Source organism: Molossus molossus, unplaced genomic scaffold (genome assembly GCF_014108415.1).
Source record: "Molossus molossus isolate mMolMol1 unplaced genomic scaffold, mMolMol1.p scaffold_m16_p_5, whole genome shotgun sequence".
Classification (NCBI taxonomy): domain Eukaryota; kingdom Metazoa; phylum Chordata; class Mammalia; order Chiroptera; family Molossidae; genus Molossus; species Molossus molossus.
Genome location: NW_023425388.1, coordinates 60,850,237 through 60,971,285, shown reverse-complemented (window position 1 = coordinate 60,971,285; position 121,049 = coordinate 60,850,237). Strand labels below are relative to the sequence as shown.

The 121,049-nt window shown below is 40.4% G+C and overlaps 1 protein-coding gene, 1 non-coding gene and 2 pseudogenes across 4 annotated transcripts; all 4 read right to left on the bottom strand.

The window, feature by feature from the left end:
* Window positions 1-1,075: 1,075 nt before the first annotated feature.
* On the bottom strand, window positions 1,076-3,663 carry LOC118616954 (annotated as a pseudogene).
* A 16,172-nt stretch (window positions 3,664-19,835) lies between these two features.
* Window positions 19,836-120,739, bottom strand: OSBPL11 (oxysterol binding protein like 11). 3 transcript variants are annotated; one of them, XM_036243895.1, is made up of 14 exons: window positions 119,759-119,813; window positions 95,277-95,358; window positions 87,358-87,426; window positions 71,866-72,041; window positions 70,942-71,021; window positions 69,189-69,365; window positions 61,026-61,227; window positions 56,575-56,720; window positions 49,679-49,819; window positions 40,081-40,579; window positions 37,159-37,345; window positions 29,151-29,333; window positions 23,210-23,363; window positions 19,836-21,512 (listed from the first exon to the last, which is right to left on the bottom strand). In XM_036243895.1, the coding sequence occupies exons 2-14, from the start codon at window positions 95,324-95,326 to the stop codon at window positions 21,447-21,449; spliced, it is 2,130 nt and encodes a 709-aa protein (XP_036099788.1). In that variant the 5' UTR covers window positions 95,327-95,358; window positions 119,759-119,813; the 3' UTR covers window positions 19,836-21,446. The 3 variants fall into 3 exon arrangements, with proteins under 3 accessions (XP_036099788.1, XP_036099789.1, XP_036099787.1); XM_036243896.1 differs by lacking the exon at window positions 119,759-119,813 and adding an exon at window positions 93,312-93,398 and having other exon boundaries at window positions 95,277-95,361; XM_036243894.1 differs by lacking the exons at window positions 95,277-95,358; window positions 119,759-119,813 and adding an exon at window positions 119,852-120,739.
* Window positions 105,035-106,109, bottom strand: LOC118617559 (annotated as a pseudogene).
* Window positions 107,712-107,873, bottom strand: LOC118617957. The gene has a single exon (XR_004956913.1). It is a non-coding gene; the product is annotated as a U1 spliceosomal RNA (small nuclear RNA).
* Window positions 120,740-121,049: the final 310 nt, after the last annotated feature.

Below are 121,049 nucleotides of genomic sequence, written 5' to 3'. Positions count from 1 at the left end.
AGGGGAAGATCAAAGTAGGTATTGGACCAAATGAGGTTGGTGATCACCTAAAGAAAAATTTGAAACTAAAGAAACTGGAGGCCCCTGCCTAACACTCTCCCTTTTGTCCTCTGCCTTGCGTACCATTATTGGTCCCATTTTATTCCCTGGAAAGATCAGAGTGGCATAAATTATTGACTTTCAGAAGACTGAGTAACACAATCAGCAAAAGGTAACACTTTCAAAAGTTTGGGAGAAGTGAAGTGCTTCCATAAAGCAGTGTTTGACTTCTATTTTAAGTATTTCATGAAGCCCTGGAGATCTCTGATAATTTTCTTTTCTTTTTTTTTTAATCCTCACCCGAGGACATTTCTGCATTTATCTTCAGATAGAGCGGAAGGGAGAGAGGGAGAAATAGAGAGAGAAACGTCGATGTGAGAGAGACACATTGAGTGGTTGCCACCCACACAACCACAGCTGGGGCCAGGGACAAACTGCAACCAAGGTACATGCCCTTAGCGGGAACCGAACCTGGGACTTTCTGGTCCACTGGCCAACGCTCTAACTGCTGAGCCAAATGGGCCAGGGCTCTCTGATAATTTTCTACAAACACATCATTGAATTTCGGAACCTGATTCCTTGACAATCATTCACTATGGTAACCTGATGGAAAACACTCACTGGGTGTACTAGACTGTGGTATCTTGAGGGACCTTCTATACAAAGTCTGGGTCATCTGACCAGAAACTGATCTTTCTGCCCAAATACTTAGCTATTTCAAGCTATAACACACAATTTCCTCCTCTTGGGATGCTTTCTGCCATTCACCATAAAACCTTAAGTTATCACATCTATGTGCTAAGGTCACTTTGTTTATAAATCAGTTATGACCTTTCTCAGATTATTTTACAGTTATTTATTTATATGTCTGTCTGCCCCGACTAGACTTTGGACTCTTGCAAGACAAGGACTCTATTTTACTATTTTTTCTATTACCAAACCTAGGACATTTACTCAATAAATGTTTTTTCTGTTGTTGTTTTTTCAGGGGGAAGAGAGGCAGCTGCCTTTATCGGAGGCCATGGGTTACCTGGCTTCACTCAAAGGCCATACACTTGATCTTGAAGTCACCTTCTGCTGACAGGTAGTTGATGGCCTCCAGGTTGAGGCGGTTGGGGAACTTGAATGTGTACCCATCTGGCAGCTTGATGGTCAGGTCTGCCTGGTCGAAGGAGATGCACACCTCTGTGACACTTCCAGGCTGGAAGGGGAAGGCAGACTCCCGCTGCTCGGCCCCCAGCCTCCGCCATCCTTGCTGTTACACACAATGGTGTTGATGTCTCCATGTATATTGAAGCCAGGGTTGAAGTGCAGGCACACATTGTTGTCATCTTGGCCCAGGTTCAGAGCGTTGGGTGCCAACTCGCCCCACACTCGAGGCACTCCCCAAGTCTGAGATTCAGGTTGCTGGTGACCAGACCACAAGCTATGACTGAGGACAGGAGAATGGTCCTGAGGACTGCAGCACCAGCTGTCGAAGGCTCCACCCGAGAGATCACTCAATAAATGTTTAAAAGCATTGTATCAGTTTATCGGGGACTATTTGTGCTAGGCAAATTCTCAGGAAATATTTTTATTTTACTTATTTTTATTATTTTTATTTATTGATTTGAGAGAGAGAGAGAAATCAATTTGTTGTTCCACCCATCCATGCACTCATTGGTTGATTCTTTATTTTAAAAATATTTTTATTGATTTTTTTTAAAGGGAGAGGAAGAGAGAGAGAGAGACATTGATCCTCTGCCTCCCCTATGCTCTGCCTCCCCTGTGCACCCTTCCTGGGAATCCAACCCAAAACTTTCTGGTGTGTGAGATAACACTCCAACCAACTGAGCCACCCAGCCAGGGCAAAATCACTCTTTTTTTTGGTATGTGCCTCTAGCGGGAACCGAACCCGGGACCCTCTGGTCCACAGGCCGATGCTCCAACTGCTGAGCCAAACCGACCAGGGCAAAAATCACTTGTTTTTAAAAATATTTCAGTCTAGTATCTGGGCTGCACAGTGTCATCTCAATTTGAAAGAAGCTATATACAATACAGACTATCTAATATATTGAGCTAAGCAGAACAGGCTATAGGGAATAAATACAGCTTCCCCCAAAGTGCACCTAAGCAGAAAATTTAGTTTCAAATGTTTACAAGAAATATATCTATTTTTAACAATGAATTTGATTAAAATTATAAAAAGCTAAAAATATCCTTACTAGCCAGAACTTACAGCTAAGAGCTTGTTCCAGGTCATGGAGTAAACACGGTGACACAAGATTTCTGACTCCCGGCTTAAGTGCTCGCTCTTTTACTGCACTTTAGGGTAGTTCTGAAAACCAGTAGGACAATTGGAAATTAGCTGTTATAATAAGTAATCATGCAAATATACATCTTTTTTCTTTTTAAAAAATAATTTTTCTTTATTTATTTTAGAGAGAGAGGAAGGGAGAGGGAAAGAGATAGAAACATCGATGAGAGAGAACATTGATTGGCTGCCTCCTGGATGCCCCCCACTGGGGATCAGGCCCACAACCTGGGCATGTGCCCTGACTGGGAATTGAATGGGAACTGAACCGGCGACTTCTTGGTGCATGGGTCGATGCTCAACAACTGAGCCACACCAGCTGGACTAAATATACATCTTAAGTTGCCTCTCCTTTTATTTATTTATTTATTTATTTATTATCCTCACCCGAGGACATTTTTCAATATTTTGTTCAAATAGAGTGGGAGGGAGAGAGAGAAAGAGAAACATCGATGTGAAAGGGACATATTGAGTGGTCGCCACCCACATGACCCAACCAGGGCCGGGGACGAACTACAACCAAGGTACGTGGCCCCAGAGGGAACCAAAGCCCGTCTCTCCAGACCTTAGGCCGAGGCTCCAACCGCTGAGCCAAACCAGCGAGGGTAAGTTGCCTCTCCTTTAAATAGCCAAGGAAACAGATACAGTTGTCCCTCGCCACTTTGCGCTTCAAATTTTGCGGCTTCACTCTATCGCGGTTTTTTCAAATATATTCATTAATAAGTTAATTGATGCCCTGGCCGGTTTGGCTCAGCAGTTAGAACGTCAGCCTGCGGTCCAGAGAGGACCAGGTTTGGTTCCCGCTAAGGGCACGTACCTCGGTTGTAGTTTGTCCCCGGCCCTGGTTGGGCCCTGTGGGTGGCAGCCACTCGATGTGTCCCTTTCACATTGATGTTTCTCTCTCTCTCTCTTCTTCTCTCTCCCACTCTACCTGAACAAAAAATGGAAACATGTCCTCGGGTGAGGATTGAAAAAAAAAAAGTTAATCGAGACAGTGAAAATAATACGGCATGTGCTCTGTTGTCTGAGTCAATTATACACCCCTGTATTACAATTACAATTAAAATTACTGTACATATGGACAGTAGGCCTATGTATTCGAGCACCCCCCCACAAATTCTTCATTGCCAGGTGCAACTACTCGACCACTCCTTGTGTGTGGGGAATAACTTTATTCCAAAAAATCGGGTGTGATGAAACCAGGCCAATCAGAGCATGCTGTTCACTGATTGGCTATCCTATCCTATCCTATCCTGGCCACTGAATAGCTCAGCCTCATGCAAGTTTGTTTCTCTCATACAAGCTTTTACATCACTAGGCATCGGAAGCATCTTTGCTTTTGCAAGTGTTTGCGATTTCTGAGAACTTTTATCTAAGCCCCACGATGGCTCCTAAAGGCGCTGCTTCTTCTAAGCCTTCTGACGATGAAACTAAGCACTGGAAGAAGATGCTTACCAGCCAGGAGAAGGTGAAACTCTTGGATATGATCAAATATGGCAAGAAAATCATGGAGATTGCCCACTATTACGACTTGAATGAGTCTACCATTCGCTCCATCCATAAAGATGAAAAGAACATCCGTGTAATGGTTACTGTCTCTTTCAACAAGGAAGCAAAGTGCATCGTAATAAGTTCATAGTGAAAACGGAGTCTGCCCTGGCCGTTTGGATCAGCGACCGCCGCAAGAAAGACATTCCGTTGGATTCGCTGGTCATCCGAGAGAAGGCGAGACAGCTCTGTCAGCGCTTTATGGCAGATGGACCTCAACCAGGACCCTCTTCTGCAACGTTCATGAATTTCATATCAAGAAAGGGTTGGTTCGAGAAGTTCCAGAAGAGGTATTATCTGAAGAGTTTCATTCTCCATGGAGAAGCTGCCCCTGCTGACCAGCATGCAGCAGAGGACTACGTGAACAACACATTCCAGAAGATCCTTGAGGAGGGTGAGTATCATCCAGAACAGGTGTTCAATACGGACAAAACAGGACGGTTCTGGAAAAGAGTGCCTTCCTAGACACTAATTTTCAAGGATGAGGCCAAGGTCCTTGGCTTCAAGGCAAATAAGGATCGTGTGACTATCGTGATGTGTGGAAATGCTGAGGGATTTTTGCTCAAGCCTGCCCTTATCTACTAGGCCAAGAACACTCGGGCCCTGAAGAATAAAAACAAGAACCTGCTGCCAGTGCATTGGATGCACAACAGCAGGGGCTGGATCACGAAGCAGCTGTCATTGAACTGGTTCCACGAGTGCTTCATTCCCCAAGTCAAGGTGTAGCTCATGGAGAAGGGACTTGAGTTTAATGTCCTTCTCCTCATGGACAATGCTGGAGGTCATGCGCAAGACCTATCCTACAACGGTGTGTGGATCGAGTTCCTTCCTCCCAACACCACTTCGCTGATCCAACCCGTGGATCAAGGCATTATTCATGTGTTCAAGGCCCTCTACACACAAAACACCCTGCAGCACCTCATCGAAGGCATGGACCTTGAGGAGAACTTCTTGCTGAAGGAATACTGGTGGCAATATACCATCACAACCTGTCTGAAGAACATCCAGGACGCGTTGAAGGACATAAAGACGGAGACCGTGAAGGCCAGCTGGAAGTTGTTGTGGCCTGAAATTGTCCACGACTACAGAGGATTCACCCCAGAGGATATAAGCAACTCTGCAGTGGACAAGGCAGTTAGGCTAGCCCGGATGCTGGGAGGAGAAGATTTCGCGGATATGATCCGCGATGATGTGGATGAGCTGCTGGAGAAAAATTCGGATCCCTTAACTGACGAGGATCTGGTGGAGATGACTAAGTCTGCGAGTGAGGAGGAGGAAGAGCAACCAGAGGTTCCTGGGGGACAAGAAGAGGAAATTGGCCCTATGATTGAGCATCTCTCGCAAGTTGTGAGAACTGTTAAGGTAGTACAGGACATGATTGGCGAATGGGACCCACAAATGATGCATGCATTGCGGTTCCGGAATGCACTTGATAGAACGATAGAACCCTACAAAAGCCTTCTCACGCATATGAAAAGACAGCGCCAGCAACTGCCTATCATGATGTTCTTCAGCCATGCACCCAGACACCCACTGCCTGCTCCTAGTACTCCTTCAGCGGAAGATGACGATGACTGCTGAAAATACTGCATCACCTGAAGACTCTCCTACTGAGGTGGTGCCTTCAGAGGAGCAGTAGCCTTGCTCTTCTTTGCTGTGCAGTACATCTCTTCATCTTCATCAATTTATCATCAAGTTGCACTATTTTCATAGGTTAGTGGTTGTGTGTAAGAACTGTGTGTGTGTGCCTGGCTGGTGCGGCTCAGTGGTTGAGCATCAACCCATGCACCAAAAGCTCAGGGGTTCAATTCCTGGTCAAGACACATGCCCAGGTTGTGGGCCCAATCCTTAGTAGGGGTCATGCAGGAGGCAGCCAATCAATGTTCTCTCTCATAGATGTTTCCATCTCTCTCTCCTTCCTTCCTGTCTCTCTAAAAAAAATAAAAATTAAAAATAAAAAAAGAACTGTGTGTGTGTGTAATTAAATGTACAATAATAATATATTTGTAACATCTAATATGTCTTATTTTCTCTTATTTTGTCTAATATATTGGGTAATACAAGTGTAATGGTGATTAAAGGGTGTTATTTCATGTCTAGAGGGCTCTAATGATGTTTAAAAACCTATTTAGAAGTCATAAACAGGTTTTCTATGCTCTAACTGCGAAAATATTCGATTTATAAATAAAGAATTCTACTTCTGGAAATTCATTTATCGCGGTAGAGTCTGGAACTGATTAACCACGATAAATAAGGGCCAACTGTACCTTGGCTCTCAGATCTGCTTAACTAAGAACTTACTTAATATAACAAATATATTAAACTAGTTCTTCAAAGAGTACATTCTGTATGATTGCATTGTATGAAGTCCAAAACAAGGAAAACTAGTATTCTATGACAGAACTAAGAATGGTTGCCTCTGGGGGGGTGGGAGATTTGATTACAAAAGGGGCTTGAGGGAACTTTCTGGGTTAAGGGAAAGATTTTATATCTTGATTTGATATGGGTGTTACCTAAGTATATACAATTGTCAAAACTCACTGAACTGCATACTTAAGATATGTACATTTCCCCGGCTGGTGTGGCTCAGTGGTTGAGCTTCGACCCATGCACAAAGAGGTCGCTGGTTCGATTTCCAGTCAGGGCACATGCCTAGGGATGTGGAGCCAATCTCCAATGAGGGGCATGCAGAAGGCAACCAAGCCATGTTCTCTCTCATTGATGTTTCTATCTCTCTCTCCCTCTCCCTTCCTGTCTATCTAAAATCAATAAAGAAAAAAAAATTTTTAAGATATGTACATTTTATTGCTAATAAATTATACCTCAATTAAAGGGAATTTGAACTAAATGAAATTCATTTCAAAATCAAGTGAAAGATGCATACTCTGAGTTGCAGTCTTTGTCCTTGTAAAGAGCCATCTAATTGTCTACTTTAGTCCTTTGAATATGTTTGTGCTTGATTGAGTGATTCACCAATGATGCACTAAGGGAAAGAAAGGAATCAATAAATCTGTAGAATCCAGCCAGTGTGGCACAGTGGTTAAGCATCAACCCATGCACCAAGAGGTTGCCGGTTTGATTCTCAATCCCGGCACATGCCCAGGTTGTGAGCCAAATCCCCAGTGGGGAACATGCAAGAGTTGGCCAATCAATGTTCTCTTTCAGCAATATTTTTATCTCTCTCTCCTTCCTCTATCTCTAAAATCAACAAAGAAAAAAAATTTTAATCAATAAAAACATTAAAATAATAATAATAATTTAACAATTCTGTAGACCTGGAACGTTTTTGTGTTGTTTCTGTAGCATGTCTGGGCTTTGCAGGAATTTATCAAGCTTTCAGCAGCAATCTGCACTCACAATTGGTCCTACAAATAACTTACATATTTGAGTGATGATTTGCAGTTAAAGTGTTTTTCCATCCTTCACATTACTGAGCCTCAAAACACTTTATAAGGCAGGTAAGACAAGTATTAATATTCATATTACAGTTTGGGTAAGTAAGGTTCAGAATAGTTGAATAATTTGGCTAAGATCCCACAGCTATTACAAGACAGAGCTAACATCTCAAGTCTGTCTCAAGGAATTTGAAATTACACATCTAGAATTTTTTTCACTGTCATATTTTGGAAAAACCCAGCTCTCTCAAAGTGAGAGCTAGGTTCAGAGAATGCTGGTGTTGCATAACTCTGTGACAGTTTTAGGAACACTGTGGAATTGAATATTATAATGTAGGGTTAAAACCAGGATTAGGCAAACAAGGCACCAAGGGTGTACTTAAGAAGGTACTCTCTCAGGTTCAGTCAAGTGCCATTCATGGTTGTTAACATTACCTTGTTATTACCAATTTAAATATACGGAAACTGAGTCTCAGAGCTAGGTTATATAACTTAAGTTTCACAAATAGTAAATAGTGAAACCAGTAATTTTTTATTAATTTATTTTTGTTACAGATGTTTCTCCTTTTTCCCCCATTGACACCATCCGCCCCTCCCCCCATCCCCAACTTTGTTGTCTATGTCCATCGGTTATGCATACATGCATATAAGTTCTGTGGTTTATTGCCCCCCCCTTCTGAGGATTGTCAGTCTGTACCCTACTTCTATGACTCTGGGTCTATTTTGTTCATCAGTTTGTTTAGTTCATTATATTTCAGAAATAAGTGAGATTATGTGATATTTGTCTTTCTCTGCTTGGCTTGTTTCGCTTAGGATAATACTTTCCAGGTCCCTCCGTGTTGTCTCAAAGAATAAGAGATCTTTCTTTCTTACAGCTGCATAGTACTCCATTGTGTATATGTACCACAACTTTTTTATCCACTCGTCTACTTATGGATACTTGGGCTGTTTACAGATCTTAGCTATTGTAAACAGTGCTGCTATGAACAAAGGGATACATATATTCTTTCTGATTGGTGTGTGAAACCAGTAATTAAGAAGGGGTCTTCAGGCTTCAAATCCTGCTAACCCTATTCTTCAAAAATGCTTTGTGATTTAGCCATATGAGTATTAAGACCACGAGGTTTCTAATTGATTGTATACTAAGTAAACAAATGACCAAATGGCTTCCAAATTTGAAGGCAGACTTAGGCAACAATAACAATCTAACAATTCCTGATTAAAAACTCTAAACAGCCCTGGCCGGTTTGGTTCAGCAGTTAGAGCGTTGGCCCGTGGTCCAGAGAGACCTGGGTTCGGTTCCCGCTAAGGGCACGTACCTTGATAACAGTTTGTCCCTGGCCCCGGTTGGGGTTGTGCAGTGGCAGCCAATTGATGTGTCTCTCTCACATCAATGTTTCTCTCTCTGTGTCTTCCTCCCACTCTCCCTCCCATTCTATCTGAAGATAAATGCAAAAAAATGTCCTCAGGTAAGGTTGAAAAAAAAAAAAAAAACTCTAAACAAAATAGGAATTGAAGAGAACTTCCTCAAATGGATAAAGCACTTCTATGAAATATCTACATCTAACATCATACTTATTGGTGAAAGATTGTTTTGCCCTAAGATCAGGAACAAGACAAGGATGTCTTCTCTCTCCACTTCTATTTCATTTTGTATTGAAAATTCTAACCAGTGCAATAAAGCAAGAAAAAGAAATAAGGTATTCAGATTGGAAAGGAAGAGTAATACTCTATTTATTCACAGATAACAAGAACTTCTAGGTGGAAAATTATAAGAAATCTACAGAAGAACTTCCAGAGGTAATAGCTGACTGAGCAAGGCTGCAGGATATAAAGGATACAAGATCAATATACAAAAATAAATTGTACTTCTTATATATATCAGCAACAAACAATTAGAAACTGAAAATGTTTAAGAATGGCATTTATAACATCAAAAATATGAAAAACCGGCCAGTTTCCGAGAAGGTACAAAAAAAAAAGAAACACTTAGGGATAAATCGGATATAAGATATGTAAACCTATATATTAATAACTATAAAATATTGCTAAGAGAAATTAAACAAGACTGAAATAAATTAAGAGATACACTGTTCACGGTTGAGAAGACTCAATACTGGTAAGATGTCATTCTCTCCAAATTGACCCATGGCTTCAGTGAAATCACTTTAAAATCCCAGCAGGCTTTTTGTTGAAATTGAAAAGCCTGTCCTAAAATTTATATGGAGATGCAAAGGCCTTAAAATAGCCAAAACAACCTTGAAGAAGAACAAAGTTGGAAGACTTACACTATTTCACTTTTTTTGTTGTTGTTGTTAATCCTCGCCCAAGGATATTTTTCCACTGATCTTTAGAGAGTGGAAGGAAGGGAGGGAGAGAGAGGCAGAGAGAGAGAGACATCAATTGGTTACCTCCCCCAAAACCCCGACTGGGGCTGGAGATCAAACCTGTAACTCAGGTATGTGCCCTTGACTAGGAGTCAAACCCGAGACCCTTTAGTCCTAGTGCTGACACTCTAACCGCTGAGCAAAACCAGCTAGAGCTACACTATTTCACTTTAAGATTTATTATGAAGTACATAATTAATACAGTACAGTGTTGGCATGGAGATAGACAAATAGATCAGTGTAATAATAGAGTCCATAGTACACCCATACATTTATGATCATTTAATTTTAGATAAAGGTGTAAAGACAATTCAATAAAGGATAGTTTCTTTTAAACAAATGGTACTGAAAGAATTGAGTATCCATATTTTAAAACAACCCAAAACAAAAAACTTTCATTCATACTTTACACCATATTCAATAAGAAAAAAAAGAACTCAAAATAGATTATACACCTAAAGGTAGACACTAAAGCTATAAAAATTCTGAGATAAAATATAGGATCCTGGCTGGTGTGGCTCAGTGATTGAGCATCGACCCATGTACCAAGAGTTTGCTGGTTCGATTCCCAGTGAGAGCACATTCCCAGGTTGTGGACCAAATCCCCAGTGGGAGGCATGCAGGAGGCAGCCAATCAATGTTCTCCCTCATCAATGTTTCTATTTCTCTCTCTCTCTCTAAAAAGCAATAAAGAAAAAAATTAGCCCTGGCCAGTTTGGCTCAGTGGTTACAGCGTCGGCTGGTGGACCAGAGAGTCCTGGGTTTGGTTCCCGTTAAGGGCACATACCTCGGTGGCAGTTTGTCCCCAGCCCCAGTTGGGGTTGTGTGGGTGGCAACCTGTCAATGTGTCTCTCTCACATAGATGTTTCTCCCTCTCTCTTCCTTCTTCTCTCCCTCCTGCTCTGAAGAAAAATGCAAGTGTCCTTGGGTGAGGATAAAAAAAATTTTTTTTAAATACAATTTATTAAAATATATATATATATATATATTTGTGACCTTGCGTTGGAAAGATCTTAGATGACATCAAAGGCATGATCCATAAAAGAAAAAATTTGATAAATTAGACTTCATCAAAATTAAGACCATCGACTTCCGGTCAAGATGAAGGCAAAGGTAAACGGGGTATCGTGTCCTCCCACAACCACATCAAAGTTACAACTAAACTACAGAACAACCATCATTCAGAACTGCCTGAAATCAAGTTGAATGGAAGTCCTACAACTACGGAATTAAAGCAGCAGCCACATCCAGACTGGTAGGAGGGGCGGAGGCAGACGGGCTGGTCCCACACCCACGTGTGGCGGATAAAAATCAGGGGGACACCTCAGCTGGGAAGGTCCTCCCTGAGGACTGAGAGGTCCCCGTCCCACACCAGGCACCCCGCTCAGGGTTCCAGTGCCAGGAAGAGAATCCCCATAACTTCTGGCTGTAAAACCAGCGGGAACTGAGGCTCAGGGAGGCCGAGGCTGCTGAAGCCCCCGGCAGCTCCTTTTAAAGGGCCTGCACATGGACCTACTCGAACTTGTACCCTCCAGGCTCCAGCATGGGGGAGGCAGCTCGAAAGGTACCAGAGATATATGGGGAAGAACTGAGGTGTTTGGCATTGGGGTGAGGGATGGAGAGGTGGCTTTCTCCTGGACAGATGTGCTATCAGAGGCCTTTGTTCCTTTGGTGAGCCCTTCCCCCAAAGGGCAGGCAGAGGGCCACCATATCTGGGATTCCAGCAACTTGGCTCATACTGATGATTCCCTGGGGCCCTGCCCCACCCAATTTTCAGGCCCACCCACGCTATTGCCAGTTGCTTTACCAAAGGAATGGCCTTGCCCTGGCCGGTTTGGCTCAGCGGTTAGAGCGTCGGCCTGCGGTCCAGAGAGACTGGGGTTCAGTTCCTGCTAAGGGCATGTATCTCGGTTGCAGTTTGTCCCCGGCCCTGGTAGGGTCCTGTGGGTGGCAACCATTCAATGTGTCCCTTTCACATTGATGTTTCTTTCTCTCTTTCTCTCTCTCCCTCCCATTCTATCTGAACAAAAAACGAAAAAATGTTCTCAGGTGAGGATTAAAAAAAAAAAGGTATGGCCTGTCTCAGATCCTGCTTCAGATTTTCCTAAACTCTTTCAAACAAGCAGCATCTGGTCTCAGCAAACCCCATACCTCTCGTTAAGTGGCCCAGGCCTGGCACTAAAAGCAGCCAGCTTTGGTTCACAACTTGGCATTTCCTGGGCACCTTTAAGCCCAGCACAAACAGCAGCCATCTGCAGACTGCTTTGTAACTTGTACCTGGTGGCCCAGGGTAGAACACCAGGCAGTGGCTGACCTGTCCCCAGAGCCAGCACACCCAGTGGACAGCTTCAGAACACTCCGAAGCACCACCACCCAATCACCTCCACAAGTGACACACTCAAGGAATGGACTCAGTGGGCACCAGAGCCCTGCTGAAGTAAGTCTTGCTCTGTGTGGTGGGCCCCTGCACAGCTGATCCTCCAAGGTAGTCAGAGTTTGGTGGATAGTGGGCACAGCCAGTCCGTGCAGCTGATCAGCCTGAGTAAATCCCTCTCACTGATGTGCCAACAGCAATCAAGACTCAATTGCAACAGAAGGGTGTAAAGTCCATATAAGGGGTGCACCTCGAGGGCCCAGCTAGGAGATCAGGGAGGCTGTGCCACTAGACCTACAGGACACCTACTCTAATAGGCCACGCTAGGAAGCCCAGGAGCCATAGCAGTTCTACCTAATACATAGAAACAAACACAGGGAGGCAGCCAAAATGATGAGACAAAGAAACAGGTCTCAAATGAAAGAACAGAACAAAACTCCAGGAAAAGAACTAAGCAAAATGGACATAAGTAACCTAACAGACACAGAGTTCAAAATACTGCTTATAAGGATGCTCAATAAATTTAGTGAGAACTTCAATGAACTTAGTGAGGGCCTCAGAGCATAAAAAAGGACCAGTTAGAAATGAAGGAGGCACTAACTGAAATAAAGAATAATGTACAGAGATTCAATAGTAGAGTAGGTAAAGCCAAGAAGCAAAACCATCAATTTGGAATGTGAGGAAGCAAAAAACACCCAATCAGAACAGCAAAAAAAAAAAAAAAAAAGAAGAATAAAAAAAAATGAGGATAGTGTAAGGAGCCTCTGGGACAACTTCAAGCGTGCCAACATTTGCATCTTGGTGGTGCCAGAAGGAAAAGAGACAGAACAAGAAATTGAAAACTTATTTGAAACAATAATGACAGAAAACTTCCCTAACTTGGTGAAGGAAACAGACATACAAGTCCAGGAAGCACAGAGAGTCCCAAACAAGATGAACCCCAAGAGGCCCACACCAAGACACATGATCATTAAAATGCAAAAGGTTTAAGACATAGAGAGAATCTTAAAAGCAACAAGAGAAAAGCAGTTAGTTACCTACAAGGGAGTTCCCATAAGACTGTCAGCTGATTTCTCAAAAGAAACTTTGCAGGCCAGAAGGGAGTGATGAAAATATTCAGAGTGATGAAAAGCAAGAATCTACAACCAAGATTACTCCGTCCTGCAAAGCTATCATTTAGAATCGATGGCCATATAAAGAGTTTCCCAGACAAGGAAAAGCTAAAGGAGTTCATCACCACCAAACCATTATTATATGAAATGTTGAAGGGTCTTCTTGAAGAAAAAGATAAAAAATATGAACAAACAAAATGGCAATGAATACATATCTATGGACAATGGAATCTACAAACAAAGTGAACAGGCAGAACAGAAACATTCTCAGATACAGAGAAATTTTGTTGGTTGCCAGATGGGAGGAGGGTTGGGAGAATGAGTGAAAAAGGTGAAGGGATTAAGAAGTACAAATTGGTTGTTAGACTGACAAATCTCAAAGGGAAGTGGGGGGGGGGGGAGAAGAAATAAACCAAAGAACTTATATGCATATATGCATAACCACTGGACATGGAGGAACATCCGTAATATATTCAACAATAAAGATAAGTTTTAAATAAATACATTTAAGATAAACATAAAAAAAATTAAGAACATTTGCTGTTAAAAGAATGAAAAGAGAAACCATAGAGCAGAGAAATTATTTACAAACCAAATGTAAGTCCTGTATTCAGGATATATAAAGAAATCTCAAACCTCAGCAAGAAAACAACCTAATTAAAATATGGGCCAAAAGCTGACTGGTTTGGCTCAGCTGTTAGAGCATCAGTCGGCAGACCAGAGTCATGGGTTTGATTCCTAGCCCAGGGCACATACTTCTGTTCCAGGTTTGATTCCCAGCCCCCGTCAGGGTTGTGCAGGAGGCAACCAGTCAATATGTCTCTCTCACATTGATGTTTCTCTCTCTTTCTCCCTCCCCTACCCCTCCCACTTTATCTAAAAAATCAGTGGAAAATATCCTTGGGTGAAGATTAAAATAAATAAATAAATAAATAAATAAATAAATAAATAAATAAATAAATAAATTAAAAAAAAAAAAAAATATGGGCAAAAGATTTGAACAGACATTTCACCAAAGATATACAGATGTCATATAAGCACATGAAAAGATGTATATTGTACATCACTGACCACAAGCGTTACACAAATTAACATCATCCATTAAAATAGCAAAAATTAAGAAGACCGTCCACACCAAGTGTGGCCAGTGATGTGAGCACCTGGAACTCTCGTGTGCTGCTGTGGGAATGTACAGTGGCACAACCGTTTTGGAAAACCCACTTTCAGTTTCTTTCTTTTTTTTTAAATCCTCACTTGAGAATATTTTTCTATTTATCTTCAGATAGAGTGGGAGGGAAAGGTATTTCCCCAAGATAAATGAAAGCATATGCCCATACAAAGTCTTGCAAAAATGTGTTGGTATCAGTTTTATTTGTAATAGCCAAAAGCTGGAAACAACTCAAATGTATATCAACCAGTGAAAGAATAAACAAATTGTGGTATAATCCAAACAATGGATTACTACTCAGCAATAAAAAGGAATGAATTGCTAATACACAAAACAATATAAATAAATAGCAAAGTTAAGCTGAGTGAAATAAGCCAGATCCCTTCCCAAAACAGACCATACTGTTTGATTCTATTTATATAAAATTCTACATGTCATCTAATCTATGACAAAGCAGATTGGTTGTATAGTGGGTTGAATGATGGTCTCCAAAAATATAATGTCCACATCCCAATTCCTAGAACCTGTGAATATTACTTTACTTGGAAAATTGGTCTTTGCAGCCCAGCTATTGTGGCTCAGTGGATTAAGCGTCATCCCATGGACTGAGAGGTCCTGGTTCGATTCCCGGTCACGGCACATGCTCAGGTTGTGGGCTTGATCCCCAGTAGGGGGCGTGCAGGAGGCAGCCAATAGATGTTTCTCTCTCATATCGATGTTTCTATCTTTCCCTTTCTCTCTCTCTCTCTAAAAAAATGAAAATCAATTAAAAAACATATTAAAGAGAAACATCTGTAACAAAGATTAATTTAAAAAATATAAATAAAAGAAAAAGCAACAATCATAAAAAAATAAAATAAAAAATAAATAAATAAAACTCCACATGGAAACCTGTAAGGGTGGTTTTGCATGATGCTGTAATGTCACAGGGCATCTGGGTTCTTAGCTATAGATTAAGCAGGAAATAAAATATAAAAGCAAAAAAATATATATATTAAAAAAGATTTTAGAAACATGGTCTTTGCGGATATAATTAAGGATTTTAAGATGAGGAGATCTTGGATTATCTAGAGTTTTTTTTTAATCCTCACCCGAGGATATTTTTTTCTATTTATCTTCAGATAGAGTGGGAGGGAGAGGGAGAAAATGGGAGAGAGAAACACAGGAGTGGAGATAGGAAAGGGTGGAAAGAAGAGATCTCAAAGGGGCAAAAGTAAACTTTCAAGAATTATATTCTTATCATTGATTGTGGTGTTCCATTTATGAGTATAGGCCTCTGTCAAAACTTATGAAATTGTCTACTTAAAAATGTGTAGTTTAGCCCTGGCTGGTTTGGCTCAGCGGTTAGAGCATCGGCCTGTGGTTCAGAGAGACCCGTGTTTTGTTCCTGCTAAGGGCATGTACCTCGGTTGTAGTTTGTCCCCCAGCCCTGGTTGGGTCGTGCGGGTGGCAGCCACTCGATGTGTCCCTTTCACATCAATGTTTCTCTCTCTCTCCCTCCCTTTCACTCTACCTGAACAAAAAATAGAAAAATGTCCTTGGGTGAGGATTAAAAAGAAAAATGTGTAGTTAAGTCCATTATACATTAACAAAGCTGTTAAAAAGAACACATAATGGGTCTAAAACAAGACTCCATTTGCAATATTCTGGCCTTTTCCAGGTAGTCAACATAACATTGAAACAGCATTTTCAGGAAACTGATCCTAAGATGAAACCCTACCATATGAAGAACAGCTGAATAACCTCAGAATATTAAAATTGGGAGAACTGATTTCCAAGATATGTAGTGCCATGTGCAAAAAAACCCCACAACTCATCTTTTATAAACTGTTAGAACTGAGGCCAATATCAGATTAATGAGAGATTTTGGTTCAGAAAACTTTTCTAATGTTGGTGATGTCCAGATAAAATAGCTGTTGTAGGAGCTAGTTTATGGGGGACTATTGTCAGATGTTATAGAGTGGATGCCTCTCTTTGACTTCTTCCTCCGCTGGATCTGTTTTTCTTTTTTTTTAATTTTATTAAAAAAAATTTTTTTTTATCCTCACCCGAGAACATTTTTCCATTTTTTGTTCAGATAGAGTGGGAGGGAGAGCGAGAGAGAGAGAAACATCGACGTGAAAGGGACATGTCAAGTGGTTGCCACCCACACGACCCAACCAAGGCCAGGGACAAATTGCAACCGAGGTACGTGCCCTTAGCAGGAACCAAACCCAGGTCTCTCTGGACCGCAGGTCAACGCTCTAACTGCTGAGCCAAACCGGCCAGGGCGGATCTGTTTTTCTTGACCTCATCTCCAATTCCTGCTTTTTCTCCCTCCTGTTTTACTGGAGAATGTACTTTAATAGCTTCAGAAAAGGAAATGCTGGTTTTGTTTAATTTTAATTTTTTTTTCTTTATTGATTTTTAGAGAGAGAGGGAGAGGGAGAGAGAGACAGAAACATTGATGAGAGATAACATCAATTGACCACCTCCTTCATTCCCCCCACCAGGGATAGGGCCCACAACCTGGGTATTTATTGTGATGGGGAATCGAACTGGCGAACTTTTTGATCATGGGTTGATGCTCAACCACTGAGCCACACCAGCCGGGCTGTTTTTTTGTTTTTGTTTTTTAATTTGCATGTCAGATTCATCCTTTTGACTGGGGATAAAATACTAGGCAAAAATCGGAAGTGTTGCTCATTTGCTTTTAGCTTTCAGTGAAATTAATGAGAAAGCTGATGCTATTATGATTTTAGACTCTTCTCTTTATCCTTAGTGTTATAAAATTTCACAATATGCTTTGGTTTTAGGCTTTTATTTTTCCTCTATTGTGCAGGGTATTCATGACATTTTCAATTGGAGTTACCATCATTTAGTTCTGGGAAATTTTCTTGTGTATATATTTAAATTTCTAGACAGTATATTCCCTTCCATTGGTTCTCTTCTTAGAATCCTCACTAGTTGTTAGGTGTCCTGGATTGTCCTATTGTCCATCTTTGTCCTTTTGGTCTACTTATTGATAGCTCTTTTTAAAAAAAAAGAATTGTTGAGCCCTGGCTGGTTTGGCTCAGGGGTAAAGCGTTACCCAGTGGACCAATGAGTCATGGATTCGATTCTGGCCAAGGGCACATACCTCGGTTGCAGTTTGTCCCCGGCCCTGGTTGGGTTGTGCGGGAGGCAACCAGTCGATGTGTCCCTCTCACTTCAATGTTTTTCTCTCCCTTTCTCTCCTTCTCTCTCCCCCTCACTCTATCTGAAGATAAATAGAAAAATATCCTCGGGTGAGGATTAAAAAAAAAAATTGTTGAGAGGCTTTATTGATGTAATTGACAAAAATTATATATATTTAAGGTATGAGAATTCTTTACTTATCTTTTTTTAAAATATAATTTTTTTTGAGAGAGAGAGAGAGGAAGGGAGAGAGATAGAACCATCAATGTGAGAAAGAAACATCCATCAGCTGCCTCTTACATGCCCCACACCGGGGATCAAGCCTGCAACCTAGGCATATGCCCTGACCGGGAATCGAACCAGGACCTCAGTCCATGGGATGACATTCAGTCTACTGAGCCACACAGGCCAGGCTTCTTTATCTTTTAGAACTTCCATTAAGTGTTTAATTTAGACTATCGTATTTAAAATTTCCAAGACCTGTTCTTGTTCTCTAAGTAGTCCATTATTAAAATGCATTTTGTTCATGTTTCATAAAAGCAAGAACATACCATCTTAAGATTTTTCTGGTTATTTTCCCCCATTTCCAAAATTATGGAATTTCTGCTTCCTCGAATTTCTATTTTTCCTATTGTTTAATCATTTTATTCATGTTGGAAACTCTCTGCAAATGTCTGGTGATCCTTAGCTATTAAAGTGAGATGCAGTGTATTGTCGGGTGCGTGGGTAGGAGGATAGATGTGTGTCGTGTGAAGGGTTGGTTGTTGGAAGGAATTGCTGCCTTGCTTTATGTAATTAACAGGGTTGTCAGATGAGATTTTTTGTTGCTGGACCCTCCAAATATACCTGCAGGACTTTTTCTGGAGTTGTTCTCCCCAAAAGGATCTTTAAATCTCTCGCCTCAGGGTCTAAACTCGACTGCCAATATTTTGGAAATGGAATAGGAGAAGGAGCTGGAAGGTCTTACCTTTAAGTATGTAGACTTTACCTTGTTTCCCATTTTCAGTTTATCAATTTATTTGTGTTCCTAAATTGGGAACCTCTCTGGTTCGATCTCTCCAGTCTTTTGTAGGGTGGCACAAGGGTTACTCACCTGGTTGCATTACTCACAGCTTCCTATGCAGGCTTTGAACCAATCCCTGTGCTTTCAACTCGCTCAATTCTGCCCACCAGAATGTGTTTCTGGGGTTTGGCAAGACCAATAACCTTGCCCTTGTTAACATCCCACTGCTAGGAATTTAGGTTTTTGTTCTCCCTTCATTTAAGTCTGTATGGACAGGGATAGTTTTTGCCTCACCAGAGTCCAATGTACCACCCAGCTCCAAAGGAATACTCAACAGGTGTTTATTGAATGAGTGAAGGTCAAGCTAAATGACTTCAAGTGGGCACTACAGTTTCTTCTTTTGCTAATCCTCACCTGAGGATATTTTTTCCATTGATTTTTAGAGAAAGTGGAAAGGAGGAAAGTAGGGAGGTTCGGGAGTAGGGGGGAGAAACATCAATGTGAGAATGTGAGAGACATCAATTGGTTGCCTCTTGCACATGCCCCAACCGGGGCTGGGGATCCTGCAACCCAGGTATGTGTCCTTGACCTAGAATCAAACCCTCAACCCTTCAATGCTCGGACCAACACTCTAAACACTAAACAACACAGCTGGGGCTAAGTGGGCACTAAATTTTCTGAGCAATAATTTCTTCAAAGCTCAAATACACCTCCAGAACATTCTCTTTTTGTCACTTCTAGTCTTGGACTTTTTTTTTTTTAATCCTCACTTGAGGACATTTTTGCATTCACCTTCAGATAGAGCGGGAGGGAGGAAGAGAGAGACACATCGACTGGTTGCCACCTGCACGATCCCAACCGGGGCCAGGGATGAACTGCAACAGAGGTACGTCCCCTTAGTAGGAACTGAACCCGGGACTCTCTGGTCTGCAGGCCAACGCTCCAACTGCTGAGCCAAACCGGCCAGGGCTAGTCTTGGACTTCTTAACATAAAATTCCTAGTAGCCAGAAGCAAAGTGTACATTTAAAACTTTAGCCTACCCCTGGCGTATGTGGTTCGGTTGGTTGGAGGATTGTCCCATGCACCAAAGGATGGTAGGTTTGATTCCCAGTCAGGGCATATGCCCAGGTTGTGGGCCCAATCCCCAGTGTGGGGCATGCAGGAGGTGGCCAATCTATGTTCTCTCTCATTGATGTTTCTCTCTCTCTCTCCTTCTCCTTTTCTCTCTCTCTAAAAAAATTCAATAAAAAAAAAATTTTTTAAGAGAGAAATCAATGTCTCTTAAATGAATATGGCAATAACTCCACTAAAATATGAAATTCCTATTTCTTTCCATTCATAAAACAGAGAGAGACATCATTGTTCTCTAGTTTTATTATTTTTCAATCTTCCCAACACATGAACTAAAACTCACTTTGAGACTTTTTTCAGTGCATTTCACAGCAAAAATGAACAAGGGAATCATTAAAATGGGTATACATAAACCAATTATTTTCTTATAATTTACAGTTTGTTGAAAAAAATTGTTTTGCTGTTTTCGTCCTATTAACCCCTTCAATAAAACACAATTTTTCAGAGCACAAAGCTTAAATTTTTAATGACAATGCAACAGATACAGCCACCTACAATGGCCAATGAATAACAAGTATATGTTATACACACTGATTGGAAGACTACATCAGAAGAAACAGAATAAGGCACCACTCTCGGAAAATTAAGGTAGCTTGCAGTAACAAGTACTGAGCACCATAAGTAGGTGCTCAATAAATACTTGAATGAATGATGAAAGCTGTAATTAGCACTATCCTTTTAGTTACCAGAAATTCTTTACCCTCAATAAAATACTTATTTAAAAAAAGATTTGTACCTGAATACAATTTCCTGATATATTTTAATTTCATGCTCTTTTCGTCAGCATTTGAGTTTCCTTGAAAAGAAAGAAAACCATACTGTACACACTCTCAATCACGGATATAACTTCTAAATTACTGACAAATATGAACAATTGTTTTAAATTTTGAGTGAACAGAGGTAAGATAAAGCATACTTATCCAAAGGGATAATACATAATACTGGATATTAACCTACAAGTGGAAAAAGGCAAGGAAAAAATTAACAGTTTTATTTTTTAATATTTGCTATGTTCTTTAATGCCTCAGTTCTTGAGAAAGGCCAAAATCTCATCATATTGACATGAACATATTTAAAAAATTGTCTCTCAAGGTAATATTTAATAAAACTAGGTACTGAAAATGTTCTGAAATTTTTCAAGTCAATGTTGTTTTCAAGTATATTAAAATGCTCAGAAGAAAAAGTTCTCCATGGTTATAATTCGAATCAATTTATAAATACACTTTTTAAAAGAGAGTTCCAACAGAGGTGGATAATGGGTAAGATCCTCAGACAGTGGCACACAGTCTCTTTGAAGGAATAGAATGCCTTGTTACTACAAACTGGTTGATTTTTTAAACACTGATTTCAGGCACTATGGCTGAATCCACTTCTGGGTCATCTTTCTCCCCCTCTTGGTTTGTTTATGAGTAGTGAATACTTAAGTTACTGACAGAAAGCAAAGCACAGACTCTGAAAGAGACTTCACTTTTCACTATAAAGAAATCAAAGTCATTGAGTTTCTCACTGTTGTGTTTTTCCACTGCCCCCATGCAAAAATAGGGGGTTCAAATGTAGCTTTAGGAGCAGGAACTGGATAAGGATCAGTCATCTAACAAGTCAGGTGAAAGGTTTTCGATGATATTGCTCACGTCACATGGACAGGTTCTGAAAGGTCCATAGTGCTTCTTCAACACTTTGGTCTTGCTGCAGTTTTATGGTGCCCTAATAGGTACATTCGTGTTTAGCTCATTTTAGTCTGCAATCAGGAAGCAGGTCACTCAGTGCAATGACTCCATTCTGGGAGGGTTTGGGTAAACAGAGAAGAATTTCATTTGGTCGAGTCTTAGATAGTGTATGTCACTCTGCTGGTTGTGTTGTTGGAATTATTTTCCAAAGGGGTTTGTGATAAACCCAGCCATCTCCCTGAAACAAGTAGAAGAATAAATTAAAGAACTATTTCTCTAATATTTTCAGAATCAGTAACCAAAACTAGAAGCAACACCTTCATTGAAATGGCATTCTATTCTCACATTTAAAAACAAGAGTTTCTGTAAAGGAAAAAAAAAAATCTCTGTTTAATTAAGACATCAAGCAATGCCTGTGGTTTAGCTAGGATTAGACGAGAAGCTCCAGTCTAGGAGGATCTAGTTTGTGCCCCATGAACACTTTATTTTGCAGTAGTCATTTGTAGCAATTCTGCCAATTGAACCAAGATGCTGCAGACTGAAGCTCACCCGGAGTGGCAGACAGCAGGTGGAGCACGAACAAACGGTCATGAAGGTACTACCCGTTCTTTCCATCTCGACTGGCATCTCTAGTATCTAAGTTGTTTTCTACTTCTTTCCTGACTCTACCCCATTAGTTTTCCCTTGTTCTTGTGAATGGAAGGATACCACAAGGAGATAAAGTTAGAGTCAGATACTGAACTAAAGACAGGAGAAGACCAAGTGAGGAAAAAAGAGCTGTAGCAAATGCACGAGACTGGCGTGGGAGCTTGGCAGAGCTGAGGTCACAGTACCTATGACTGGAGTTCAGTGTTCATGGGACTAGGAGAAGTCAGTAAGGATTTGAATCTCTGTCTTTAACCCCAACATCTCCAATTTATTTATATAAAAAAATTCTTATATATTTATTTTATCTTGTTTCAAAAATGATTCAAGGCCACCAATTATTTGGCTCATAGTGACAAGGACTCTCTCCATCACCAAACTTCAGATTCCTATGAGACCCTCTTCTTGACTAAGCCTCATCTTGGCCGGCTGAGCCCAGTTTTAGCAAAAAAAAAAAAAAAATCCAGATAAACCAGTTTATCAAGAATCACCTCTTTCTTACTAGCCAATCAAACTCCTTTTCTCCCATCCTTAATAAGTAATCAAATGCCTCTCTTCCCTTCCCCAATCCTTGATATCTAAACAAGTTCCTCTTAGTAATTTTCCACCCACTTCATCACCCTTCCTATTGGCTATAAATTCTCACTTGTCTCATGTTCAAAGTTGGGTTTAATCTCTCTCCTCTATTGCAATAGTCTTGAATAAAGTCTTCCTTGCCATTTTTTTTTATTCCTCACCCAAGGATATTTTTCTATTTATCATTATATAGAGTGGGAAGGAAGAAGAGGGAGAGACAGAGAGAAACATCGATGTGAGAGAGCCACATCAACTGGTTGCCTCCTGCACGACCCGACCAGGGCCAGGGATGAACCACAACTGTGGTATGTGCCCTTGACTCATTGGTCTGCGGGCCGGTGCTCCAAACACTGAGCCAAACAGGCCAGGGCAGGATCAATTTTTTTAAAAGTGATCTTTGGAAGCAAACACAGAATTTCAGTGTGGTACAAAGGCTTTACAATCGAAAATCGCATATTCTATTATTATGACTAAAGATTTTGTTAGCATTTTCATTTGGGGCTAATTAAATCCCCAAATTTATTTCATCTAAACTGCTGGTTAACTATTTTATTTTGACAAATTGTGAAAAGCTCATAAAACAGCTCATGGTTAAACTGGACTATTTTTAGAAATGGAGATGTGTTTAGTGATAACAATTTAAGAAAGCCTAGTAAGCTCACATTCTCACTAAGTAGATAATGAGTTTTGGTCTAAAGACAAGATAGAACATACCTCTTTAATAAAGTATTTGGTTTTCCAGGGTGTGCCTGTTTCAATACGATGCCTTTCTTCAGTCCTCTGGCATTCTTCCAGGGTACGTTTATGCTCTGTGGCCTTATCAATTTCAGATTCCCTCAGCGAGTCTGTCACATTTTTCCATAATCGCCTGAAATCAGAAAACCACATATTTTACAAACATTCTTCAAAAAAGATATAAAATAGCCCTGGACAGTTTGGCTCCGCAGTTAGAGTGTCGGCCCTTGGACCAAAGAGTTGTGGGTTCAATTCCGGTCAAGGGCATGTGGCTCAGTTGCAGTTCAATCCCTGGCCTTGGGGTCGTGTGGGAGGAAACCAATAGATGTTTCTCCCCCCACCTTTCCTCCCACTCTGAAAATCAATGGACGAATATCCCTGGGTGAGGATTAAAAAGGAAAAAGAAAAAAGAATATTAAATAAAAAAGAAAAAAAAAAAGGATATTAAATAAAACTAATACTCTCATAATTAACTAATTTTTTAAAAATTCCATTTCATAAATAAAATCTATAATTTCATACCTATGAATTATAGGGATACTGATACTATGTTGTTGATGTTAATGTCCTAGATGCTGCTGCTGCTTCTTTTTATTTATATTTTTAAGTTATAAAACCAAGATGTTTAGTTTTCAGAAACTTATTAAGTACTAAACAAAAATAAACTTTTTTTTTTCATTTTTATTTATTGATTTGAGAGTGTGCACACTGGGGGTTGGGGGGAGGGAAAGAGAGAAATATCAATTTGTTGTTCCACTTATTTATGCATTCATTGGTTGATTTTTGTATATTCCCTGACTAGGGATTGAGCCTGCATCCTTGGTGTACCAAGATGATGCTCTAACCAACTGAGCTACCCGGCCAGGGCCAGGAAAAATTATTTTTTTAGCTGAAGTATAAGAGAGACCATTTCTGCTTCTGGACATAACAATGTAACGGGCAACAGATTTACTCTGCTTTAATCAACTAGAAACCAGATGAAATATAATGAAACAATGATTTTCTTCAGATATTGAGCAAAAGGCAGCACAGGACAGTGATCCCCAAGAGTAGGGAACAAGTCTACCTCACTAACTAGAGAGAAGTTACAGGCACAGCATGGGGGTGGGGAGGGAGGTAAGAGGGGAGCTCAAAAAACTCCAAGAAAAAGAAAACTGTCACCCTGGCCGGTGTGGCTCAGCGGTTAGAGCGTCGGCCTACGGTCCAGAGTCCCGGGTTCGGTTCCTGCTAAGGGCATGTACCTTGGTTGCGGTTTGTCCCCGGCCCTGGTTGGTCGTGCGGGTGGCAGCCACTTGTTGTGTCCCTTTCACGTCGATGTTTCTCTCTCTCTCTCTCTCTGTTCCTCTTTCTCCCTCCCATTCTACCTGAACAAAAAATGGAAAAATGTCAAGTGAGGATAAAAAAAAAAAAAGAAAGAAAACTGTCAAGCCCTGGCCCAGTGGCTGGGTCGGTTGGAACATCGTCCCATGCACCAAAAAGACTGAGGGTTCGATTGCTGGTCAAGGCACATACCTAGGTTTCAGGTTTGATCCCCAGTTGTGATGCATATGGAAGGCCAATGATCGATGTTTCTCTCTCTCTCCCCCTTCATCTCTCTAAACATCAATAAAAACACATCCTTGGGTAAGGATAAAAAAAAATGTGTGTGGGGGAAATCTGCCAAGACAATTTGGGGGGGAAAGTAGTATATAGTCTGTTCAACAAATGGTGCTGAGACAACTGGATATCCACATGGAAAAAGATGACTTTAGACCTTTACCTCACAATAAAACTTTTAGAAGAAGATAAAGGAGAAAATCTTTGAGACTTTGGGTTAGGTAAAGACTTCTTAGATGCAACACCCAGAACCATATCCATAGAAGAAAACAATGATAATCTCAACTCATCAAAATTAAAAATTCTCCCTGAAAAAATAACACCATTAAAAAATTCAAACATGGCCCTGGATGGGTAGCTCAATTGGTTGGAGCATCGTCCCATGCACCAAAAGGTGGGTTCTATTCCCAGTCAGGGCATATACCTAGGCTGTGGGTTCCATTCCCAGTTGGGGTGTGTAACAGGTGGCAACCAATGCATGTTTCTTTCTCACTCTCTCTCAGATTAATTTTGTTAAAAAGAAGGGGGTGGGAGCCCTGGCCGGTTTGGCTCAGCAGTTAGAGCGTCGGCCTGCGGTCTGGAGAGACCCGGGTTCGGTTCCCGCTAAGGGCACGTACCTCGGTTGCAGTTTGTCCCCGGCCCTGGTTGGTCGTGCGGGTGGCAGCCACTCGATGTGTTCCTTTCACATCGATGTTTCTCTCTCTCTCTGTTCCTCTCTCTCCTTCCCACTCTACCTGAACAAAAAATGGAAAAATGTCCTCGGGTGAGGATAAAAAAAAAAAAAAGAGAGAGAAGGGGGTGGGAGAGGGTCAACGGGAGAAAAATGGGGGATGTCTGTAATACTTCAAACAATAAAAATAAAAAAACAGCCCTGGCCAGTTTGGTTCAGCGGTTGGAGCGTCGACCTGCAGTCCAGAGAGACCCGGGTTCAGTTCCTGCTAAGGGCACGTACCTCGGTTGCAATTTGTCCCTGGCCCTGGTTGGGTCGTGCGGGTGGCAACCACTCGATGTGTCCCTTTCACATTGATGTTTCTCTCTCTCTCCCTCCCACTCTATCGGAACAAAAAATGGAAAAATGTCCTCGGGTGAGGATAAAAAAAAATAAAATAAAATTTTTTTTCTTTATTGATTTTAGAGAAAGAGTAAGGAAGAGGGAAAGAGAGACAGAAACATCAACAAGAGAGAACATCAATTGGCCACCTCCTGCATGCCCCCCCTCCACTGGGGATTTGGCCCACAATCTGGGCATGTGCCCTGACTGGGAATCGATCTGGCGACCTCTTGGTGCATGGATCGATGCTCAACCACTCATAAATCTGATCTCATTTTCTATCAGATTCCTTTTTTTTTTTTTTGGATGGAAATTTTTAAATTGAGGTATAACTTACATATAAAACTGTATTAGTTTCACATGCCCAACATAATGATTCAATATTTGTATATATTGTGAAATGATCACAAGAAGGCTAGTTAAAATCCATCACCATCTTAGCGCAAATATGCAATATAGTATTATTAACTATAGTCACCATGCTATAAATTATATCCCATGACTTACTTATTTTGTAACTGAAAATTTATACCTTTTGACCCACTCACCCACCCATTTTACCCATCCCCCAGTGCCCAACTCCGGCACCATCAACCTGTTCTCTGTATCTATTAGCTTGTTACTTTTTTCCTTTTAGATTCCACATATAATTGAGATCATTAGGTATTTGTCTTTCTCCGCATGGTTTATTTCATTTAGCATAATGCCCTCAAGGTTCATCCCTGTTGCTGCAAATAGATTTCATTAGTTTTTTATGGCTGAATAATATTGCATTATGCATTATGTGTGTCTGTGTGTCACATACACATTTTCTTTATCCATTCATCCATTGATGAACACTTAGATTGTTTCCCTATCTTGGCTATTGCACATAATGTTGCAATGAACATGGGGGTGCATATATTTTTTCAACAAATACCCAGAGTGGAATCGCTGGATTATATATAGTAGTTCTGTTCTCAATTTTTTTTCAGAATATCCATACTATTTTCCATATTAGTTGAACTAATTTATATTCTTACCAACAATACAGTGTTTTTCCCTTTTGGATTCCACATACAAATGAGATTATTCAGTATTTGTCTTTGTGTCTGACATTTCATTATGCATAATGCCCTCAAGGTCCATTCGAATTGTCACAACTGGCAGAATTTCCTTCATTTTTTATGTCTACTAATATTTTATTATATATGTACATATACACACAACTTCTCCATTTATCCATTAATGAACACTTAGGTTCTATCCATTTAAATTGTAATATTTGCAACAAATACTCTCACAACTGTCTTCTTTGAAGTGCCATGTTCACAATATTCATTTATAAGAAAAATCTAATGTTGAAATTAGAACAGCTATAGTTTGTCAATTATTCTTTTAAGTAAAATTGGTGTTTTGTGAAGAGTAACTTGCTTGTAACTCAAACTGCTGCTCAAGTGCTTTCCTTCTAGATAACTACTGTACTTCAGTATGTAGCACAAGTTCTTTTTTTTTTTTTTTTTTTTATCCTCACCTGAGGACATTTTTCCGTTTTTTGTTCAGGTAGAGTGGGAGGGAGAGAGAGGAACAGAGAGAGAGAGAGAGAAACATCGATGTGAAAGGAACACATCGAGTGGCTGCCACCTGCACAACCGACCAGGGCCGGGGACAAACTGCAACCGAGGTACATGCCCTTAGCGGGAACCGAACCCGGGTCTCTCAGGACCGCAGGCCGACGCTCTAACCGCTGAGCCAAACCGGCCAGGGCTATAGCACAAGTTCTTTATGTCTACTTCCTATTTGTCAGGCAGAACGCTAAGACTTCTTTTTCATGAAACCAGAATTTTAAAAATTGCAAGTACACTGCAGTGAAGAATACAATGACTATTTGTACAATTTGGTGCCAGTGCCTTGATTAGTGCCAAGGCCCAGCAGTACTACCCACCACTGCTTTTGTACCACCAAAGCAAGTGCCAATAGAATGAAAAAGGCAAATAACATCTTAGCATTATTATGAAAAAATATTGAAATTGGATATCCTGAAAAGATCTCAAGGATCCCAGGGATTTACAGACCAAACTTGAAAATATCTTTAGGATAAATCCATAGAAAAAAATGTTATCTCAATCACTACTGCTTATTTTTTGACCCAACCCAAGTCTTGGTTAATGAGTATTTAATCCCTTTAGTCATCTAAATTGTTTGGTTCAATTTATGTGATCTTAACTTGAGATATTTAATGCTTCCTTATATTTTCTTTATTCTTTTTAAGATCAATACAGTAATACTTCCACATGATATAAAATTTAAGCAGTACAAAAAGGCAGTCTGTGAAAAGTAAGTCTCTTTCCTATTCCAGACTCCTGTAGTCCTTTCCAGAAGTAACCACTGTCAACACATTTTGGAAGATGTACCTTATTAACACATACAAATCCACTTCACTTACTTTTAAAAGTCTATGATATATATTGCCAAAATACTCCCTTGGAAGGTTGTTTCAGTTTACCCTCGAACCTGCAGTATGAAAATATCAATCTGCTCACACTTTTCCCCCAATAGGAATATTATTTTAATGTTTTCATTTTTATTATTGATTTTTAAAGAGAGAGGAAGAAAAAGGAGAGAGCAATGAAAACATCAATGAGAGAAAAACTTCAATGAGAGAAAAACATCAACTGGCTGCCTCCTGCACGCCTCCAACTAGGGACTGAGCCCACAACCACAACCTGGGCATGTGCCCCGACTAGGAATCAAACCGGTGACTTCTTAATGCATGGGTCAATGCTCAACCACAAGCCACACCAGCCAGGTAAAAGGGGTATTATTTTAAAAACTAATTTGTCTTATTGTTTAATTCATATTTATTTTAATTCGAATTACACCGAACATTTTTTCATTTTTTTAATGGGCATTTCCTCCCTATTTTTGTGAGCTACCTCTTTTTTAACTCTTTATGTCCTATGCCCATTTTCCTATGGGGGGTGGGGTGGGGAGCTGTCTTTTTGTTAATAATATTAAGAGTTTTTATGATAAACAGTACTAATCCTTTGTGTTAAATGTTAATATTTTGCCCAGTTTACCAATGTTTGATTTTTACTAAAATGTGACTGTGTGTCATGATTCTATAGCTGGTAAGGGGTTTAAAAGCATCAGACCAAACCCTTTCAATGTACAGATGAGGAAACTGATGCAAACTTGTGAACTGACTTGCCCAAGACAGCAAGTGAGCAAAAAGGCTTAGATTAAGATGCAGAGCTTTTGCCCCTTTCCCGGGTGGATGCATAAATGACACACCTGGATTCAAACGGGTCCTGCTTCTCCAGAGGTCTTACTCTTTTTTTCGTCACTGCCAATTTCGTCAGGTCCACATTCTTTGTCTCTCCATTGCTATAAGTGAACTCAAGCACACTATTCCATTCTCCTTGCACTCTGCACACCACAGTGTTGGTAATGTTGTGCTTTACTTCACCTGTAACCCTGGAAGCAGTGAGAAAAAAAGATATGCTGTAATAAATTTACACTGTGCTTTTTTCCTTCAGATTCTGAAACCAGGAATGTACTTTGTGAATTTTTTAAATTACTTATACAGCTCATTTTAATTTGTCAGTGCCAAAGTCAAACCATAAATCCACATTAGCTTCCTAGCAATTTTTTCAAATAACATAAACTGAAAAAATTTTAAATATGTTTTATTGATTTATTTTTAGAGAGAGAGGAAGGGAGAGACATTTAGAAATATCAAGGTGAGAGAGAAACATCAATTGGCTGCCTTCTGCATACCCCTACTGGGGATCAAGCCTGCAACCCGGGCATGTGCCCTGACTGAGAAGCGAACCAGGACCTCTCAGTCCATCAGATGATGTTCAATCCATTGAGCCACACCAGCCTAGCTTAAATAACATAAACTTTAATCTTTAGAAACAACACTGGGAATCAAAGCAGAGACTTAATTACCACAAATGATCACAAAGTGAAATCTTTAAAATGCTTACTACAAACAAAACTAGTATAATATTAAAATAAAAAATATTAACATTTATTTTTTATCACAGTTGGGAGATGTTACAATATTACAATCTATTTAACTTTTTAAAAAACAGTCTTATTTATTTAAAAGTTCGGAGTCCCTATTTTAAAGTTCTGGCTATATAAATTCTGTATAAGACCACATAAGTCTAATTTTAAATTAAATGTAGAAACCAGATAAACCAATAAGAGGTAGAAAAATAGAAAAGATACATTAAAAATTTAAAAATTCTCTTGACTAGAGAAAAAATTAAAAGAGCACTAGTATGCAAAAATCATTATCAACATAGTATTCAGAACTCAAACACTACTGTTGAAAGTTTAATGAAGAGTTAGTTATCTGGCTGGTTTATCAACAGATAGGATACAGTTCAAATGAAGGCTGGAAAAGAAACCGGTCTAATTATTTTTAATGAAGTATTTTATGTTCACTGAAGGACACAAATAACAATAGGGTCAGATTAGATAGACATTCGAAACTCAGAGAATAGTGGGTAGTTTAGGGTCAAAATCAGTGTGCCAGAGATTATGGTTTATCAGGATTCACAAGGGAATTAAAAGGACCAAAACCCGAAAGTGACAGCTTAAGAATACTAAATAGAATTTTTCAGGTACAAGACAAGGGCCTGGAAATCAGAAGAACATTGTTTAATTTAGGGAGTCCATAGTTTTTATAAGAAGAAGAAGTCAAGAGTCTACAAACTCAGAGCTCAAGGCAGAGGCATAGGAGACAAGCAAATGATCAATAAACCAGCTTTTAAAGATTAAGTTATAGCTCTGGCTGGTTTGGCTCAGTGGTTAGAGTGTCGGCCCGCAGACAAGAGTGTCCCGGGGTTCAGTTTCCACTAGGGGCACATACCTCGGCTGCGGTTCGTCCCCGGCCCCAGTTGGGGTCGTGTGGGTGGCAGCCGGTTGATGTGTCTCTCTCACATCGATGTTCTTCTCTCTCTCTTAACTCCCACTCTATCTGAGGATAAATGCAAAAATGTCCTCAGGTGAGGATAAAAATAAAAAAAAAGATCAAGTTATATATGGGCTTGGAACCCAAGAGCAAACCAAACATTCCAAATCAGAAGTTAGGCATAACTGGAGCTCAGAGGGCACAAAGAACACTATGACTACAAGTCAATTGTGACTACAGCAGGGGTGGGAACTCTGGGTTGTAATTCAAAGCAAATAAATATAAATAATTGCACTGCAAAGGGTTTCTGCCTGACTGATTGTTTCTTGTGATATCCATGTTTCTTCTCTGATGCCACTTGCCAACATTGTTCCCTTCCTTGAAAATTTATCTCTAAGCAAACAGGACATTAGGTGATGACCTAAACACTTACCTCTTCCCTTCTCCACCCACACGTACCCAGAACTATATTCTGAGAACTGAGGAACAATAATTCATCCCTCACTTGATCTCTGTTTTCCTGCCACAGCACAATCTCTCAAGCTGTCAAGTCTTTCCACTTGACAAATAACAAGCCCTAGGTCCCTGTTCATGCCTGCGGGGTTACCAGGGGTCCTTGCTGCTTAGTGCGACTCCACAGCAAGAGCAGCATGCACAGAAATGGGGAAGAGAAAAAGGATCACACACATTAAAGGCAGGCCATGATGAGCTTGCAAAAGGAGCATAAGGAAGAAGAGCCTCACCTCATTTTGCTTATAACAATTCTTCATAACAGTCTAATATGGGATTGGCAAAATTCCTTTCTAAAGGACCAGAAAATATCTTAGGATTTGCAGGCCAGACTGTCTGTCACAACTACTTACTTCTGTCACTGCAGCATGGAAGCAATCATAGCTAACAAGTAAATAAATATCTACATATCTAAAGCATGTAGCTCTAGATCTGGTATCAATCAATGACATACAGTATGTTGCCCTTAAGACACTTACCAAAGAGCTACATCTTAATTGTCATCCTACTCATCTCTCTAAAGTGAGAATAACTGATAACTGATAAGGCATTTGCTCTCTCTCTTTCTAAAAACCTGACATGAAGTTGGCTTTTCAGGTTGTCTAAGACCCTGTCTCTATAGCTATTTGGAATACCAAAATCACTGGTTACTTTAACTTGGTTGGCTTCATACAGAAAACTTCTAATGACTGAAAATTAAGACTTTAGCTTTGGATTTTATTGATACAGACATAAGGAATACTCACATGAAGGGTAATTACATTTTATGCAGAACTACTAAAGAGGACACTATGTTACTCAATGCCACTATGTAAAGATACCTGCAACTAATTCCTTTAGAATTTAATACCAGGGAAATAGTTCCTCTCTCTTGAACAAGTGATAGGCTTCCGTCATCAGACAACAAGAAGTATGTTGAGTATCATGTTCTTTTTTTTTTTTACTTTAACAGAAGAGTCAGAATTAAATTTTATTTTTAGGTATAGTAATCACCCAATCCCAGCTTCACTATTTTATTGTCATTTTCCATCCTTATGGTTTTTTATAGCAGACTTTATTTTCAACTGTCTATTATATATGAGTTTTTCATAAAAGCCTTACAAATGCTTTCCAAAGATAGGGTCCTAGATTCCAATACTAGACTAAAAGTTTCTCAAAGGCAGAAGTTGTCTTTTTCCTTTTCTGTATCTCGAGTGCGCAGAAAAGTATGTCACTTAGCAGATAGTTAACATAATCTTAATGACATTATACCACTATATATAAAATCATCACCCCAAAGTGAGTGTGGAAATGGGATCATGAGATGTACAAAGGCATGAGGAATAGTTAAGTAGGTTTGCTTGGCTGCATCAGAGATAGTTGTGGAAAATGAGAGAGTAAGGGAAGACGAGTGGATGATAATATATTTATATCAAATGTGGATGGTAGATAATGTGTCTGTTTTGATTGCAGATAGCAGTGAAAAAAAAACTAGGCTATGTCTGAGGAGGAAGGCATGGCCATTAATAAAGGCATGAAAGAAGATTTTAGTTATACTATTCTGTAAAATCAAAGATGTAAAATACGGAAGTCTTTCTAATATGAATCTTTTTATTTTATTTTTTATTACTGGTTTTAAATTCTTTTTCTTTATTGATTTTAGATAGCGAGGAAGGAAGAGGGAGATAGAAATGTCGATGAAAGAGAACATTGATTGGCCGCCTCCTGCATGCCCCCACTAGGGATTTGGTCCACAACCTGGGCATGTGCCCTGACTGGAATAGAACTGGCGACCTCTTAGTGCATGGTTGACGCTCAACCACTGAGCCACATGGGCTGGGTCTATTATGAATCTTTTAAATGAGAAATTAGGTGAAACCATTGGTCTTAAGGGAGATCAGAATGGAAAAAGGGAGTCAGGCAAAAGTATCTCTCAAGAGTTACAGGAAGAGTACATATGTGAATGCAAAGGAGACAGAGAGACTATTAAAGAAAAGTGTTATATTTCCAAGAAACAAAAAGAGCCAATGACTCTGGCTTTGTGGATAGGTAAAGAGTATAAAGAGAGCCTGGCTGGTGTGGCTCAGTGGTTGAGCATTGACCTATACACCAAGAGGTCGCTGGTTCAATTCCCGATCAGGGCACATGTCCAGGTTGTAGGCCCAATTCCCGGCGAGGGGCATGCAGGAGGCGGCCAATCTATGTTTCTCTCTCTCTCTTCCTCCCTCTCACTCTACATCAGTAAATAAAATAAATAAATAAATAAATAAGCATGAAGAAAGAAAAGAAGGTAATTTAAGTAAGAAATCACAAGAAATAAGATGGTAAATATAATGACTGATCACTAACAAAAATAAGGATGTCTATCTGAAATTAATAGAGAAACCCTAAAAATGTAATGAATGTAGTCAAGGCCTCAGCCAGGGTTGTAGCTTGACATCAGAAAACTCCCAGAAGAAAATACCATTTCTATAATCAACTGAAAGAGCTTTTAGCTGGAGCTCTGACTTTACTTAGTGTACAAAACAATTCATATTGGGGAGAAATCCTCTACATATAATACATGCAGAGAAGTCTTTAACAGGAGAGTCTCTTGATGTACCAGAAAATTAATACAACAGACACAAGATTAAATGAAATAAATATGGGAAACCCTTTACTCATTGAGCTACACTTGCAAAATATGAGAATTCACAGTGGAGAACACTTTGAATATAATGAATGAAGGAAAGTCTTCAGTAACTATTCATTAAAGACCTTATAACATTAAAGATCTCTCCCTGAAGAGATTTCTTTTTTTTAAAGTTTTTTTTTTTTTTTTTTTTTAATCCTCACCCAAGGATATTTTTCCATTTTTTGTACAGATAGAGTGGGAGGGAGAGAGAGAGAGAGAAATATCGACGTGAAGGGACACATCAAGTGGCTGCCACCCGCACAACCAACCAGGGTCCCTGGAGAGATTTCTGTCCATAGAATCAATGTAGAAAAGCTTATAGGGGAACTCTCAGTTCATTAAATATGAAGAAAGTCCAAACAGCTATTTTCAAACCTCTGAATGGTTATCCTAGAGGAGAAAGGGGATATCAGTTGTATGAAGCTCCAAAAAAATATATATATATTACAAGGTTTCATAACTAAGAAGTAACCAATAGTAGGTCAAAGGATCATTGGGAAAGCTACAGTTTGATAAGGTGAACTAAACTCTATTATCTCCAAGAAGAAATTCACACTTAATCATAATTCCCAAGAAAAATGCACAAATATTTACAAATCACATACTACACACTCAATCCTGTATAGATGCAATGAAAGCCCCAAACAGTACTAATCTGTCAAAATGTTTACAGACATACTGTGGGAAATAATACAAAACAATCAAGAGAATAAGTTTGTATCTAAACAATATTTTTAAATATATATATATTTTTAAATTGTTTTTCTTTATTGATTTTAGAGAGAAAGGAAGAGAGAGGGAGAGAGAGATAGAAATATCAATGAGAGAGAACATTGACTGGCTGCCTCCTGCATGCCCCCCACTGGGGATTTGGCCCACAACCTGGGCATGCGCTCCAACCAGGAATTGAACCGGCAACCTCTTGGTGCATGGGTCAACGCTCAACCACTGAGCCACACTGGCCGGGCTAAAATATTTATATATTTTTATCCTCATCCGAGGACATTTTTCCATTTTTTGTACAGACAGAGTGGGAGGGAGAGAGAGGAAGAGAGAGAGAGGGAAACATCGATGTGAAAGGGACACATCGAGTGGCTGCCACCCGCACGACCAACCAGGGCTGGGGACAAACTGCAACCGAGGTACATGCCCTTAGCAGGAACCGAACCCGGGTCTCTCCGGACCGCAGGCCGACGCTCTAACCGCTGAGCCAAACCGGCCAGGGCCTAAAATATATTTTTATAGATAAGTCCTGTAGAATTTCATTCTCTCTCTCTCCCTCCCTACACTCTCCACCCCAGAATGAAGTTTTAGGACAATAAATAGTTGGCAAAAAAAAAGAGAGAGAGAGAGAGACACAGAAAGAAAACTAAAATTGCTTCATGTCTCCTTATCCAGAAAATAATACTTAAGAGGAAAAGAAGTGTCACTAAGAAATACATCAGTATCACTGACAATAAAATGTACTGTATTTGTTTTCCCCTAAGCATTTTGCTCAATTATATACTTTGAAAACTGGTTTCATCAATAAAAGAATGTTACAGAAATGTAGGTTTCAGCTCTAACTTCATACAAATAAAGGGAGTCTGAAAATGGAATGGGCTGCCCACTGTGAGTTCTGTGCTAATAATAATATCCCAATATATTCAGAACGATCAGTTATCAGACATGTTGCAGAGAGATTTATGTGCCTAGTAAATGTTGGTCAAGTGACTTCTAAAGTCCCTTCTAATTTTAAGGTTTGAATCCCGTGATTACTATGATGAGACTAAGAAAAAGTACATATAACAAAGTGTGAACCATATCAATACCTTCTCTAAGGGTAAAAAGTGATTATTCTGACAATGTCTAGTGGTTTTGTTTGGGTGATCTGTTTGTTGTTGTTTTTTTTAATCCTCTACTTCAGTATTTTGAACTCCATATTTTTAAAGACCCATTCAAAGCCTGGGAGCCAATAAATCTTTCTTTCTACTTCTACGATCCACTGAAGAAGTAAAATAGCTATCTCATACAAGACTGGAGGGAGACTATTTTGATATAACCACTTAAAACAACTGGTAGTATTTAATAAAGTTCTACTTCATACCCTACAATCCAGCAATTCTACTCCTACTTATCTAGCTAAGAAATTCATACATACATTCACCAAACACTGACCTTTATAATAGCCCAATATTGGAACCCACTAAGATGCTCATCAACATTAGAATGAATAAATTGTGGCAGTCATACAAAGAAAAACAGTCCGTAAGGAGAATAAACTAAAACTTTACATGGATGGATCTCAAAACATAATGTTGAACAAAATAAGTCAGTATGAAAGAACACATAGTATATGATTTCATTTATATAGACTTCAATAATAGGAAAAACTCATCTATAGTGTTAGAAATCAGATAATAGCTATCTTAAGTGGGAAGGATGTATATGGTTAACCTAAGAGTGTGTGTGTGTAACTGTAACAGAGCATAAGGAAGGCCTCTGGGATGCCAGTAACATTCCACGTCTAAATTAAAGTGTTCAAATGTTCACAAAGTCAAATCAACTTGTATACTTTTGTATTTGTGTTATTCTTCAATAAAAACTTTGCAGAAAAAGAAAACTATCCCTACTTCAGGGAGAGTCAGAATATACATCAAAGCTTAAGAAAAGAGTCAGTATCTTTTTGAGGATCATATTAGAAAGATTGTTCTTGTGTAGTTTGAGTGATCTGGACTAGGAAGAGACCAACAAGCCACGAAAAAGGTATAAATAACTGGCCAATTCCAAGATGGAATTAAAACAAAGCCACAGTTCAATACTGGTGCTTAAAGACATTGGCTTCCTTCATTGTACTTCTTGAACTATATCTAATGGCTAGATGTATTTTTACACTAACCTGTAGCAATAGCTGCCTCCATGGAGATCTGGATCCAAGTTTGAATCCCGTTTAAAGGCAGAAATTGGGCCAGAGGCTGCATATTCATGTTATGAATTCTATTCTACATCTCGTTTGCTATTTAACCAGGAAAATTATACAAGAGGAAACAGATCTGTCACTATTTTTAAAACCAGGTCATGATTTCCAGAATGCCTTAAAAGATGAAACATTAAAAAATAAACATGAATAAAAATCCAACCCCATTTCACATAAAACAAAGCAGAAAAACAATAGTTATAATAAAAGATCAAGCTGATAGAATAAGAACCAGGTATCATTAAAATGTTCTTACCTGTGTAATTTGCCACCATAAAATGGCTTAGTATGAAAAGTGATGCTGGCTGAATACCCAGTTTTTGCACAGTTGACACTGACTTTGCCACCCAGTTCTACCCAAGGAACAGTTAAAATTGACCGGGCATATGCACAAGGTAGAGAAAATGTATACTCTTCTCCATGCTCCAATAGACTAAGGATACCTGAATGTAAAAACATGAAGGTTGTTAATATCTTAAAAATACAGCTATGAAAAACCCATATTGTGTTTTCTCCTGTTTATAAAAACATCATAATTTTGCTTAGTTTTCATTTAGCTTTGGATGAAACTGGTTTTATTTACAATTGTATTTGACACCAGTTCCGCTAACAGTGGCTCAAGGGTACTTCCACTACAACCTTACTATTTCTGTGGGGTTCATTAAACCAGAAAATGTTACAGTGGAAATAGTACAAGAGTTCCCTCGAATGATCCTAAAAATAAAGTAAATCTAAAGTCAGAGTTTAAGGCCATGCTATACTGTACCAACTACTATTATGTATTGCTCTCTTAGTAGTCTTCACAAAGGGCAACAATAAATTAAGAATTATTTAGCCATTTCATAGGCGAAATGGTTCTGGCTATAATAAATTTATAGATAATTTACTTGGGCATACTTCAAGTGTTTAATAATAACTTGATTAATTCAAAATTGGAAAAGATATATTTTTATTACGTTCTAAAAATATATGATCTTATAAACTGGATTTATAATTTTTGATACACTATGGAATTTAAGATCTGAAGAAATGTACAACCAGTTTCAAATACATGTGATAATATACTAGTAAAAACAACTGAGATTCAAAGAATTCTAAAATTTCATGTATCTAATAAAGAAACAGTTTTCCTCAACTATTAAATAAAAAACATGGCTGCTGCCCTGGCTGGTTTGGCTCAGCGGTTGGAGTGTTGGCCTGTGGACCAGAGAGTCCTGGGTTCGGTTCCCGCTAGAGGCACATACCCAAAAACAAACAAACAAACAAAAAACAAAACAAAACAAAAAACCACGGCTGCTAATAGGAGCAAAATGAATTATCATAAGTCCCATTCTATGATTTAAGTTACTTTCTTTTGAGGGTAATTAATAACAATTTAATTTCTAAAAGGCAATTCATGAATATAAAATTAGGACTTAAATAACAAAATTTAACTATTATATACCTCTTCCATGATTAATCATGCATGGTTATTAACGCTTTTCTTCATTTCTTGAGCTATTTCCTGTCTTGGACTGGGAGAGGCTAACATTACAGATTCCTTCCGTTACATGAGCGGGTAAGAGTAACTATCCTCAGGAAGAGTGTGCCAAAGAATGAGGTCCTATGCCTCCTCTGCTATGCCTTTCTTAACCTGTATGTCCCCAGATACAGCCCATCACCTAGACTGCAGTATATTTTTTCATCTACAAAATAATAAATTGATTTATGAAGAGCACAGGGCTAATGTTAAAAACTTATATCTGAAGGTGGCAAACTTTATTTTTAAACTAAAAGAAATATTTTCTAATTTTATAAAACTTGATTAGCTTGAAACATTATCTGGAAATTGGTAAGACTCAAACCACAACAGATGTTAAAAATACTGCAGGGAAAATTGAAAAGGGGGATAAACTATTTTCTTCGCAGCTACGATAACACTATCTCAAAATGTTAGTCATAGGCTTAATTATGTCATGTTTATACTGTTAAGTTTACATTCAGAACAAATTAATCTATGCACAATAGCATTCTTTTAACTTTAAAATGGTAGGTTTTTTTCTGCCATTATATAATGTAGGACAAATGTAGGTTTACAATTGTGAGTATGCGAAAGAGTTTATTCTTGTATTATTATTTATTAATTATTATATTATTTTTCATACAAACAACGGTAAACCTACTTTTGTCCCACTTTTGTATTTGCATTAACTTTGCGATAATTTCTCTGGAGGTTTTTGTAATTGTTGTTAACTTATTTTTGGGGTGTTATTCTTGGCCAAAAAATACAGTATTTCCTTAAATTATTTTTTCATAATCTTTTGCTGAAGTAAAATTAAAGTTTGGCAACGTATTTTAAAGTATTCTATGATTATTGCCTTACAAATATAAATATATTTATAAGAAATATAGCCCTGGCCGGTTTGGCTCAGCGGTTAGAGCGTCGGCCTGCGGTCCTGAGAGACCCGGGTTCGGTTCCCACTAAGGGCATGTACCTCGGGCTGCAGTTTGTCCCCGGCCCTGGATGGTTGTGCCGGTGGCAGCCACTCGATGTGTTCCTTTCACATCGATGTTTCTCTCTCTCTCTCTCTCTGTTCCTCTCTCTCCCTCCCACTCTACCTGAACAAAAAATGGAAAAATGTCCTCGGGTGAGGATAAAAAAAAAAAAAAAGAAAAGAAATATAAAAGATGTAGATTTACCTACAAGATATTTCTTGAGTGCTTTTTACAATGATGAAAACATGTTTTAAAGTATTTTCTGTGACATGGGAAAATTAATATTTACTGCAAAAAACAGGATACAAAACTATATGGAGAGAATTGCTCCTAATTTTATAAAACCAAATTAAAAGTATGAACATATACACACGAAAAAATACAAAATATTAGCTAAATTTATCCATCCTTGGATGGATTTGAGATGCTTTTATTTTCTCCTTGATACTTTTCTAAGTTTTCCAAATTTTCTACAATAAAAATATTTTACATTTAAAATCAAGAAAAAATCATATGAAAAGAGAAGTTATATTTTTTTCATTGATACGCCCCCTTGCCTCACCAGCATCTGGAACATATTAGGAATTGAAAAAAAAAAGGTAGTACACATAACATTTCAATTTTATAATTAGTATTTATCTGGATTCCTAAATTTTAAGATTACAGTTTGATACTAAAAATTAGAGAATATTTTTCTACATACCTTCTCCAACCATCGTCACGCCTATTGACATGCCTAAGAATTTGCTCTTAGTCCAGACATGTGCATTTACACACATCTTCCTCTCTGCACATTCTGCATAAAATCCTGATACTGGAGGATGATGGGAAACCTGTTCAGCAACAAATCTGACTGTATAACAGTCTGGTCCCACCTGGCTCAAAGCCTCCTCTGATAGAGGAGCATGATTTGTGACTGCCTGGGTGGAAGAGTTGCTAGTAACACTGGATGCTACCTCGCTTTTTGGCATCTTCCAGGAACAATGAAATGTTTCTCCAATGATAGGATTGTATGGTTTCTTAGCAATGGCTCCCTTACGGCCTTCATGAAATGAGGTAAGGTAGTACTCAACAAAACGAATCATTCTGTCCTCAGCTGTGGCTCCATTAGTGATGGCTATAAATAGGTCAGGATGAGACATAAAGTCTGCATACATTTCCAGCAAGGAACGCTTCTCTAGGATAAATGTAGGAAGCACCACCTGAAACAAGAACAACAAAATAGCGAGAGAAATTTTAATCCTATGTAGACAAGTATTCTTATCTCTCAGAGAACATTTCAATCTAGATGGGTATTAAAAACAAAGTCACAAAAGAAATGTCCTTGGTCTCATTAAAAAAATAAGCATATGTTTTACCAACTATACATAAAAAAATTTTTTTAAATACATTTTTTAAAAGTATGCCTAATAGGAAACAAAAACCTTCGCAAATGGAGTGAAAAGAAGAGAAAAAAGAGAGGACCAAGATGTCTAAAAGCTATGTAATAAGAGTTTCAGAGAGTACAGCAAAAAAAAAAAAAAAAAAAAGGAGGAGAGAAAATTACCAATGAAATAATTCAAGATTTCAGAGAGCTGAAAATATGAGCTGGCATACTGAAAAGTGCACAGAGACAATAGATAAAAAGAATCCTACACCAAGATATGTCACTGCTATCTGGATTGGCTGAAAACACTCATTTCACCCACAGACACATTCTGGCTTCAATCTGTTGCTGAGAGTTGGAGGTAGGTCACGGTTGGGGTAGAAGCAGAAAATACTGACCAGCTCACTCCCTCTGCCTACATTCCTGCTGGATGTCCAGTATCTGGCTCACACCAAATGTTCTAACTCAGTGAGCCAAATATTCCACAGGACTCATTCACACCTCTGATTTTTTTCAAAAAGCGTTCTTCTAAACTTTCTCAATAATTTATAAAAAAGCCAGAGACTCTGCCCTGGCCCGTTTGGCTCTCAGACCAATGAGTTGCAGGTTCGATTCCAGCCAAGGGCACATACCTTGGTTGCAGTTCGTCCCTGGCCCTGTTTGGGATTGTTCGGAGGCAACCAGTCGGTGTGTCCCTCTCACGTCGATGTTACTCTCTCTCTCCCTTACTCTCCCTCCCATTCTATCTGAAGATAAATAGAAAACTATCCTCGGGTGAAGATTAAAAAAAAAAAAAAAGCCAGAGACTTTGTTTAGTTTATCTTCTTCTGGGAGCCTTCTTCTATGAATGGCAATATAGCCCATTCCTTGTACAGCGAGCTATGCTGGCTATTCACTTTTTTCTAACCTACGTAACATTGTTAAGGGGTACATACATAGGTGTACATATAAAGGAAAGCAGAAGGATGATTAACACAAAAGTCAAATAAGTGATTGCATCTAGGAAAAAGTAGGGGACTACAACCAGGAGGGACATTCAGAGAGCTTCCAAGTTCTGACAGTGTTCTACAATTTAATCTGAGCTGTAGGTACACAAGTATTCATTTACCATTGCTCTTTGAAATGTTTATATGTAGTCTATTTAGTCCTTTGTGTGTATAATACGCTTCACAAAAAAAAGTTATCTAAAAAAGGAAATGTAACAAAATTAGGTATAAACTATAATTATATGAAGATTGTAAGGGAATCTCAGAAAGTGAGAGTTGTGTGCCTTGGCCAGTTTGGCTCAGCGGTTGAGCATCAGCCTGCGGACCAGAGAGTCCTGGGTTTGGTTCCCGCTAGTGGCAAGTACCACTAAAAAAAAAAAAAGAAGAAATTGGGAGTTGTGTTGTTCGGGTGGAGAAATTATAGAAGTTTTTTTCCATTTATTTTCCAAAACTTTCTGTGAAGTGTTTAATTATACTAAATTCACAATATTATTTAAAGAGAAACAAGATGAACAGTGGGGAAAATGTATGTTCCTTATGAACAGTGGGGAAAACGTGTGTTCCTTAATCGAAACATGCAGGCTGCAAGCATGGCTACTTTCTTTTTGCTGTAGTCCCAGCACCTAGCACAGTGTTTGGACTACAAGAGGGGCTCAGTAAATATTTGCTGTATCAGTGTTATTGTAGATAGGAAGTGGATATCATGGCAGTTTAGTCACCAGGTTCTTTAATGTTGTTCAAAGAGCACCATTTAAAAGAAAATGTTATGTGAATGTTTGTAATTGGTGATTGGTTAATGCTAGTAATTTTATATATACATCTTTTATTTTTATTTATTAAAAATTTTTTTTCCTTTTTCTTTTTTCTCGAGATAGAGCGTGAAGGAGAGAGGAAGAGAGAGAGAGAGAAACATCAATGTGAGAGAGTGGTTACCACCCACACGACCCCAACTGGGGCCGGGGACAAACTGCAACGGAGGTACATGCCCTTATTGGGAACCGAACCAGGGACTCTCTGGTCCACAGGCCAATGCTCTAACCGCTGATCCAAACTGGCCAGGGCAATTTTTTTTTCTTTATTGATTTTAGAGAGAGAGGAAAGGAGAGGGAGAGAGAGATAGAAACATCGATGAGAAAGAAACATCCATTGGCTGCCTCCTACACGCCCCCCACTGGGGACTGGGCCCACACGAGGGTATGTACCCTGACCAGGAATCGAACTGGCTACCTCTTGGTACATGGGTCAATACTCAATCACTGAGCAACAGTGGCCGGGCTATATATACATCTTTAAAAAAATTATATTAAAAAAATTTTTAATTGATTTTTAGAGAAAGAGGAAGGGAGGGATAGAGAAACACTGGTTGCCTTCCATACTCGTCCTGACTGGAGATTGAACCCACAACCTTTTTTGTGGTACGTGCTCCTAGTGGGAACCAAACCCAGAACTCTCTGGTCCACAGGCTAATGCTCCAATCGCTGAACCAGACCGGCCAGGGTGAACCCATAACCTTTTGATGTACAGGAGGAGCTCTAACCAACTGAGCCCCACAGGCCAGGGCTATATATACATCTTTTTAATTAACAAGACACAATGTGGGGAAACTATATTATATACAGTTATTCATGCCAAGAGAGCACTTTAATCATTTGGATTACTATCATAGCACCTTCTTTTCAAATGTCCTTATGCCTCATAAACCACAACACTGTACTTATAAATCTACCAACAGACAGCAAATACCATAATAACCAAACAAATCCCTTATATGACTATTCAGTATAACTAGTTTTAGGACTAACAGTCTTTTCTGAACCACTAATATGAAAATATTTCTAGAAAAAAAATGATACCCAGTTGAAATTTTAAGGTTAGATAAAGATGAAAGGTTAATGAGTTCCTTTATTAATTCCTAAAATGTCTGCTTCTTAGGAGGCTAGTAATTGAATCCACTTTTAAAAAATGTATTTAAAGCTTTAATTGGCTTTATTAAGTAATTCATGAATCAGGCAGCATCCCATCTAGCAACCAGAAGTGCACTCCCCAGTCCACTTACTTTTAAACTCTCCTATAACCACTAACTAGGAGGTTATATATACATCTAGAAAGAGAAAGAAATATATGTGTTTTTAAATTTTGAAATGTTTCTAAATGAATGTAAAATGGCAATATGCTTTCTATTCAAATTATATTTTCAGATAAATAATTCACTGGAATCAAACAACCTTTTAAACTACACTTTCACTATCTTCACTGGCATCAAAAACCTCAATTTGAAATACACTCCCTAAAGTCAATTTTGAAATGCCATACTAATGTCAAGTAGTGTTAATAGCAATTCAAAGTACATAATCCTGACTTCCGGTCAAGATGGCGGCGTAGGTAAATGTGGTATCACGTCCTCCCACAACCACATCTAAAGTTATAACTGAACTACAGAACAACCATCATTCAAAACCACCTGAAATCAAGCTGAACGGAAGTCCTATAACTAGGGAATTAAAGCAGGAGCCACATGGAGACTGGTAGGAGGGGCGGAGGGGACGGGCTGGCCCCACACCCACGTGTGGCGGATAAAAATCAGGAGGACATGCCCTGGCCGGTTTGGCTCAGCGATTAGAGCGTCGGCCTGCGGTCCTGAGAGACCCGAGTTCGGTTCCCGCTAAGGGCATGTACCTCGGTTGCAGTTTGTCCCCGGCCCTGGTCAGTTGTGCGGGTGGCAGCCACTCGATGTGTCCCTTTCACGTCGATGTTTCTCTCTCTCTCTCTGTTCCTCTCTCTCTCTGTTCCTCTCTCTCCCTCCCACTCTACCTGAACAAAAAATGGAAAAATGTCCTCTGGTGAGGATAAAAAATAAATTAAAAAAAAAAAAATCAGGAGGACACCTCGGCTGGGAAGGTCCTCCCTGAGGACTGAGGGGTCCCCATCCCACACCAGGCACCCAGCTCAGGGTTCCAGTGTCAGGAAGAGAATCCCCATAATTTCTGGCTGGAAAAACCAGTGGGAATTGCTGAGGGAGGCTAAGGCGGCTGGAGCCCCCGGCAGCTCCTCCAAAAGGGCCGGCGCGAACTTACTCAGACTCACACCCTCCATGCTCCAGCATGGGGGAGGCAGCTCGAGGGGCACCAGAGACATATGGGGAAGAACTGAGTTGTTTGGCATTGGAGCGAGGGCTGGAGAGGCAGTTTTCTCCTGGACAGGCATGCTGTAGGAGGCCGTTGTTCCTTTGGTGAACCCTTCTCTGGGTCAGCAGACGCTGCCATGTCTGGGACTCTAGCGGCCTGGCTCACACTGGTAGCCCCGCCCTGGTGGCTCCCTGAGGCCCCGCCCCACCCAACTTTCAGGCCCACCCAAGCTGCTACCAGTTGCTTAACTATAGGATTGGCCTGTCTTCGATCCTGCTTCAGGTTTTCCTCAATTCTTTCAAACTAGCAGCATCTGGTCTCAGAGAGCCCCATACCTCTCGTTAAGTAATACATAGAAACAAACACAGGAAGGAAGCCAAAATAAAGAGACAAAGAAACTGGTCCTAAATAAAAGAACAGAAAAAAACTCCAGGAAAGAACTAAGCAAAATGGAGATAAGCAACCTAACAGATGCTGAGTTCAAAATACTGCTTATAAGGATGCTTGATGAACTTAGTAGAACCTCAGCGAACTTAGTGAGGGCCTCAAGAGCATAAAAAAGGAGCAGTCAGAAATGAAGGATGCACAGTCAGAAATGAAGGAGGCACTAACTGAAATAAAGAATAATTTACAGAGATTCAATAGTAGAGTAGGTAAAGCCAAGAAGCAAACCATCGATTTAGAATCTAAGGAAGCAAAAAACGCCCAATCAGAACAGCAAAAAGAAAAAAGAATCCAAAAAAATGAGGATAGAGTAAGGAGCCTCTGGGACAACTTCAAGCGTGCCAATATTCGCATCTTAAGGGTGCCAGAAGAAGAATAGATAGAACAAGAAATCGAAAACCTATTTAAAACAATAATGGCAGAAAACTTCCCTAACTTGGGGAAGGAAACAGACATACAAGTCCAGGAAGCACAGAGAGTCCCAAATAAGATGAACCCCAAGAGGCCCACACCAAGACACATCATCACCAAAATGCAAAAGGTTCAAGACAAAAAAAGAGAATCTTAAAAGCAGCAAGAGAAAGGCAGCTAGTTACCTACGAGGGAGTTCCCATAAGACTGTCAGCTGATTTCTCAAAAGAAACTTTGCAGGCCAGAAGGGAGTGGCAAAAATATTCAGAGTGATGAAAAAGCAAGAACCTATAACCGACAGAAACAGCCCCCTCGATGGTGACAGAACATGATTTGACTTTGGGTGGTGGGCATGCAATGTAATATACAGATCATGTATCATAGAAATGTACACTTGAAACCTATATGACCTTTTTTTTTTTTCTTTTGTTAATCGTCACCTGAGGATATTTTTCCATTGATTTCTAGACAGAGTGGAAGGGAGGGAGGGAGAGAGAAGGAGAGAGAGAGACACCTTGTTTGGTTGGTCCCGCATGACTCCGACCAGGGCCAGGGATCAAACCTACAACCCATGTATGTACTTTTGACTGGGAATCACACCTGCAATCCTTCTGTCTGTGGGCCAACACTCTAATTGCTGAGCCAAACTGGCCAGGGTGAAACCTATACAATCTTATTAACCAATGTCACCTCAGTAAATTTAATTAAACAAAAACAAACAAACAAACAAAAGAACCTACAACCAAGACTACTCTATCCTGCAAAGCTGTCATTTAGAATTGATGGCCATATAAAGAGTTTCCCAGACAAGGAAAGCTAAAGGAGTTCATCATCACCAAACCATTATTATATGAAATTTTGAAGGTTTTCTTGAAGAAAAAGATAAAAAATATGAACAAACAAAATGGCAATGAATACATTATCTATCGACAGTTGAATCAACAAACAAAATGAACACGCAGAACAGAAACATTCTCATAGATACAGAGAAATTTTGTTGGTTGCCAGATGGGATGGGGGTTGGGGGAATGGGTGAAAAAGGTGAAGTGATTAAGAAGTACAAATTAGCCCTAGCCAGTTTGGCTCAGCGGTTGAGCATCGGCCTATGGACCAAAGATTCCCAGGTTCTGTTCCTGCTAGGGTCACGTACCACAAAATTAAAAAAAGTACAAATTGGTTGTTAGACTGACAAACCTCAAAGGGAAGGGGGGTTGGAGGAGTGGGAAGAAATAAACCAAAGAACTTATATGTATATATGCATAACCAATGGACACAGACAACAGTGTGGGGAAAGTTAGGAGGGGAGCAAAAGTGGGGAGGAAGGGGTCAATGAGGGAAAATGAGGAATATCTGTAATACATTCAACAATAAAGATAAGACACACACACACATATATAATATATATATATATTTATTATTATTATTTTTTAATCCTCACCAGAGGATAGTTCCCATTTATCTTCAGATAGAATGGGAGGGAGAAGAGAGGGAGAGGGACGGAGCGAGAAAGAGAGAGAGAGAGAGAGAGAGAGAGAGAGAAACATCGACATCAATGTAAGAGAGAGAGAGAGACATCAATTGGTTGCCTCCCGAACAACCCTGACCAGGGCCAGGAACCGAACCATAACCAAGGTACGTGCCCTTGACCGGAATCGAACCCAAGACTCTTTGGTCCATGGGCTGACACTAACATCGAGTCAAACCAGACAGGGCCCTGACTGTCTTTTTATTTTTTTTAATTTTATTTATTTATTTACAGTGATACCTCGGTTCTCGAACGCCTCGGTTTTCGACCAAATGGAGATTCGAGAAACTTTTGTCTCGGAATCCGAACAAATATTTGGAACTCGAACTTCCGAGATGAGCCGAGTTGAGCCGAATGGCGTTCATTCGGCCCAGCGCGCCTTGCTTGCGTCATCAGTGTGAGTGCAGAGAGAGAGTCACGCTTTGTGGAGTCACGCTTTCCTATTGGTTTCATTGCTTCGGTTCTCGAACAATTCGGTTCTCGACCGTCCTCCTGGAACGAATTATGTTCGAGAACCGAGGTATCACTGTATTTATTTATTTTTTATCCTCACCCGAGGACATTTTTCCGTTTTTTGTTCACATAGAGTGGGAGGGAAAGAGAGGAAGGGAGAGAGAGAAAACATCGACGTGAAAGGTACACATTGAGTGGCTGCCACCCGCACGACCCAACTAGGGCCGGGGACAAACTGCAACAGAGATACGTGCCCTTAGCGGGAACCGAACCTGCGTCTCTCTGGACCGCAGGCCGATGCCAAACTGGCTGGGGCATGTTTTTTAAATTGTCATAAATTAATTGTTAAAAACAAATTAAGGCACATTAATTAAACTGGAAATAGAGAAGACAGTCCTAAAATTAAACACTATAGGTCAGTGTTAATCAAATTTTAATGCATATATGAACCACACTGGGGTCTTATTAAAATGCAGATTCTGTCAAACAACCAGTGTTGGCAAGGGTGTGGAGAAAAGGGGACTCTAGTACACTGCTGGTGGGAATGCAGACTGGTGCAGCCACTATGGAAAACACGATGGTGTTACTTCAAAAAATTAAAAATTTAATTGCCATTTGATCCAGTGATCCTACTTCTAGGAATATACCCTAAGAAGCCTGAAACACCAATCTGAAAAAATATATGTACCCCCATTTTTATAGCTGCACTATTTACAATAGCTAAGATCTGGAAACAGCCCGAGTATCCATCAGCAGACGAATGAATAAAAAAGCTGTGGTACATATACACAATGAAGTACTATGCAGCTGTAAGAAAGATCTCTTATCCTTTGAGAGGACATGGAGGGACCTGGAAAGTATTGTCCTAAGTGAACAAGCCAAGCAAAGAAAGACAAATATCACATGATCTCACTTGTTTGTAGAATATAATGAACATAACAGTCTGGGGAATTGGGTAGACTCAGAGACGTGGAAGTAGGGTACAGACTGACAACCCTCAGAAGAGGAGGTGGTGGGGGGAGGGGAGAGATAAACCACAGAACTTATATGCATGTAGGTATAACCCATGGACATGGCCAACAAAGCTGGGTATGGGGTGGGGGGATGGGGGAGGGTGTCAATGGGGAAAAAAAAGGAGAAACATCTGTAACAAAAATAAATTAATAAATGAGCATAAATAAATAAAATAAAAAAATTAAAAATAAAATGCAGATTCTGGTCCTCTGAGTCTGGGATTAGGTGCTGAGATTCTGCATTTCTAACAAGTTCTCAAGTAATGGTGATTTTACTGGTCTTCAGATCACACTCCCCTGTCCTCCCTACCCCCTTCATTGAGGTATAATTGACAAAACTAGAAGATATTTAAAGTATACATTATGGTGACTATATACACATATATATTATGAAAGGATTCCAATCATCTAGTTAATTCAGATATAGTCTTCAACCTATGGCCTTTGGGCCAAATCTAGCATCCTGTTTTTATAAGTAAAGTTTTGTTGAAACATGGCCATGCCCAATCCAACACACTATCGATGGCCTTTGTATTTATTTCACAATACAAAGGCAGAGATGAGTAGTTCCAACAGAGACCTATGCCCACAAAGCCAATAAATATTTACTTTCTGGTCCTTCACAGAAGATATTTGTTATAGATAATAGCCAAAATGTACTATTCAACATGGTAAGTAAGAGTGAAATAGAAGTGTCAATGCCTTTTATGGTTTTGTGGGATTACACATCCTTTTCTTTAGATTTCACAGTTCTGTCCACCAATGGTCCCCTTTCATTTTGTACAAAAAATAAGGCTATAGGTCTTCATTTGAAATGCAACTTCCTGCTTGCATTTTTGGAAAATATGAAATGTTGATCAAGAGACTAAGAAACCAACTCATAAAGAATAAAAAGCCCTGACAACATTAATGATTATAGGGATAGCAGGTATAGTCCTGACCCAGTGATCTTCACAGACAGTTTATCCCGTTACTTACTCTTGTTAAATCCATGCCCAGTTTGAGCTGTGACAAGAGGTGTAGGATGACACTGCGCTGCTCTTCCACAGCTCCCAGGTCATCCTCCTTGTCGTCACAAGTATCCTCCACCTCATCATCTGCATTTATTTCTTCAGGTTCCTTGATACAAAACAAGTCTATTGTTACAAACTCTTAGTAATACCCATTAAGAAAAAGTATAAACATCAGACTTGAAGGCATTTATACTGGGCCTAAATGAGTCTGAAAACAGGCAAAAATCTTTCTAAAAATGTAACTTCCATCACCTGGTCATGGAATAGATTTCCTTCAATGAACCCATTATTACTGATGCTGAATTTTTCAGGTTTTGCTATATGTATCACATATAAAATACATATATTTTATAAAAGTAGGATTTTTCAGAAAAGAATAAAAAACGTCACTTCTGAATCTTAGACTTTGACCACCTGCCTGGGAATACTACTACTACCTATAATTTAAGTTTAAGATATTTTGAGACAAATATTTGTCCTATGTTTAAGCTAAAACTATAAAAGTAAAATCTTAAAGTGACTGTATATGTCAAATTTAACTATAGTTACTCATTCATTCTTGGAGTTACAGGAAGAAACCTGGAGTTGAAGAGAATTCTAGGTGCAGGTATGGAAATTGTGCAGTTCCTTATGCCATCTCTTTTTTGTTATTGTTAATCCTCACCAGAGAATATTTTTTCCACTCATTTTTAGACAAAGTGGGAGGGAGGGAGGGAGAGGGAGAGAGGGAGAGAGGAGGGACAGAGAGAGATTATCTATGTGAGAGAGACACATCGATTAGTTGCCTCCCACACACACCCTGCCTGGGGCGGGGATCGAACCTGCAACCAAGTATGTGCCCTTGACCAGGAATCAAACTCGAGACCCTTTGGTTTGTGGGCCAATGCTCTAACCATTGAACACACCAGCAGGATTTTTTTTTTTTTTTAATTGACCTTAGAGAGAGGAAGGGAGGGAAGGAGGGAGGGAGGGAAAAAAGAAAGGAGGGAGGGTGGGAGGGAGGAATGGATGGACGGAGAGAGAGAGAAACATCAATCAGCTGTCTTCTACATATGCCCTGACCAGGGATTAAACCCACAACCTGGGTATGGCTCCTGACCAGGAATCAAACACACCACCTTTTGGTGTATGGGACAACGCTCCAACAAACTGAGCCACATTAGACAGGGTCCTCATGCCATCTTAATGCCACATAAAGTTCTTTGCCCAGCTCTTCAATCAGTCAGCCAATCAATCAAACAACCCCCAGGAAAACTTTCATCTCAGTAAGGTCTTAACTCCAAATAAATGTTTATGAGAAACTTAATTTCTTGTTTATTTCTATTTAAACAACAAATAACTGTTTCAAATCCCAAGATTCTCTCTCTCTCTCTCTCTCTTTTTTTTTTTGTTCACACAGAGTAGGAGGGAGAGAGAGAGAAACATCGATGTGAAAGGGACACATTGAGTGGCTGCCTCCCGCACAACCCAACCAGGGCTGGGGACAAACTGCAACTGAGGTACGTGCCCTTTTTTTTTTTATCCTCACCCGAGGACATTTTTCCATTTTTTGTTCAGATAGAGTGGGAGGGAGAACGAAGAAGAGAGAAAGAGAGAGAGAGAAAAACACATTAACGTGAAAGGGACACATTGAGTGGTTGCCACCTGCACGACCCAACCAGGGCAGGGGACAAACTACAACTGAGGTACATGCCCTAGCGGGAACCGAACCCAGGCCTCTCTGGACCGCAGGCCAACACTCTAACCGCTGAGCCAAACCGGCCAGGACTCAAATCCCAAGACTCTAAAGAACCTTTTCAGATGTCATTTCCCATGTTTACCTGGGGGTGGTGTTCCATCTCTCTCATGGTACCTTTTCTTACTACCTCTATTCAAGACAGCTTTATATAAATCTATTATCTTTGGTAGTGTATTAGGTTTTAAGTTATAAGGATTTCAAAACGAAATAATCTTCCTTTTTCAAAATGTCTTTCTTTGCCTTTGATTTCCTCATCCCATAACCAAATCCTATCAAATAACAAGCCAATCTGTTCTATGTAGCTGGGCAAAGAAAACCAATCCTAATCAGGCACAAAATCAACAACTTAATGTTCTCTCAAAATACTCACAACAACTGCCCAACTGGTGTGGCTCAGTGGATTAGGTGTCATCCCATGGACTGAGAGGTCCTGGTTTGATTCCTGGTCAGAGCACAAGCCCAGGTTTTGAGCTCGATCCCCAGTTGGGGGCATGCAGGAGGCAGCCGATCGATGTTTCTCTCTCACATCAGTGTTTCTCTCTCATATCGATGTTTCTTTCTCTCTCTCTCTCTCTCTCTCTCTCTCTCCCCCCTCCCCCCCTTCCTCTTCTCTAAAAAAAATCAATGAAAACATATTAAAAAAAAATACAACAAAATATCAAACACAATGACAAAGTTAAAGGATAATGGGTTTCTGACCATTCTTCTGCCTTTTTCCTCTTCCCTTGTACCAAGGAAATCTATATCTGCTAAAATTCTGATAAATCAATTAATGGCCTAGTTCATTTCCTCATGTTAAGACCAGACAGACAACTGTTATTTGTATAAATCAGAATTACTTCTGTTACGATCTTGAGAAGAAATTCCAAAGGCTTTCTCACTTCCCCCTTTCAATGAGAAAGTCTGTCAAGAAGTAATTCCTATTATCTATCCCAAATCAGTTGCACAATATAGTTTAAGTATACTTGCGAATGTTTACTCATCATAAAACGGGGAATTACTGATCCTCGAGTGAGGATCATCCCCCTCTCTATGCATGGATACCAAATATAATAATTATTCATTTGAGAAATGTTGAAGAAAAAAACCTAACAGGCTTGCCCTGGTTGATTTGGCTCAGTACTTAGAGCGTCGGCCCACGGACCAGAGAGTTCTGGGTTCGATTCTCACTAAGGGCACGTACCTCAGTTACAGTTTGTCCCCAGCCCCAGCTGGGGTCATGTGGGTGGCGACCAGGTGATCTCTCTCTCTCACATTGATGTTTCTCTGTCTCTCCCGCTCTATCTCAAGATAAATGCAAAAATGTCCTTGAGTGAGGATAAAAAAACAAAAACAAAAACCTAACAGGTCTTGATTAAATAATGTTCTCCAACCCTCTGAATAGGTACCACTACATTGAGGTCATAACCTAGGACACAGGTTAATAATGCAAATGTAACCTTAACATTATTATACAAGACCAAGTTTACTTTGCAGAGTTTCTCCTAATGAAAATAATATTAAAAAAATAAAACATAATCTGGTAGGAAAAAAAAACTGTTTAAAATAATAGTTTTTATTGTATTTATTTAGTCAACTTACTTATGTATTAGAATAAAAAAGAAAGAAATTCTATTAACAAGTACTGTTTCTAAAACCTGATGTGAATGAAAGAATTTAGAAGCTCTCCTTTAAAAAAAAGCCTCTTCTCAACCAGTCACATAGAAGTCACATAAATGTCCCCCCCCCCCCCCACTCTATCTGAAGATAAATGGAAAAATATCCTCAGGTGAGGATTAAAAAAATAAATAAAATAAAAGTGACTCCATTAAAAATAAATAAATAAATATATAGCCCTGGCTGGTTTGGCTCAGCGGTTAGAGCGTCGGCCTGTGGTCCAGAGAGACCCAGGTTTGGTTCCTGCTAAGGGCACGTACCTTGGTTGCAGTTTGTCCCTGGCCCTGGTTGGGTCGTGTGGGTAGCAACCACTCGATGTGTCCCTTTCATGTCAATGTTTCTTTCTCTCTCTCTCTCTCCCACTCTGTCTGAACAAAAAACGGAAAAATATCCTCGGGTGAGGATAAAAAAAAATAAAATAAAAGTAAAATAAAATAATTTTTAAAGTGCCTCTTTTTACAGGTCATCATGACTTTCTTAAAGAAAAGCTTAAGGTAAAAAAAAAAAAAGCATTACCAAAATTCAATTAAACATGTGCAAATATATAAAATCCCTACAAACCCAGAATGGTTAACAAATACAGTAGAACAAAGCTATTGCGTTTCTAGGAATTCATACAATTTAGAGATTATACGGCAAGAGAAACCGTCATATTTTGTCCTGATTTCTGACTTTGGCATGACAGAACCATAGGCTTCATTCTAGCCTCAGTGGGGCTTATTTCCTCCATCACCTGACCCAAAGTCTCTACTACTATTTATCTCCAGCTTGCATTAACACTCATATTTTTTAAAAAGGCATATGTAAAAACTTTTTGAAATTCATGTCTATTATGGTATGCTTCAATGAAGTCTAATGTTTTATAATTTTAAGAAACAAGCGCTTATTTTTTCTACTTACACTATGTGATATACTTGGTCTACTCACCATTTAACAAGATTTGGAAACACAGCAATCCTCTCCTCCCTACCTCTGTGCCTCATCTCCAACATATGCCTCTATCATGACCCCCAGCATGCTTTATATTCTCACTTAGAAGAATAAAGATGGAGTATATAACCTACAGTTTATAATTTTTCATTTGCATATTTTATCTCAAGTTCTAATCTCTCTCCAAAGCTTTAGTTTCATCATTTCCAATTACTTTTTATATACATTTATAATAATTTATCCTCTTCTCACATAAAATCCAATCATGCTCATAAGTCACACTATAAACCTTTTTTCTCAAAAAGCTTTCTTCCTAAATTTCCTAGTTTTGTGACTGTCATCTCAATCATATCTAGTCATTTAGGCTAAAAAATCTGGAATCATCTTTGATCTAATCCAAATCCAGTCAATCATAAATCCAACTAATTTTTCATTTGAAGTGCATATTTATTTGTTTTCATTTCTACTTCTATAGCTTCTATCCACACCTTAATTCCAAGCCATATATACCAGTCTTCTTAAACATATCCCCTCCCTCCCCATGCTCATGAACTTATTATCTATCACATTAAGACTAAATTCTTCTGCATGATTTTTATGTTCCTCTGGGTCACAGCCTACACTGTATTCAATGGAGCAATGCTGCAGGGATTATTAATCTACAGAGAATGCATCAATGGTCACTGGATTTGTAAATTCCAACAGCCTTGTGATCATTTTCCATAAATCAGGTGGTCTGCTAAATTTATTTTATCTTCCTAACAATCTTATAAGGTATTACTATCCCTGCTTTACAGATGAGAAAATTGAGGCTAAGAGTGGTTAATTAAATGGCCCACATGTTAGTAAACAGCAAGCCCTGAATTCAAAACCATCAGGCAGCCCTAGCCAGTTTGGCTCAGCGGTTAGAGCGTCGGCCTGAGGTCTGGAGAGACCCAGATTTGGTTCCTGCTAAGGGCACGTACCTCGGTTGCAGTTTGTCCCCGGCCCTGGTTGGTCGTGCGGGTGGCAGCCACTCGATGTGTCCCTTCACATCGATGTTTCTCTCTCTCTCTCCCTCCCGCTCTATCTGAACAAAAAATGGAAAAATGTCCTCGGGTGAGGATAAAAAAAAAAAAAAAGAAAAAAGAAAAAAAGAAAAGCATTATATACTATTTTCTTCTCCCTGCCGATTCTGCCACCATTGCCTGCCTCATTAAGTTAAGGCTTTTGCCAGTTTTATTTTTAAAAATATGTTTTTACTGATTTGAGAGAGAGAGAGAGAGAGAAAAAAAACATTGATGTGGGAGAGAAACGTCGATTGGTTGTCTCCTGCATGCACACTGAACGGGGACTGAATCCAAAACCAAGGTATGTGCCCTGATGGGGAATCGCATCAGCGACTCTTTGGTGCATGGGACGACACTCACCCAACTGAGCCACACCAGGCGGGGTACCGGTTAGAAGTCCCTATGTCATATACTTCTTTTAACAAGTAATATATAAATAAACTGCATTACTCTGGACTCAGTAAGTCTACTTAGAAATATAACCTAAAAATATAATCCAAATAAATAGAAAAAACTAGCCCTGGCCGGTGTTGCTCAGCGGCTAAAGCATCGGCCTGCGGTTCAGAGAGACCCGGGTTCGGTTCCCGCTAAGGGCGCATACCTCGGTTGCAGTTTGTCCCCGGCCCTGGTTGTTAGTGCAGGTGGCAACCACTTGATGTGTCCCTTTCACGTCAATGTTTCTCTCTCTCTTCTTCTCTCTCCTTCCCACTCTATCTGAATAAAAAATGTCCTCGGGTGAGGGGTGAAGATAAAAAAATAAAATAAGCAAACAGTAGACAAGATGATATAGTGCTACATAAAAATATTTAGTAGCCTCTTTCAACCTTTAAGACTTTAATTATATAGGCCAGAATAACATAGAAAAGTGCTTATGAAAAATATCAAGTAAAAAGAGCTCAAAATAAAACTATCTCTGTAATTATAATAACCATAAAAATAACAAATGTGAACTCAAAGGCCAAAAGATCAATATGATTTGCTATAGTGGTAAAACTATAAATAGAATAAAACATGCTAGCGTCTGTGAAATGTGGAATAACTAATAATTTATAAAAATAAAAAACCCTAAGACTGTGTGCTATTTTAAGTAGAATAACACTTTTAAAATTTGGTTAGGTACAGAACTTACTACCAAAAAGACTTAATAGCAAACTTTTAAACCTGTAAACATAATACTAACATCTAGTAAATAATGTTAAATTAAGAAGTGTAAGATATAAATATGCAAATAATCTTATATTAGATAAGTTGTTTTCTAGACAAAGATAAACATATGATTTCAATTTTTAAATACATTTTTATCAAGCAATAGTAAACCCAAACTGAATTTAACCTGGAAAACACAATATGTGTAAGTTTTATACAACAGACTTCAAGAACGTTGCTCTGGTATTAGGTTGACCTGCAAGCCCTGACAAAGAAAAGAGAACTGACTCTCTTCAGTGATTCCTAATTTTCACAGCAAAACCATATTTCACATTACCTTACCCTTGCTAATTGTCCAGATTCCACAGCACACTGCTCTTCTGGGACTGGCAATGGCTTACTCTGCTCAGTTGCGAAGGGCTGGTCAGCTCCATTTTTATAGTGGTTTGATAAAGGTATTTTTGGTTCTAACCACTCGATTGTCGTTCCTGATGAAGTAAGAGAAAACTTTCGCTGAAACTTGCTCATAATCTGGAAAGTTCAGCAGATGTGGATTTTATTAAACAATTTTGTTTTGAGCCTACAAGACTAAAAGCAATTTGACCTGTTAAGAGACACTGCCAAAGCAGCCACATGTAGCTCATTAGCATGCGCACCATGATTGGGTGTTTTACAAAAGAGCAACTTGCAACGTGAAATCAGATCTCACCGTTGAAAAGAATCAACCCTGAATAGGACTGAACTCACTTCTTGGGCAAATCTGTGAATCATAAAGCATATTTCCCCCTAACAGTTGATTTTTTGTCCTTTCCATATGAATCTTGCCCCTCCAGTGATCATGAAATGTGCAACTTGGCTTTAGGCCCTAAAATTTAGGGAATCACAATCACAGGAGGAGCAGTAAAATTTGCTTCTCTTTGGGTTGAATCTTATTCTCAGTAGCAATTCTCTAACCAAGCAATATAACCCCCTTGATCTAATTTATGAATTGTACATATGTGTCTCTTCTTTTCTTCAATCATATAAAAAAGCACCATATACTTTTAAACTGAAAGGCTCTTCTACTGAATAAATTATAGCTGACCCAGTGAAAGACAGTAGTCACATTTACAGACCTGTCATCTTCTCAATTAATGACTCAAATGTCTCTTATTACCCTCAACTAGTTTAACAAAGTGGATTCTATGCCTAATCAATAATGGAAAATGTTCCATTTGATTTCAGAGGCTGATCTAGGTTTCACAGAAGCTTGGTTATAGAGTGCTACAATAAGGGATGCTCAGAGTACCAAGCAGAAATTTTAAACAGTATGGAATTTACTCAGTCTAAAACAAAACCCCAGACTTCTGTAGGAAAATGAATCACAAAGTTGCCCTACCAGAGCTTCTTGCCTTACCATTCAGTTCACTTTCACTTGGCACTGGGGAAATTCATGACTGGGGCACGGACCTGGGTAAGTTCATGGGGCGCCTCTCAAAATTCCAAAGAAATGAAAACACTTTGCTCCTACCTTAAAATGTTTGTTTTTGATATCAACATCTAGATTTCTTTAATTCTAAAAATAAAAGGCACACAACACTAAATGTAAGAGATCTCTTTTAAGAGATCCCTCAGCTGATTAGAAATCTTAACAAAACTCTTTATCAAACCAATCATTCAGTGGCAGGACCCCTCTAAATCAATGTTCATTTCTGAGTCTTTGGATAACATACATTAAGAACTTATGCCCGGCCAATGTGGCTCAGTGGATGAGCGTCGATCTCTGCACCAAGAGGTCGCTGGTTCGATTCCCAGTCAGGGCACATGCTCAGGTTGTGGGCCTAATCCCCAGTGGGGGACATGCGGGAGGTGGCCAATCAATGTTCTCTCTCACTGATGTTTCTATCTCTCTCTCCCTCTCCCTTCCTCTCTCTCTAAAATCAATAAAGAAAAAAAATTTGTTTTTAAATCCTCATCTGAGAATATTTAAAAAAAAGAGAAGAATTTATGGGACTAAACACTAATTGGAAATTAGATTTCATTTGTTGTGTCATCATAACATTTGAATGGAAAGATAATTCAGTTTTTCTTTCCACTTAAATTTTCTTCCTCAAATAACTCCAGGATAAATTTCTATAGACCTAATTTGGGAAACATGGCAATTTTTGGTGAGAAATACCAATACTAGTTCATTTATTCCCCCAAATGACCAGAAATCTGTGCTCCAAAAACACAGTGATATGGGAGAACAACTTTTACTTCAAACACTTCTATAAAGTTTATAGTGTTTCACATTAAAAAAGTAAATTTATATTGTGCATGCTTCATTAATTATGAAGCAATCACTTAAAATTAAGACTGCTATTAGTTTAAACTACACAAAAGAAATTTCTAAGAATTTTTAACACTATATAGATTTAATTAATCAAGTATTTGTTGAGCATCCAGTATCTAGCATTATACTATTTGATGTACTTTAAAAAAATTAAGTAGCATAAGTTGGAAACAAACTGTTTCATTTAACTGACAAAAATCATTACCAAACTAGAATTAACCCAAATTTCATAACTCAGGGTAACTCATCCAATGTTCAACACAGGGCAATAGTTAAGTAAATCAAAGTACATCTATCCCCTCAAAAGAATATCATGCAGTCAATAAAACTTGTTTACCAAAACCATATCACACATTGGAAAATGTAAAATACAAACATATTTTTTAATAACAATGGGTAGAACAAACAAAAACTAAAATTAAAAAAACAAATTTTGGGAATGTACTAATAAATTAACAATGGGTGTTTCTGGTTGATGAAACAATGCATCACTTTTGTTTTCGTCTTTCAATTGTATGGCAGTTTATAAGTTCTTTATAATATATGTATGTTGCTCTATGATAGGAGAAAGTCTATATCAGAATTCTTAGAATTCCAAGGCAGCAGTTCATGTTCACAACTCACAATTTAGTATTTTCTGTCACTTTGGAATGCTCTGTCCCCTAAGCCTCCTACCCTTAAGCTAATTGTTTTTGTAGCTTTTCTGTGCCTTTCCCAGACCTTTTTCTCTCAGAAGTAATAGTCCATTTATATATTCTTCCACAGTACTTTGTTCCCATTTAAATGGCACTTAATATATTATAATTAAGTGTTTACATGTTGTACCCAAGTGGACTATGAGTTCCTTAAGGGGACTATACATAGTTTATTGGCATCTATAACACTGCCCTGACCTATAACTAAAATTGATATTAAAAACAGTTTGGCCCTGGCCGGTTTTGCTCAGTGGTCAGAGCCTCGGCCTATGGACCGAAGGGTTGCAGGTTCAATCCCCACCCTGGTCGGGATCTTGTAGGAGGCAATAAATCAATGTGTCTCTCTCACATTGATTGTCTGTCTGTCTGTCTCTCTCCCTCCCTTCTACTCTATTAAAAATCAATAGAAAAATACCCTTGGGTGAGGATTAATAAAAAATAAAGTTTGTTAGCTTGAAATACTGAATTTAGGCACATGTGAGGAAGGGATCCATACCTGACTATGGTATACTTTCCTGAGCAGAGACTCAATATCTTTCTAAAATACCTTTCTTTCACAAGTAAGGGGAGTAAGTTAGATAAGAGAACAATGAGTTGTTGTGGAATACTAAGTTACTATTATTAATTAAATGTGATGGGTTGGGGGGATTACAGAGATGTTGTTAAAGGGTACAAACTTGCAACCAGAAGATTAATAAGTTCCAGAAATGTAATGTATGGCATAGTAATTACAGTTAACAATATTGTATTATAGCCCTGGCCGGTTTTGCTCAGTGGTTAGAGCGTCAGCCTGCGGTCCAGAGAGACCCGGGTTCGGTTCCTGCTAAGGGCACGTGCCTCGGTTGCAGTTTGTCCCCGGCCCTGATTGGGTCGTGTGGGTGGCAGCCACTCGATGTGTCCCTTTCATGTCGATGTTTCTCTCTCGCTCTTTTCCTCTCTCTCCTTCCTGCTCTATCTGAACAAAAAATGAAAAAATGTCCTCAGGTGAGGATAAAAACAAACAAACAAAAAACAACAACAAAAAAATATTGTATTATATATGTCAAAGTTGCTAAGAGACTAGATCCTAAATATTCTCACCACACAAACGAGAATTATGTGATATGAATCAGGTGTTAGCTAATGCTTTAGTGGCAATCACACATATGTATCTATATGTTGCAATGTTTGTGTAACAAATCAACATGTATACCTTAAACTCACACAATGTTATGTGTCAATTATATCTCAATAAAAAAAATGTGATGTGTTCATTCATCTCATTTAGTAGAAAAATTCATTTTTTTGTTCTTCCATGTAATAACATTCTTTTTTCCAGCAAATTAATTTCAACAAGTAGGTGCTCTCAAATACTAGATGTATACCTTATTTTTCAAACTAAAAGGTGACTTATAGACTTTAATATATATCTCAATATGGAAACAGTGAATAGTGGACTAAACCAAAACTCAAGAAATAATCCTAATGTTCCTACTTTGGTCAACTAGATGAATAGTAATATCACCAATTTTAACAGAAATATAGGAGATGTGGGTTTTGAGTTGAGTTTGGGTCTCTAAAGAGATATTAAATGAAATTAGATCTTAGATCCCAAATCATTTTAGATTCAAAAAAGGGCACAATAAAAAAGACTTTCTATGACATTAGAGTGACCATTAAAAGAGGCTCATTGGTTCTCCTTTTTTTTTTTAATTAAGACTTTTCAGAAGTTAGAATGACAACAAATGCAGTCCTTTAAGGTTTTGACCCTTAATGTTAAGTCTTACCTTTAATCTATAACTTACCTGAAGGCAATGAACTCTTCTGATGTGATGCATGCTGCAACTGGAGAATATGAAAGCAGTCATTTAAGCAGTTCATAGTTGCCATGGAAGTAGCTTTGAGCATTAAGAGATCCTGGTCCAAGGAACTAAGATGGCCAGAAGCAGGAAGGCATTCAATTCGTCTAATTAAGTCTCTTTGTTGTCCTTCAGCATGAGACATCATCTAAGGAAAACAACGGTTCTGTGTGTCTCATTCATGATTTCTGTATATACTATACACAAATTGCTATTTTAATGACTATTTTCAGCTTTTGAGCCTGTTTTAGGATATATTAGGCTAAGAAATCTATTTTAAGTCTGTTTGGTTAGTTTTCTGTTTGGTTAGTTTCAATTAATGAGCATTTAATAGTGCTTATCAACTGAGCAAAAGATGGTGTGACCATTTTTCTTTGGAACAAAGCTCAAAAGCCCTGACAAACCTTTTATTAACAGTACAAATTTATACAAGTCATCAAAAAAACATTCCATTCCAGATCATCTTTAATAGAAGCATTAAATATATCACTCCAAAGTAAAATTAATTTTCAATCTAGGTTCTCAATCACTTTCTTCTCAGCACCTCTGTTCAGGTTTAATTTGAACTTACATTAAGAATATGATAGTTTACCTGCTTCCTCTTTCCTAATCTAACTTTCTGGTCCCATTAGTCTGAGTTTGGAGCAAGTACTGAATAAAAGCTTTTCAGGCTAAAAGAGTTTAATGCACTCTGCTATGATTATTAGCTGAGGAAAAAAAAGTTGAGTAAGCTCCTCTGACTAAATCATTAACCAGGGAAGAATAATGAGCCTATTTAAATTCCTCTTAAGGCAAACCATGGAGGATAGTCGTGTGTGTGTGTGTGTGTGTGTGTGTGTGTGTTTGACCTATATACAGGGGTGGACAAAAGCAAGTTTAGCATGTCAAGAAATGGATAATAAAGAATTCTGTATCAAAGTGTGCTTGAGTATAGCAAGTAGACTACAAGAATGTGTACATAATGAAGGCCAGCAATTTGAGCACTAATGAGATTGTACCTGAGTGCACTGTGCCATTGTGACATTCTTTTGAGTTAATAAAGCTATTGCACTAATAACCTGCATGTCTTTTTCCACATGAACAACTGTACACCTACTTTTGCCAACACCTGTATATGTGTGTGTGTATTATCTATCTATCTATCTATCTATCTATCTATCTATCTATCTATCATCTCTATATAGATATAAATATGTATATAAATAGCCTATTCAGTTTTAACACTAAAGATCAATGACTATAGAAAACACTACCCATTCTTTCTACATCCCGGTAAAAATTCACCTCAAGGAATTTCAAAGCAGTTTATTTATTTTTATTTTTTTTTAATCCTCATCCAAGGACATTTTTCCATTTTTTGTACAGACAGTGTGGGAGGGAGAGAGAGGAAGAGAGAGAGAGGGAAACATCGATGTGAAAGGGACACATCGAGTGGCTGCCACCCGCACGACCAACCAGGGCCGGGGACAAACTGCAACCGAGGTACATGCCCTTAGCGGGAACCGAACCCGGGTCTCTCTGGACCGCAGGCGGACGCTCTAACCGCTGAGCCAAACCGGCCAGGGCTCAAAGCAGTTTAATTATCTCCAGACCCTATGCCCAGACTCTCTGACACCCAGGGCACAATAACCCAATCTTATCTTCCCTACACATACCTTCCATTTGATGTAAAACTATTAATCACTGAACGACACAAACCCTAACTGAAACTTCTAATGCATCAGATGTACTTTTCACTTACTCCTCTGCCTGTATAAGCCCCCCTCCCCCGGCTTTTCCAAAGTTAGAGCACTGTTTTAAGGTTTCTTAAAGGTCTGCTCTGGAGCCATAGTCCTCAGATAAGACCAAATAAAATTCTTTTTTTTTTAAATTCTCACTCCAGGATATTTTTCTATTTATCTTCAGATAAGAGTGGGAGGAAGAGGGAGAGAGAAACATCGAAGTGAGAGGGACACATAGATTGGTTGCCTCCTGCATGACCCTGACGAACCGCAAACAAGGTACATGATGAGATTGTACCTGATGAGATTGTTCATAGTTGCCATGGAAGTAGCTTTGAGCATTAAGAGATCCTGGTCCAAGGAACTAAGATGGCCAGAAGCAGGATGGAACCGCAACCGAGGTATGTGCCCTTGGAAGGAATCAAACCCACGACTCATTGGTTTGCGGGATAATGCTCTACCACTGAGCCAAACTGGCCAGGGCCCAAATAAAATTCTAATATTTTCAGAGATTCAGGTTCTTTTGGTTGGCAGAGCCCTGTCCACTTTTTCTAACAGATTCAATGGAATAACAATAATAATCAACCTGACCCATAGAAATTGAATTTACTATGCTTAATTACTTTTTTTTTATCCTCACCCGAGGACATTTTTCAATATTTTGTTCAGATAGAGTGGGAGGGAGAGAGAGAGAGAGGAACATCGACGTGAAAGGGACACATCAAGTGGTTACCACTCGCACAACCCAACCAGGGCTAGGGACAAACTGCAACCGAGGTATGTGCCCTTAGCGAAACTGAACCCAGGTCTCTCTGGACCACAGGCTGACGCTCTAACCACTGAGCAAAAACGGAGAGGGTCTTAATTACTTTTAATTGTGAACAGAAGGTTCCAAGATTACTCATCCTTTGGAGATTATTTTAATTCACATAATTTGGTCATCATTTTAATTCACATAAAAACTTTATAAAGATTCTTTTAACTTTCAGAGGCTCTGTCCCAAATAAATTTTTTTTTTTATCCTCACCCAAGGACATTTTCACATTTATCTTCAGATAGAGTGGGAGGGAGAGAGGAAGAGAGAGAGAGAAATATCGATGCGAGAGAGACACAATGAGGGGTTGCCACCCACATGACCCCAACTGGGGCCGGGGACAAACTGCAACCGAGGTATGTGCCCTTAGCAGGAACTGAACCTGGGACTCTCTGGTCCACGGGCAGACGCTCTAACCGCTGAGCCAAACCAGCCAGGGCTGTCCCAGATAATTTTTAATACAGTACCATCAGAGGGCTAGTGAAAAAAATGCAAAATGATCCTACCAAGCAAATAAAGTGTGTCACACATGAAATAGCGCCTGAAAACATATGCCGTGGTATTGGATCAAACATTCGCCCTTATCAGAAAAAAGGATTTTTAAAGAAAAGCGTGGGTATGAAAGTATCTACACATATGCATATATATGGGTGCTTATATGTATTTGTATATAAATTTTGGAACTAACTTCCAATAATTCAACCTTATGAATAAGTACAACCACTTTGGAAAACAGCTGGCAATATCTACTAGAGTTACATTTACAGAACTAAATAAATGCAATCCGTTATTGAACAATTACACTGTTATATATGCAACCGACAGATAGGCGTATATATGTTCATCAACTCAAGTGTCCATCAACACCGGAATAGATAAATAAAATTAAGATATATTCATACAATAAATACTGTACAGCACTGTAAAGAAAAGAACTGCTATACTCAACATCATAAATTTCAAACATAATGTTGACTGAAAAGAAGCCATACCCCAAGGAGTACACACTACTTAATTCTACTTTTAGAAATTTCAAAAGTAGGCAAAATAAATCTATGGTGTTAGAAGTCAGGATAGTAAGGAAGGGTGTAGTGATGGAGAGGCATAAGAGGGTCTTCTAAGGTGCTAGTAATATTTCATTTCTTGACCCAGATGCAATTACAGAGAAACTACATCAAGATGTACACTTATAATTGATGCACTTTTCTATATTAGAAGCTAATAAGAGTTTATAAAGGAACAAAATCAAATATAGGATATTCACAACATAAATAATCAGCTATCACAATACAACACTTAAGAGAAAAAAAGTTTCTTTGTGCAAATGGCCCCCCAAAGCCACCTGCTAGTGCTAATGTCAGAAGTAAAGAGGCCTAAGAAAGTGATATTCTTGGCTAGAAAAAAATGAACTAAATTTAGCCCTGGCCGATTTGGCTCAGCGGTTAGAGCGTGGGCCTGTGGACCAGAGAGTCCTGGGTTCAGTTTCTGCTAAGGGCACGTACCTCGGTTGCAGTTTGTCCCCAGTCCAGGTTGGGGTCGTGTGGGTGGCGACCAGTTGATGTGCCTCTCTCACACTGATGTCTCTCTCTCTCCCCTCCTCTCTCCCTCCCACTCTATCTGAAGATAAATGCAAAAAAATGTCCTCGGATGAGGATTAAAAAAAAAAAAAATTAACTTTAAAATATGATTATAGCCCTAATGTTAAAATTTGGTAATGTCTCTTTCCAAAGCAAACAAATGAGTTGATTACACATTTACAAATAAAAACAGAAAACTGATTTGTGAAGCTATTTTAGTGATTGTTCCTGTAAAACTAGTTCCTCAAGAAAGAGAAAACTTTAGGAAAGCTGAAAACTTGGTTGTGCTTTGTAGCTAGTTATGGCAAATATGGTGATACAGTGTTACAAGAGAGTGAGAAGCTAGAAAAATCCCAGGGCAGGAGGAATAGGGAAACTGAGACTAGAAAATTAAATAAGGCCAAACATGCAGTGAGCTTGCTGCAAAACCTTATCTTGAGAACAAATGGCTCCCCTCACTAACCAAAGAATGAAGGAAAGGAGGGGTAAGGGAAAGGGAAGAGAAGGGGAGTTTTAATGCCTGTTCTCTCTAGCCAGAGAATACATAGCATAAATCACTCTGGAACTGCCAGAAGGCAGAAGGGGGGAAGGAGGAGAGGAAAGGGAGTTTTTATCTCACTGTTTAAACAGAGAAGCCAGCAGTCTCAGGGCTTGTCAGGATAAAATCCACCAAATGCTTCTCATAATTTCTGGAAAAGCCATAAACAAAGAAAAAGAAGACCTTAAGAGTTCATCTGTGCCCAAGATATCTGGCAGAGGAATTTATAAACCTACAGACAGATGGGTATATAACCCTTTGAATGCCCACCACACTCACTTTTCAGGCTGGCTGAGAAGCCCATCTGCGCTCTAGGCCAGATGTAGTTTAACAGATTTGCTTGCCTTGCTTCTTTAATAAATGCACTTGCTTTATTTTTTAATAAACTGGCTTTACTACAACACAATAGTCTGGAGTCACTCGTTTTAATTCCTTGCTACAAGACTGACAAGAACTGAGGAGGGGACAGACTTCTCCCTTCAACTCAGGGGGCTGTCAGTTATCACCTTTCTGGTGTTTCTGGTGCCTATAACAGTAGCACATCACTAGTTTGTCTGAAAACCAGATTAGAATCATGATTTTAACACTTGTATTTTAATTGTCTGTCTTACTCTACAGGTCATTTTGGCTACTCCTAGGGCACAGAAGAGCACCAGCATGAACCATGCACTGAATAATGGAGTGATTTGATAAATAGCAGTAACAATACACAACAAATACTAAAATAGGTCATTTTAATTAGGCAAAGCTTCATGTTCAAGCACAATATGACTATTTTCAGTTAGTTGCTTTTGCCACTTACCCATGGACTTTGATTAAAATATTCTTTTCAAACTCACTGTGAATTATAGCTTGGCATTACAACCTCCTGGAACTGGATCACTCTAGAACAGCAATTCTCAAAATGTGAACTGTTTTTTTCTCTCCACAGATTACCATTTTAACATGAATGGATGTGTGACATAATAAGAAATATGTATTTGATCTGTGCTGCCCACTCCTTCCTGGCACAGGGCAACTAAACCTATGTAATTTCCTAAATGTTTAGAGCACAGGGCATCTCTTGTTATATTTGGTTTTGTTCCTAAAATAGCTTCAGAGTATAAGAGTGAAATAGCTGTCTTTTGTTATTCATTACAAACCCTTTTCAATCACATTAGAGTTTATGGTAATGAGGTGCTTTTTGATGAATCCCACCCAACCTAGGGGCTGGTTGTCAGGGAACACTGTGATTAGAGAACTTTCAACCCACACCAAAACCTCTCATAAGGAGAGGGGCAGGAGGTAGAGGGTAAATTAATCACCAACGGCCAATAGTCAGTCAATCATGGCTACGTAATGAAGCCTCAATAAGAACCCAAAAGAAAGAGGTTAGGAGAGCTTCTTGTTGATAAACACTTGAAGGTACTGGGGTACGACCAGAGAGGACATGGACCCTCTGACCTCCTTACCCCATATCTTGCCCTATGTAGCTCTTCCATTTGGCTGTTCCTGAGTTATATTCTTTTATAATACACTAGTAAAATAATAAATAAACCGTTCTCCTGAGTTCTATGAGCTATTCTAGCAAATGATTGTATCTGAGGAAGGTGTAGCAGAAACCTCAGATTTATAGCTGATTGGTCAGAGGCACAGGTGACAACCTAGACTTTGACTGGCATCTAAAGTGGGGGCAGTCTTGTGGGATCTGACACTATCTCAGGTAGATAGTGTCGGCACTGAATTAAATTGGAGGACACCCAGCTAGTGTCCACAGAGAATCAGAGAAATGCTTACTGTGGGGAAGCCCCACACATTTGGTGACCAGAGTACAGAAGTGTAGAGCGCTGTAGAACACTAGAGGAGGAACACAGGAGTGTCTTTCCTTTACAGAATGAAACCATAGATATTCAGACCTGGGGATTTGTGGTAGACATTTTCTCAAAATTAAACAAAATGAGCCTGACACTTTAAGAAAAACCGATGGTATTTGATGCCAATGATAAAATCTGAGATTTAAAATGAAAATTAGAATTTTGGAAAACCTGTCTCTGTCACCATAAGCTTGACAGCTTCCCAATACTGAAAGCTTTTCCTGATGAGATTGGTGGGGATGTTAATGAATGTGAATTTTGGCATTATATAACATTTGCAAGACCTACATGTTTTCCACATGAATGATACATGGTATTACAAAATCATGCATAGTTCAGGGTCCATTCGAAGTGCAAAACACACCAACAAATTTTCATATAACAGAATATGAGAAGTTCACTGATAATATATATATTAGATGCCACACTGCATCTATCATTTGAGAGACTACCACTGTCAAGAGTCCATGCAGTATTAAAGAATAGCCACAGCCCTGGCCAGTTTGGCTCAGCGGTTAGAGTGTCAGCCTGCCTGGGCTCAGTTCCCACTAAGGGCGCATACCTCGGTTGCAGTTTGTCCTTGGCCCTGGTTGGTCATGCGGGTGGCAGCCACTTGATGTGTCCCTTTCATGTCGATGTTTCTCTCTCTCTCTCTCTCTCCCCTACTCTATCTGAACAAAAAATGGAAAAATATCGAGTAAGGATTAAAAAAAAAGAATAGCCACAATTAAATTAAAAGGCTATTAAAATATTCCTCTAATAACCAATCACATTATCTGTGTGAGGCCACTAAATAGATATCTACCAGCTCTATCAAATTTAAAACAATACCTATAATATTTAGAACCTAACAGCTTCATCCTTTATTAACTAAAATTACTTGGCACTTGATTTGAAAGAGAAAGAGGTAAATGTTGAGGTATGGCAACATCAAGGATTTGACTATTCTATTTTTGTGTACACTTAAAATTTTCTCTCTCTCTCTCTCTCTCTCTCCATATATATATTTTAAAGGGGTCATTTGTTTGGCCACATAGTCTTTGTATTAGACTTAAATTTTACGTCAAAGGAGTCTGTACTTTTACTTGAAAAATAAAAGATGCAGACTTTTAAAAAATAAGTGTAGCTAGTACATAGTTGACAGATTTGAAGAAATTCTGGACACCATATATAATCAGGGAATCTTTTGTTATTTAAATTTTTCAATCACAGTCCACATTCAATATCATTCCGCACCAGTTTCAGGTGTATAGCATAGTGGGGAGACAACCATACACTCCACAAAGTTGTCTACCCCAATGCTTCAAGCACCCACCCAGCCCCACACATAGTTGTAACATTACTGACTATATTCCCCATTCTGCAATTCACATCCCTGTGACTGTTCTGTAACTACCAATTTGTACTTAATCCCTTCACTTTTTCACCCAGTCCCCCAAACCCTATCCTAATCAGGGAATCTTTACGACTTAATAATTATTTCAGTATGCGAGATGGGAAACATAGAGAGCTCCAGAAGACACAAAGAATTTAAAAAATTTTTGTGATAAAACCAAGCAGGTAAGATTACTTTGTACATTTTAACTTGACTTCAATTCATACTTACTTCTCTGACTTCCACAAGATGGTCTGGAGGTAAGTGAGCTCTTTTGTTCGTTGATTGTAGTTTGGAATGTCCAACATTAAAAAAAGAAATGGTATTTTGACTTGGCCTCCTCTGGGATATAGGAGAGTTACCACTAGATGCAAGTGAGAAGCTTCGTGATTTCAGAGGAGGGTTATTCTATTAAATAAAGAAAATCATCCCGTTTAAAAAAAATTTAGGCTCTCTAACCCTCAACCTGTGAGGTTTAAACATGACTAGATTTAAAAATTAATCTCAGAATTGATTACAAGAACATTTCAGAAAATGATAAATTTTAAGACACACAAAGTATAAGCATTTCACATACGGCCACAGTAAACTAATTTATATAGAAAATGAATTCCAGGTGTGTTATCAAGAATATTTTTTTCACATTTTAAAAATGTTAGAATACTAATTTCTAATTTCAGGTTTTTAAACACCATGATTGAAACAAAAAATGTACTCTGCAATATTCAATATAAATTTTCTAAATGTAACATGCAAGCATCTTTGGTGCTTTCTGATCACTACCAATGACTGTAATCTTGCAGTATGAGTAAAACTTTTTTTTTTTATCCTCACCCGAGGACATTTTTCCATTTTTTGTTCAGATAGAGTGGGAGGGAGGGAGAGGAAGAGAGAGAGAGAGAGAGAAACATTTCGACGTGAAAGGGACACATCGAGTAGCTGCCACCCGCACGACCAACCAGGGCCGGGGACAAACTGCAACAGAGGTACATGCCCTTAGCGGGACACAAACCCGGGTCTCTCCGGACCGCAGGCTGACGCTCTAACCGCTGAGCCAAACTGGCCAGGGCAGTAAAACTTTTGTCAACATTCCTGAAGACTGTGCAGTAGGCCTAAATCACAAACAACGTTTTAAAACTCACCTCTGGGGAAAAACACAAGGGAAAAAAAATTGTTTATGTCAAACTATCACATAGGTATGGAATCCTTTAACTATGCTTTCTAGATGCTAGTTTTTAGATATCTCTAGCCTCAGATTTCAAGTACTGACACCCTCCTTTTCACCTTAAAAAAGAAAAAACAATTTCCAAAGAAGATATACAAATGGCCCTGGCCAGTTTGGCTCAGCGGTTAGAGCGTTGGCCTGCAGTCCGGAGACACCCGGGTTCGGTTCCCGCTAAGGGCATGTACCTCGGTTGCAGTTTGTCACCGGCCCTGGTTGGTCGTGCGGGTGGCAGCCACTCGATGTGTCCCTTTCACATCGATGTTTCTCTCTCTCTCTCTTCCTCTCTCTCCCTCCCACTCTATCTGTACAAAAAATGGAAAAATGTCCTCAGGTGAGGATAAAAAAAAAAAGAAGATATACAAATGACTAATAAGCATATGAGAAGACTCTTAACATTATTAGTCATTAGGAAATAAAATAAAAACTACATTGAGCCCTGGCCTATGTGCTCAGTGGTTAGAGCATAAGTCTGTGCACTAATGGGTCACAGGTTCGATTCCCAGTTAAGAGCACAAACTTGGGTTGCAGGTTCAATTCTTCGCTCCAGTTGGGATGCATCAGAAGGTCACCAATCGATGTGTCTCTCTCACATCAATGTCTTTCTCTTTTCCTCTCCCTCCCTCCCTTCTACTCTATCTAAATATTAGTGGAAAAATACCAAGTGAGGATTAATAACAAAAACATGAAAAATATAAAAAGAAAAATTTTAAAAATCTTTCCCCATTTTTGTGCATTAATATTGTACAGGAATCCACATACCTTTCCAATAGCTTCAGTGTGATGTTGTGTACATATCTGAAGTCTGCTAACCCAATGCTGTCGTTCTTTAGCATCTGTGGCTGATAAAAAAAAATCTATAGGTTATTCACTTTTATAATTGTTTTTGGAATACAATTCATTGCCCACAGCACAAAGAAAAGATTATTGAAAACCAAGCATTGGTCCTACTCTTCCTAGAGCAAATGTCCCTGACTGCAGGGAGGTAGAAAAGAGACCCAAGCATCAACCTTGTTAGGTAACACAGTAGCTGGATGTGGATATTTCATAAGGAAAATAAATTTACATGTAGCTATATGGGGATTTGAAACTTGATATTTCTTAAGTTTCTCATAAAAATATGCTCTTATTTAAAGAAATAACCTTTATTAAACATTTAATGTGTACTCAATACTTTCAGATCTTAAGCAGCATGCTCAGCTAGGATTACCATTATACTTTATGTATATTAACTATAGGAAAAACACAAACTTCTACACAAATTTATCTAATAAAACACAACTATTTTAATGAAAATGAACATTTTAATAAGTCCCAACTATGTCCATTCATTCCTCAAAACCACAAAGAGGGCATACAAATCAAATCAAGAAAAGGGGTAAACTACTAATCAATGGCAGACATGAAAAAAGCATCATTTAAAGAAGACTATGTTTTTAGATTTTTCAGTAATTAGGACTTAAATCTCCACAAATAGTTTAGAGGGGTCAATCTTAAACAGACCTGTTCATTGTCTCACCTAAAAACAAGTATATATTAAAACAGATTTCATAAATTCTTAATAGAATATTGTGTCTACATCATCAACGACAGTAGTTTCTATTTCCAAAGCCCACATGAAATAGGGAAGTACACCAACTTCTCCAGCAAAAAGAAAATCACACTATTCTCATATCTCAATCATACCTCTGAGTTTATACTGTTCCCCACTGGCAGCATTTACAGTGAAGGTGTGAGAATCTTCATCACTGGGTGATATTACAGCTCCTGCAAGCTGCAAAGTACCTCTGGGCTTTTGATTTCTAGACTGTTCATTCACAAAATATTCCAATAACCCAGCTTCATTGTTTAAAACAAAAAACCTGTAATGAGTTAAAAAAAAAAAAAGTCATAATTTTTAAACATTTCCCCTAGTCAAACTAAGCAAACCAAATTTTTTGTTTCAATTGATTTTGAGAAAGAGAGAGGAAGAGAGAGAAAGAGAGCGAGACAGAGGAACATCATTGTGAGAGTGAAACATCATCGGCTGCCTCCTGCAAGCCCCCTACAGGAGATCAGCCCACAACCTGGGCATGTGCCCTGACCGGGAATCAAACAGGCAACCTCTTGGTGCATGAGTCGACAATGAACCAGTGAGCCTCACCGACTGGGCACCTCTGTGCTTTTTACCACCCAGGAGTCAACAGACCTCCTCTGTGAGACTGTGCCCCCCTGTTCAGGCTGGGAAGAGCCCTCTGTGACCTGGTAGTCATGTTTTTCCCTGTGGCTCTGTGACAGCTACTGTGGGGCTGTTCCACCCACCACCCTCAGTAGTGATTCCCCCATTTGGGGTCTGGAGTTGTGTTTCATCACTGGTGTGCAGTGTCCACTCTTTCTGCTGATCCAGCCTCGAGTCTTGCCTTCAGGACCCCATCTCTGCTCCCTCACTGCCTCCTAGATCTTCACCCCTTCGCCAACTGACTGCTGAGCAGGAAACTTATTTTGGGCTGTTCCTTGTGCACCTGTCCATCCAGACCCAGTATTTCCCTCGATTCCTGAGCCCTGGAGCAGTTTCCTACCATTCCCTTCTGGCTGCTTGTTTTAAGTCCTTCTTATGTGATAACCCCCACCCACAATGTTGGCAGCTGCTCTGTGAAACTCCCCAGACTGTCTGACCTGGGGCCAAGTTTGGATGACTGTACAGACTCACTTCCTGAAAGGCCACTCTCCCTGCTGTTGGATTTTATAGTTTCGCCATCGGTAGCATGGCCCTACTGCTATGGTCTGTGATCACCATGCTTTGTGAACGTGCATCCCCTCCTGGCCTTTCTCAGTGTCCATGGCATTTCTGTGGCTCCCCCACACTAGAGTATTTCTGCCAAAACAAGTGAGGCACTCACTTGTACCCTCTAGGCTTTCCCCACTTCCCAACACGGAGAATTGTGAAACTTTCCATGAACCTGCCTCCCTGACCGCTCCTTCTTTCTGGTGTCACTTCCTGGGCTTGACACAGGTCCCTGGAATGTGCTCTGAGGCCTGCGGTGGGCCCGCCTTATTTCCTCTGCAGCCCATTTTAGTGAGACTGCGTTACTGTGAGGCCACCAGCCCTCTCATTTGAATTCTGTGGATCTCCACCTGGCCTGTCTTTGGGTGGAACTGGACAGTCCTGTCATCCTCTCCTGACCTCCGTCCCTGGTTGTTTTCTGGGAAAATGGCAGTGAGCAGGCTCAGCCCTGAACTGGCCCTGGGGAAAGGGGTGAGGAGTTGTATGGCCAAGAGGGAGGGATGAGAGCTGTTGGAGAACTGAAAATGAATTTCTTTTTCTTTTTAACATTTTTTATATTAGTAATAAATGTAGTGGAAACAAACAAACAAACAAGATTATTAAAAAATTGAATGAGCCCTGGCCGGTTTGGCTCAGCGGTCAGAGCGTCAGGCTGTGGACCGGAGAGTCCCGGGTTCGGTTCCCACTAAGGGCACTTGCTTCGGTTGCAGTTTGTCCCTGGCCCTGGTTGGGGTCATGTGGGTGGCAGCCACTCGACGTGTCTCTCTCACATCAATGTTTCTCTCTCTCTCCTCCTCCCTCTCTCCGTCCCACTCTATCTGAAGATAAATGCCAAAAAAAAAATGTCCTCGGGTGAGGATAAAAAAAAAAAAAAATCTGAATGAGTTTAATAAATGATATAAAACCTCCAGTTGAGGGAGAGGCATTTAATAAGGAAGAAGCATATCAGATATCACATAAAGGAAAGAAAGATATAAATCTTTCAGAGGAAGATTTCTCTCCAGAATTCATTAACAGGGAAGGTAAACTGCCCAAGGACAAATGGAAGTGAGAATTTTTATTTAAAATTCACTGCTTAACAAATCAAAACATGAGCTCTGAAGTTAACTAAATGCTAGGTAAGAAATGCAAGGTAAGTTAAGATTTAATCAATAAAATGTACGATGAGAATAATGTCAGGATAGAAAGATTTTGTACATGTATCATTAAATAGGTCACAGCTAAAGATTACTTATCCTGTTTAAAAATGAAAAAGCTGCAACTGGAGATGCAGAAACATAAGAAACGTGAAACTAAATGACGAAATACTGATACACTTTGGAAAAGAATTTGATGTTCTGGTTTGCTTCTAGATTAACAACATTAGGAAAATATATTAATTCAGATTCCAATTTAATTAGTATAAGCTGTTTTCTTTAAAACATAAAAAGTTCAGATTTCAAAAAATTAACATTTGGACTTGGAGCACATTAACATGTATGTGCTCCAAGTCCAAACGTTAATTTTACATGTTAATGCATTTTACATGTTAATGTGCTCCATAACAGCAAACAATTTGATCCAGTTCAAGGTCCTAGGAGATATTATCTTAAGCAATGCGGCATTATCAAACTGGGAGAGAATGGAAGCAGCCTTTTATTTGGGAAAAGAAAACAAAAAAACAAAAAGAACATGAGAAGCAAGCAAAAGGAGTTGAAAGTAGTTGCCTAAGAAGGGAGATGCAAAAGCAAAGAACTATTGTCTTTCTTGTTCACATTTACCAAGCTTCTGATTTTTAAAATTATGTTCACATATTTTGGTAAAAAATATAAATTAATTTTAATATTTTTGAGTTTTAAAACTTCCATATCATTAATTACTATAGGAGTTAAACACCTTTTCATGTGTTTTATTGACCATCCATAGTTCTACAATAAGATTATTTTATTTCCCCAGAGATTTAAAGGGAGTATTTGAATTTAGTAAGATAGTCATGGACACCATCTTAAATTTCTGAAACATAAAACCTGTCCTAAATAAAATGTACATATGAATGTGCAATGGTCTGAGCGTGCCCCCACCCCCAAATTCATATGACGAAATCCTAACTCCTAAGGTAAAAGTATTAAGAGACTGAGCCTTTGGGAAGTGATTAGGGAATGAGGGCAGCACCCTCATGAATGAGATTAATACCCTTATAAAAGCAGCCCAAGAGCACTCCCTTGCCTCTTTTTTGCAATAGTAAGAGGGTCCTTACCCTCTTACTGGCACCCTGATCTTGGACTTTCAAACTCCAGAACTGTGAGAAATAAATTTGTTTTTTATGAGCTACCCACTCTGTGGTATTTTGTTACAGTGGGCCAAATGGACAAAGACATGAAAGCAATCTCTTCAATATACTAAAAACCATATAGTTGTACATTTTAGTGGGCAAACTGTATGTTATATGTATTCTCTCTTAATAAAGCTGTTAACGAAAAGAACGAACAAACAAGAAGGGAAGAAAGGAAGGGAAGGAATCTTTTCCCACTACTCTAAGCAATAAGCACAATGTATTTCAATAGGCAAAGGAAAACAATTGGTCTTTTCTTCTAAAAGTAGTCAATTCAGCCCTGACCAGTTTGGCTCAGCGGTTGGAGCATCGGCCTGTAGACCAGAGTCCTGGGTTCAGTTCTCGCTAGGGGCACGTGCCAAAAAATAAAAATTAAAAATAAAAGTAGTCAATTCAGCCCTGGCTGGTTTGGCTCAGCGGTTAGAGCATCGGCCCACCGACCGGGAGAGTCCCGGGTTCAGTTCCCACTAAGGGCACATACCTCGGTTGCAGTTTGTCCCTGGCCCCAATCCACCACATTTTTACAACATGGGAGACACTCACCTAGATATACAGAAAGTAATGCTGAGAAGGGACTGATAAAATTATAGAAATAAGCCAGTAACTGCACAGCACGGCGATTCCAGTTAACATTGTATTATATATTTTAAAGATGCTAAGACAGGCCCTGGCCAGTTTGGCTCAGCAGTTGGAGCATTGGTCCATGAACCAAAGAGTTGTGCGTTTGATTCTGGTCAAGGGCACGTACCTCAGCTGCAGTTCAGTCCCCAGCCCCGGTAGGGGTCATGCAGGAGGCAACCAATCGATGTGTCTCTCTCACATCAATGTTTGTCTCTCTATCTCTCCCTCCCACTCTGTGTAAAACTAGATGTTAAAATATCCTCTGGTGAGGATTTAAAAAGTAATAATAAATAAATAAAGACACTAAGACAGCAGATCTTAAATGTTCTCATCACAAGAAAAAAAACTGTAACTATGTATGGGATGAATGTTAACTAGACTTATTGTGGTAATCATTTTCCAATACAAGTAGACCTCAGTGATATTGAGGGTTTGGTTCCAGACTACTGCAATAAAGTGAATATTGCAATAAAGCAAGTCACAAATTTTTTTGGTTTCGCAGTGCACATAAAACTTATGGTTACACTATACTATAGTCTAAGCGTGTAATAGCATTACGTCCAAAAAATGTAAATATCTTAATTAAAAAATACTTTACGTCTAAAAAATGCTAACCATCATCTGCATGCCTTTAGAGAGGTGTACTTTTTCTTATGAAGGAGGGTCTTGCCTCCATGTTGATGGCTGCTTATCAGGGTAGTTGTTGCTGAAGGATGGGTGGCTGTGGCAAGTTCTTAAGACAATGAAGCCTGCTGTACTGAGAACAAATTTCCTGTAGGATGCAATGCTGCTTGATAGCATTTTACCCACCGCAGAACTTCTTCAATTCTCTCAAACCCTGCTGCTACTTTATCAACCAAGTTTATGTAATATTCTAAATCCTTTGTTTTCATTTCAACCATTTTCACAGCATTTTCTTGATTCCAAATCAAGAAACCACTTTTTTTGTTCATCTGTTAAAATTTTACCATGAGATTACAGCAATTAAGTCACATCTTCAGGATCCACTTCTAATTCTAGTTCTCTTGCTATTTGTATCACACATGCAGTTACTTCCTCCATTGAAGTCTTGAACCCCTCAAAGTCATCCATGAGGGTTGGAATCAACTTCTTCCAAATTCCTATTAATGTTGATATTTTGACCTCTTTCCATGAATAATGAATATTCCTAATGGCATCTAGAATGATGAATCCTTTCCAGAAAGTTTTCAATGGGCTTTGCCCAGAACCATCAAAGGAATTACTATCTATGTCAGTTATAACCTTACAAAATGTGTTTCTAAAATAATAAGACTTGAAAGTCAAAGTTACTCTTAATCCACGGGCTACAGAATGGATGTTGTGTTAGCAGGCAGATAAAAATATTTATCTCGCCCCGGCCAGTTTGGCTCAGCGGTTAGAGCGTCGGCCTGTGGTCCGGAGAGACCCAGGTTCGGTTCCCACTAAGGGCACGTACCTCAGTTGCAGTTTGTCCCCAGCGCTGGTTGGGTCGTGTGGGTGGCAACCACTAGATGTGTCCCTTTCACGTCGATGTTTCTCTCTCTCCCTCCCACTCTATCTGAACAAAATATCGAAAAATGTCCTCACGTGAGGATTAAAATAAATAAATAAATAAATAAATAAATAAATAAATATTTATCTCGTTGTATATCTCCATCAGAGCTCTTGGGTAACCAGGTACATTGTCAATGAGCAGCAATATTTTGAAAGAAATCTTTTTTTCTTAGCAGTCGGTATTAATAATGGGCTTAAAATATACTGCCAACAGATGTGCTGTCATCCAGGCTTTGTTCTTCCATTTATAAAGCACAGGCAGAGTATATTTAGCATAATTCTTATGCAGGCCCTAGGATCTGCAGAATGGTAAGTGAACACTGGCTTCAACTTAAAGTTACCAGCTGCATTATCTGCTAAAAAGAGAGTCAGCCTATCCTTTGAAGCCAACACTGACTTTTCTTCTCCAGCTAACAAAGTCCTAGATGGCATCTTTTTCCAATAGAAGGCTGTTTTGTCTACATTAAAAATCTGTTGTTTAGTGCAGTCACGTTCATTAATTACCTTAGCTAGATCTTCTAGAGAACCTGCTGTGTTTTCTACATCAGCACTTGCTGCTGCACCTTGCCTTTTGTTATGGAGACAGCCTCTTTCCTTAAACCTCATGAACCAACCTCTACTACCTTCATACTTCTTTTGCAGCTTCCTTGCCTCTCTCAGCCTTCATGGAATTAAAGCGAGTTAGGCCCTGGCTCTGAATTAGGCTTTGGCTTAAGAAAATGTTGTGGCTGGTTTGATCTTCCATTCAGATCACTTAAAACTTCTTCCATATCAGCAATAAGGCTATATTACTTTCTTATCATTCATATGTTCTCTGGAGTAGCACTTTAAATTTCCTTCAAGAACCTTTCCTTTGCATTCACAATTTGGTAACTGGTGCAAGAAGCCTAGCTTTTGGCCTATCTTAGCTTTCAACATACCTTCTTCACTAAGCTTCTAGCTTTTGATTGATTGATTTTAAGTCTCACCCAAAGATATTTTTTTTATTGATTTTTTTTTAAGGAGAGGAAGGGTTAGAGAGAAACATCAATGTGAGAGAGAAACATTGATCAGTTGCCTCCCATATATAACCTGATTGGGAATCAAACCTGCAAATTTTTGGTGTACAGGGTGATGTTCCAACCAGGGCTAGCTTTTGATTTAAAGTGAGACATGTGCAACTCTCCATTTCACTTGGACACTTAGAGGCATATTGAAATTGGCCTAATTTCAATATTGTTGTGTCTCAGGGAATAGGGAGGCCTGAGGAGGAGGAGACACACAGAGGCAGGGGAATGTCTGGTCAGTGAAACAGTTAGAACACACACATTTATACACTAAGTTGGCCATTTTATATGGCAGTGGTTCACAGTTCCTTAAAACAATTACAATAGTAACAAAAGATCACTGATCACCAATCTCTATAATAAACATGATGAGTAATAAGTTTGAAATACTGCAAGAATTACCAAAATGTGACACAGAGACATGAAGTGAGCAAATGCTGTTGGAAAGATGGCACCAATATACTTGTTCCTTATAGGGTGGCCACAAACCTTCACTTTGTAAAAAAAATACGGTATCTATGAAGTGCAACAAAGCAAAGCGTAATAAAATGAAGTATGCCTTTATATACAAATATTGAATCATGTTGTATACCTAAAACTAATATAATGTTATATGTTAATTATACCACCTCAATTGAAAAAAGTAAGCCAATAACTGATTATCTAACACCAAGATAATGCTATGGACCCACTGGCAATAATAGAGCACTTTGGGACATCTTTCATTCTACATGAATTAATACAAATTTCCTTCATCCCTTTTATGGATATTTTACAAGACATGAAGATGGGAGATAGAGAGACCATCTACACAGTAAGGAAATTTAACAAAGCTATGTTTCACCCTGGTTGGTTTTGCTCAGTGGTTAGAGGTTGGCCTGTGGACCAATGAGTTGCAGGTTCAATTCCAGTCAAGGGCACATATCTCGGTTGTGGCTCATCCCCAGCCCTGGTCAGGGTTGTGTGGGAGGCAATCAGTCAATATGTCCCTCTCACGTAGATGTTTCTCTCTCTCTTCCTCCCTCCCTATCTGAAGACAAACAGAAAAAAAGTCCTCAGGTTAGGATTAAAACAAACAAAGCTATGTTTCCCAGAAGAGTGCTGGACTCTTGACTGAGGCACTTGTAGCAAGTTGGCCTAACCAATTAGCTAAGGAAATATAGAAATAAAAGCTAAATGTGACAAGGAAATTTAAGATTCAGCTTTTTACAAATCTTCACCGACAGAAAATTCACCTAAATTATTAAAACAAAATACTGCTAAGATTGGCAATTAAATAATTATTCTCTTTCAACAATTTCAAAATAACAAAGATTGCCAGTTTGAGGAAAATGACTAAACTTTGTACTAGCCCACAACTTAAGTGAAGTATTAAATGCAACTTTAATCCAAAAAATATTCTGACTCAGAAGTATATCTTATAATGACAAGAATAAACTTTAATCAAGATTTTGAAAGAAAAGGTAACCATGTGCTTTGCTCTGACAGTCCCAGGGCTTTAATCTTCAGTGTACAGATAGACTTCTAAGCCAAATGAGAAGTGACCTCTTCTTCAGGAATTTGCATTGAAAGTGGAAGGAGGTGGGTTCAGGAGAGGATCTTGCTGCTGTGTACTTTTCTAGGACACTACATTCCAGAGCAAGCAGTTATAAGTGTGCCCATGCCAGATTTCTCCAACTGCCCTAAGTCAAGTTCTAAGTTGCTCTAAGTTGCCCTTAGTCAAAACAGACATGACTGCAGGGAAACTGTCTTGAGTATCTGACACAGGTGCAATGCTTTTGTACAGAAGTTTCACCTGTAGCACACGGACAAAAGTGGTTGCACATGCCAAAGAAACTTATCTACTAAGCCTAGGGTCCCTTAATGTGATCTTGACCATTCTGTTCTCCTTTGATCCTTCAAGCTACGTGTTCCATGCAAAGGACCCAATATATTGTTGTATCAGGGTGACAGTAAATGGAAGATGGAAATTTTTTCTAAAGTGGGTCTACAACAGCAAGTTGACAAGGTGAGCTCTCTCACCGATGGGGAAGTTGGTAATAGGTTCTGTGTTCTTAGTAGCAAATAAGAATTTGTCTCATCATCCCCACATTTTCTGGTGCTGCAAAAACTGGCCTCTTACACAGCTGGAGGGGTTACACTGATAGAGGCAATGCCCCTCCCTATCCTAGAATATTTACTTGGATCTGGAGGCTAACTCCCCAGGCAAACAATGGCCAATAAATCTTCATAATAGACTCCCTTAAACAATGATACAAACACCTGCCCCTTCTTCTGAAGTTCTCACTGACCAGAAATGCCATCTTGAACATATACTAAACCTTATATGCTTGGGTATGTTTTGGAGTTTTCTTACTGTGTTCCTTTTCTGACGCTTTCTCAACAATATTCTACGATATATAAATGAAAGTTATTGAATGTTGCGGGAGAAAGTTAACTTATTCTCCTTTTAAGAAAGAGAACCAGCCCAGTCAGTGTGGCTCAGTGGTTGAGCATCAACTCATACATCAGGAGGTTGCCAGTTCGATTCCCGTTCAGGGCACATGCCCAGGTTGTGGGCCCAATTCCAGTGGGGGGCATGCAGGAGTTGGGCAATCGATGTTCTCTCTCATTGATGTTTCTCTCTCTCTCCCCCTCTCCCTTCATCTCTCTCTAAAATCAATAAAGAAAAAAAGAAAGACTAGTGCTAAGAATAAAGTGACATAAAATTTTCATAAACTAATATTTTGTATGTCATTTGAATGTGTAAGCCCTTAACAAATTACAAAAAAACTGAGGTGAAAAAATACAAAATGAAAAGGCTCCCTTGAATTTGTTTGTTTGGTTGGGTTTTTTCTCCCTTTATTGATTTTAGGGAGAGATAGAAAGAAACATTGATGAGAAAGAACATCGACTGGCCGCCTCCTACATGCCCCTCACTGGGGATTTGGCCCCAACCTGGACATGTGCCCTGACCAGGAATCAAACTGGTGACCTCTTTGTGCATGGGTCCATGCTCAACCACTAAGCCACATTGGCCGGGCTGTCTTTTTTTGTGTGTGTGTGTTTTTTTTTTAAATAAAAGATGAAAAACCTGAAGAATTTCCCTTTTTAATTCAATAAGAACAATTCCCTTCTAATTTTTCATATCCAGCTTTGACCTTTCTTATGACCTCCAACTTCCTGCATGTCACTCTTTTTTTTTTTTTTTTTTTTTTGGTACGTGCCCCTAGCGGGAACCGAACCTGGGACTTGCTGGTCTGCAGGCCAATGCTACAACCAATGAGCCAAATCGGCCAGGGCATGTCACTCTTATTTAGATTCCTTAATGTCATTTCAAACTAAACATAGCCCAAACTGCCTTCTCTTTTATTTATTTATTTTTAACAAATATTTTTAAAACTATGTTTTTACTGATTTTTTTAGAGAGAGAGAAAGGGAGAGAGGGATAGAAATACCAAAGTGAGAGAGAAACATAGGTTGGCTGCCTTCTGCATGCCTCCTACTGGGAATCAAGCCCACAACCCGGACATGTGTTCTGACCAGGAATTGAACTGGGACTTCTCAGTCCATGGGACGACGCTCAATCCCCTGAACCATAACGGCTGGGTTGCCTTCTCTTTTTTTATTATTTTTATTTTTTTATCCTCACCCGAGGACATTTTTCCATTTTTTGTTCAGATAGAGTGGGGGGGGGGGGTGGAGAGGAACAGAGAGAGAGGGAGAGAAACATCGATGTGAAAGGGACACATCGAGTGGCTGCCACCCGCACAACCGACCAGGGCTGGGGACAAACTGCAACCGAGGTACGTGCCCTTAGCGGGAACCGAACCCGGGTCTCTCAGGACCGCAGGCCGACGCTCTAACCGCTGTGCCAAACCGGCCAGGGCTGCCTTCTCTTTTAAACATCACATTTTCATCAATGCGTCTACTATTCTTTAAAATGTCTGAAAATCATTCTTTCATATATTGTATCTCATTTTATAGCTATTTAAGATAAGAAGGAAACTCAGCTTCTGTTATTCTATCATGAGCAAACTGTTATCATAACCAAAAGCAAATGTCTCCAAATGACGTATGAATTAGAAGCAATATGATACAATATAAAAACATAGTCTTTAGCCCTGGCCGGTTTGGCTCAGCGGTTAAAAGCATCGGCTTGCGGTCCTGAGAGACCCGGGTTCGGTTCCCGCTAAGGGCGCGTACTTCGGTTGCAGTTTGTCCCCGGCTCTGGTTAGTCGTGCGGGTGGCAGCCACTCGATGTGTTCCTTTCACATTGATGTTTTTTTCTCTCTCTCTCCCTCCCACTCTACCTGAACAAAAAAAATGGAAAAATGTCCTCGGGTGAGGATAAAAAAAAACCACATAGTCTTTGGAGTCACGATTGTTTGGGTTCAAACTCTAGCATTGTCATTTTATCCCAACCTGAGGACTTTTTTTTTTGCATTTATCTTCAGATAGAGCGGGAGGGAGAGAGGGAGGAAGAGAGAGAGAGAGAAACATCGATGTGCAAGGGACACACTGAGTGGTTGCCCCCCACGCTACCCCAACCTGGCTGGGAACAAATTGCAACCGAGGCACGTGCCCTTAGCGGGAACTGAACCTGGGACTCGGGTGAGAATTAAAAAAAAAGAAAGAAAAAATAAGTGTTGGTGAAAATGTGGACAAACTGTAACTCCTGTGCATTGCTGGCAGAAATATAAAATGGTGTAGCCACTATGGAAAATGGTACGGAGAGTCCCCAAAAAGTTAAATATAGAATTAGCATATGATCCAGCAATTCCACTTCTGGGTATATACACAAAAGAAGTGAAAGCCAGGACTCAAATATCTGTACAGCAGTATTCACAACAGCCAAAAGGTAAAAGCAACCCAAAAGTCTATTGACAGATAAATAAATAAAATGTGGTATATACATGCAATGGAATATTACTCAGCCTTCAAAAGGAAGGAAAATCTGACTTCTGGTCAAGATGGCAGTGTAGATAAATGTGGCACTCACCTCATCCTATAACCATATCAAAATTACAACTAAACTACAGAACAACCATCATTCAGAATCACCTGAATTCAAGCTGAATAGAAGTCCTACAACTACGAAAATGAAGCAGCAGCCACATTGCAACTGGTAGGAAGGGCAGAAGCACAGACAGGCTAGTCCCACACCCACGTGTGGAGGATAAAAATCAGGAGGGATACCTTGGCTGGGAAGGTCCTCCCTGAGAAATGAGGGGTCCCTTTCCCATACCAGGCACCCCAGCTCAGGGTTCCAGTGCCAGGAAGAGAAGTCTCCATAACATTTGGCTGTAACATCCAGCAGGAATGGAGGATGAGGGAGGCTGAGGCTGCTGCAGTCTCAGGCAGATCCTCTTACAGCTCCAGTGCTTGGACTTACTCAGACTCACTCCTTCCAGGCTCCAGCACTGGGGAGGCAGCTTGAAAGGTGCCTGAGACATATGGAGAAGAACTGAGTTGTTAGGCATTGCAGCGAGAGATGGAGGGGCATTTATCTCCTGGACAGACTTGCCGCCCAAGGCCATTGTTCCTTTGGTGAACCCTTCCATGGGGTGGCAGATGGCCACCATATCTGGGACTCCAGCAATCTGGTTCACATTGTATGCCCCGCCCTGGTGATTCCCTCAGGCCCTGCCCCACCCAACTTTCAGGCCCACCAAAGCCATTTTCAGTGGCTTTACCATAGGATTGGCCTGTCTTTGCTCCTGATTCAGATTTTCCTAAAATCTAAAAAAAAAAAACACAGCATCTGGCATCAGCGAGCCCCATATCTCTAGCTAAGTGGCCCCAGGCCTGGCACTAGAAGCAGCCAGTCTTGGTTCACAGCTTGGCTTTGCCTGGGCACCTCCAAGCCCAGCACAAGAAGCAGCCATCTGCAGATCGCTTTGTAGCTTATGCCTGGTAGCCCAGGGTAGAACACAAGCAGTGGCTGACCTTGCCCCACACCCAGCACACTCAGTGGACAGTTTCACACCACGGCAAAGCACCACCACCCAACCACCTCCATAAGTGACACACTAAGGAGCAAACTCAGTGAATACCAGAGCACTGCTGAAGTTAAGTCTGCTCTGTGTGGTGGGCCCCTGCACAGCTGATCATCCAAGGTAGTCAGAGGTCAATGGGCAGTGGGCACAGCCAGTCCTTGCAGCTGATTAGCCTGAGTAAATCCCTCCCATTGACGTGCCAACAGCAATCAAGACTCGATTACAAGTGAAGGATGTACAGTCCACATGAAGGGTGCACTCAAGGGCCCAGTTGGAGTGATAAGGGAGGCTGTGCCACTGAACCCTACAGTACACCTGCCATAGACCACCCTACAAAGCCTAGGAGACACAGCAATTCTACCTAATATATAGACACAAACACAGGGAAGCAGTCAAAATGAGGAGACAAAGACACATGCCCAAATGAAAGAAAAGAACAAAACTCCAGGAAAAAAATTAAACGAAAAGGAGATAAGCAATCAATCAGGTGTAGAGTTCAAAACACTGGTTATAAGGATGCTCAAGAGCCCCAGCCAGTTTGGCTCAGTGGTTGGAGCATCAGCCTGTGGACCAGAAAGTCCTGGGTTCAGTTCCCACTAGGGGCACATACCAAAAAAAAAAAAAAAGAATATAAGGATGCTCAAGGAACTTAGTGAGAACTTCAAGGAAGTGAATGAGAATTTCAAAGAACTTAGTGAGAACATCAACAACATAAAAAAGGACAAGTCAGAAATGAAGGATGCACTAACTGAAATACAGAATAATTTACAGGGAGTCAATAGTAGAGCAGGTGAAGCCAAGAAGCAAACTATTGATTTGGAATATAAGGAAGCAAAAAACACCCAATCAGAACAGCAAAAAGAAAAAAGAATCTGCCCTGGCCGGTTTGGCTCAGCGGTTAGAGCATCGGCCTGTGGTCTGGAGAGACCCGGGTTCGGTTCCCGCTAAGGGCACGTACCTTGGTTGCAGTTTGTCCCCAGCCCTGGTTGGGTCGTGTGGGTGGCAACCACTCGATGTGTCGCTTTCACATCGATGTTTCTCTCTCTCTCTCTCCCTCTCACTCTATCTGAACAAAATATCGAAAAATGTCCTCGGGTGAGGATAAAAAAAAAAAAAAAGAAAAAAGAATCCAAAAAAATGAGGATAGTGTAAGGAGCCTCTGGGACAACTTCAAGTGTGCCAACATTCGCATCTTGGGGGTGCCAGAAGGAGATGAGAGAGGGCAAGAAACTGAAAACCTATTTGAAAAAATAATGACAGAAAACTTCCCTAACTTGGTGAAGGAAACAGACATACAAGTCCAGGAAGCACAGAGAATCCCTAACAAGATAACCCCCAAGAGGTCCACACCAAGATATACCAACATCAAAATGCAAAAGGTTAAAGACAAAGACAGAATCTTAAAAGCAGCAAGACAAAAGCAATTAGTTACCTACAAGGGAGCTCCCAAAAGACTGTCAGCCGATTTCTCAAAAGAAACTTTGCGGCCCAGAAAGGAGTGGCAACAAATATTCAAAGTGATGAAAAGCAAGGACCTACAATCAAAATTACACTATTCTGCAAAGCTATCATTTAGAATTGATGGACATATACAGAGTTTCCCAGACAGGAATTCATCACCACCCAACCAGTATTATATGAAATGTTGAAGTATCTTCTTGAAGATCAAAATATGAACAATAAAATGGCAATAAATATATATCTATCAGCAGTTGAATCTACAAACCAAATGAACAAGCAGAACAGAAACAGACTCATTGATACAATAAACATTTTGTGGATTACCAGATGGGAAGGGGGGTTGGGGAGATGGGTGTAAAAAGTGAAGGGATTAAGAAGTACAAATTAGTTGTTAGACTGACCAACCTCAAAGTAAAGGGGGTAGGGGGGACGGGAAGAGATAAACCAAAGAAGTCTGTTATATCCACATATACATAACCAATGGACACAGACAATAGTGTGGAGAAGGCAGGAGAGGGGTGGGAGCAGGGAGGAGGAGGTCAATGGGGGCAAAAATGGGGGACATCTGTAATACATTCAACAATAAAGACAAGTTCAAAAAAAAAAAAGGAAGGAAGATTTAACATATGCTACAATATGGTTGAACCTTGAAGATATTATGCTAAATGAAATAAGCCAGTCACAAAAATACAAGTATTGTATGACTCCAATTATATGAGGTACCCAGAATAGTCAAATTCATAGAGACACAAAGTAGAATAGTGGTTGGAAGGACTGAGGGGAGGGTAAAATGGAGAGTTATTTAAAGGGTACAGGAGTTTCAGTTTGAGAAGATACAGAGTCCAGGAGATGGATCATGGTGATTGTGGCTCAATAAAGTGAATGTATTTAATGCTACTGAACTATACACTTATAAAGGGTTTAAAATGGTAAATTCTGTTATGTATATTTTACCATAATTTTAAAAATAAAAGTTTAATTCCCCTGCTCCACAACAGCCAATTCTACAAGTATTTAAGATAGCTGGCTTTGTTACTTACTGACCGCCCTGTGTGACCTTGGGCTGGTTATTTAAATTCTCAAGGTCCCAGAGAAGTTTGTGTGACAATTGTACACAAAATAGGCACCTAGCACATATCTGCTTGGTGCTTCCAAACCACCCTAACAGCCTAATCACTGCAAGTATTTTAGTAAGTCCAAACCAGATAAACAAGTGATTCTAATCCTAAAATAATAGTAATTTCTGGAGCATTTAGAGGCTATCATTTGTCATTCTCTTCTAAAAAAGAGAAGAAAGCCATCAGACTTTTAGAAAACATGGTAAATCCTTTCCTAAAAGATTTCCCAGCCATGTTTATACTGAAGTAATATCAAAATATAAAATTATCACCCCCAATCTCAGTCTTTCAGGAGAATGATGTGTCATGGAATAATCACACTTACCTGTACTGCCACCCAGTGACAAGGTTGGTGTACTTCATTAAGTAGCCATATACATTTTCCATGTGATCACTGTTTCAAAAAATCAGAAAGTGCCAGAGTGAGTGAAAATTGCAAGAAATATCAGGAAGTTAACTGTATAGTTTTAAAAACAGCTGTGGACATATATGTTCTACAAATGTCTCAAACTTAATTTTTTTTTGTTTGTTAAAATATGAATGGCAGCCCTGGCCTGTTTGGCTCAGCAGTTAGAGCGTTGGCCTGTAGACCAAAGAGTTTTGGGTTCGAATCCAGCCAAGGGCACATACCTTAGTTGCGGTTCATCCCTGGCCCTGGCTGGGGTCGGGCAGGAGGCAACCAATCCATGTGTCTCTCTCACATTAATGTTTCTCTCTCTCTTCCTCCCTCCCTCCCACTCTGTCTGAAGATAAATAGAAAAATGTTAAAACAAATGAAGTATATTTTTCCATTGACTTTTAGATAGTGGAAGCGAGGGAGGGAGGGAGAGAGAGAAACATAGACGTGAGAGGGACACATTGACTGGTTGCCTCCCGCATGACCCCAACCAGGTCCGGGGATGAAAACAACCGAGGTATATGCCCTTGATCAGAATCGAACCCGCGACTCATCAGCCCACAGGGCCAATGCTCTACCATTGAGCCAAACTGGCCAGGGCAAGAATTCCTTTTAAATGCACCTACTCTACTCTAAAGTTTTAACTTTATACTGTAAAATGCAATGGACATTAAATGTTTATTTTCATTGCTATTCCTGAATCACAGAGCATATTTGATAAAATATCAGCTAACCAGCGCCCAGGAAATTGAAAGTGTCGGGCAATAGACAACCTTTAAAATATGAATGGCAGCCCTGGCCTGTTTGGCTCAGCAGTTAGAGTGTTGGCCTATAGACCAAAGAGTTTTGGGTTTGAATCCAGCCAAGGGCACATACCTCAGTTGTGGCTCATCCCCGGTCCTGGTTGGGGTCGTGCAGGAGGCAACCAATCCATGTGTCTCTCTCACATTGATGTTTCTCTCTCTCTTCCTCCCTCACTCCCACTTTGTCTGAAGATAAACAGAAAAGTGTCCTCGGTGAGGATTAAAAAACAACAACAAAAAAAACCATGAATGGCAAAGGCAAAAGAGCAAGGGAGAGTTGACACAAGCAATAGAATAAAGTCCAAAATAGATTTAGATTGATCTGAATGACAGATGAAAGAGGTTGAAGATAAGGACACTCTCAAGCAAACTAAATAAACAAACTGTAGGATTTTAGCAGCTATTACTGGAGAGTGACTTGTGTGTATGTAGGGGGGTGCTTCAGGAATAAACTCAATGTGGGTGCTTTTCTAATCTCATTTCCTCAAAGTGCTTGAAAATAAAGATCAAATCTGAAAATAAAGAATTGATTCCATGACTGAATATGGTTTTTTTTCTTTATTTTTTCCCCATTCTAAGGCTATCAAACAACACTATTTATTAATGTTAATTGAAACTGCAAGTCTTTTTGGTTTCATTAGGTCACTAGGTTGTCCACTTCTAAAATGCCAAACTGATGTTCTGATAATTACATGTTATCAGTCATGTTAAAACTGACCTCACTGCCCTGGCCGGTTTGGCTCAGCGGTTGGAGTGTCAGCCTGCGGACCAGAGAGTCCCGGGTTCAGTTCCTGCTAGGGGCACGTACCAAAAAAAAAAAAAACTGACTTCACCACCTGAAGTTTAATTTCAATGTTTTCTAAGGCCTGCATCTAGAGGAAAGGGTTCTTTTCTAAAACCCAGGCCCTTGTATTTTTACTAGAGTTCCTCTACTCCCTGTCCCAGGACACAGCAAAGTTATTTCTTTCAGTTCCATTGGTACTTAAAAGAGCAGAGAAATACTTACGTTGCTGGCTCTCATATCTTTCCCAGGCTCCAGGCTTAAAACAGTTCTTTGGGGCCACAGGAATCCCAATGCCCCTGGACTGGGAAAAATAATTTCCCAACGAGCCCTTCCTGTTTTAGATATTTAACACACAGCTCAGATTCCCTCAACTGTTCTTGTCCTCAAAATTTATTCCTTCACTTATATGTAGAAAGTGGAAAAAGAGGAAGAGAGGAGAACGAGAAGAGGAGGAGGAGGAGAACTCAGATATAGAGAAGAGATTGCTGGTTGCCAGAGGAGACAGAAGGCTGGGGATGGGTGGGTAAAAGATACAAACTTCCAGTTATAAAATAAATAAGACCTGGGGATGTAAGATACAGAATGGGAGCTATAGTTAATTATAATGTATTATATATTTAAAAGTTACCAAGAATAGACCTTAAAAGGTCTCATCACAAGAAAAAAAAATGTGTAACTATGTGTAGCAATGGATGTTAACTACACTTATCGTGGTAATCATTTCACAAAACTGTATATACAACAAATCATTATGTTGTGTACCTGAAACTACTGTAATGTAATATGTCAATTATATCTCAATTTAAAAATGTATTCTTTGCCCAAACGATGTGGCTCAGTCGGTTGAGCGTTGTTCCTTGCACCAAGACCTCGCCGGTTCAAATCCTGGATTCCTGGCCAGGGCACATGCCCAGGTTTCGGGCTCGATCCCTGGTGGGGGGTGTGCAGGAGGCAGCCTGCCAACTGATGTTTCTTTGTCACTGATGTTTCTATCTCTCTCTCCCTGTCCCTTCCTCTCTCTCTAAAATCAATAAAAATAGCCCTGGCCAGTTTTGCTTAGCGGTTAGAGCATCGGCCCGTGGACCGGAGTCCTGGATTCAGTTCCCACTGAGGGCACGTACCTCAGTTACGATTTGTCCCTGGTCCCGGTTGGGGTCGTGTGGATGGCGACCACTCAATGTGTCTCTCTTACACTGATGTTTCTCTCTCTCTCTTCCTCCCTTCTCCCTCCCACTCCATCTAAAGATACATGCAAAAATGTCCTCAGGTGATGATTTTTAAAAAAAATTTTTTTAATTTTAAATAAAAATGTATTTTGTCTACTCTGTCCTATACCTCTATAACCTGAATATTATTTTTTTATGATCTGTAAATCTCTACACCAAGCCTCATTACACAGCTATTCGTGTGTAATAAAAACACTACAACTCATAGTTCAATTCCTGTGGTTCTAAGACTATATGTATTCTTCAAATGCATATGTCAACTGTAGGAAAAATGTTTCTTAAATAACCAACAACAACAACAAAAAACTTCTAAGTATACTATTTACAACAGAGAAAAACAAAATTTGCATTTCAAATCAATCAAAGATAATGCCTCATTTCCTTTACCTTTGTTCAGTTGCTCATATTACTAAAGGTATTCCTCATATCTAAGTTTAGTTATTATAGCTATCAGTAATTTTTTTTTTAATCCTCACGCGAAAACATTTTTCGTTTTTTTGTTCAGATAGAATGGGAGGGAGAGAAAGGAAGAGAGAGGGAGAAACATCGATGTGAAAGGGACACATCGAGTGGCTGTCACCCACATGACCAACCAGGGCCGGGGAAAAACTGCAACTGAGGTACGCGCCCTTAGCGGGAACCGAACCAGGTCTCTCTGGACCGCAGGCCAACGCTCTAACCGCTGAGCCAAACCGGCCAGGGCTCAGTAAATTTTTAAGAGTACAATTTCAGTAGCATCATTCACTAAATAAAATCAAAGTAGCTCTGGCTGGGTGACTCAGTTGGTTGGAGTGTTGTCCAGTTGGTTGTGTGTTGGATTCCCAGTCAGGGCACATACATAGGCTGCAGGTTCCATCCCCAGTCAGAGTGGGTACGGAAGGCAACCAATCGATGTTTCTCTCTATCTTTCAAATCAATAAAAAATAAATGCTCATGTGAGGATTTTAAAAACAAAGTATATCTTCATATTTCACAGTATAGTAATGTTGTATATTCAGTTTTTAATGTTATTAATATTGTGTTGATGCTTATATCTAAAAAGGGTTCACTTTCTCACAAAAATTACAAGAGGGATATTGACATAGTTTATTTGATGGTAGCATAAAGCCAGCCTCAAAAGAATTAGAGATTTGATGATGCAATTATAAACTGCTGGCCTGCTTTTACTATATAAAACAGATATCTGAGGTTACAAAGAACCAACTTAAGAACATCCTATTCTTTAGAACAGTAGGTTGTGTAGTGCCTCCTCTCTCATCCTTCCCCTTCTACTACAGTCAGTGCAACCAGCCGATGTGGAACAACTGTGCCATCTGGTGGCTAGAATAAAGAGCTTTCTGGGCAAATAGCTTTTGTTCACTCTTTCCTTTCTTCTCTCGGCTTCCTTATAATTTAGTTATCATGTAACACCTTTAGTCCTCATGCTGTTCCATGCACCAGGAAAACACTGGTTCGATTCCCAGTCAGGGGACATACCTGGGTTGTGGGCTCAATCCTCAATTGGATGTTTCTCTCTTGTCGATGTTTCTGTATCTCTCTTCCTCTCCCTTTCTCTCTCTGAAATGAAATTTTGAAAATTCTATCTATCTATCTATCAATTAAAAAAAAAAAACTCTTCCGAAAAATAAATAAAATGTGCTAATTTTTATATTTTAAGTATGCTTGTTAAGCCCTCAGCTGTTAGAGTGTCAGACCGCGAAACACAGAGTCCCGGGTTCAGTTTCCGCTAGGGGCACGTACCTCAGTTGCAGTTTGTCCCTGGCCCTGGCTGGGGTGGAGTGGGTGGCAGCCAGTTGATGTGTCTCTCTCACATCAATGTTTCTCTCTCTCTCTCCCTCCCACTCTATCTGAACAAAACATGGAAAAATGTCCTTGGGTGAGGATAAATATATATATTATATATAAAATATATATATAAAATATATATATAAAATATATATTTTTTTTCTGATCTTTTATTTTTTTATTTATTTATTTTTATCCTCACCCAAGGACATTTTTTCATTTTTTTTTCAGATAGAGTGGGGAGGGAGAGAGAGAGAGAGAAACATCGACAGGAAAGGGACACATCGAGTGGTTGCCACCAGCATGACCCAACCAGGGCCGGGGACAAACTGCAACTGAGGTACATGCCCTTAGCAGGAACCGAACCCGGTTCTCTCTGGACCGCAGGCCGACGCTCTACCGCTGAACCAAACCAGCCAGGGCTATTCTGATCTTTTAAACTTGTTAACATTTAATTGGGATTTGTTCTAGAAGTTGACACTCTAGTAAAATAGCTGATTAACTGAACTATGCCAAGTGACATTATTTAGTTTGAGGCTCATTTCTCCTCCTAAATTTCCATTACTATAACAGATTTATTTCTTAATTAACCCTTCTTTATCAGACTTAAGAGAGATATGTAGCTTTTAAAATTAAGCTACTTTTGCCCTGGCCGGTTGGGCTCAGCGTTTAGAGTGTCGGCCTGTGGTCCAGAGAGCCCCGGGTTCGGTTCCCGCTAAGGGCATGTATCTCGTTTGCAGTTTGTTTCAAGCCCTGGTTGGGTCATGCAGGTGGCAACCACTCGATGTGTCCCTTTCACATCGATGTTTCTCTCTCTCTCCCTCCTACTCTATCTGAACAAAAAATGGAAAAATGTCCTTGGGTGAGGATAAAAAAATAAAAATAAAATAAAATTAAGCTACTTTTAAAATAAGTCTCAGATATACCACATTATAGCTTAAACCTGTATATACCACAAAGTGATCAACCCCAAAAGTCTAGTTATCATCTATCACTGTACAACTGACCTTTTTCACCCAGGTCACATACACGCCCCCTCCCCCCCCAACTCCCTTTCCCCTCTGGTAAGCACCAATCTATTCTCTGTATCTACAAGCTTGTTTTTTAGATTCCACATGTGAGTGAAATCATATGATATCTGTCTTTCTCTCTCTTATTTATTTCAATTAGCATTATACCCTCAAGGCCCACACATGTCACAAATAGCAAGATTTCATACTTTTTTATAGCTGAGTAGTATTCCATTACACACACACACACACACACACACACACACCCCTTTACCTTATTTTTGGACAGTTTCTAATCCTTTCATTTCAGTTCAACACAATTACTCAGTACCTTCTAAATGCAAAGTACTCTGAAAATCCACTGAAAATGACGGGAAAAGAAAAAGAAAAGTTAATTCCACCCTGGCCAGTTTGGCTTAGCAGTTAGAGTTGGCTGTGGACTGAAGGGTCATGGGTTCGATTCCCGGTCAAGGGCATATACTTGGGTTGCAGGTTCGATTCCCAGTCCCCAACTGGGGTCGTGTGAGAGGCAACCAATCCATGTGTCTCTCCCACAATGATGTTTCTCTCTCTCTCTCTCACCCTCCCTCCCTTCCACTTTATCTAAAATTATCCATGGAAAAATATCCTCGGGTGAGGACTAACAAAAAATAGGTTATTCCTCTCCATCCCCAATCCATCATGTAATGTCAGAGAACTGTATCTCCTGAAGAAAAAGACAATGGGAAGGACTCCTACTGGAGAGGAGACACACTGGGACTGTGTTTTTAGCTTTCATACAAATGAAAGGAATTTCGTTAAAGACACGGGGTTCACTAAACAAAGACACAGGATTCAGTGGTGATTGAGGTTGAAATGATTGGTCTTGACTGATTAGAGATTAAGTGAGAAAAAGAATGAAAGTGAGAGTAAGGGTGAGAAGGAAGGAACAGGGACAACATCCACATTTCCAGATGGAACAATGGTGTAGAGAGTAACACCTCAGAGAAACTGGGATCATAGAGGAAGTTCTGAGTAAGGTAGTATGGTTTGGGTTGGACACACAGATTTGGTAGCAATCAGTAGATAGGCATGAACTGGTATTTGAAGCCATGAGAGTAAATAAAACAACCCAGGAAGTATTAGAAAGTGACAAAAGACAGAACAGAGTTTAAGAGAGAACCCTAAGAAGAAGTTTTAAAGGCAAGAGGAATGCAAATAGGAGATAAGTAGTAGCTGAGTAGTAGGAAGAAAACCAGGAACATTTCAAGGATGTTCAGTGCTACTGAGGGGTCAAGTAAGATAAAGATTAAAAAGTTTCTATTAGATTTAATAACCAAGAGATGGAATGATGAAGACAGAGGCAGCTGGCAGTAACTGAAAAGAGACTGGGGGAAAAAGAAGTGGCTAAAGGAATGTGGGCTTAAGGAGGGTAGTTCTAAGTGTCTAATAGAAAGGAGAGAGTAAAGAGAGAAAGGCTCAAAACTCAGGGAAAGACAGTGGGGAAATGGGGAAGAAGTGAGCTCTAGAGTGCAGGTAAAGGAATTAGACACTTCTTTTTTCTTTTCATTTTTTTTTATCCTCACCCGAGGACATTTTTCCATTTTTTGTTCAGATAGAGTGGGAAGGAGAGAGAGGAACAGAGAGAGAGAGAGAGAAACATCGATGTGAAAGGAACACATCGAGTGGCTGCCACCCGCACAACCGACCAGGGCCAGGGACAAACTGCAACCGAGGTACGCGCCCTTAGCGGGAACCGAACCCGGGTCTCTCAGGACCGCAGGCCGACGCTCTAACCTCTGAGCCAAACCGGCCAGGGCTCTTTTTTCTTTTTTTAAATTGATTTTGGAGAGAGAGACACACACATTAAAGTGAGAGAAATATCAATCGGTTGACTCCCGTTTGTGCTCCAATCAGAGATCAAACCTGCAACCTAGGTATGTGCCCTCACTGGGAATCAAACCCGCAATCCTTCATTGCCCACTCTCAACCAACTGAGCCATACCAGCCAGGGCTAGGCACTTCTAAAGGCATTTAACTGCAGGCAGAAATTTATGCAAGCTGTGGTAGATATAAAGGAGGTGCCAGTCAAGTCCCATCAAAATTCCTACTTTCTATTAGGCAAAAACTGTACCCCCAAAAGGCTTAGTTTTGGTTCATTCCCTCAATAACATAAATAGCATGATGAAGGGAGGGAGCAGCCTACTTAGCTGGAGAAAAAGCAACTAACAACAGATGGCAGTGACTGCAACACTTGTACCTCCTGATGTAAAACGATATTCCACAGAGCAGTGACTGCTTCTTCCTCATCCTAGCATTTCTTGCAGCACCTAGTGTATAGCCTGGAATAAAGCAGGTGTTTAATAAATCTCTGTTGAATGAACCAAACTATGGGAAGGAAGATAGAAACAGAATTTTTCTTTTTTTTTGTTTGTTTTTATCCTCACCCAGGACATTTTTCCATTTTTTTTTTTGTTCATATAGAGCGGGAGGGAAAGAGGGAGAGAGAGAGAAACATCGACGTGAAAGGGACACATCAAGTGGCTGCCACCCGCACAACCCAACCAGGGCCGGGGACAAACTGCAACCGAGGTACGTGCCCTTAGCGGGAACCGAACCCGGGTCTCTCTGGACCGCAGGCCGACGCTCCAACCGCTGAGCCAAACCGGCCAGGGCAAAACAGAATTTTTCTATAAAACCACAAGATAGTACTTAGTAGCCTGTAAAAAATCCCATTCAATTCACAGCATGTATACTCAAATTAGACAAAACAAATTCTAAATCCACATGTGTCTTAATCTAGCCCTGGCCAGTGGTTAGAGCATCAGCCTGCAGTCGAGAGAGATCCGGGTTTGGTTCCCGCTAAGGGCATGTATCTTGGTTGCAGTGTGTCCCTGGCCCTGGATGGGTCGTGTGGGTGGCAGCCACAAGATATGTACCTTTCATGTCAATGTTTTTTTTTCTCTCTCCCTCCCTCCCACTCTATCTGAACAAAAAGGAAAAAATGTCCTAGGGTGAGGATAAAAAAAAAGTGTCTTAATCTATATCAAAAAGAATAAAGTCAAGGAGAGATCCTCCCTCCTGCTAAGAGCCTTAAAAACATTTTTAGTATCCAGGCTAATACAAATGATTAAAAATGTAGACAAAGATAATAGGCAACCATGTCTACTCTAGCACTGTTTATAATAGTAAAAAATAAAAAATGGAGAATAAAGAAAATGAAGAGGAATCCAGCCGGTGTGGCTCAGTGGTTGAGCGTCTAACCATGCACCAAGAGGTCACCGGTTTGATTCACGGTCAGGGCACATGCCCAGGTTGTAGGCCAAATCTCCAGTGGGGGCCATGAAGGAGGTAGCCAATCGATGTTCTCTCTCATCAATGTTTCTATCTCTCTCTCCCTCTCACTTCCTCTCTCTCTAAAGTCAATAAAGAAAAAAAATTTTTTTAAGAAAATGAAGAGGAAAGAAAAACAAGCTAAATAAATGACATTAGGAAAATAATATCATAGAATAGTATCACCAACTAAAATCTTCATGAGTTTCTAACAATATGGGAAACTATTTATAAAGATCATTAAAACTGTAGGGTATAAAATTTTATATAGCATCTAAAATATATGAACAGAACAAGAGTATACAAAACAGTAACTGGTTATTACTACATAAAAAAATTATGGATGGCTTTACTTTACTCCCTTTACTGTTTCACATTTTCCAATTTGTTTCTTTATTGATTTGAGAGAGAGAAAAAGGGAGAGGGAAAGAGAAATGGAAATGTCGATGAGAAAGAACAATGATTGGTTGCCTCCTGCATGGCTCCCACTGGGAATGGAGCCCACAACCTGGGTATGTGCCCTACCGAGAATTGAACCGGTGACCTCTTGGTGCATGGGTCGATGCTCAACCACTGAGCCACACCAGCCGGGCTCACATTTTCCAATTTTAATATCATTTTTTTATAATCAAAGAAAACATTTAAAAAATATTTATCTTGAATAGGTGTGATAGCCTAGCACAGAGCTATTTATGCCTATTAATAGGTATGAATTTTTTAAAAACTTTCCAATGTGACTTAACATTGCTCTTTTGGATTGTAGAACTTTGTTTCCTATAAGCCCTTACTTCTCAAATTAGGTCACACATACCCAAAACTGGGTGGGTGGATACGAGAATCTGGTAAAACCAGACTATCTTTCTAGAGCAAATTTACTTAACTATAAGAAGTCAAAAGGTTTTTATCTATCTGTCTGTCTGTCTATCTATCTATCTAAATCCTCACATCTATCTATCTATCTATCTATCTATCTATCTATCTATCTATCTATCTATCTATCTAAATCCTCACATCTATCTATCTATCTATCTATCTATCTATCTATCTAAATCCTCACATCTATCTATCTATCTATCTATCTATCTATCTATCTATCTATCTATCTATCTATCTAAATCCTCACCCTAGGATATTTTTCCTTTTATCTTCAAATAGAGTGGGAGAAAGGGAGAGAGAAAGAGAGATTAATGTGAGAGAGACACATCGATTGGTTGGCCCCTGCTCAACGCTAACCAGGGCCAGGGACCGAACCACAACTGAGGTATGTGCCTTTGACCAGAATTGAACCCGAGACTCTTTGGTCCATGGGCTGATGATCTACCACTGAGCCAAACCTGCCAGGGCTTATTTATATCTTTTAATTTATCTTTATTGTTGAAAGTATTACAGATGTTCCCTGTTTTTTCCCCACATATTGTCTGTGTCCACTGGTTATACATATATGCATATAAGTTCTTTGATTTCTCTTCCCACCCCACACCCCTTTGAGGTTCATCATCAGTCTAACAACCAATTTGTACTTCTTAATCACTTCACTCTTTTTGCCCATCCTCCCAACTCCCCTCCCATGTGGTAACCAACAAAAAATTGTATCTGTTCTGCTTGTTCATTTGGTTTGTAGATTCAGTTGTTGATAGATACCTATTTAGTGCCATTTTTATTGTTCATATTTTTTATTTTCTTCAAGAAAACCCTTCAAACCTGGCCAGTGAGGTACACCTGAAGTTGTTCCAGAGGCTCCTTACACATGCTCATTTTTTTGGATTCTTTTTCCTTTTTGCTGTTCTGATCGGGTGTTATTTGCTTCCTCATATTCCAAATCAATAGTTTGCTTCTTGGCTTCACCTGCTCTACTATTGACTCCCTGTAAATTATTCTTTATTTCAGTTAGTGCATCCTTCATTTCTGACTGGTCCTTTTTTATGCACTTGAGGTCCTAAGTTCCTTGAGTATCCTTATACCCAGTTTTGAACTCTGCATCTGTTAGATTTTTATCTCCTTTTCATTTAGTTCTTTTCTAGGAGTTTTGTTCTGTTTGTTAATTTGGGGCAAGTGTCTTTGTCTCCTCATTTTGGCTGCTTCCCTGTGTTTGTTTCTCTGTATTAGGTAGAGTTGCTATGTCTCCTAGGCTTTGTAGGAGTAGATGTCTATATTGCAGACACCTATTGCAGTAGGTGTCTGTAGGGTCCAGTGGCACGGACTCCCTTATCACTCCAGCTGGGTCCTCCAGATGAACCCTTGTGTGGACTGTACTCTCTTCTGTTTTAATTGAGTCCTGATTGCTGCTGGTATGTCAATGGGAGGGATTTACTCAGGCTGATCAGCTGCAAGGACTGGCTGTGCCCACTGCCCACTGACCTCTGACTACCTTGGAAGATCAGCTGTGCAGGGGCCCACCACACAGGGCAAGACTTACTTTGGCAGGGCTCTGGTACTCACTGAGTCACTTCTTGAGTGTGTTGCTTGTGGAGGTGGTTGGGTGGTGGTGCTTTGACGTGGTCTGAAGCTCCCCACTGGGTATGCTGGCTCTGGGGCAAGGTCAGCCACTGCCTGTGTTCTACATAGGTCCACCAGGCATAAACTACAAAGCAATCTGTAGATGGCTGCTTCTTTTTTGTGTGTGGTACGTGCCCCTAGCAGGAAATGAACCCGGGACTCTCTGGTCCACAGGCCAACGATCAACTGCTGAGCCAAACTGGCCAGGGCGATGGCTGCTTCTTGTGCTGGGCTTGCAGATGCCCAGGCAAAGCCAAGATGTGAACCAAGGCTTGCTGCTTCTAGTGCCAGGCCTGGGACCACTTAGCGAGAGGTATGGGGCTTGCTGAGGCCAGATGCTGTTTTGTTTTTGTTTGTTCTTTTTATCCTCACCCAAGGAAATTCCTCCATTTTTTGTTCACATAGTGTGGGAAGGAGAGAGGAAGAGAGAGAGAGAGAAACATTGATGTGAAAGGGACACATCGAGTGTCTGCCTGCCGCAGGGCCCAACCAGGGCCAGGGACAAACTGCAACCAAAATATGTGCCCTTAGCGGGAACCGAACCCAGGTCTCTCTGGACCGCAGGCCAATGCTCTAACCACTGAAGAAAACCAGCCAGGGCTTTTTTTGTTTTTGTTTTCTTGAGAGATTTTAGGAAAGTCTGAAGCAGGAGCAAACAGGCCAATCCTATGATAAAGCCACTGGAAATGGCTTGGGTGGGCCAGAAAGTTGGGTGTGCCAGAGCCTCAGGGAATCACCAGGGGAGGGGGGTCAAACTGTGAGCCAGGTTGCTGGAGCCCCAGATGTGGTGGCTGTCTGCCTGTCAGTTGGGGAAGGACTCACTAAAGGAACAAATGCCTCTGCTGGCACATCTGTCTAGGAGAAAGCCGCCTCTCCAGCTCTTGCACTAATGCCAAACTCAGTTCTTCTCCTGTGTTTCTGGTGCCTTTCAAGCTGCCTCCCCCATGCTGAAGCAGTCTAGATGTGGCTTCTTCTTTAATTTTGTACTTATAGGACTTCCATTCAGTTCAATTTCATGTGGTTCTGAACGATGGTTGTTCTGTAGTTCAGTTGTAATTTTTTATTTTATTTTTTTATCCTCACCCGAGGATATTTTTCCATTTTTTTGTACAGATAGAGTGGGAGGGAGAAAGAGAGAGAGAAACATCGATGTGAAGGGACACATCGAGTGGCTGCCACCCGCACGACCAACCAGGGCCGGGGACAAACTGCAACCGAAGTTCGTGCCCTTAGCAGGAACCGAACCCGGGTCTCTCCGGACCACAGGCCGACGCTCTAACCGCTGAGCCAAACTGGCCAGGGCAGTTCAGTTGTAATTTTGATGTGGTTGTGGGATGAAGTGAGTACTGCGATATCTATGCCACCATCTTGACCTTTGGGAAGTCTCTCAAAATGTTTTTAATATAAAAACTTACATTAATGTTAAGGACAAACTTGCTCCCTCCTCACACATTTCCATGTGGACAATTCCAGAGAGCCCCTTTCCTCCTTTCCCCACCGTGCCCTTTGCTCCTTCCACAGCAGAGCATGAATGGCTCAGCCCCTTCTGAGCTTTTCCTTGGATTTGCCTGCCTACACAGAAAATACAATCTTATCTGCTCTGATAGAGATAAAACCTGAGTATTCCAAACTGCCTGTGACTAGGTATATATGGGTGCCCAATTCCAAGGTGAAATATTAGCAAACCAAGTTTACCCATGTTAAAGCCACTTTGTTCAGTGAGCTTTTCTAGTAATAAAACTATTTATTCACATACATTAGGATGGCTATTATCAAAACCAAACAAAAACCACAGGAAATAACAAGTGTTGGCAAGAATGTGGAGAAATAACCTGGAACCTTTCTGCACGGTTAGTGGTGATAAGAGAAAGGGCACGAAACAGGAACGATTATTCACCTTACTAACTATAGATAAGAGGTTTTCTTACAGACCCGAGGAAACTGGAGGATGTGTTGCAAGAAGAAAAACAGGGCTGTGGACTTTCGGTCAAGATGGCGGGCAGGTAAACGTGGTATCACGTCCTCCCACAACCACATCAAAGTTACAACTAAACTACAGAACAACCATCATTCAGAACCACCTGAAATCAAGCTGAATGGAAGTCCTACAACTACGGAATTAAATCAGAAGCCACATCGAGACTGGTAGGAGGGGCAGAGGCGGACGGGCTGGCCCCACACCCACGTGTGGCAGATAAAAATCAGGAGACCTCGGCTGGGAAGGTCCTTCCTGAGGACTGAGGGGTCCCTGTCCCACACCAGGCGCCCAGCTCAGGGTTCCAGTGCCAGGAAGAGAATCCCCACAACTTCTGGCTGGAAAAACCAGCGGGAACTGAGGCTCAGGGAGGCTGAGGCGGCTGGAGCCACAGGCAGCTACTCTTAAAGGGCCCGCGCACGGACTTATCGGACTCTCTCCAAGTTTAGAGGGGAAGCAGCGCGAGGGGCGCCAGAGACATACAGGGAAGAACTGAACTGTTTGGCATTGGAGCGAGGACTGGAGATGGGGCTTTCTCCGAGACAAACGTGCTGTCAGAGGCCTTTGTTCCTTTGGTGAGCCCTTCCCTGAGACTCCAGCAACCTGGCTCACACTGGTTGCCCCACCCTGGTGATACCCTGAGGCACCGCCCCACCCAACTTTCAGGCCCACCCAAGCTGTTGCCACTTGCTTAACCATAGGATTGGCCTGTCTTGGATCCTGCTTCAGGTTTTCCTAAATTCTTTCAAACAAGCAGCATTTGGTCTTACATAGCCCCATACCTCCAGTTAAGTAATACATAGAAACAAACACAGGGAGGCAGCCAAAATGAGAAAACAAAGAAACAGGTCCCAAATGAAAGAACCGAACAAAAGCCCAGGAAAAGAACTAAGCGAAATGGAGATAAGCAACCTAACAGATGCTGAGTTCAAAATAATGCTTATAAGGATGCTCAGTGAACTTAGTGAGAACCTCAGCAAACTTAGTGAGGGCCTCAAGAGCATAAAAAAGGACCAGTCAAAAACGAAGGATGCGCAGTCAGAAATGAAGGAGGCACTAACTGAAATAAAGAATAACTTACACAGATTCAATAGTAGAGTAGGTAAAGCCAAGAAGCAAACCATCGATTTGGAATCTAAGGAAGCAAAAACCACCCAATCAGAACAGCAAAAAGAAAAAAAGAATCCAAAAAAATGAGGATAGTGTAAGGAGCCTCTGGGACAACTTCAAGCGTGCCAACATTCACATCTTGGGGGTGCCAGAAGGAGAAGAAAGAGAACAAGAAATCGAAAACCTCTTTGAAACAATAATGGCAGAAAACTTCCCTAACTTGGGGAAGGAAACAGACATACAAGTCCAGGAAGCACAGAGAGTCCCAAACAAGATGAACCCCAAGAGGCCCACACCAAGACACATCATCATCAAAATGCAAAAGGTTCAAGACAAAGAGAGAATTCTAAAAGCAGCAAGAGAAAAGCAGATAATTACCTACAAAGGAGTTCCCATTAGGCTGTCAGCTGATTTCTCAAAAGAAACTTTGCAGGCCAGAAGGGAGTGGCAAGAAATATTCAGAGTGATGAAAAGCAAGAACCTACAACCAAGATTACTCTATCCTGCAAAGCTGTCATTTAGAATCGATGGCCATATAAAGACTTTGCCAGACAAGAAAAAGTTAAAGGAGTTCATCACCACCAAACCGTTATTATATGAAATGATGAAGGGTCTTTTTGAAGAAAAAGATAAAATGTATGAACAAACAAAATGGCAATGAATACATATCTATCGACAATTTAATCTACAACCAAAATGAACAGGCAGAACAGAAATATTCTCATAGATACAGGAAACATTTTGTTGGTTGCCAGATGGAAGTGGGGTTGGGGGAATGGGTGAAAAGGGTGAAGGGATTAAGTACAATTGGTTGCTAGACTGACAAACCTCAAAGGGAAGGGAATTGGGGGATGGGAAGAAATAAACCAAAGAACTTACATGCATAAGTTTCCCGCAGACAATAGTGTGGGATGCGCAGGTGGGAAAAGGTGGGAGTGGAGAGGAGGGGGTCAATGGGGGGAAAAAGAGGAACATCTGTAATACATTCAACAATTAAGATTTTTAAAAATTAAAAAAAAAAAAAAAAAAAAACAGGCCCTGGCCAGTTTGGCTCAGCGGTTAGAGCGTTGATCTGCAGTCCAGAGAGACCCAGGTTTGGTTCCCACTAGGGGCGTGTACCTCTGTTGCGGTTTGTCCCCAGCCCTGGCTGGTCGTGCGGGTGGCAGCCACTCAATGTGTCCCTTTCATGTCAATGTTTCTCTCTCTCTCTTCCTCTCTCTCCCTCCCACCCTTCCTGAACAAAAAATGGAAAATGTGCTCGGGTGTGGATTAAAAAAAAACAACAGGGCTGTAAAACGATAAGATGCCTTGGAGCCCAGATGGGTCCATTACTCAGAAAAGACAAGACATCTTGAGAACAGAACAAGGACAGGACACACTTGAACTGGTTGCTGTGCCTGGACACTGACACCCTGCGGGAGTTTGCCTCGGGAATGCTGACTATTCTCCAGTCACAGGAATGGGCCAAGCTTTTTTTTTTTCCTTAATTGATATTTTTAGAGAAAGAGAGGAAGGGAGAAAGAGACAGAAACATCAATGTGAAAAAGAAACATCAATTAGCTGCCTACTGCATGCCCCCTTACTGGGGATTTAGCCCACAACCCAGGCATGTGCCCTCACTTTCAGTCCATGGGACGATGCTCAATCCACTGAGCCACACCAGCTGGGCAGACCAAGCTGTTTTTAACATTAACTACCTTGTTATTGGACTTCACGATCCTGGAAGGAGACACACAAACCATGGATCCTACAGCCCTTATCCTGCCTGCCCACCCCCTTGCCTCTTGCACATACATAGCCTTTCTTCTTTATCCCTATATAATCGGCTGGCTTGTAGGAGTTGTTAAAGCAGAATTTTCAGGATGACCTGCTGTTCTCTCCATACTGCTGGCATTATTGGAATAAATGCTCATATATGATTTAATCCTGTCTCTGCTTAATTTGGCTCAAGTAGTGACAGGTGGCCTTGGACCCATTTAGTGTCCAGTATCAGTGGGATCGGAAAACAGTAAGGTGGTTCCTCAAAAAGTTAAATATAGAGCCCTGGCAGGTATGGGTTTGGTAGTTAGAGCATCGGCCCATGCACCCAAGGGTTTCAGGTTCAATCCCCGGCCCTGGTCAGGGTATGTGCAGGAAGCAACCAACTGATGTCTCTCTCTCATATTGATGTTTCTATCTCTCTCTCCCTCTCCCTTCCACTCTCTCTAAAAATCAATGGAAAAAAATCCTACACAAAATCTCATTGTTACAGAAACTAACTTTGGAAAATCCTTCACGCAAAAAACTGACCATTTGATATCACAGCTTCAATGAAGATAGAACAGAAGAAATTTCTGTGTGGCAAAGTAGGAAGTCACATCTAATTCCTCCAGAAAGTTAGGAAGCTGTTTATCATAATGGAAAGAGGTGGGCTTAACACCAGACACATGCAGGTTTGAATTCCAGTGTGACCTTAGGCAAGTAACACAGCTGGTCTTAAGTTTCCTCATCTGTAAATGGAGATAAGAACATCTATATTGCAAATTTATAGAGAAAAAAAAAAAAAGAGAACATATTTCAACCCACATACACTTAAACATGATAAATGCTCAACAAATATTGGTTCTCTCCCACTCCAACAAGTCAATTCCTCTGCAAGCAAAGGACTCATTTTCTAAATCAGTTTTCTAGATCTGTCTTATATTGTTAGCCTGAAATTTTCAAGTCAGAATGATGGGACCTAAAAAGCCCTGAGGCTTCCACTTGTCTTTCTTTTATCTTTCTAAAGGGAAAGGGATGATTTACTCTCACAGTTGAGCAAAGGAGTCCCACAGCCTTGAGAGCAGCTGAGGCAGTCCCTTCCCAGCTCTAGCCCTCGCCTCTTGGTATGGCAGCTGCAGGTGGGCCAGGTCAGGAGTCAGGGTCACAGCCAGGGCAGCAGCCCTCCCACCATGAGAACCAGCACCATAGAGTAACAGTGGGCAGCAGCAGCAGTTCATAGATGGAAACAAGGAGTGTTAGTTGAGCAGGTTAATACCCATTTTCCCATGGATGGTGCTTGGTGAGGGCACTGGGAGTAAGGGGATGGAGGAGGCAGACTTTCAGGTAGGGGCATCTGGTGCATCTCAGTCAGCCACGAAGACACCGCTAGAAATACTATCCAGAAGCAGGGGATGCCAGACATCAGCTTTTCCCTGGCACTGCAGCCCTGGATACAACAGTGGCCTCACAGATGGTATTAGACGAAAGTGCTCCAGACAGGTCCTGCTTGTTGGCAAAGATGTAGAGGGCAGCTCCTGCCAGGCACTCCTCCACCAACAGGATCTGTAGTTCTTGCTGGCAGTTGGGCCTGCACTGGTAGTTGCTGCTGTCCACCATGCAGATGAGGTTGTCATTACTCTCAAAGTAGTTCCACAAGTAGGACCGGAGGGACTTCTGGAAACCACATCCCAGCTGTTCAGCTTAAATCTTTGGTGTTCCAGGGTCTTGATGTTGAAGCCCAGTGTTGGAGAGATGGTGTCAATGTCTTCCCCACCAAACTTCTTGAGGATGACAGCCTCATTGTCCAAGCAGAATGTGAGCAATCACAGGTCCTGCTCTTTCTGCTTCATCTTCTTCTATTTTAAAAAATAATTACTGTATTTTTTTCCAGTAGATATTCTGTCAAAAACTATGAAAGATCTGAGCCCTGGCCAGTTTGGCTCAGCCGTTACCGCGTTGGCCTGTGGTCTGGAGAGATCCAGGTTCGGTTCCCGCTAAGGGCACATACCTCGGTTGCAGTTTGTCCCTGGCCCTGGTTGGGTTGTGTGGGTGGCAACCACTTGATGTGTCCCTTTCCAGTCGATGTTTCTCTTTTTCTCTCTCTCTCTCTCTCTCTCCCTCCCTCCCTCCCACTCTATCTGAACAAAATATAAAATAAAAAAAAGTCCTCGGGTGAGGATTTAAAAAAAGAAAGATCTAAGATATTACCTACCGGCAAGCTAACACGTTAGCCTACCATAGTTTCATAAATGTTGCCAGAAGACATAAGTTAAGACTCCTGAGTCAGAGACAAAAGACTTCAGTAGTCACAGCAATAACAGTAGACAGATTATCAGCCCCAATCACGTGGGGCACCACGAGGGCAGGGGATGCCTGTACATGCAGCGGGTTGTGGTACAGATGAGGAACCGTGAATACAGGGAACCCAAATCTTTTCATGGTCAGTAAGTCTGCCAAACCTCTGAGTAAAGACATTATTTTATTTATTTATTTATTTATTTTTATCCTCACCCGAGGACATTTTTTCCATTTTTTGTTCAGATGGAGTGGGAGGGAGAGAGAGAAAGAAACATCGACATGAAAGGGACACATCGAGTGGCTGCCTCCAGCACAACCCAACCAGGGCCGGGGACAAACTGCAACTGAGGTACACGCCCTTAGCGGGAACCAAACCCGGGTCTCTCCAGACTGCAGGTCGACGCTCTAACCGCTGAGCCGAACCGGCCAGGGCAAGACATTATTTTTATTATTATAGACAGTAAATAAACATGACTTTTGCTCAGTAGAAAGATACTAGACTGCTCTTCAAAGAGGCTGCAATGATTTAACACCTACCGTTCAATATATAAAAAAAAAAAAGGCAGCTTGTTTCCTCACACCAGCCTGTGACAGCAGTATTTACCAACAAAAACAGAGTGCAGCTTTTACTGATAGCCAAGACTTTCAGACATGACTAGTAGACCTTTCAATACACCTAATGTTCAAAATTCAGTTTCTAGGGTTAAGTGTGAGATAGTGATAGGCTGTGGAATGAGCACCTAAAAGGGATAGATCTTGATCCCACTCACTAACACCATGAGTGACCATAGCTAAATCACTTCATCTCTGTGGGCCTCAATTTTCTCCTGTGTCAGATGGCCCTTTCAAACTATAATGTGTGTACATCACTCATCACTCAAAATTCTAAGGGTTTTTCTCAATAAAAAATTATTTTGAAAAAATGCCTATAAATAAGAGCAACATTATATTACACATTAAAAAATTTTTAGAGAAACGTAGGACATTTTTTCCAGTACAGTATCTTGTTCCCATAGTATTTACTTATCCCCCATATACTTCCAGAAGTTCTTTGTGGCCATTTCAATAAGACCAAAACACCAGCTCTGGCTGGTTTGGCTCAGCAGTTAGAGTACGGGCCTGCGGTCTGGAGAGACCTAGGTTCTGTTCATGCTAAGGGCACGTATCTCGGTTGCAGTTTGTCCCCGGCCCTGATTGGGTCGTGTGAGTGGCAACCACTCGATGTGTCCCTTTCACATCGATGTTTCTCTCTCTCTCTCTCCCTCCCACTCTATCTGAACAAAATATCAAAAAATATCCTCGGGTGAGGATAAAAAAATTTTTTAAAAAAGACCAAAACACCAGAGACCAAGAGAACAGCAGGATTCTAAAAATCCTACTGGTACCTTCCCAATCTGTACATCTGTTCTCTCATTCTATTTTGGGTTTTTTTGTTTTGTTTTTTGTTTTTTTGGTACGTGCTCCTAGCAGGAACCAAACCCGGGACTCTCTGGTCCGCTGGCCGATACTCCAACTACTGATCCAAGCTGGCCCAGGCCTCTCATTCTATTTTGTATGTACCTCTCTCTGGCTTTAAACCGTACTTAGTCCCACAGCACACTTAGAGTAACACTTAATTTTTTTCTGTAATAACTGTGAAAGAAAAATAATAAAATGGAGCTGATATCGTCAAGAGATCAATGGGAGATCTCTGGGAAGCTGAGCTAACTCACCTCCGTCCATGTGAAACTACTTTTTTTCCCCCAGGGGAGAACACAAACACAATCCCCCACTACAAAATTGTGCAGTTGCGTTTCCCACATTTGGCAAAATCACAGGGGTCAGCACATCCAGAGTGCAATGTGTAAGCCTCGCCCTGGGAAAACTGCCTTCGTGATCATGGTATTTCCCCTGTCAGGTAAGTATGACAACTCGCCTCCAACACACACACTTTATTGATGTTAGAAAGAGGAAGGAAAGGGAGAGAGAGATAGAAACACTGATGAGAGAGAAACATGGATTGGCCGCCTCCTGCATGTCCCCCACTGGGGATCGGGCCCACAAGCTGGGCATGTGCCCTGACTGGGAATCAAACAGGCAGCCTCTTGGTGCATGGGTCAATGCTCAACCACTGAGCCACACCAGCCGGGCTGAAACAACTTTTGAACTGGGTTAAACCTAACAGCTATATCCTGATACAATTCCTAGAATTGGCTCTGTATCACTGAACTCTCCATTAAAAAAATAAAAATTTCACCCTGGCCAGTTTGGCTCAGCGGTGAGAGCATCAGCCCACGGTTCAGAGAGACTCGGGTTTGGTTCCCGCTAAGGGCATGTAATTTGGTTGCAGTTTGTCCCCAGCCCTGGTTGGGGTCGTGCGGGAAGCAGCCACTGGATGTGTCCCTTTCATGTCGATGTTTCTCTCTCTCTCTCTCTTCCTCTCACTCTAACTGAACAAAAATGGAAAAAAGTCCTCGGGTGAGGATAAAAAATAATAATAATAAAATAAAATTTTCACCTAGCAATAGACATAAGCAATTAATCATGTATAGCATAGTGAAAGTCAGCTCGCCAGCACCAATCACAGCTCTTTCAAAGCAAATTGTGTTATCCCTTTGGAAGCCCCCCTTGTCTTTATAAACTCTGCCCCTTTCTTTCCCACTCAGAATACAGTAAGAGTTTCTATCCCAACCTGTGTCTCCAGGACTGCAATTCCTTAAAAAGACCCCCAAATCCAGTTTGTTTGCCTTGCAGTTCTTGGTCAAACTGACTGACATTAAATGGTGTCAGAGAAGTGGGACCCAGAGTGATTGCTTCCTCCTCAGGCAGTTGAGTCAAGCATCTAAACTCACTGCACTTTATTGCCTTCCTAGTGGTCCTGGATCACTGCAGTAAATCCTCCTATACCTGAACCTCCTACCTTGACTGAGGTTCAGGCTGTACTTGTGTCCTCTGCTGCCAGCCTTTTGATTACAGGACTTAAAAATTGCCCGTCTGGTGAGTAATTACCATTTTGAAAACGAAAAGTTCATTTTATGTTTGTATTTTTAATTTTTATTTATTTTTCACAGAAAGGTATTTTATTGTAAGTTGTATGCAAAGCAACTTAGTTCTTCAGAAAGGGAAGTTCATTTTATAAGGGAATAGTTGCTAAACAGTCACCTGGAATTTCTGATGATTTGTGTACAAAATTATGGGCCCTCATCCTGGAACTTTCTATCTCATGGACCATAATTACTCAGGATGATTTATAATTAAACTGGCCAACCTAGGGCTCTTTTGAAATCCCCAAGCTAGTCTATCTGCACAGTCAATTGGAAAAAGACTATAAAACTAAGCAAACTGAATAGAAGCATATTTTAATTGGCATTTTGAAGACTCCAAACATGTAAGCAATTCAAAAACTGTTTCCCTCCAAGATACAAATTCTAAATTAACCAAAGCAAACTGAGTTGTCTCAGAGGCTTACTAAACTTGAAGAAACTTCTAAATGTTCTTATAAAGTCTCATTATCTGCATTTTCAGCTCCTTGCTTGTCCTCCCCTTTTATCCTTCATTGAATGACTTCCTTTTTCATAATAATGAACCCAAGGCTCTATTAAATCCTCCTGCGCTTACCACCTCATTTAAAGGTAAACTATCACGCCAGGCCAGGCCGGTGTGGCTCAATGGTCAAGTGTTGACCCATGCACCAAGAGTTCACCAGTTCGATTCCCAGTCAGGGCACATGCCACAGGTTGTGGGCCCAATCCTCAGTGGGGGCATGTACAAGGCAGCCAATCGATGTTTCTCTTTCTCTCTCTCTCTCCCTTTCCCTTTCTCTCGCTCTAAAAAAATCAATAAATAAAAAGTAAATAAATAAAGTTAAACCATAAGATAGGTCTAGGCCCAGGATGACAACCCTTTATTTCTAATACTCCCATGGACTAAAATTGAGCTCTGTGCCATTATGAAAGATTTCCCTAATCCCAAAGAGGACCCCATTATTGGGTTTGCTAGCGTATTTCTGTTCATATGCAAACATAAGCCAGGGTTCTCTGACCTCTATTAGCTGATCCATGGGCTCATTGAGAAAGATGTCTAATTATCAATTGCCCTTTTTCCTTTTCATCCATAAAAGAGAGGGAAAAGAATTAGGTGTCTTGACCCAATGATATAGAAACCAACATGGACCCACTGGATGGATACTATATCCAACAATTAGATTTGGTGACCAAAGCTCTCCTACTTTATATGAGAGCTATTGTTGCCACTGCCAATTTACTTCAACATGTAGGAAAGATAATAATGCGCTCTCCACTGCCTCTTGTGTGCCTCATGGAACCCATCTGCTAGCAGATTAATCTCCTGTGAAATTCTTTGTCTTCATCTAATGTGACTATTGCTCACTATAATACCTGAACCCTGCTACTCTCCTCCAACTCCTTGAATTGATTTACAGCTTGAATTGATTTATAGAAAACATCTCTTGAAAATGCTGAATTAGTTTGGTTTACTGATGGTTTTCACCTAAAAGATGAAATAGGCCATTATCAAGCAGGCTATGCCATCATCTGTCTAAATAAAACCACTGAAGCCAGTCCAATGCCTCAGGCAACTTCTACTCTATGCATTAATTTGAGCTTGCAATTTGGCCAAAGATAGCTAACATTTATATTGACAGCAAGTTTGTCTTTGGTGTTGCCCATGACTTTGGTATGCTGGAAACAGAGAAGATTCCTGACTTCTTCCAGATAAAAGATAAAAAACAGTTCTTTTGTTTTAGAACTCGCTATCCAATTACCTAAATCTTTAGCAATCATAAAAATCCCTGGACAGCCCTGGCCAGTTTGGTTCAGCGATTAGAGCGTCGGCCCACGGACCAGAGTGTCCTAGGTTCAGTTCCCGCAAAGGGCACGTACCTCCAGTTTCGGTTTGTCCCTGGCCCCTGTTGGGGTCATGTGGGTGGCAACCAGTCGATATGTTTCTCTCATGTCCATGTCTCTCTCTCTCTTCCTCCCTCCCATTCTATCTGAAGATAAATGCAAAAATGTCCTCGGGTGAGGATAAAAAAAAAAAAAAAATCCCTGGACATTCAATGGCAACCATTGAGAAAGTAGAGGTAATCATTTGCTGCTGGTGCTACGGCCGCTACTGCTGCTAAAGTAGCACCTATGCTACCAGCTGAAGTAACCGGAGATTAAAAAAAAAAACTTTATGGAAGCACAGTATTCAGCTGTTTGACAAAATAGAAAGAAATGGCCAGGGCAAGGCTATAAATTTGACCCTCAAAGAAACTTATCAGCAGAACAAAAATGCCTGACCACTCCTCCCTGATTGAATACAACATCAAATATTACAATATGTATACGACTTACTCATTCCAACACTTACAAAATGGTTTTATGGGGAAAATACTACTACTGGAAGCCATCTCCAAAGACAGCTTCCCCAGTATACTATTAATGCCAAATTTGCCCCAAGTACAACCCTGGAAAGCTCATCCATACCTATACGGGGCATTTGATCTTGCCTTTGGGACCCTCTGAGGTGTGATAAATGGACTTTTTCAGCGGCCCCCTTCTTAAGGATACAAATGTGTTAGTAATGACTTTGAGTTTTCTCACTGAATGCAAGCATTCCTGTGCGGCAGGGCCAGAGCCTCAGCAGTAAGTAAAATACTCTTAGATAAGAGCTTTCCAACTTAGAGAATCCCCACTGAGCTCCACTTCACAAGACAAATGACACAATCTGTTTGTAAGATCTGACTGATTTAACATTTCCACTGTGTTTATCATCCCCAGTCCTCTGGTCTTGTAGAACGGACTAACCGGGTAATCAAAACTCAATTGACAAAACCCACAGACTCTATAGAGTCTTTTAATCTGCCTTGCCCTAAGGCGCAACCTAAAATTTACTCACTTCGCCAAAAACAGACTGTCTCCTTTTGAATTTATTACTGGCAGACCCATAAGATGAAACCAAGGAACGTATGAACCTGCACTACTGAAAGGAGACCTGATTTACTGTAGAAATGGTAGCCCAACATCTCAAGATGTTACAATGAATAAATCCGACTGAGACCACTCTACAAAAGAACTTTTGATTCCGGGACTATGTGACTTAGCTCTGCTTCTGACTAGCCTTTTTGGTCAAACGTGGCCATAAGCTCTCTTACTGTACATTCAGGAGATTACTTTCCCTCCTACGTGGGACATGACATACCACTATGAGCCTTCCAGGGATGAGGGAAGCAACATTACTTTTTCAAGATGGACAAACACTATTTTCTAATGGTTGACAACTGACGCTTTCTAAGGAAAGACCTTGATCAAAATAAGGAAATGTGAAAGAAAACCCACAAAATGGGAGTTAGTATTATTAAAGATAACATACTAAAATAGAGCCTGGAGGCTTCTGGGAAGCTGAGCTAACTCACCATTCTCATGCCAAACTGAATTTAAACTGGGCTAAACCAAATGGCTACATACTGACACAGTTTCTGGAATTGGCTCTGCATCACTGAACTCTCTATTAAAAAATAAATTTTCGCCCTGGCCGGTTTGGCTCAGCGGTTAGAGCGTCGGCCTGCGGTACAGAGAGACCCAGGTTCGGTTCCCTCTAAGGGCACGTACCTCGGTTGCAGTTTGTCCCTGGCCCTGGTAGGTCGTGCGGGTGGCAGCCACTCGATGTGTCCCTTCACATCGATGTTTCTCTCTCTCTCTCTTCCTCTCTCTCCCTCCCGCTCTACCTGAACAAAAAATGGAAAAATGTCCTCGGGTGAGGATAAAAAAATAAATAAATAAAAATTAAAAAAATAAATTTTCACTCTGGCTGGTACGGCTTAGTTGGTTGGGCATCATTCCATGCACCAGGAGGTTGCTGGTTTGATTCCCAGTCAATGGCACGTGCCCAGGTTTTGGGCTCAATCCCCAGTCAGGGGCATGCAGGAGGCAGCCAATGGATGTTGAACTCTCACATAGATGTTTTTCTCTCTCTCCCTCCCCCTCTTCCTTCCTGTCTCTCTAAAAATCGATAAACTATTCTTTTAAAAAAATAAATGTTCTGCCCTGGCCGGTTTGGCTCAGCGATTAGAGCATCAGCCTGCGGTCCCGAGAGACCCGGGTTCAGTTCCCGCTAAGGGCACGTACCTCAGTTGCAGTTTGTCCCCGGCCCTGGTTGGTCGTGCGGGTGGCAGTCACTCAATGTGTCCCTTTCATGTCGATGTTTCTCTCTCTCTCTCTCTCTCTCTCTCTCTCTCTCTCTCTTCCTGTCTCTCCCTCCCACTCTACCTGAACAAAAAAAATGGAAAAAATGTCCTCGGGTGAGGATTAAAATAAAATAAAAGTTCACCTCGTAACAGACAAAAGCAATAATCATATATAGCATAATAGAAGTATGCTTGCCAGCACAAATCATAGCTTTTTCAGAATAATTTATGTAATCCCTTCGAAAGCCCCCCACCTTTTCTGTCTTTATAAACTCTTGTCTCTTTCTTTCCCTCTTGGAACACAGTTTGGTTTCTCCCCAAATCTGTCTCCTGGATTTACAGACTGAATTCTCATTTCATTCCATTCTCTCCCTCCCTTCCTCCATCTCTCCCTCTCTGTCTCTACCTCTTTGCTGTGTCCTTCTTCTTTCCCTGTTTTTCCTGTGTTCCTTCTCCTTTTCTCTCCGTTCTATTCCTCTGACTAGGGTTTCCAGCTACAGCCTAAGCAATCACAGACTTCAGTTTATCCCCTCCAGGGGCCTTCCAGCCAACCTCCAGAACAGCAATGGAAGTAAACTACAAAGTCACAAAAACAAGTTCATGGAGACACTAAGTGGGAAATCATACGTTGTTACAATACCTAATAAACCAAAAAGAAAACCCCTTCTTTCACAAGCAAACTAAAATGCTCTATAAACTGTCCTAAAAACCAGAGATGGTAATGCCAAAACAATCAGGCAATTTCATTTTAAGTTTAACCTGAAAAGTTTGTACACAAATCATTTTATTAAGCAAAATCAGTACAGGAGAAGATTCTTACCTAGGAAAGATGTTTCCTCAAACAAAGGGAACTAAGATGTTCTCTCTCTTCAAAGTAGAATGATTTACATCAAGAATATTTTCCACTATTTTTTTTATCTTTATTATTGAAAGTATTACAGATGTCCCCCTATTTTTTCCCCACTGACCGCCTCCTCCCCATTCTCACCGCTCCCCCGCCACCTTCCCCACACTATTATGCATATAATAGTGCATATATGCATATAAGTTCTTTGGTTTATCTCCCTGCTCCTACTCCTGCTCCCCTTCCCTCTGAGTTTCATCAGTCTGTTCCCTGCTTCCATGTCTCTGGATATGTTTTGTTCATCAGTTTATTTTGTTCATTAGATTCCACATATAAGTGAGATTATGTGATACTTGCTATTTTCCACTATTTTCAAAAGCAAAAACAAGAGTTTAAAAAGACATAATTTCCCAGAAGTCTATTTGATGGCCAATTTCCTTTGGGACCTAAATTATGTGATTTATTTGAAAAGGACTAAAAAGATCAATTTGCATATTATAACATTAACCTGTTTGTATAGTTTTTTGTTTGTTTGTTTTTGTTTTTTTTGTTTTTTATCCTCACCTGAGGACATTTTTCGATATTTTGTTCAGATAGAGTGAGAGGGAGAGAGAGAGAGAAACATCGACGTGAGAGTGACACATCGAGTGGTTGCCACCCACACGACCTGACCAGGGCTGGGGACAAACTGCAACCAAGGTACGTGCCCTTAGCGGGAACTGAACCCGGGTCTCTCCAGACCGCAGGCCTACGCTCTAACCGCTGAGCCAAACCAGCCAGGGCTGTTTGTATAGTTTTGATACAGTGTAACATCTATGGGAAATATTAACTCAAATGGACTGTACTGAGACCTGTAAAGCAAAACTATAAGAAAATTAAGAAATTAGAGAACACTTATGGTTTGGTATAAATCTCACTAATTTTTGGAAAAATGTTCCATAGTTTTCAGTTACAGGTCTACAAATAGTTCTCTTGTTTTTACCAGCATCTATAGCAGATTCCAGATAAGGAAAACAAAAACGAGGGTACGGAAATATACATTCAACTTTCCTTTAACCCCTAACAGAAAAAAAGCAAACATTTATGACTTTTTCTTTAAATCAGCCTAAAAAAAAGTAGTAAAAATGAGAAGACAGTAAACATTAGGTTACATTTAGGCAGATCTCCTTTCCCCATTTGTAAATAGGTAATTTTCTTATAACAGAGTATTTAGAGTGGAAGACACAGGTTTGATCACAAAAATTATTTCTATACTATACATTTGTAGACATCTACCCATTTAATGAAACACATTAACTATTTAGAATAAGGAAGAAAGGCCTGCCTGTTTGTTAATGGTGGTTAGCCAGCATAGAGCCCAAATAAGAAAAAGCAGGTCCATTGTACACCCCAATTTTTTAGTTCCTCTTCTGGGTAGTTCTCTTCTTATGCACTTTGATTAACAAATGGCAGATTTGCAGATCTGTAAATTTTTCTGAAAGCTGACACGCAGAATATAAAAATGAAAACATGCACATTTTATAAACGTTGAACATTCACTATTAAAAAGGAAGAGAGGCCCTGGCCAGTTTGGCTCAGCGGTTAGAGCGTCGGCCTGCAGTCCAGAGAGACCCAGGTTTGGTTCCCGCTAAGGGCACGTACCTCGGTTGCAGTTTGTCCCCAGCCTTGGTTGGGTCGTGTGGGTGGCAGCCACTCTATATGTCCCTTTCATGTCAATGTTTCTCTCTCTCTCTTCCTCTCTCTCCCTCCTACTCTATCTGAAGAAAAAATGTCCTCGGGTGAGGATTAAAAAAAAAAAAAAGAAGAGAAAATCCGGAATTAAGAAATTTATTTTCCTCTTAAATGGTGAGCAAAGATGAAAATGTATTCACTTTTCAGCTTTGGTTTTAAAAAATGTCATCATGATAAATGTTGCAAATGTAGCTGAGGTTCTTCCCTTTTCTGATTCTTTTTCATAATCCTCCCCAAAAAAGCCTTGAGGTCCCTCTACTTTTTTTGTTGTTGTTGTTCAGATAGAGTGGGAAGGAGAGAGAGAAAGAAACATCGACGTGAAAGGGACACATAGAGTGGCTGCCACCCGCACGATCCAACCAGGGCCGGGGACAAACTGCATCCGAGGTACGTGCCCTTAGCGGGAACCGAACCCAGCTCTCTCTGGACTGCAGGTCGACGCTCTAACCACTGAGCAAAACCGGCCAGAGCAAGGTCTCTCTACTTTTATTGCTCTAAGTATATGCATTAATTTGGGTTTTGGAATGCTTCACACGATAGAGGCTCAAAAATACCTGCAGAATTAGTTACAACACTAGTAAATAATAAACCACCATGGCCTAAACTAATTATTTATCAATAATTATTCATTCCTTTAGTGAGCTTATCTACTTTTTTTAAAAATATTTTTTATTGATTTTTAGAGAGAGAGGAAGGAAGAGAGAGAAAGAGATAGAAACATTGATGAGAGAGACACATTGATTGGTTACAAGCCCTCCACTGGGGGTGGAGCCCACAACCCAGGCATGTGCCCTGACCAGGAATCAAACTGGGACCTCTCAGTCCATGGGACAAAGCTCAATCCATTTAGCCACACCAGCTAGGCTAGGGCTTATCTACTTTTAATACCTCTATGCAAATAACTACCTAGTAATAAATAAAAGTTATTCTATTTATTGACTATGTAACTTTGGCCAACTCATTTTTATTTCCATTTTCTTCAACTTTAAAATGGGGATAACAATGCCCTAAAGAACTGCTGTGAGGTTTAAATGTAATAATAGCAGTGAAAACATTCTAATAATATAAAGGCAATTATTCACATTTCTAATACCCTATATGTCTAAGGTATGGATAGATATGCCACTTACAAGTTAAGTTCAACATACCTAAAATCAAACACATTATTTGACTCCCAAAATCTTTTTCTCCTGTGTACTTACCAAAGTTTCAAATCTAGATGAATGAGGTCAATTTTATTTCCTTAACACACTGCCACCCTCCACCCAGTCAATCACCAAGGTCTATTAATGTTCCTCTAATGCAGCAATTTTCAACCTTTTGGCACACATAAACTACTAAAATCCTGTGGCACACCAAAGAATATATTTTTTGCCAATTTGCCAATCTCACACACACACAAAAATAGGTATAATTTTGATTCATTCACACTGGATGGCTATTATTATGTGGTCTGTTGTCATTTTTTATTTGACAACCTAAGGTTAGAGGTCAGTGCCCTTGACTGAATAGTCAGGTATTACATGTTTTAAAAATTCTTGTGGCACACCAGTTGAAAATCGCTGCTCTAATGGTTTCCTTATTTTCCAGCCTACTAACATCTTCCCTTTATTATGTCATGTCTAAGCCATTGCAAATGATCTCTTAGTAGTCCTCTTATTCCCCAACATCAAATTCAGTCCCAAACTTTCAGCTTTAGAAACAAATTTCCAACTGCCTACCTGTTAAATCTATCTCAATAGTAGATGACAATCTAGAGTACCTTTATATTAACATCTGTAATAGGCACCTTCTTGCATGGCTCCCAGTGATCTCAACCTGCTGGTTTTCACACCCCTGTGTGGGCTGAACCTCATCACTTGCGTCTAATGAACAGTGAAAAGTGATGTGACTTCAATTCCATGCTTAGGTTACAAAAGACTATGACTTCCATCTTGCTAGCACTCTCTTGCCTTCTTCTTACTTCCTCTCTCTAAGGAATCAGGCTTCCAAGTAAGTAGTAAGCTGCTCTGTAGAATGGCCCATGTGGTCAGGAACCAAAGGAGGCCGCCAGCACTCAGTTCAAGAGGAACTGTAGTTTTTGCCCAAAAGGCAAAAATAGTTGAACTGTGCCAAGAGCCACGTAAGTGAGTCAGGAAGTGACTCCTTCCTAGTTGAGCAAGATGACAGTAGCCTTGTGAAAGACGCAAAGCCAGAGATCCCAGCTAAGCTTGCACTAAGATTCCCACAGACACTGAGATAAAAAAAAATACTGCTTTTTCAATACACTAAATTTGGGAGTACTTTGTAGTACGGTAATAGATAACATATTATCTCACATATTTTAAAATAAATTCTTGATAGATTAAAAAATTAAACAAAAAAAACTACCAAATCATTTTGAAACTGCATAAAAACAGGTATTTATGAAAATAACTTCTAGTCTAGGCAGTGTGGCTCAGTGGTTGAGTGTCGACCCATGCACCAAGAGGTCGCCAGTTCAATTCCCGGTTGGGACACCTGCCCAAGTTGTGGGCCCAATCTGCAGTGGGGGGCATGAAGGAGGCAGCCAATCAATGTTCTCTTCCATCAATGTTTCTATTTCTCTCTCCTTCTCCCTTCCTCTCTCACTAAAAAGCAATAAAGAAAAAAAAAAAACAAACTTTCTATAAGAAGTGAAAGAAAAAAAAAAGAATAAGCAGCAAAGGGCTAAAAAGGACTAGTCAGGCAAAATTAAAGAATTCATCCCTTTAGTTCCAATACCATGGGATATCCTAATTTCATTCATTCTTAAGATTCTGTGAAGGTATATCCCTCTATCCTTTACATATCAAAAAACAAAAACAAGCCCTCGTTGGTGTGCCCCAGTGGTTAGCAGGGGTGGGGACTATCCAACCAACACAGCAAGCTAATTTTTAAGTTGATAATTTTGCATGGCTAGAAAATGATGTTATAAATATCCAAATGGTCCTTGGCAGAAAAAAGGTTCCCCACCCCCATCCTGGCCGGTTTGGCTCAGTGGTGGAGCATCAATCCACAGACCAAAGAGTTGCAGGTTCCAGTCCCTGGCCCTGGTCGGGGGTCGTGCAGGAGGCGACCAATCGATGTGTCTCTCTCACATGGATGTTTCTCTCTCTCACACACTCTATCTGAAGATAAAATGGAAAAAAATATCCTGGGGTGATGATTTAAAAAAAAAAAAAAAAAAGATTCCTCACCCTTGGTAGATCATCTGCCCCCTGCCCCAAAGAGTCCCCCACAAAGAGTCACAGATTTGATTCCTGGTCAAGGGCAAGTACCTGTGTTGCACGTTTATCCCGCATGTGGGAGGGAGGCAACCAGCCAATCGATGTGTCTCTCTTACATAGATGTTTCTCTCTCTCCCTCCCTTTCCACTCCCTCTAAAAAAATTAATGGAAGAAATATCGTCGGGTGAGGATTATCAAAAACAAAACAAACCAAAAAAAAAAAAACTACTGTTGCTTCTCCAGGACTCTCTTCCTGTTCCTTAAGTTTTTCATTCGGATTAATGAAAATTAACTAATGCAGAATTTCTCATCAAGACAGAGTGCTTGTAAGTGGCCTGATCAACTTAAACTGAAACTCTCCAGGCTAACTGGTTTAGAGTATCAGAGGTACTAGCATATCTGCTTTGTACTCAAACTATTTATGTACATCTCCCCTTTAAGTCACAAACACCAGGAGGGCAAGAATCTTTCTGATTCAATCATTTCATTCAATCACCCGACAAATACATTTTGAGCACCTAGTATTTGCTAGCTTCTGGTGAGAGCTGAGTTAAACCAACTGTCAGACCCTGCCTTCACAGTCAGGCAGAAGAGGCAGACTTGTAAACACATTGCAACACAAACAAAAACAGAAGTGAACACAGAATTAAATCAGAGGAAATAGTAACTCCAGGGTTGCAGAGGAAGTTCAAGGATACAAGTACGTATTCTCTAACAGGCCTCAATAAATACCTGTTGAGCAGAGGAATGAATGAATTAAATCTTAATAATGTGATCCCAGGTCCAAATGAAATTAGTTGCTTCTGGATAAACTTTTTACCTTTCAACAGCTGCGGGGACGCAGACTCCAGCACACTCTCCCCCACCTCCACTCCACCACAGGAAATCAATCACCTTGGAGAAAGGGCCATACCTGTACTGCCAGCCTTTTGCACTGCCTCCGCGGCTGCTGCTGCTACTGCTGCTGCTACTGATTCCACCCCCCCAGATGCTGTTGCTGCTGTTCTTGCTCGGGGTCACCGCCGTGGCCAGGCCCTCCAGCTTTCCTTCGCTCTCTGAGACTTTCATGGTTGACACTGGTTCACCCCCCTGCATCTTAACTCCAAAGTCCATTTGCCCTTCTTGGGCGGAGAGAACAACGCTGTCGTTTTGTGGGTGATGATTTCTAAGATCTGATCTAAAGGTGATCCCACGAGCTACATCAGACGGTGGCTGGAGCGGGAACCCTCGGATGGTCCGGGGAAGGAATACAAGCATCCAACGAGGGAAAACTTTTAAGAGGGCAGGAGCAGCGAGGCCAGCGATCCTTTAAACATGTATCTCCTTCCCGGGAGAGCAAGGAAGAAAAATCACCCTGCCAGAGGATTCGGTGGCATACTCGAAGGAGAAGCACAGCAACGCGGGGCAGTCGGGGACTCGAGCCAGGAGGCTGGGCGAAGGACAGAGGACCACGGACGGGGACCAGCAGCCTGACCTCTGGGCTGACGGCCTGACCCGCCGCGCTCCTTCTTCTCCAGCGGGTGCTCGGGGGAGGGTCCGTCCAGCCCGCTAGGCGGTTCCCGCCGCAGCCCTCGAGACAGAGCTGGGGCCGCCCGCGCAGCCCAGGAGGGTCGGGGAAGGAGGCCGCCGGGGGCGGGACGCCGGCTCCCAGGGCCGCCTCTCCTGCGGCCACAGGCGAGCCGCTCGGGGCGACTTCCTTCTACGCCCCCGGTGCTGGGCCCTCGACAGCGTTCGTAGGGGCGAGCGAGTCTCTCGCCCCCTCTCCAGCCACCAACGTGAATTCTACAGCCACGGCCGCCGCCCCACCCACAGACCCACGATGGGTCACCCACCCGCCTGCCTGCTCCCCGCCTTCCTTTCCGGAGTTGCGTGAGCTCACTTCCCCCCGAGCAGAAGCTTCTGGCGCCATCTTGGAGCAGGGCACGCAGACCTCAAGGGGGCGGGGCCTCGGGGGTAGCGGAGCAGGAGTAGCTGAAGGGGAAACCGCGAGGAGGAGGAGGGCGCGGGAGGACGCGGTGGGACAGTGGGGGGAGACTCAGAGGACTGGCTGGAGATACAACTGTGTGGCGTTGTCCTTCCATTTGGGGCCTCATTTCAGGCATTTTAGGAAG

Bases quoted from the DNA above. Each gene is read 5' to 3' on its own strand.
- OSBPL11 (XM_036243894.1), bottom strand. From the start codon at position 120,195: ATGCTTGTATTCCTTCCCCGGACCATCCGAGGGTTCCCGCTCCAGCCA. The intron at 40,580-49,678 runs GTAAGTAACGGG...TTCTTGTTTCAG, and splicing joins TGGGCATGGATTTAACAAGA to GTGGTGCTTCCTACATTTAT. The intron at 29,334-37,158 runs GTAAGAACATTT...CACTGCTTCCAG, and splicing joins TATGGTGGCAAATTACACAG to GGTTACAGGTGAAGTAAAGC.